This window comes from Phyllostomus discolor, chromosome X (assembly GCF_004126475.2).
Source record: "Phyllostomus discolor isolate MPI-MPIP mPhyDis1 chromosome X, mPhyDis1.pri.v3, whole genome shotgun sequence".
Lineage (NCBI taxonomy): Eukaryota > Metazoa > Chordata > Mammalia > Chiroptera > Phyllostomidae > Phyllostomus > Phyllostomus discolor.
The window spans coordinates 71,958,130-72,102,308 of record NC_050198.1 but is presented as its reverse complement, the minus strand read 5'-3'; the positions used below and the strand labels follow the sequence as shown (position 1 = coordinate 72,102,308).

Here is a 144,179-nt window from a genome sequence, read left to right as displayed (position 1 = left end):
TTATTCAGCATTATATATTGATGGAAATGGAAAAAGTCAAGTGGGACTTAAACATAGTGATGGAGATAAAGAGCAGATGGAGATAAAAAGTGGGAAAAAAAAGGTAGGAGCAATGTTGGGCCTTTAAGGACATATTAATTATGTATTTTATATCAAGTATACTTGGAAGCCTTGAGAGTTTTGAGTAATACAAAAAGATCATACTGTACTTTCAAAAGATCACTTTTTCACCAAATTTTATAATGAAATCTTTCAAACTTACAGAAAATTTGAAAGAATTTTCTTTTTAAAATTTTATTTTAATTGTTGTTCAAGTACAGTTTTCTGTCCTTTATTCCCATCCCAACCCACCCCCCAGCCCTACCCACCTCCCTCCCATTTCCACTCCCCCCTAGTTTGTGTCCATGTGTCTTTTATACTTGTTCCTGTAAACCCTTCCCTTTTTCCCCTGAAATTTCCTCCCCTCCCCCTTCTGGTCACTGTCAGCCTGTCCTCTATTTCTGTGTCTTTGGTTATATTTTGCTTGTTTCTTTGTTTTGTTGTTTAGGTTCCTGTTAAAGGTGAGTTTTCCAGTGAATACCCCACTACCCACCACTAAGAATTTATAATTTATATGTAGTAGACTTGCTCTGTCACATATTTATCCATCTAGTCACCCTTCTATGCAGCCAGTCTATCATATTTTCACATGCATTTCAAAATTGCAGTTATAAATACAATTTGTCCTAAATACTTCACCATGCACATCATCAACTGGAGTTTGATGTTTGTTTATACTATTTTTTCTTTCCTTCAAATGATCACTTTTTAAAATCTGATTGCAAAATAGCAGTTACCTCTGAGAGGGGGCTCCTAGAGGCTTCCTGGAGTGCTGTAAATATACTATATCCTGATTTGTGGAATAGTTACATGAGTATATATACACAGAAAAATTAACAAAGCTAAACACTTGAGAGTATTGTACTTTGTATATCATATCTCAATTAAAAAGGTAAAAAGAAAAAAAATCTGGCCAAGGTATAAACACAGATTGAAAGAGCACAAGTACGTAAGAGGTGAGATCAGTTAATAAGTTATTATGATCCACATAGAAAGTGATGGTAGCTTCCAATATGGTGTTGTTTTTTGAAGAAGAAAATATATAGATTTAATATATATTTTGGGAGAAAAACTATTAGAATTTTTTGAGGTTTTGAATGTGGGGTACAATTGATAATCACCTGTGTCATGCAGAGTGACATGATGCACAGAAGGAAAAGTAGAAATAGGACTGAGGTGGGGGAAGCTTTGGGTGACAGAGCCCACCTTTGAAAACTTTTGGTTTCAGTTGACTCTGGAATATCTAGATTCCAATGTCAAGCTTTTGGTTAGACATACATGTCTAGAGCTCAGAAGAGGTCTGTAGTAAATATAAGAATTTTAGAATCATTAGCACATAGATGCTATTTGCAGCCAAGATAATGGATGAGATTACTTAGGGAGAGAACATAACATGAGAGGAAATGAGACTAAGGATAATTTATGTAAAGCATTTAGGACATACACTGCACATAGTAAGAAATTAACAAATGTTAGCTGCTCTTATTATTTGTCATCATCATCAGCATGATGACTAGGCCTAACACAAGAAAAATGGACAGGTTGATGGGTAGGAAAGATATTGAGCCTGGTTTTAACTTTAAGAACTCTAAGACAGGGCTATCTGTATGCTTGCTGTTTCTTTTTTTTTTCTTTTTTTTTCTTTTAATCCTCACCCAAGGGAACCCTTTCAATGCTTTTAGAGAGAGAAGAAGGGAGGGGGGAAAGAGAGAGAGATAAACATTGATCGGTTGCCTTCTTATATGTGCCAACCAGGGGTCAAATCCACAACTTGGTTATGTACCCTGACCAGGAATTGATAGCATGACATTTGGTCTATAGGACAATGTTCCAACCAACTGAGTCACACTGGCCAGGCTTGTGCTTGCTGTTTCTAAATAACACAAAAAACAAGATGCATGAAAAGGCAGAATATATCACTTTCAGAACATTTAGCAAGCATGTAATGGGTGCCTAATCTAGGTGTACACACTATAGATACTGAAATGTATAATAAGATAATTTCCATTTAGGAGGCATCTACTATATCTGGTACTCTGTAAGCATTATATCATTTAATCCTCACAAAGACTGTCTGCACTAAGTATAACTATTCCCATTATAAAATGATGAACCAAGACTCACAAAGGTGAAGTGACTTGTCCAAAATGAGAAAGCTAGTAAGTAGCAGAGCTAGGACTCAAACTCTAACACTCTGTATCCATTTTTTTTTTTAATTTGAAGACTCTTTCAAATGGCGTTTGCCCATTTCATGATGGGTCACTTACAAGCACACTTGCCCATACTGCGTTGAGTGTACAGCAGGTTTGAGGAAAAATGTCATGACCCCCATGCGCCACCCTCCCTCTTCACCTGACCTTGCCTCAAGTGACTTTTTTGTTCTTTCCCCATATGAAAAACGTCCTCCAAGGAAAACATCTTGCTGGTGGGGAAGAGATGAGACAAAAAATGGCAGAAGCACTAAAAGGCATCCAAATCTGAGCTCAGAAACTGTTTTGAGCAGTGAAAAAATATGTCTTGATAAGTGTAATGCATCAAATGGAGAGTACTTTGAAAGTGACTGAAGCTTAAAGATGTAATAAATAACTACACACTTTTTATAAATAAATTCTATTTTGGGGGGTCCCCCTCATATGTTGAGTAAAAGAAGCCTATAGAGACTAAATGAGACTATACCATAAGATTAGATTTGTTTAAAACTCCAATAAGTAAACTAACTTATAATGATAAAAAGAAGATCAATGGTTACCTGGAGGGAGGGGTAGAGAAAGGATGAATTACAAAGAGACATGAGGAAACACTTTGGGGTTATAGAAACATTCAGTATCCTGATTTTGCAGTACATAATTATGTCAAAACTCATCATACTGTAATCTTTAAATTTGTGCAGCTCAGTATATGTAAATTATAGTTCAACATTTTTTGTTGTTGTTTAAGGAAAGGCACAAAAATCTCTTTGGGAAAAGAAAATCTAGTGGATAATCTACATTGTAAGAGATATTTACTGTTTATCAAATATATTTTTAATTAATTTTCATACAGAGTCTTCCCCAAATAGCTGAAAAATAATTGGGTAGGTTTTGCTCCATTTTTTCAATATGATAATATTAAACCTTGGGGAATAAGTATTTTTCCAGGGTATATGTAAAGCAAGTGGCTGAGATGTGGTTTGATTTCTGTTTACTGCTCTTTCCACTTCACAATGCTTCTTAATGAAGTATGCCTTTATTTATTTATTAAGCAATGGGTGAAAAGAATCTAGTTTCCATCATAATTCTAATTATTACTTATGTAAACTCCACTCTCATAACAATCTGAGCTAATTCTTATTAAGAATACTGAATCCTAATCCTTATCTGCTTGGCTGAAATATGCCCTTCTTGATTTCTACTGTTTTCAAGTGCCGAAATTGACACATGTGATACATACAATCTGCATGTCTTTAATTACTGTTAACATTTAAATAGTTATGACAAAGAAAGTTATTTTCTTATGTATTTTATATCAACAAGCAAAATGGAGAAAATGTACATTATAAAATATTATTATTGTAGCTCTGGCTGGTGTAGGTCAGTGGATTGAGTGCCGGCCTGGGAACCAAAGGGTAGCCAGTTCAATCCCCAGTTGGGGCACATGCCTGGGTTGCAGACCAGGTCCCTAGAGGAGGATGCTCAAGGGGCAACCACACACTGATGTTTCTCTCCCTCTCTTTCTTCCTCCCTTCCTCTCTCTCTAAAATTAAAATAAATAAAATTGTCAAAAACTATTTTTGTAAATAAAATATTTTTGTAAAAAAAATTTCAGAAGCAGCCCAAATGTCCATCGATGGATGAACCGACAAACAAAACATAGTACATATATATAATAGAATGTTATTCAGCCTTAAATAGGAGTGAAATCCTGTCACATGCTACCACATAGATGAACCTTGAAATATTATGCTAAATGAAATAAGCCAATCACAAAAACATAAATGCAATATGATTCCACTTATATGAGTTACCTGAAGTAGTATAATTTATAGAAACAGAAAGTAGAATGGGCTGGGGAGAGGGGGATAGGAGAAGTTTGTTTAATGGATATAAAGTTTCAGTTTTGCAAGGTGAAAAAATTCTGGAGACTGATTGCAGAACAATGTTAACAGTACTGAACTACACACTTAGAAATGGGTATGGTGGTAAATTTTATGTTGTGTTTTTTAGCATGATAAATAAAATTAATGTTTAAAAATTGATGTTTAAAATAAAAACAGTACTGCACTATACACTTAGAAATGGTTAAGCTTATAAATTTTGTAGGGGTATTTTCATAATAAAAATACCAAATGATCTCACCTAGTGAAACCTAATCAACAAAAGAAACAAACAAGCAGAATACAACCAGAAACATGGAAATAAAGAACTGACAGTAACCAGCCCTGGCTGGCGTAGCTCAGTGGATTGAGCATGGGCTGCGAACCAAAGTGTTGCAGGTTCGATTCCCAGCCAAGGTACATGCCTGGGTTGCAGGCCATGACCCCCAGCAACCCCACATTGATGTTTCTCTCTCTTTCTCCCTCCCTTCCCTCTCTAAAAAATAAAATAAAATAAAATCTTCAAAAAAAAAAAAAAAGAACTGACAGTAACCAGAGGGGAGGTAGGAGGGGGTAATGGGGGAAAATAGGGGAAGGGTTGTTAGGAACACATATAAAGGACACTTGGACAAAACCAAAGGGGGGAAGGTTTGAGGATGGAAGGTGGGGATGGATTGGGCGGGGGACCACGGTGGGGTGAAAATGGAGACAACTGTATTTTTACAACAATAAAAAAATAAATAAAATTAGCCCTGGCTGGCATAGCTCAGTGGATTGAGCGCAGGCTGCGAACCAAAGTGTTGCAGGTTCGATTCCCAGTCAGGGTACATGCCTGGGTTGTAGGCCACAGGCGCCAGCAACCGCACATTGATGTTCTCTCTCTCTCTCTCTCCCCCCTCCCTTCCCTTTCTAAAAATAAATAAATAAAATCTTTAAAATAAATAAATAAATAAATAAAAATCAATAAAATTAGTGTTTAAGAATTAGTATTTACTAGATTCCATATATGAATGAGATCATATGGTATTTGTCTTCTGACTGGTTATTTCACTTTGTGTAATAATCTGCAGGTCCATCAAAAAAGAATAAATGTTTAAAATAAAATTTTAAAATGAATTAGGACACACTTATCTGGAAAGTTATATTTATGAAAAGGTGCTACCTCTTCCTTATCTCATCTGGAAGGCTTTCTACTTCTTGAACAATTTTAACAAATTATGTTTTGAGAAAATTATTCATTGAGATCAAGTTAAAAGTGTGGAGTTGTACATGACTTCTTTGTAATTCTGAAAGTATCCTCAACATTTGAATTATATTCCCTTTCTTATTTTTAATTTTATGGATATTCCCTCTCATTTTTATTAGGCTAGGAATTTATTCCCCTTTTTAAGAAAAAGTATTTAGATTTTCATAGTTGATTACACTGGGTTTCTTTCTTTTTTGGTTAATTTCTGCTTCTAGTCCTATTTCTCCCTCATGTTTTCCTCATATTTATGTTGTTCTAACTTGGGAAGTTGAATGTGTATAAAAGAAACTTTATAAAGCTATGAATTTTCCTCTGATTAAAGCTCAGTAATACCTCTTAGATTTGTACATATAGCATATTATCATTATTATTTCTCTAACTATTCTGGAATTATGGCTTTTGTTTTCCTCCTCATCCAAGAATTATTTTAGAAGAGTGTTTTGTATCTTCTAAGTATGTAGAAGGTATCCATTTGTACATCTATTATTAAATGAAAATATTACTGAATGATATGTCTGCTTTTCATAATTGGGTTTATATCATATGTAATAATCTATTAGTATTACAAAAAGAAAACATATAGGATAAAGAATTTTATATTAATTGGTTACTTCAATCTCACTAATTAAAATATTCAGATCCTCTATATTGTTTTATATCTTTGAAAAAAAGACATGTGAAAGTCCCCCTTTACCACTGGCATTCTATCAGTTTCTCCTTGTGTTTGGTAGCATTCAATTATTATATTTGACTGGATTTTATTCTGTACATAAGTGTTCATTAATGTTACACTTTTACTATACATTATATTGTTTACTAGTAATGTCAAACTTAACTAAAATGATGGAAAATGTTTTATATTGGTGCTGTACAATGTGCAGGCTTCTGAGCATTTGAAATGTGGCTAGTATTACTGAGGAACATAACTTTTAAATTTAATTTTATTCTAATGAGATTAAATTTAAATTCAAATAGCCACATGTATCTAGTGACCCTTTTAGAAAGAACAATGCCAAATTAATAATAAATTAACACTTTCGTGTTATGAGTATGGTTGCTTTAGATTCTACTTTGTCTAATATATATAATACTTTCCTTCTGTTTGTATTTGCAGATTTTATACATCTGTCTTTCACTTTTAAAAGTCACTTTTAGATGACTTTTGTTAACCACAGAAATGACAGTTGAATTTTGTTGCCTAATTCAATCTGAGAATCTTCCTCCTACTATGAATGGGACTGGGGAACATTATGCTGAGTGAAATAAGCCAGTCAGAGAAATACAAATACCATATGATTTTACTCATATGTGGAATCTAATGAACAAACTGAACTAACAGACTCATAGATGGAGAGCAGGATGACAGCTGGGGGTAGGGGAGTGGAGGGATTGAATTAAAAGGTAAAAGGACTCATGAACACAGGACAACTGTGTGGGGATTCCTTTGGGAAGGGAATAAAAGGGGACTGTGTGGTAATGGAAAAATATAATAAAGATTAAATAAAAAAGAATCTTCTTCCTATAATAAGAATGTTTAACTCATACATTTCCATTACTGTGTGGTAATGGAAAAATATAATAAAGATTAAATAAAAAAGAATCTTCTTCCTATAATAAGAATGTTTAACTCACACATTTAACTAGCTGGCATTGTTTGGTCTTATGTCTGTTGCATTTGAATTATGCTTTCTTCCTATTTCCTTTTTTATGGACTTAGTTTTATTCTGCTTTAGCAATTTGTATACTTTTTTCTTTTAATTCTGCATGAAGTTAACCTTATATTTAAAATAATTGAATTTAACTATAGTTCTTCTTGAAATAGTATGTATTAATTCCTCCTGCACTTCCCCTACCCGATCCTCATATCTCCCAGGTAACAGTGACAAACTATGAAATTTTAGACTTAGTATTTTATTTTAATGTTTAAAATGATATTATCTACTCTTTCAAGGATTATTAATTATATATATTCTGTTTTATACATAAAACATATATGATGTATAACATTTATCTATAACATTTTTAGAATTATTCCATGTTTAAATAGATTCAGTGTATATAATCTTTTTATATCAGTGCACATTCTTAAGGTCTTTATTTTTTAATTGTTTTCCTGTAGCTTTGAGTATCTATTCTGTGTTGCCCCTCTTCATTTTCCAATGATTTTACAGAGGATATCTTTTCTAGGCTCCTGAATTTCTGAAGATATCTTCATGTTACACTGTCAAGGCAGAGAACTTCTTGGTCAAAATGATTTTCTATCAAAAGTGTAAATGGTCTTTCACTGCCTGGCTTATTTCTCTTAGCATAATGCTTTCCAGTTCCATCCATGCTGTCACAAAGGGTAAAAGCTCCTTCTTTCTTTCTGCTGCATAGAATTCCATTGCGTAAATGAACCGTAGTTTTTTGATCCATTCATTTACTGATGGGCACCTAGGTTACTTCCAACACTTGGCTATTGTAAATTGTGCTGCTCTCACTTTTAACAGGAACCTAAACAACAAAACAAAGAAACAAGCAAAATATAACCAAAGACACTGAAATAGAGAACAGGCTGACAGTGTCCAGAGGAGAGAGGGGAGGGAATTTCAGGGGAATTTCAGGGAAAAGGGGAAGGGTTTACAGGAACAAGTATAAAGGACACATGGACAAAAACTAGGGGTGGGTGGAAGTGAGAGGGAGGTGGGGAGGGCTGAGTGGGTGGGCTGGGGTGGGAGTAAAAGATAGAAGATTGTGCTTGAACAACAATTAAAATAAAATTTAAAAAAGTATAAATGGTACTCCATTGTCTTATGATATTTAATATTATGTCAATATCTAGGGTATTTTTGTTATTTACAGGTTACCTTTCTATTTTTTATTATTGCCTTTTCTTTAACTTGGTACTTGTAGAATTTTTTTCTTTATCCTTGAAATTCAGAACATTTACCAGGATTATTTAGATGTTGGCCGCATTTATTAGTTTGACACATGGTGATCATTTTTTATCTGAACATTCAGCTATTTATTTCAGTGATGTTTTCTTCTATTATTGCTTCTATTGCATTGGCTCTTGTCTCTACAGATACATAGATTAGCCACATGTTCTCCATTCACTGGTCCATTATATTTATTATTGATTTTCTCATTTTTTTCTTTTTCTTCTTTTTCTCTGCATTCCAGGAGAGCTTAAGATTGAACCAAAAAGTGCTGACTTTATGTTGCACATTCTCAAACCTGAAAAATGCTGTGGATTTATGTTTCACATGTATCAAAATGTTTTGATAGTTAACTATTTTTGATATATAAAAATAGCAATTTCATATTGTTTAAACTAATACAACAACAGTTACTGTAGCACAAATGGTAAGGGCAACAAAATAGAAATACAATGAATGCCCACCAATATGGGAATGAATGAATAAGCTGTGGTACATTCATACCTTAAGTTACTATGCTGACACTAAAGTAATTGTTGAAATTTCACCAAATCTATTAGGTTCTGATTCATAAATAAAAGATAAAGAAAAATGTATAATATGATAACCAATTCTATAAATAATGACCAAACAAAACATGTATACATATGTGTTTGTTTCAGTCAGACGGAGTGAAACTATAGACTTGTATAGAAAGATATACACCAGCCTATTAACTTTGGTTATCTTAGGGAAGTATAATGAGAAATAAGAGAAAAGGAGGAGAGGGGAAATCCCTCAAAAGAAAGGTGGCCTTTACAGTAAAGAAAGTGGTAGACTATGATGCCATTTATGAAAGTTAACATATGTATATGTGTATACACATAATGAGCCACATGAAAGGAGGGCCATCTCAGTGTTTTTCTCAGGGTGGCAGGATTTTAGATGCTTCTAACTTCCTTCCTTCTTTTACCATCCCAAAACTACACACCATTAAAAAAACAAAAATATCACACTTGTACCTCTGAACACACAACTTAAGCTAGTTTGTTTTCAGTAACCTAAGACAACTAAAGGTAATGAAGAGAAAGAGCCATAAGTAATGCCAGGAAAAGAGCTTTGTCTCCGTATCCTCTGTGGAACTTCTCCACCCAAGGCCAGACTCAGACCAGCTCCCTTCTCAATATGATGGTTTCTGCATCATCGAGTTCTTCTAACTACCCTTTTAGTTTTGTCTCTTCCAAGTTAGGGAGAGACTGTGAGGTCTGGGATTTCTTCTATTTCTTGAGGCTGGGATTCTTTCTCTGAGGTGTTATAAGACATCTTCCAATGTTTTGTTCTTTTTTGTGTGTGGTTTTCTTTTTCAAATTGGTCCCATCTGCATTCTATGTTAACTATTCCTTCCTTTTTACATTTCAGGCTCAGATGGGTTTTACATATTTATTTTAAATTCTACCTAGTCCTACTAGAATATCCCTATTTCTTAAACTCAGTCTCTTTTACTTTTTTTTTAATTTCTAAGCTCCAATTATTTAAAATTAACTTTACCTATCTATAATCCTAGCCTCCATTTTGCCTTTCTAAGCAGTAATTCTGATGATTCTTGCTACAAAAATGTGTGAATACTCCATTTCACAGGACCTAAGATAACTAACCAGTCTCAATGCCATGAGATTACCATGGCCTTTGAACCACATTTAAACTACTAACAACACTTTAAAAACCTCAACTCATCTTTAATACAGGCCCCCTGAGCCCTCAGCATCACACCCTTTCACCCCATCAATGTTTTATGGAATTTAAATTAAAGAGTTTGAAAACAGGACTCTTAATTGTAAAGCATTGATTTCAATTTTCATAATGACTGAGGCCAAATTTAGCTTCTGGGTGGGCATTGCTCAGGCTGTCCCCAGTTGGAGAGAGGCAAAGGCTGGTTAAACCTGTAATCTTAGTTTCATTCCACACTATTATTTTCTGGAATGATGGCTCTGACAAGAAAATGCCTGGAAAGACACCAACCTCTTGGTCTCACAACTCTGTAAAAGGTGCTAGTTGACATATTTTGACAAAAGAATCCCTTTGAGTACACATTGGGGCAAATTTCCATATAAATTACATACCTTCCTGTTTTGCTACAGCTTTTTCAAGTGAGAGCTTTTGTGTACTATCTAACCCTCACCTTTCACCTCATTGGCATTAGTCCCCCAATCACATAATATCGGCAGGCAAAAGAAAAAAAAAAACACTTGGTCCAAATTCAACTGCATCTGTGCAGTAGTAGAGGTTTATTGCCTATTGCATGGGAGAGCTATAGTGAAAAACTTTCTGGAAGTCAACCAAATAAACTCTAGCTGGGATCAGTTCAAATCATTTCAAGCCAAAGTGGACATCACAAGGTATCAGCTGTCTTGACCAATTCATGACTCAGTATAGGTAGCAACTACATAGGATAAACAAAGAGTTAAGGTGAGCCATGTTACAATGAAAGAAAGTGAAGAGCAAAGTCCTAAAAAACCTCTCCTTTTCCCACCACCAGCTGAAAATATGTCCCTCACAGAGATGCCAAGATTCTTAAAACTCCCACTATAGGAATTACTCTTTTAGGTTAAAGACATTGAATCTTTGTTAAAATTTACCTGGGCAACCCAGAAAGCTAACTCAAACCATTACAGAAAGCCTTACAGTCCTAAGGGAATTTGTTTGCTACACTGGGAAGATTTCTGAGAAAAAAACCTGTTAATACCAACTCATTTATAAAATGCATTATAACCTACATATTGCTACTTTATATGTTCATACCACACAAATGGCATAAGCAAGAAGGACATATTACAGTCCATGTTATTCAGGCTTAAAAAGGTAAAGTGACTCCATCCATGTAGCAACTGACATCTGCACTAAAAGTGAGTCAAATGAGAGAGAAAATTTGATAGGAGAGAAGGGATCTGAAAAGATCCTGAACACGGGGGGGGGGGGGGGGGGGGGGGGGGGGGACAAGCTGGTGTGGGGCCTCCTGGTGGGGACACTAAGCAACTTGAGAACACTGAACACCAGAGCTTCAGCTCAGGTTGAGGGAGAGGTGAACATGTAGACAAGGAAGACTAATTTTTCCTACTCCACAACTTTGCACAAGGTTGGCTTGGTCAGTGGCCTTAGAGTATGCGTATCAACATTAAAGGATCTTTCTAAAAATACAACATAGCATTGGGTCTGCCAGTGTCCAAAATTAAAATAACACAAACCTAAGAATTAAACAACTTGGGTTCTGGTGCTGGCTCTACTAATTACTAGCTACATGACCATTTGTGCATTTTTCCATTTATCTCTTTGAAAACTAGCAAAAAAAAAAAAACAGTAGCCACAGGGCACTAAAAAGATCAAAGGACTTAGGACAAGACAACTGGGTTTCTTTCAAGATTCAACAAAAGCACATCCTAGCTAGTGTGGCTCAGTGGACTGAGTGCTATCCTGTGAATCAAAGGGTCACCAGTTTGATTCTCAGTCAGGGCACAGGACTGGATTGCAGGCCAGGTCCCCAGTAGGGGGCGTGTGAGACACAACCACACATTGATGTTTCTCTCCCTTTCTTTCTCCCACCCTTCCCCTATGTCTAAAATTAAATAAAAATTTTTTTATAAACATTCACTCTATGCCATGAACTAATCTAGTTTCTGGGAATACAGAGGTGAATGTGACAGCTAAATACCCTGTTCATATTGCACTTGCATTCTATTAGCAGAGAAGACAGATAACAATCAAAGAAATAAGTAAACAATATGAAAGATATTTAGCAATCATACGTGCTATGCAGAAAACAGGTTTTTGAGTCCTGATTGGAAAAATCTGGAGACAGTGGCTTCTCTTCTTTGAGCTTCAATATCCTCATCTTTAAAAGAATGCTAATAGCTCATGCCAAGCCTATTGCACAAATTTGCTGAACTTGCTGTAAGGATCAAACAAAATAATGAATTGGAAAGCTCACTATATGATGCAAATTGTTTACATAATCTCACCAAAGAAGGAAAATCTCCTAAGCATTTCACTGCTTTGAGCAAGCAAAGATACTGAGCATGCTAGAGAATGTGTTGTTTCCAAAGACAAGGTATAAAGGGGCCTGTTCAATAACAGCAAATAAAAGAAGACCAATCAATACAAATCAAAATGTTCTTCTTAGTGGGTAACTAGAATTGAGAGTTAGACAACAACAAATTGAGACTCAAGCAAAATCAGAGAAAATTATCATTTCACATATTTGGGTTTTTAAATCATGTTTTTATTGTTATTCTATTAGAGTTGTCCCAGTTTTTCCCCCTTTGCCCTCCTCTGCCCATACCATCCCTAGCTCCCACAGTAAATTACCACACTGTTGTCCATGTCTGTGGGTCATTCATACATGGTCTTTGTCTAGTCCCTTCCCCTTCATTCCACCATTATCCCATTCCCACCTCTACTCTTGTCACTTTTAGTCTGTTGAATGTCTCCATGTCTCTGGTTCTATTTTATTTGTTAGTTAGATTTAATTCATTAGATTCCTCTTATAGGTGAGATTTGTCTTTCCCCAACTGACTTATTTCATTTAGCATAATAGTCTCCAGTTCATCCATACTGTCACAAAAGACAGGAGCTCCTTATTTATTCACGCTGTATAGTATTCCATTATGTAAATGTACCAGTTTTTTGATCCACTTACTTACTGATGGGCACTTAGGCTGTTTCCAACACTTGGCTATTGTAAACAGCGATGCTATGAACAGAGGGGTGCATACGTTCTTTTGAATTGATGATTCGGGACTCTTAGGGTATATTCCTAGCAGTAGAATTGCTGGGTAAAAAGGCAGTTCCATTTTTAGTTTTATTTTTTTAGGAAATCCCATACTGTTTTCTATAGTGGCTGTACCATTCTGCATTCCCACCAACAGTGCACTGAGGTTCCCTTTTATCCACATCCTCACTAACACTTGTTTGTTGATTATTGATGAAGGCCATTCTGACAGGTGTAAACTGATATCTCATTGTGGTTTTAATTTGCATCTTTCTGATGGCTAGTGATGTCCAGCATCTTTTCGTATGTATATGGGCCCTCAGTATGTACTCATTGGAGAAGTGTCTATTTGGGTCATTTGTCCATTTTTAATTGGATTGTTTGTCTTCCTGGTGTTGAGTTATATGAGTTCTTTATATATTTTGGAGATCAAACACTTTTGTGATGTATCATTGGCAAATATCTTCTCCCATACAGTCAGTTCCCATTTCGTTATAATTACAGTTTCTTTAGATGTGCAGGCACTTTTTAGTTTGATGGAGTCCGATTTGTTTATTTTTTCCTTTATTTCCCTTGCCCTAGGAGATAAACCAGCAAAAATATTGCTACATGGGATATCTGTAATTTTCCTGCCTCTGTTTTCTGCTAGGACATTTCTAGTCTTGCGACTTATGTTTAAGTCTTATATCCATTTTGAGTTTATTCTGGTATATGGTTTAAGTTGGTGGTCTAGTTTCATTTTTTTACATGTACTAGTCCAGTTCTCCCAATACCATTTATTGAAGAAGCTGTCTTTACTACAGTGTATGCTTGTGCCACCTTTGTCAAGTATTAATTGACCATAGAGAAATGGGTTTATTTCTCTGCCCTCTATTCTGTTCCATCGATCTATGTGTCTCTTCTTATGCCAGTACCAGACTGTTGTGATTAAAGTAACTGTGTAATACAGTTTGATATTGGGTATTGTGATCCCTCCTACTTTGTTCTTCTTTCTCAAAATTGCTGTGGCTATTTAGGGTCATTTATGGTTCCACATAAATTTTTGAAATATTTGTTCTACATCTGTGCAATATGCCATTGGTATTAATAGGAATTGCATTGAATCTATAGATTGCTTTGGGTATTACAGGCATTTTAATGATGTTAATTCTTCCAATTCATGAACATGGTATATGCTCCTATTTATTTGTATATCCCTTAATTTCTTTCTTCAGTGCTCTATAGTTCTCCAAGTACAGGTCTTTTATCTCCTGGGTTAAATTTATTCCAAGGTACTTTATTTTTCTTATTGCTATAGTAAATGGAATTTTTTCCTAGTTTCTCTTTTTTTATTGTATGAAAATGCCATCAATTTCTGAATATTGATTTTGTATCCTGCTGTTTGGCCAAATTCACTTATTAGGTCAAGTAGTTTTTTGCTAGAGACTATAGGGTTTTCTATGTACACTATGATGTCATCTGTAAATAATGACAGTTTTACTTTCTCCTTTCCAATTTGGGTGCCTTTTATTTCTTTTCCTTGTCTGATCATTGTGGCTAGAACTTCCAATACTATGTTGAATAGGAGTGGTGAAAGCGAACACACTTATCTTGTTCCTGATCTTAAGGGGAAAACATTTTGGTTTTTGCCCATTGAGTGTAATGTTGGCTGTAGGCTTCTCATATATGGCTTTTATTATGTTGAGGTATGCTCCCTCTATTCCCACTTTGCTGAATGTTTTTATCATAAATGGGTGCTGGATTTTATCAAATGCTTTTACAGCATCTATTTATATGATCATGTTTTTTTTGTCTTTCATTTCATTTAAGTGGTGTATTACATTTATTGATTTGAGAATATTGTACCATCCTTGCTTCTCTGGGATGAATCCCATTTGATCATGTATAATATATTTAATGTATTTCTGAATCTGGATTGCCAATATTTTGTTGAGGATTTTAGCATCTATATTCATCAGACATGTTGGCCTGTAGTTTTCTTTCTTTGTGTGTCATTGCCTGGTTTTGGAATTGGGATGATACTGGCCTTGTAAAAAGAGTTTGGGAGTGTTCTGTCTTCTTAAATTTTTTGGAATAGTTTGAGAAGGATAGGAGTTAGTTCTCCCTTATATGTTTGGTAAAACTCACCTGTGAAGCCATCTGGTCCAGGGCTTTTGTATGCCACAAGTTCTTTGATTACTATTTCAATTTCACTAGTTGTTATTGGTCTACTCAGGCCTTCTGCTGCTTCTTGATTCAGTTTTGGGAGATTGTATGTTTCTAGAAATTTGTCCATTTTGCCAAGGTTGTCCAATTTCTTGACATATAGTTGTTCATAGTAATTTCTTACAATCCTTTGTATTTCAGTAGTATCAGTTTCAACTTCTCCTGTTTGATTTCTGATTTTACTTATTTGGGTGCTCTTTTTTTTCTTATGAGCCTGATTAAATGTTTGTCAATTTTGTTTATCTTTTCAAAGAACCAGCTCCTGGATTTATTGATCCTTTGAATTGTTTTTTTAGTTTCTATGTCATTTAATTCTGCTCTGATTTGATTATTTCCTTCCTTCTACTCACTCTGGGCTTTGTTTGCTTTTGTTCCTCTAGTTCTTATAGATGTGGGGTTAGGTTGTTTATTTGAGATTTTTCTATCTCCTCTAGGTAGGCTACAGGAGATGGTATTGCTATGTTCTTCCCTCTCAGGGCTGCCTTCACTGTGTTCCATAGGTTTTTAGTTCTTGTGTGTACATTTTTATTTGTTTCCAGATACTTCTCCATTTCTCCCTTGATCTCATTGTTGACCCATTCATTTTAATAACATGTTATTCAGTCTCCATGCATTTGAATATTTTTGAGCTTTTTCCTGAGGGTTGGTTTCTAGTTTCAATCTATTGTGATTCAAGAAGATGCCATTTTGTTGAGGCTTATTTGTGCCCTAACATGTGGTCTATCTTTGAAAATGTTCCATGTGCATATTAAAAGAATGTATATTTTATTTATTTGGGGTGAAAGGTTGTGTATATGTCAATTAAGTCCACTCAACCCAGAGTGTTGTTCAATGCCACAATATCCTTGTTGATTCTTTGTTTGGAAAATCTATCCTTTGTTGACAGTGGGGTGTTAAAATCCACTATGATGACTGTGTTGTTGTCAGTATCTTTCTTGAAGTCCTCCAAGATTTTCTTTATATATTTAGGTGCTCCTATGTTGGGTGCATATATGTTTACAAGAGTTATATTCCCTTGTTGGGCTACTCCCTCAAGTATTATGTAGTGACCTTCTTTATCTCTTGTTATTGCTTTTGCTTTGAAGGTTATTTTTTTTTTGATATCTATATTGCTACCCCAGCTTTTTTTTCACATCCATTTGCATGGAATATTGTTTTCCATCCCTTTACTTTCAGCTTGTGTAGATCTTTTGTTCTGAAGTGGGTCTCTTGTAAACAGCATATATGTATGTTCTACTTTCTTACCCATTCAGCTACTCTGTGTCTTTGGATTGGAACACTTAATCCATGTACATTTAAGGTTATTATTGATAAGTACTTATTCACTGACATTTCTCTCTCTCTCTCTCTCTCTCTCTCTCTCTCTCTCTCTCGCTCTCTCACTCTTGCTCTCTCTCCATCCTCCTTTTTATAGTAGTCCCTTTAGCATCTCTTGCAGTGCTGGCTTGGTGGAGATACACTCTTTTAGCCTTCTTTTGTCTGAGAAGCTCTTTATTTCACCTTCCATTTTACATGAGAGCCTTACTTGGTAGCGTAGTCTTGGTTTTAGGTTCTTGCTTTTCATTACCTGGAATATTTGATGCCACCACTTCTGGCTTATAGTGCATCTGATAGCCTTATCAGAGCTCCCTTGTATGTTTCTAGCTGTTTCTCCCTCACTGCCTTTAACATTCTCTTATTGTCTTTATAATTTGCCATTTTAATTGTGATGTGTATTGGAGTAGGCCTTTCTGGGTTCATCTTGATTGGGACCTTCTGTGTTTCCTGGACTTGCATAACTTTTTGTCTCATCAAATTAGGGAAGTTTTCTGTCATTATTTTTTCAAGCAGGTTTTCTATTCCTGGATCCTTCTCCTTCTGATATTCTTATGATACAAATGTTATTGTTTTATGTTTTCCTGAAGCTCCCTTAAACTATCCTCATTCTTTTTTAGTCTTTTTTTTTTCATTTTGTTGTTCTGACTGGGTATTTCTTTCTACCTTGTCCTCAAGCTTGCTGATTCAGTCCTCTGCTTCATCTAGCTTGCTCTTAACTTCTTCTAGTGTATTTTTCATTTCTAGTATTGTATTCTCTATTTCTTCTTCATTCTTATTCATAGTTTTTATGGGTTTTTTTCCATGCTACTTTAGTCCCATGAAGTTCCTTGACCATCTTTATAACCATTATTTTGAATTCTGTGTCTAATAGATTGCTTGCTTCAATTTCACTTAGCTCTTTTTCTGGGAATTCCTTCTTTCCTTTCTATTAGGGGTTATTTCTTTGTCTTGCCATTTTAAGTGACACTTTTTGTTTGTTTCTGTGTCTCAGGTTGCTCCGCTTGGCCTGCCTTGTCTTTGTGGGTTGGACTTCTATGGAACTCAATGGTAGAGTCTTTTTGATCCACTGATCTGGATGATCTAGGGTTGCCCCTTATTCCATTTATTGGGCTCTCTCTGCACTTGGGCTTTGATTATTGAAGGCTCATTCATTGGTGGGTTCTCCCTCCAGCTGGCTTACTGGGAGTCACAAACCCCACCACATTTTGCATACCTTTATACATGTGATGGTTACCAAAGTGATACTACCCAGGGACAAAATCCATGCCACAAAAATACCCCCTACCATATCAGCAATATCAACAGCAATTGAGCAAAGATTAATAAAGATGGAGAGAGATTAAGAATATTGTAAGATAGGAAAATGGGAATATGCAATGACTAAAGGAGAAGAACACTATTTTGAGTGGGAAGAGGGAGTAGAAATATTAAAAGTAGGGAACAGAAACAAAGCAAAGAATGGGAGAAAATGAAATTTAAAATGTAAGTAATATGGAGAAGGGCAATGGCAAATGGAATAAGGAAAAAGAATAGTATAACATAAGGTTTGAAATAAAATTTAAAAAGTAAATGGAGATAACTGCACTTGAACAACAATTTTAAAAAGCAAAAAAAAAAAGTTTAATAAGAAAAAAAAGTAGTGAACCAAAGGGAACAAAATTGCAGAAAAACTACAAAAGGGCCATGGCTAATGTGGCTCAGTGTTTGAGTGCCAGCCTGTGAACCTAAAGACTGCCAGTTCTATTCTCAGTCAGTGCATATGCCTGAGTTGTGGGCCAGGTCCCCAGTTGGGGGTGAGTAAGAGGCAACCAGTCAATGTATCTCTTGCACATTGATGTTTCTCTCCCTTTATTTCTCTCATCCTTCCCCTCTCTCTAAAAATAAATAAATAGCCCTGGCTGGTGTGGTTCAGTAGTTGAGTACTGGCCTGTGAATCAAAGGGTAGCAGGTTTGATTCCCAGTCTAGGGCACATGCCTGGGTTGCAGGCCAGGTCCCCATTGGGGAGCATGTGAGAGGCAACCACACATTGATGTTTCTCTCCCTCTATAAAAAAATAAATAAATAAAATCTTGAAAAAATATAAATAAGTAAATAACACCTAAAAAAGAACAAAAGTAAAAAAAGAAAAGAAAAACCACAAAAGGTTCAATAACAATGACAGCTGAGCAAAGATTAATATAGGTGGAAAGAGAATAAGAATATTATATAAAAGAGAAAAGAATATATGCGATGTCTACAGTAAATAAAGATGATTTTTGAGAGGATAGAAGGAGAAGAAATAATGAGTAAGGAATAGAATCCAAGCTAAGAAAGGGAAACAAATAAAACTTCCCAACTTAAATAAGCAAGGGTAGGAGGAAGACAAAATGAAGTAAGATAGGGGGAGAGTAATCTATGAGATTTGAAATTTAAAAAAATAGTGAACAAATAGGAATACAGTTAAAGAAGAACAGCAATAACCCTAATATACACACCAAACAAGCCACAGTTTACAAAGGGAGAAAGAAAATAAGAATACTATAAGAAGGGGAAAATAATGTAAGCTGACTAAAGGAAGGAAGAATGATTTTGAGAGGACAGAGGGAGGAAAATTAGTAAGAGTAAGGACTAGAAACAAGGTGTGGCATGTGGAAAAATAAAATTTATAATGAAAATAAGAAAGGACAGGAAGAAAGCAAAATGGAGTGAGACTTGGGAAGAATACAATGTGAGATTTGAAATAAAAATAAAAATAAAATAATAATATAAAATCTAAATAAAAAGAATAAAATAAGACAAAGAATAGTGAATTAGTTGGAATACAATTGAAGCAAAAGAAGAAATATTAGGATATGGGAAAGAAATAAAAAATAATGTGAATTCTAAAGAATGAGATGGAATTTGTCTCAGCAAGTTTGGTGTTTACCTTTTGTCTTCTCTTTCTTGTCCCACCTCTGGCTTTTTATCAGCTCAAGATCCTGGGGTGGGTATTCCAACTTCTGGCAGCACAACGTGTATCACTTTCACCATCCTCTAGAGGGGAGTTCTGTCACTATTAGGATAGTGGAACCCCTGGGCCTCCCCAGGGAGGCACTGTTTAGTTTTCTAGGAAAATTGTAGGTATGTTATCCCCTGCCCCTGCACCACCTATCTTGGTCTGTCCCATCTTATTTCCAATAATGTATAGTTTCTGCTGAATTAGCCTTCTGTTTCAAGGGAGTGGCCAATCTGTGTAAGAGGGCCAGCTCTTTCCTGCTTGGTGCTGATGGCAGCTCTGTGTGTGAATCAAGGTTGGGCAAAACCCCAATTTCCCCCTTGCTGCAATGATTTCTGATCTGCCTGCTTTGCTGGCCTTAGTGGAATAGGGCCCTAGGAACCAGTGTATTTTGCCTCCTTGAGAGAAGTTCAAAAGAGGCCCTTTAGGCATTTCTCTTTCTGTATTTCTCTTATGGATCTACATCCTGCAGGGAGTTCTTGAACCTGTCCAGCCTGTTTTGCAGTTCTTGGTGGTCCTTGCAATCCTGCAGGAGGTGGGGGCTGCAGGATTCCCTTCCCTTCCTGGAGGTTTGATCGCTGCCCAGGAATGGGTCTCTGTCTTGCTGTAAATACTTTCTGATACTAAACTCCCACCTGCCCAGTTCCCAGCCCACTGACCTCCCAGAATACAGAGTCCAAACTCTCCACTCTGCACAGCCTCTGGCCTGCCAGCTTTCTGGGCTGAGGCCAAGAAATCTTCTCACTGTTCACCTTTCTGATCTCTCTACCCCGCTACACTCAGTGGGAGCAGACTGTGCCCACAATCCTTTCCCCTTGCTTTCAGGGCAGCTGCTCACGGGGTCCCTGTGCAGCATGCCTCAACTCCCCTTTTAAAAAGTCTCTCTGGGCACACTCAGTGCAGCACTGAGTCACTGTCTGGCTCTCCATACACACCACCTCTCCAAAAAAGCCAAAAGTTTCTCACAGTCATGGCTCTCCCCCACTCAACTCAGGTGTAAATAGAATACCCCTCTCTCTCTCTGGCACTCTCCTTGTTGGCATTTGCTGCTACTGCCATGGGTGTGCTGCTTACTGTGTGTGTGTAGTCTGGATATCCCTGACTTTTTGTATCCAAGTCACTCCTGGCCTGGGTCTGGGGGTTCTCTGACCTGAGAGGGCAGGGGGCCACAAAGCTGTGGTTTCTGACTAGGCTCTCCATGGTGGCCGGTGCCATGCATGAGATATTTCTACTTCAACCACTAAAAGTTTCTTAACACCCATTGTGAAGTGTTTTCTGTACTCCTTGGCTTCCAAACTTCATATCAGGTAAGATTCTGTTGAATGTTCAATTTATTTTTCAAAAGATCAACCAAGTATCTGAGTTGGGGGCAAAAGCTAAATGACTCAGCTTTCACCTACTTGGCCATCATCTTCTACTTCCTCTCATTTCACATATTTGGTTTTTATTGCTGTAATTGGTAGGACATACAAAAACTAAAGTTGAGATACTATCAGTGAATGGCCTCAAAACCTCCAAGTACAATAAAGGTCAAAGCACTCTTGATGTCTTTAAGGCAAATCCATGTGATACAAACACTCAAACTGAACATTCCCTACCACTTCTGGAAGGAGAGGACTGAGCATGGGTAAAAGGAATTGGAGACACAGACAAGAGTCTAGATGTGTAAATGGGGGTTAGTGTCATAGGTACATGCTTTGTAAGAGAAGTTGCAACCCACAGGTTAAGTGCCAACTAGAGAAAGGGAACATAAAAAACAAACTTTCAGGCCTCCCCCACTGGAACAGTACTAGCCAGCAACTTAGCAACTTGCTAGAAGACAAGTCATTTGTCTCATTTCTCTCACTTCTACATGTAATCTCCTATGGTAGTAGTTTTCAGCCTTGGCTACATATTATAATCATCTAGTATGTTTTAAAATATGTCAATGCCCACACTTAGAGATTTAGATTTAGTTACTCTATGGAATGATCAAGGCATTGTTATTCTTTTAGGCTGTGCAAGGGATTGCAATGTGCAGCCAGGCTGAGAACTGTCTCTACAATTTGTTGAACAGCATTTCTCACTACTTGTGTTCTTTTAGCTCTTCCAAAATCTAGTAATATCCAATAGGTCACAGTGAGAAGACAGAAAAACAGGGGGAATTTCATATTTATTCATCATAAGTCCCTTAAACTCTCTCTTCTGTGCCACTATGACCTCATTCCTGCAGTTTGTAACTCTATCAGAATATGCATCCCACCACTAGGAGCTGAGTACAGTATTTCTCCACCCAATATCAGGGAATATGGCTTAGCTATCCCTTTGTCTCTTGTCCTTTGCCAACAGGGATCCCATGTACTAAGTACTTTTAGTGTCAGTGTTCACTGAATCACTCCTATCTTCACTGGACCCAACAGTTACCCTATACTTGAGGCAGTGGGGCAAGGGAAGAAGGGAGGAAGAGAAGGAAAGTATATGAATAAAGAAAACAGAAGAGAGAACAAAAATGAAGGTACAAAAATGGTTTGTTCTCATTCCAAAACAAAAGTAATACCACCAGAAAGAAAGAATTTTTAGAGCTGGAAAAGACCTTGGAAACCACCTAATCCAGTTTCTCAAAGAGTGATCCTTAAACCATATGACCCTTTGCAGTGCTTCTTAGTATGAAGATTCCTGGGCTTCATTTTACTTATTGAATTAAAAGATAAAGAAATGGAGAAATGACCAAAAGTCTGAATTTTTAACACACTCCTTTGAATAGTTCTTATGCACCTTAAAGTTTGAGAACTCCTAAATTCCCTCATTTTTCAATAAACAAGTCAAGGCCCAGAGAAAAAAAGGATTTGCTTAGAAGAATAATGCTAATTACTGGCAGAGATGGGACTTGAACCTAGGTTTCCAACTCACAGTTCAGTGATATTTTTACTACTCTATGCAAGTGTTGCCAGTACTACCAGTGCCAAGGAACATAAACACCAAGATGCATTCTGCTTGTTTCAGAACAAGTTCCTATTCAGTGTCACATTTCCTCAGATGCTCTGTACCTATTTATCAAAATATATCTCTAATTAAAAACAACAACAAAAACAACAAAACCTCCATGTAAAAGAGGCAATAAATGACAACATTGCAAAGTGTTGCCTTTCCCCGGACTATTTACAAATTCAACTCAATTCTCAAAAGCAAAGGACCACTCAAGTCATGAATCTAAAATGACAGAAAGAAATGCAGGAATCAAAAATGAACCATAAAGGAGATGTTTATGGAGCAGGAAGTTATCTTTCTTGGTTTCCCTTAACTCTTGTTATGCATGAAGCCAGTCCTGATTAGCAATAATTTTAAAGAGAGCTAGTTTAAAGACAGCAATTTTTTGTCATTATTATTATTATGGGTCACATATCCAACATCTTCAGAAGTACTGTGAACTTCTCTGTGGTCATCTCAGAAAGGGTTTCTTTATTACTTTCCCTAAAGTGGCCTTCTGGTACTGAGAAAGTATTTTTAAGTAGATTTATGGCTCTTGAACTCAGTCAATCCATCCAGCTGATTAGAATTTTATATTATGCAAGATTTGATGCCTTAGGTGCCTATTGGCCCAGGAATTTGTAATTGGCATCTGCTGAGATTAACATTCTATTACCTGCAGCAGCACATGTATCTGAATAACTATCCTGCATTGACATAAATTGGGAATCAAGGACTGGCTCTAACATTTGTATACACTAAAAACATGTTTTTGGGATTTTTTTCAGAGACCATACCAAAGAATCAAGAGGTTCAGAAGCACATATTCTCCACCCTCACACAACACCAGAACATTGCAGTGAAACATTCTAACAACCTAGAGAAACACACAATTTTCTAACTATCCAAAAGATTAAAATACATGAAGTAAAACATTATCTAGCTCAGTTATGTAATTTTGAAATATAAATTCTACCTCTGTTTGTTCTCTAATTATATACACATCAAAAAATTGCTATTATTGAAAAACAAACTATGAGTATTACATCATGGAAAAGTCTATTACCATGAAAGAATGTACATCTCAAATGTATTTAGGGGGAGTACAATCTCTGCTCAAGGGTGAGTTGTCCTATGGCTGGCAAAGAGTTGTTTACTGATCACTTACTACATGAAGAAGAAAAAGTTTGGGCTCTTAGCCTAGAGCTATTTATAATATAGATAGATAGATAGATAGATATAGATATAGATATATAGATATATATAGATATATAGATATATAGATATAGATATAGATATAAATGTCCAGAAAAACTCCAGTCATTGCTAATATAATGAGAACAGTTTGTGCAACATTGATGTAAACTGGCAGCCAAGGAGAGTGGACTGGAATGTGCTTTTCCATTGTTCACTAGAGAGTGAACAATGACTACTTCACTGTACTAATCAGTGGGGACACTAGATGCCATTGAGTGAACATGTGTACTGTGTAGCCATTACATTCAAAATGACTGAGAATAGAGTAATGAGTCTGCATCAAATTTTGCATTAAGCTTGAACATTCCCCATGGAAACTATTTGCATGATTCAGAAGGCTACAGTTATTGGCAACTGGTGATTGGCAGTTTCATCACAACAACACGCCCACTCATGCATCAAGTCTCATGCAGTTTTTTGGTGAAACATCAAATCACCCAAGTGACTCAGTCCCTCAACAGCCCAGATTTGGTGTCATGTGACTTCTGGCTTTTCCCAAAACTAAAATCATTTTTGAAAGGGATGAGGTTCCAGACCATCCATGAGATTCAGAAAAATATGAGAGGGCAGCTGATGACAATTGGGAGAACTATGTGACATACCAAGGTGTCTACTTGGAAGGGGACTGAAGCATTATTGTCCTGTGTATAATATTTCTTGTATTTTGTATATTCTTAAATAAATGTCTCTATTTTTCATATTACAGGGCTGGATACCTTCTGGATAGACCTCATACATAATCAAACTACATAGAAAACAGTCAGCATAACAGATAGTGTGACCTATAGGCAACATTCAACTGTCCCCAACAAGATTCCAAGATTATGCATTTTCCTTGCCTAAGCACAAACAACTAAGCCATTCTCCCTCTCTCTCTCTCCCTCCCTCCCTCTCTCTCTCTCTCTCTCTCTCTCTCTCTCTCTCTCTCTCTCTCTCTCTCTCTCTCTCTCTCATTCACACATACACACACAGAGAGATAAGGGAACAATCCTAAAAAGCCAAGGTTGAGACAGGAATATTTGGATAAATTATGTTTTAAAACCACACTTAAATTTCAAATTTCTAAACATTTTCACATTGTTTTCCAGAGGATATGTTGTATATTTTTTGAAATCCTGGGAACACATTCGTTCTGCCTTTTAATTAATTGTGCCTGAAATATCTACCATTAGTAAAACTTTGAGACAATGGCACACAATAAGCACTCAATAGTTGCAGCTATTCTTATACTGTTACTCATTACAAGGATATGAAATGGATATAAGGCTCCTGGTGTCTAATGACTGGAGGTGATATGGAATGGGGGAGCACAGTGAAATCAAGTGTCATTGGAGACTTTTAAGAAATGTATGAGTCTTGCATAAAGAAAGTATATGATATAATACAATCTACCTTAACATGGCCATGAGTCTGTCTTTGGGCCTACTTTCCCTTTTGGGTTCCAGCAGCATAAAGTTGCTAATTAAGTACCCTGGCTGTTCCCTTGGCCAAGCTATGATTCCTGATGATGCTGATACCCAGAAACCAAGCAAAGGGCTTGCTCTAGCTCTCTATAAATCACCAAAGAATTGCCACATGCTAATTTCTGAATAGAGATGGGATAAATTTCTATAAGGAAAAACAGAAATAATTTTCAAATAGTAAAAATTTATTAGAGGGTAAGAGTAGGAAAATTTTAAGAATTTATAAGCATATGAATGATAGGTTTCTTTAGGTATTCTGCCTTCCTTCAGGTCAGAATTGAAATAAAGCCTTAAATTAAGCTTTGTAAATTTTAACAGTGCTAGTTGAGAACTGGGATATTTTCTTCCTGCATTATTATGCTGGGAAAGGGGCCATGGGTAGTTTCCTTTCAGCATCTGAAAACATTTCTATAAAAAAAATAATCAACTCTTAATTTGTGTCAATGCCACATTTAGCTTTTCAATCCCAAGGCTTTACCTGCTACCATGCTGTGAAGAAAACACTTTGAAGTGATTTTTTTTCTACCTGCTAAAGGGCAAGCATGATTTGAGCTAACAAATGAAACACTTGCAATTTTAAAAGGAGTAATCTTCAGAAAGAATACACAGTGGTGAACACATTGAGATACCACTAAGATTCCTTCCTAAGGGAAGAGGGTCAAGCCACCAAGTAAGCAACCAAGACCAGTTACAGGTATTAGCTGAGGCTGAGGAAAATCCAGTCAAGGAAGGAGATGATGAGTATAAGTAGCAGCTCTGAGATCATCTGCAGTTGTAGGGGCTGTAATTCTTCCCACTAACTTTCCTTTCTAAGGAAAAGGAAGAGAGGTCTACAGAACCCTGGAGAATCTGCAACCAAAACATATTTGAAAAATTGGATCTAAGTGATACAAGGGGTATATTATGATAAACACTGAAACATACTGCTCAGATTGCCCTCTAATAAAGTATCTACTGTTACAGTTGCTAAAGCAACTTTGGCAGACATTTTTTCATCTATCAGCCCCTTCAAAGATTATCTCACTTGCAAAGAGCACCTTGCCCAAAGCCATGATGCTTGTTGGAGGCAGCCAACACCCAATGAATGATTGGTGAGGGGGTATAAAGGCCTGGATATTTTGGCCCAACTCAGAAAAACTATGATGGTCCTTTTTTAGCTCCAGATTTCCCTGTGGGGTAAACTAAGGTTATTGTTTATGACCACAACTCAAATTCTCCCTCTGTCCACTCCTGCTTCTTTCCTTACCCTTCCAAGGGTGTTGATCCCAATGGTACTCCTAAATAAACATCCTATAGTCTAAATACTATCATAGAATCTACTTCCTAAGGAACCCAACCTGTGACAACACAGGCAATGATATAAGAAATGTCCAATGCATTCTAGCTCATTAAACATTCATTCAACTAACAATCAATGAAGACCTACTGTAGTCTAATCACTTTTTCTAGGTATTGGGAATGCATTACTGAACAAGACAGATAAAGTTCCAGCATTTTAGTGAAGGAACACAGGAAATGGACAAATAAATAAATAAACAACAGGGTTTAAAATAGCAATAAATATTATGAGAAGATAAGATAAAGTGACATGATATAAACTGAATTGGAGGTATGAGTGATTTATATTGTATGGCCACAAATGGCCTGAATGAGGAAGAGACATTTGAGCCATCCTGCCATACAAACATATAAACTAAGAGCATTCCAGGCAGAGGAAACTATAAGTGCAAAGTTCTCAACATACAAATAAAATAGGCATGTTCTTGAAAATGAAAGAAGTTCAATATGACTGGAAGAGAAGGGAAAGTATTAAGAGATGAAGATAGGTGGTCAGGGATAAGATATTTGGGTTTTATTCTGTGTATATGAGAAGTTATTAGAGTATCTCAAGCAAGGCAGTGGCATTATCTGATTCATGCATTTAAAGATAACTCTAGCTACTATAAATAAAAAAGATTATAAGGAAGAATGAAAATAGGAAAATCATTTTCTGCAAACCTGTAGAAAATGTTGTAGAAATACAGGGCCAGGGATAATGGTGGTTTGGGTTGGGTGACAAGAATAGAGGTGAAGTATATAAATTCTGGATATATTTAGGACTCCAGCAACCAGGCTTGCTGATGAACAGGATATAAGGAGTAAGGGAGGTCTTAGACAGTATGTGTGAGTTTTGACTTAAGGCACTGAATTACAGTTCATTAGTTGTTGTTGGTTTTTTTTTTCACTCAAATACATATAGAGCACATTCTATGTATCAAACACTATGCTGACTGCTGAAGAGTCAGATTGATGAATCATATGCAACCCAACATTCGAAGAGTTCAGAGACAAGATATAGAACACATAGATATTTAGCTATAAAGTTATATGTGGAATGGTAAATGCTAAAGAAATGTATTTTTTATTGTTTTCTCCTTGTTTCATTCATATTAATCATGTTCTTCTAACACATATGTGCACTTGCTATAGAGGCAGGCAATTACTTGGTGCTAAGGAAATACATGTTAGCTGCTGGGTAATCCAGCAACTCTCTCTGGATATTTATGAATGCCCATTCTTTAAAGAATTGGGATAATTTTTTATATTTGCCAAGAAATGGTTTTAAAATCTCAGTGCCAAGTTTGTATTCTGTCTAAAAGTGGAGGAAATGGACTGTTTTGTCTTAATTGACTGATGAGAGCCTATTCAGAAAAGGCCTCAGTTTATTACTGACCATGTCAGAGACTAATTCTTCCCCAATATCCTTTCTCTACTTCCTTTCTAGAAATATAAGCTCTAGTTTTTAGCTGGAGACATGACCATATTGAAGACAGACTATATTTTCTAGACACACTTATAGTTAGATGTAGTCTCATGGCTAAGTTCTGTCCAACAGGATGAGAATAAAAATGTCCTCTCACCACTTCCTCTTTCCAGCTGACTACAAAGTATCTATGATATCTAGAGCTGAAACAAACCTTTTAGACAAAGAGGTAAGAAGTCAAGTGTTGATTATGTCAGAGGCACAACACAGACCGAGGCTATTTCCTGGATGATCATAAAGCAATAGAATATTTATCATCTCATTTAATGTATACAAGAAAGAAATAAAAATTTTGTCATGTTTAAGCCTCTATTATTTGGGGCTTTCTGTGTCTTGCAGAAAATCTCAATCCCAATACAGTGAATGTACCACCACTTCAGTTAAAACAAATTAAGTGGCTTGTGTGTTACAATTTTATAGCTTAGGAGTAAGAATAGATAAATGCCTATAAGTAAAAGTATTTTTGAAATGGGATAGTCCTTTTAACATTTCTGTTACAATCAAAACTCTCATGGTTTTGCCAAGAAATCCTGAACATACCAAAATTTCCTACTGTCTCCCTTAGAAGGTAGCATAGTGTAGAGTTAAGAGAACAAGTGGCAGGAATGGGACCATGAGGAGCTATATGAAATTTCTCCTCAGAGAAACAATCATAACTGGTAACAATTAATAAAAGGACAACAATTTAATGTATTTGGAAAGTGTTCTAAGGTCATTCAGTGAAAGGAGAAACATTTGTTCAAAAAAATCTACTAAAACTCACTAAGAACAGCAAGACTCTATGGCACTTGAGTCATGACCCACTATCCACTCCCTTCCCCATACTCATCACAATGGAAGCTCTACTCCTGGTGAGTGCAACAAAGAACACAGAGCTGCTTCCCCCACCCCCACCTTGTTTCCAGTTTAAGACTACAGTTTCTCCACAGATGTTGCACTATTTCAGCATTTTCCACACATCCCCCATCTCTAGCTCCATGTTGCAGCAGCATTATTCTAGGAAAGTACAACTGAGAGGTCTGAGATATACTTCCTCCAATCATCTCACACTCATAGGATGGAGGCTCTATCACAGGCTTGAGAGGCAGAGAATACTGGGCCCCAATTACCCTCACCCAAGCTTGTTCATAGAGGCAAGCAAAGGCTACCACTCTCATCCAGTGCTTCATTCACAAAGCAGGAGTGTCACGCCAAGTGGGCTACTGTCATAACTCTCAGTTCTAGAACATTGGCACAGGACTTTTGGCTGGGGGAAAGGGAGGTCTTAAGAGAGGCCTACATGGCTCTGCCAAAGGGGAGAGCTCTATTTGGAATAGAGCATGGAAAAATTCAAGCCTAAGTGTGCTGTCAAAAACAAGGGATATTTTGCCATAAGCAGTTAAGAGAAGGCTGGTAGTTTCACAAGAGCAACAAGGTAAACCATAGATTAGATAGAAATTGAACAGAGTGAACCAGAGAAAGAAAGAGCTAAGCAGAGTCCTAATGGGATCCAAACAAGCCTCAAAAATGCTTCCAATATTATCTTTGCAAATGAGCCCAAACTTAATTGGATCAGATGGTGGAGCAATATATGTTGCAATTTATTCACCTGACAACTTATCGAAAATTCTTCAGTCAGGTGGGTAATGGCTGTGTGATACCTGCAGAGAGGCAGGCAGCTCAAGAAGCAAACATACCAAAACTTATGGAATGCAGAGAAAAGATTGGCTAGAGGAAAATGTATAGCTTGTAAATGCCTACATCACATTAGAAGAAAATACCAAATCAATAACATAATTTCACACTTTAAGAAGCTAGAAAAATAAAAATACACTAAACCCAAAGCTAGAAGAAAAAATAAAGATTTGAGAAAAGATAAATAAAACAAAGAAAAACAATAAAAAATATGGAATAAAAAGCTGATTCTTGGAAAAAAATTAACAAACTTTTAGCTAGACTTATAGACAAAAACAAAGGGGAGGCACAAATAACTAAAAAGACCAGAAATGAAAGTACAGACATTACTCCTGTTATTACAGACAATACTATGAACAAATGAACATCAGCAAGTTATACAACCTAGAAAAAACAGACAAATTTCTTCAAACACACAAATTACCTACACTAACTAAAAGGGAAATGCAAAATCTCAACAGACCTATAATAAGAGAAAGAACCAGTAATCAAATATCTCCCAAAGAAAAGTCCTGGACCACATGGATTCGTAGGTAAATCCTACCAAACATTTAAAGAAGAATTAACACTAGTTTTCTCAAATTCTTTGAAAAAAATAACTACAAAGTAAGCATTTATTCTATGTAATATATTCTATGAGGCCAACATTACAAGGATTAAAACATCACAAGTAAAAATAAACTAATTTTTGTGTGTTGATACTGTGCTCTGCAATCAGTTTATTAGCTCTAATAGCGTTCTTTTTAAAAAAAAAAAGATTTTATTTATTTATTTTTAGAGAGAGGAGAAGGGAGGGAGAAAGAAAGGGAGAGAAACATCCATGTGTGGTTGCTTCTCGCACACCCCCAACTGGGGACCTGGTCCACAACCCAGGCATGTGCCTGACTGGGAATCAAACCAGCAACCCTTTGGTTCAAAGGCTTGCACTCAATCCACTGAACCACACCAGCCAGGGCTCTCATAGCTTTCTTGTGGATTATTTGGGATTTTCTATATGTAAAATAATGTCATCTGCAAATAGAGATAGTTCTACCTGTTCTTTTTAATTTGGATGCCTTTAATATGTTTTCTTATATAACAACTCTGGCTAGAAGCTCCAGTACAATGTTGAATAAAAATTAATGAGATTTTAATATAGGCTACATTATATATGAATCTTGAAAATATTATGCTTAGTGAAATAAAACACAAAAGGACATTCTTGTGTGACTGTACTTATATAAGGTATCTAGAATAGGCAACTTCATAGGGACAGAAAATAAAATAGAGGTTACCAGAAACTAGGGGGAGAAAAGAAAGGGAAATTATTGTTTAATGAGCAGAGAGTTTTTGTTGTGGACTATAAAAAGTTCTGGGTATAATAGTAGTAATGATTATACAACATTGTGAATACATTTAATGTCACTGAGTTGTACACTTATGAGCAGTGAAATGATAAATATTGTTATATGTATTTTAGCAATAAAATACATATAAAATATTTTAACCACAATAAAAAAAAATGAAGCCTAGGTTTGAATTCTCTATCTACCACAAACTGAATGAATTTGAACAGATGATTGAATTTTTAGCACGTCTTATAAAATATTAAGGTAGTTAAGTTCTCTAAACATCAATTTATTCATCTATAAAGTGGATATATTGACAGTACCCAGTACCATTCCTTAGTGCATAATTATGAGGTTTAAATGGCCTGGTAAAGAACTTCACAGAACATAGAGAATGGAGCAAGTCTTCAATAAAAGTTAGGTATCATTGTAAAGAAATGTAATTTCTTACTCTAAGAAATAATGAATTTATAATTACAAGTGTCAGAAAATGCATACTGTCTTAGTTAGCATGGACCCTGCTATGAAATGCTATATAGCAAGGGTCAGTAAAGTTTTTCTATGAAGAGCCAGATAGGAACTATATATTTTAAGTTTTACAGGCCACACAGTCTCTGTTTTAACTACTTGACCCTGATGTTATAGCATGAAATTAGCCATAGAAAATACATAAACAAATTAGCATGACTGTGTTCCAATAAAACTATTCACAAAAACAAACAGTGGCCAGATTTGGCTCACAAACTGCAGTTTGCTGATTTGGTGCTAGACACATTGGCTTTCATAAACTACTCACAAATTTAGGTAAATTCAGACATACTTTCATTTTCTTGTCAATGGATCGCTTTGAAGACTACTGAATCTCTACTTCCCTTGAAACAAATGGTTAACTTTGACTAGACACCAATATGTATGGCTCCTGTAAATAAAGTGGGTAACTGTCTACAGTTTTACTAAAGGATTCCCACAGGGATTCTCCCTCTAAACCAGGTCTTAAACACTCTGCTTTATCACTATTCTATACAGGCACTCTACACTATACTTTTAAACGTGAAATGCTTTGTAGGCCTACCTCATTGAATTACAATCAGAATTCTATGGTATTTCTCAGAAATCCAGCACACAAAAAGTTATTTCATCTGCCATTTTTCACTAAGAAGAAAACAGACAAGCTGTGCTGTTCACATTGCCAAGGAAAGATAATTTCTCTAAGAACCTAGCTCTTCTTTCCTCCACATACCCTTAGTATTTGTGACTATAGTTTGAAATAAAGTTCAAATCCCATTATAATAAATTGAGGGCTGTCCAGAGTTTGTGTGTGTGTGTGTTGGTCTGCTCCACTTTAACACTTTCAGCTGTTCAATAGGCAACAATTCAAACTTATGGAAACAACTCAGTTGGGGGGGTCACTTGCTTTATTTTTAAAAGGATTAATCACAAGATTTTAATAACAGCTTCACAAATATAAGTTCATAATTCAACTGACAAAAATTGGTATTCACTGTTTAACTCTCCAGGGACAGTTCTATTTTTCAATGCAAATGTGATCTTATCTTTAACTGGAACATAATCAACAAAAGAAAAAAGCAAACAAAATATAACCAGAGTCATTGAAATTAAGAACAATCTAACAACAGTCAGAGGGGATGGGGGAGAGGACAGTGGGGAGAAGGGCTTTCAGGAACTACTATAAAGGACACATGGACAAAACCAAGGGGGAGGGTGGAAGCCAGGGAGGGAGGTGGGTTTGGAGGGAGTGGGGGAGGGGTGGGGAGAAAATACAGACAACTATAATTGAACAATAACATAATTTAAATTAAAAATATTATAAAAATATACCTGTAATTGAGATACATCATATATTGTACCAGCGTAGTGGATCGGGACTGAGAAGACTGCTGGGTATTCTCATGGTATTTCCTGCAGCAGGCCTTTACATCTCGGTAACATCCTTTTAATTTTTAATTAAAGCATTCCTGAAATGGTGTTTAGCTTTAAGTGGTCATGGAATGTTTGAAAAGTAGAACTTACAAGTCTACAGAGAAATACTATTATTCCTATGTGAGGATTTACTCTTCTTTATTGACAACACAATCAATGATTTTTTAAAATATTACTGTAAATGTGTATCCTGTTTCTCCTATTAGACTATAATGTCCCCATAAATGACAATCTTAGCTCCTGTATCTTTTAGGCAATAACCACTCTCTATGAACAGACTATAAGTACTTGATTGTGAAGGATACTCAGTCAAATGGGGAACAGTGACCCCAGCACTTAGGTAGTTCTTGATACTAAAATAGAGCCCTAAGGTTTAATATGATCCTTGTGTGGTAAAGAGGACCGGACAATAGCAAAAGCTTTTGGTTTCCAACCATTGTTGTTATATTTTCTTGTGTGTGACCTTGGAAAATGTACTTAAGCTCTCTGAATTCCAGATTCCTCATCTGTATAATCAGAATAATATATACCATCTACCTCTCATGGCATTTATAAAGGGAAGCACTGATCCATCTGGGCCCCAATAAATAGTAATTATTTATAGTCAAGTATTTTGGAAATAATTTCAATCAAAAGAGAGAAAGAAAACAGAACTTGCAAGTAATCCTGAAAAAGCCCACTAATCAAATTTTTCCATGCTTTCCTTCTTCCCATACCCCAGTATTCAGGTTAATAGAGATTTCCTTATCACAGGCACAGGAAAGAGTGAAAGTAGCTTAGAAACAGCTGACTTCTATCAGCTGACTCATGGGAAAAATGGAATACCACCTCCAGAAGCTATTCTAACTCCACCTCTGCTATTTTCCAAACCTCAATTTGCAACCAATGATAAAATTTACTCATCTCTCTGTGGATTCTTCAGTTATTTCTCTTTTATTCAGGGGAGTCTGAGCCAGCCATACATTAGTTGGGCTCCAGACTTCCCTGATCTGCTCTTGGTTCACTTAGCTTCTAGACAGGGAAACAAAAGGTGTAAACTCCAAATAGGAAAACACGGACTATTGTTTAAAGTTCTAAGTAAAGGTTTATAGTTACAGTCAATCCTCAATAAAATGGAATCTGTTTTTAGGGATTAATTTCTCCTTATTATCCAGGACTCATTCGTGCGGTTAGTAAAAAAATGATGACATATCTCCTCCTCCTTTCTAATGTGAGTCTGGAAGTACATAATATTAAGCCATGCATATGACATAAGAAGAAAATATATAACAGAAAACTGAGGATGAGTGGGGGAGGAGCTGGTTTGACTCCTAATAAAATAGAATTATTAAAGGTTTTTCAACCAAGAAACTATTGTATACTTCTAAAAGTGACTAAATTGCTTAAAATCTCACTAGCTTCCAGTCTGACACAAAGGTACCATCTCTTCCTAAGCATTTCATCAAACTATTCTTCTATCTGTCACAGATACTGAAATTTGACAAATAATAAATTGAGGGAATATTTGATACTTCCAGGAGAGATATCAGGTAAATAGCACCTCAAAACTCAACTCTGTCTCAGTATTATCTTGAAGAATATATTTCAAGAGAGCTCATACTGAAGTTTGATCTCCTCATAGAAACAAGAGTTCTTTATTTAACAGAATTATGCTTTCCAAGACTGATGAAACCTTTTGCCTGAATTTGAAAGGGTAAAAAAGAAAAATACCTAGAAGTGATTATGGGACACACCAAGGTCTACCCTGTGATTTTAAAAAGTTCAATATCTGATCCATTTTCTGTTTTACAAGATTATGTCACTTTATAATCCTATCTCCTTCTGAGTAAGTGCTCAGAGAAAATGCTGAGATACCAGGAAGCTTGGTCAACCAACCAAGAGAGTAAGATAGGTGCTCTCTCTTCTCCTTCAGGGGAAGACATGAGATTTTAGTGCTCTCTAGTCAGAAGGCAAAGGGAAGAATACACAGGGAAGGCCACCTGAAAGAAGAGCATTAGCCTTCAGCCACAGACAAGAGTTTTTTCTGAGTAGGGATCCAAATAAAAAACATCTGAGACATAGTAATAAGAACTCAATAAATGGTGTATTCATGTGTAAAAGGGAGCACTTTCTTCTAAAACCAAAGTTCAGAATTGAAGGAGTACAGTTAATAATAGCTGAGAAATTATATCTATCAAGGTTTCACTGATAAATATCTCTCAGAAAGTCTTATTTTCCCAAGCACATTTTAGTCATAATAAACCACTCCTAAAGAAGTGTCCTTGATTAAATAAGAACAACTTATTCAAACAGTTCCTTACAATGAGCCAAAATCTACTTTCCCTATAACTTTTATATAGCAGTTCTACCTCAGCCCTTCAGTCCAAAAAAAAAAAAAAAGAGCAAGTCTAGTCCTGCTTCCTCATGACAATCATTTGATGTTCAAACAGAAAAGACACTTATCTCCATAAGTCTTCTCTCTGAAGGTGAAACAACCTTAATGCTTACAACCATGTTGTGTATGACATGGTTTGCAGAGACTATATATCATTTTGATTTTGCCCCATAAGGATTTTCTTAAAAATTAAAGTTCATATTATTTAAGGGATTCTTATGTTAACAAAGAATATTTAAATTTCAGGACTTCTGGCCAAGATGGAGGCATAGGCAGATATGCTTTGCCTTCTCTGGCAACCAAAGGAGGGACAACAACAAATTTAGAAACAAACACAACCAGAACTTCCAGAAAGTCAAACTGTATGGTAGTCAGACAACCAAGGAGTTAAAGAAGAAACATTCATCCAGACTGGTAGGAGGGGCAAAGAAGGGCAGCCAGGGTGGAGAGGACTCACAGCAAGATGGCAGCTGGAAGACTGGGTGAGGTGGTGACTGGAGGACTGGGCAGTCTCACATTTGCATGCAAATAAATCAGAGGAACAACTGGGGAGCGAGGCAGACCATGCAACCCAGGGTTCCATCACCAAAAATAAAGCCTCAAAACATCTGACTGAAAAAAAACCCATGGGGGTTGAGGCATTGCAATAAACTCCCAGCCTCACAGGAGAGTTTGTTGTAGGGACTCACAGGGTCCTAGAATGTACATAAAACCACCCACTTGGGAATGAGCAACAGAAGGGCCCAATTTACTTGTAGGTAGTAGAAGAAGTGACTGGAAGCCTGCAAAGAGCTGAGCAAGTGGCATTGTTTCCTCTTCCACATAGAGCGCCAGGAGGCAGGAAAGTGGGTTGCCCCACCCTGGTGAATACCTAAGGCTCTGCCCCTTACTACACATAACAGGCATGCCAAGACAAAAAAAAATATGGCCCAAGTGAAAGAACAGATCAAACTTCCAGACAAAATACAACTAAGCAATGAAGAGATAGCCAACCTATCAGATGCACAGTTCAAAACACTGGGAATCAGGAAGCTGAAAGACATGATGGAGTATGGTTGGAAATTAGAAGAAAAAGTGAAAGCTATGAAAAGTGAAATAAAGGAAAATGTGCAGGGAATCAACAGTGACAGGAAGGAAACTGGGATTCAAATTAATGGTTTGGAGCAGAAGGAAGAAATACTTAACCAGAACAGAATGAAGAAACAAGAATTCAAAAAAATGAAAAGAAGCTTAGGAACCTCCAGGACAACTTTAAATGTTCCAACATCCGAATCATAGGGGTGCTGGAAGGAGAAGAGGAAGAGCAACAAGTGGAAAAGTTATTTGAACAAATAATAAAGGAGAACTTCCCCAATCTGACAAAGGAAATAGACTTCCAGGCAGTCCAGGAAGCTGAGAGAGTCCCAAAGAAGTTGGACCCAGGGAGGAACACACCAAGGCACATCATAATTACATTAGCCAAGATGAAAGATAAGGAGGGAATCTTAAGAGCAGCAAAAGAAAAGCAGACAGTTACCTACAAAGGAGTTCCCATAAGACTGTCAGCTGATTTCTCAAAAGAGAACTTGCAGGCAAGAAGGGGCTGGTAAGAAGTATTCCAAGTCATGAAAGGCAAGGACCTACATTCCAGGATTACTCTATCCAGCAAAGCTATTATTAGAATGGAAGGGCAGATAAAGTGCTTCCCAGATAAGGTCAAGTTAAAGGAGTTCATCATTGCCAAGCCCTTATTATATAAAATGTTAAAGGGACTTATCTAAGAAAAAGAAGATCAAAACTATGAACAGTAAAATGACAACAAACTCAAAACTATCAACACCCAAACCTAAAAAAAAAAAAAATGAACTAAGCAAACAACTAGAACATGAACAGATTTCACAGAAAGAGATCACATGGAGGGTTATCACTAGGGAGGGGGGAGAGAAGAATGGAGGAAAGATAAAGGGAATAAGGAGCATAAATGGTAGGTACAAAATTGGCAGAGAGAGGTTAAGAATAGAATGGGAAATGGAGAAGCCAAAGAACTTATATATATTACTCATGGACATGAACTAAGGGAGGGAATGATGGTGGGGGGGTATAGGGCAGAGAGGAATAAAGGAGAGAAAAAAATTGGACAACTGTAATAGCATAATCAATAAAATATATTTTTAAAAAGAGTATTTAAATTTAAAAAAGAACACTAAGACATTTTGATTTCTGCTCCAAGCCTTATTAATCCTATTACTTGTAACTCTCTTCTACTACCTAGTGGCTGATTATTGTTTGAAAATTACAGGGCTGATTATTAAATAGTAAGTAAAATATTGAAACAATAAAAACTACTGAAATGTTGAAACAAAAACTTCAATCTTAGGGTGATAGCTTTCTAATATCACCTAACCTTCTCTCACAGGTCAGTGCTCCAAATTTCCATTATTAAAGATCAGTTGGTTTTGAAACTTCTAAATGGTAATGGTGAAAAAAGGAACTATTTAAAAAAGCCAAGACAACCTTTTCATCAAAAAGAAGCAATATAGTGCAGTTGTCAAGAACACAGCCTGAGCTCAAATTCCAGTTCTACCACATACTTTTTTTTTAGGCTTGAGTAGGTTACTTAACTTGTCTGTACTTTACTTCTTGGATAAGAGGATAATATCTATTTCACAGGTTGTTTTGAAGATTAAATGAAATAATATTCAGTGCTGACAATAATAAATGTTACAAAGCAATTACTATGTGTTTGCTATTATCATAATCCCAACACAATTTTACCAAAAAGCTAAATGTATGAATAAAAGACATAAAATTGGCCTTGCTCTATTTAAATAAAATATGCTATTGTTTTAACTATACTTCAACCCACCCCATGCTTTATTCCATTCAGGGTTAGAGCAGTACAACTTGAAATCCACATTTATGATCTCACCTTAAAAAACAGCGTCCTCAGAAACTCCAAGTGAGCCCTGGCTGGTGTGGCTCAGTGGATTAAGTGCCAGCCTGCAAACCGAAGGATCACTGGTTGGATTCCCAGTTGGGGCACATGCCTGAGTTGCAGGCTGGATCCCCAGTGGGGGCCACATGAGAGGTAACCACACATTGATGTACCTTTCCCTCTCTTTCTCATTCCTTTCCTTTCTGTCTAAAAATAAATAAATAAAATCTTTGAAAAAAGAAACTACAAGTGAAATGGAAATTATCTACCACTAATATCCCAACATGAGTTAGTTAATCTTGGAAGGATCAGTCACCTTGGAAGTTACAGAGCAGGGCCCTCTCTAAGAAGACACAGAACAAGGAGTTTGATTGTTTATTTGTTTCTTTTTGTGTTTGTTTGTTTTAAATAAAGGAGAAAGAATACACAGAGCATGCCAACCAGCCAGACAGAACACGTCTGGAAAGAAACACTGTGGGGAAATAATGCTGCAGTGCACAATGATGATAACTAATTGTAATATTATGCTTAGTGAAATAAGCCAGTTGGTCAAAGACAAATACCATATATCTCACCTGTAAGGGGAAGTTAATCAACAAAACAAACAAAGGAGGAAAAGTAGAACCAGAGGCAAATAGAACAGACTGACAGTGATCAGAGGGGAGAGGGGAGGGGGATAATGGTGGAAAGAAGGGGAAGGGACTAGTCAAAGAACAGGTATGAATGACCCACTGACAGGGACAATGGTGTGAGAACTGACTGTGGGAGCAGGGGATGGGCTGGGAAGAGGAGGGCAAAGGGAGGAAAATTGGGACAACTGTAATAGAATAACAATAAAAAAAATAATTAATGGCCATTGAGGGTTTACAATGTGTTAAGCAAAAGTACTTTATATATATTAACTTTTCAATCCTCACAACAAACTTACAAGGTTGCCAACAACAAAAAAACCATTTACACTCTAATAGCAAATAAAAAGCAAGGATATCAAAAATGGCAGTGGAGTAGGTGGGTATTATACTCTCCTTTTCCCAGGACCAAACGAGAATTACAACTAAAATATAGAAAAATCACCCTGAATAACCAACTGAAGACTAGCTAAACAGAAGTCTGATAACCAAGGATTTACAAAAGAAGCCACATATAAGGGAGGAGATGGAAAAAGGATTGGCCCTGCTCCCATAGACAGCTGCTGAGATTCTGGAGGGATATCTCAGCTGCAAAGATTTCCCCTGAGAAGTGTGGGGTCTCAACCCCAAGCCAGGCTCCCCAACCCAGAGCATCAGAGCCTGGAAGAGATGCTCACACTACACCTGGATGTGAAAATCAACAGAGATTCTACCAGGGAGAGACAGGGTCCACTAGAGACAAAAGTGCCCTCTTAGAGGACCAACACACAAGATCTTGTCAGCAGCCACTCATCCTGTGCTCCAGTAGAGGAGGGGTAGAGCAGATTGGAGTTCCGAGAGGACAGAATGGGGTATGTGGCTCTAGAGAGAGAGCTGAAGAGACAGCTATCAGAATCCTTGTTTTGAATCGCTCTCCCACATCACAGATACCATCATTCCAGTGTGGAGTACTCCCCCCTACCATGTGGCATCAGCCTGGAGGAATGCAATAGTCCAGCCCTGCAGAGCTCGCACCCTGCTGAGGAATCAGCTGCCTGGGCAAGAGTGTAGAAATCTGGAAATCTGGGCAGGCTCAAGGAGTGTCAGTGACTGAATTTTGTGGCTTTGGGGCAGATACCATTCCCCCCAACATTCTTGAGAACTTGACAGTTGTCTCATCCTCACAGAAAATCCATTACTACCACTCTCTGGGCTCTCAGCAGCCACACATTCCTGACACCTGGTGGCTCCACCCTGCCAAAGTCTGGGCAGAATCAGGGACAGACATAGCTGTGTGGCTCTGAGGCAGGGACTACTCCACCAACCTTCTCCCAAGCCTGACTGGCACCTCCCCCTCATAGGAGATCTATTAACCCCACCCTCCCAACTACCAGAAGCCCTGCCCTGCCCTGCTGAAGTCAGTCTCTGGGCAGAATCTGGGACAGACTGAGTTGAATGGCTCTAGAGCAAGTGATGTTTTACCCTCACACACCCAAGCAGTGCAGAGCCCTCCATTCACACCATCAAACCTTACTCTATTTGGACTTGATAAACTGCTGGCCTCACCCTGAAAATTCCCTGAGACTCTTCCCCACACACACAAAGGTGTGGAAGCACCCAGCAAGTGGCAGCTAGACTTGGTACACCCTGGGACATTTGCTGAAGAACCTCAGACCCAGAACGGGCACCAAGTTTGAACCTGTACCTATCTAGTGGACACCACTGTCCCCAACCTTGTGACTCACTGACAATCTACCTCATGCAACTTGAGTACTGCCAGATGCTAATTCAGGGACTGAGCTGAACAGGCAGCTGGCAGGTGGAAGCAGGCAGAGGTGAATCTTGAGGTACCCTAGGACTTTTGCTGACTTGCCCCTGAGACTGGTGCTGTTAAAAACCAGCCTTGGTGCACAGCTTGGTCCTTCCTCACACAGTCAGGCCCAGAAGAGGCAGACATAAACTGTGAATTACTCTCTAGCTCCAAACAGGTTGCCATGGGCCATTCACAGGCAGTGTCTGACATTGGCCTGCAACAGAGTCCCTCCAAAGAGGTCCCAAACCAACACACCCAGTGACAAGCTTCAGACAACATCAGAACAGGACTCAATTAGCTTTACAAGTGTTATATCCAAAGGATGATCTTGACAGTCACCAGATACTGCTGTGGCCAATTCCTTTCCATATGGCCAGCACCTGCACAGCAGCTTGTACACTGTAGTTGGGGTTGATTATCACAGTCAGTCAGCCTGATGGTCGACCCCACACACAAACAGGTGAAAAGCAATCAAGACTCAGTAACAACAGGAGATGCCACATAACACATGCAAGGGGCATTCCTAAAGCACCCAGCTCTAATGATCAAAGAGACTACACCACTGGATCCCACAGGATACATATGATATAAGACCACCCTACCAAGACTGGGAGTCATAGCATTTCTATTTAATAATAGAAATAGACAAAAAGAAGCAGCCAAATGGGGAGATAAAGAATCATTTCCCAAATGAAAGAAGAGAAATATCTAGAAAAAAAGGTAAATGAAAGGGAGACAATTTATCAGATACAAAATCCAAAAAAAATGGTTATAAAGCAGCTCAATAAAGTGAGAACCACAAAAGTGTGAAAAGGAACATAGAAACAATAATTAAGAACTAATCAGAAATGAAGAATATAATATCTGAAATGAAGAATACACTGTAAGAACCCTGGATGGTGTGACTCAGAAGATTGAATGCCAGCCTGCAAACCAAAGGGTCATCAGTTCAATTCCCAGTCAAGACACATGCCTGGGTTGTAGACCAGGTCCTTGGGGGGCATGTGATAGACAACCATAAATCAATGTTTCTCTACCTCCCTTTCTCCCTCCTTCCTCTCTCTAAAAATAAATAAAATATATTTTTTTAAAAAGAATACACTGCGAAAAATAAACAGTAGTGCTTCCAGCCATGATGGAGGCATAGGTAGATATGTTTTGCTTCCTTGCACAACCAAAAGAATGATAACAACCAATTTAAAAAAAAACACCCAGAACTGCCAGAAAATTGAACTGTATGGAAGTCCAGCAACCAAGGAGTTAAAAAAAAATTCATCTATACTTGTACGAGGGAGGGAAGGAAGCTAGGACAGTGGGGATGCATGGCAAAGCAGCAGTGGCAGAAGGGCAGGTGAGGTGGCAGCTGGCAGACTGGACAGTGGCACATTCATGTGTGGATAAGCTGGGAGGAACGACATGGGAGTGAGTAGTATGTGAAACCCAGGGTTCTGGCACAGGAAACTAAAGCCTCAAAACTACTGGCTGTAAAAACCTGTGGGGCTTGCAGTGGTGAGAGAAACTCCCAGTCTCACAGGAGAGTCTATTGGAGGATCCTGGAACATACACAAGCCCACCCACATGGGAATCAACACCTGAAAGGGCACAGTCCATTTGTGAGAAGCAACAGAAGTGACTGAGAGCAGGGCAAGAGCCAATAAAGTAGCATCATTCCCACTCTGACCCCTTCCCACATACAGTGCCATAACACAGGAAAGTTGGTTGCCCAGCCCAGGCAAATACCTAAAGCTCAGGAGATCTAAGATGGCATCAGAGTAGGAAGGAGCAGATTCGGCTTTCCTCTGCTCAGGAGAGAAAATCCTGACCGATCTATGGAGTAGAAAGGCAAGCAACCAACATATTTCAGCATTTTTGAAAACAGAGGACCAAGGATTGTGGCAGAACTGAAAGAACAAAGAACGGATCCTAAGGGGAGTGCTGCAACAAGGTAGGGTCCCAGGACAAGCGTGTAGTCCCAGGGCTGCAGCCCCAGGCCCGGGGCCACTGCTGGGTTTACCATAGGGTTCTTGGGAGAGAGCCAGGACAACTGCTCCCTCCCCAGCCAGACAACGTCTGAGCGGCTCCGGGAGGAATCCAGGTGCTGGCAAACACACGGGGGTGGTGAGCAGCTTTGGAGGCGGTGGACACTGGAGGAGCCGAGTCGAGCAGCGGACCCAGACTCCCACAGTCACCGGTCTGGCTGGAGCTTTGGTGGTGAGAGAAGCCAGGCCACTGTGGGGAGCGGCAGGCTCCAACGGGAGGAATTTCTCAAGAGGAAGGAGTGAATAGACACAGACACTGTTTGGGGAATTCTCCTAAAGTGATCAGTGGCTCTAGCCTGTCTGCTCCCCAGCTGTGAGCGTGCAGGCACGGGCGCGCAGGCACGGTCGCACCGGCCCACCCACACACCAGCCCACCAGGGGCGGGCCGCACCCGCGCATGGGAGCACTGGCGCAGGGGCGCACCTGCAAGGAAAGCATCCCTGCACACCAGCCCACAGCAGTAACCCTGGGGAAAGACCTGATTCCCACACCCAGGGCCCAAACCTGAGGAGCCAGTGCGAACTCCAAAGGCCAAGGAAGAAAAGCCAAACAAATCATCCTTCAGCCTGCCTCAACCAGCAAGAGCAGAAAAACCGGTTTGGCCACTTTGAAATCAAGAGACTTTTTAATTTGATTCTATTTTTTTAACAATTTTTAATTTTTTAAGTTTTATTGTTTTTATTCTCTTTTGATTTCTTTTTCCTCTCTTACCTGATTTCTTGTTTTATTCCTTCCTCCTTCCTGTCCTCCAATTTTATCTCTTCTTCCTTCCTTCGTCTGCCTTTTCTATGTTTTACTTTTTTAAATTTTTTCCTAAATACCTACAAGTGAGATAAAATCCTGGATCGGTGAAAAGACCAAAGTTGAACCCAAAGAAGGGGCATCACAACAGCTGGGACAGTGAGATAAATGTCACTCTGCTATTACAGAGAACCTGCAAGTTATTGCATATTTGTATTATTATTATTTTTCCAGTGTTCCTACATCTTTTTTTTAACAGTATTTTTATATCCCTCTTCTTTTTGTATAGACTGCTTTGCTAGGCTGGATATGTTGTATGACCTGACAGCTTTCCCCTGATATCTCTTTCTATACTGTATTACTAATCTACTGTCCTTTAACTCACCTGTGTCCCATCAGCACACTACTCGATGTTCTGTACTCCCTATTCTTGTTACCTAGATCTCATAGACTCTGCCATATGAATGTGGCCATAATATTATTGTAAATAACTTCTGTTCCATGCAATTGTAATTACTTCACAACACCCCCCCCCATATCTTAGCCCATTTCAAAGTTTCCTGAACTCTATTACTGTAGTGGTTAACTCTATTCTCTCACACACTACACCTATTTACTATCCTTTACTCTCACCTTACCCCAGAATCTGACCGCCCACAACCTCCCTGCTTTATAGATCCAACTCACAATCCTTCCTCCCCCAACAAGAGTCTTATCTTCTTTCCATCCTTTCTAAAAATCACCTAGCTGGGTGGAAGAACTCGGTTAACACTACACATAGTGAAAGGATCTCCTATATCTTCCCTACTTGCTACTACTGTAAATAGCATAGAATTCTCGGTTGCTGTCTTAAACCATTTTGCCTTCCCCCTCCAACTAAAGACAAAAAAGAATAGGTGGAGGAGGTGAACACCAGGATGCCCACTGGAAGAGGAAACCCAACAACAAAGGAACCACTAAAACATAACAGCAGAAGAAGGTGAAGGAGGGAGTAGTAACCACACAAACCTCAATCCAGGACTTATCTGGAAATACAACTAAACAGTAGAGACAGTACCCAATACAAACAACTGAACAAGATTTCTTTAAACCTTGTACACACAGAAGAACCAGCTTCAACACAACCTGCCCTCACCAGAACAACAAAATACAGAAGATGGTGGACAGAGTGACCCACATTTAACCAGCTGGTGGGAAGGAACCACCAAAGAAAGACTCAACAACAATCAAAACCCAAAGGCAAACACAAAGCCAACTTAAACGACACCCCAAGACCAGCGAGCTTGGGCGATCAAGGAAACAGCACCACTGAAACTCACCGCTACTCTACTAAAGAAGTTAACAACATAAACCCAGGGAGCCAGAACAGATCAATATAAGAAGCTGAGGCGAACAAGAAGAGTCTCACAAACGATGGGAAGACAAAGAAATACTCCCCAAACGAAAGGAAAGGAGGAAGCCTCAAAAAGAATGCTACATGAAATAGAGGCAATTCAACTATCAGATATTGAATTCAAAGCAGTGATTGTCAGGAAGCTCAATGAGCTCACAATGAGCTACGAGAAACTACAGGGAAGCTACAATGAACTCAATGAAACCTACATCAGCATAAAAAAGGAAATAAAAACTCTCAACAAGGGCCAAGAGGAAATGAAGAATACAATTTCTGAACTGAAGAACACAGTAGAAGGAATGAAAAGCAGGATCAATAAAGCAGAAGATCGGATCAGCGAGTTAGAGGACAAAGTAGAAGAAAACACCCAGAAAGAGCAAGAAAAGGAAAAGAGGCTCAGAAAAAATGAAGAGGGATTAAGAGAAATGCAAGGCAATATGAAACGTAATAATATCCGTATAATAGGGATACCAGAAGGAGAAGAAGAAGAACAAGGGATAGAAAACCTAGTTGAACAAGTGATGATGGAAAACTTCCCTAATTTGATGAGACAAAAAGTCACACAAATCCAGGAAACACAGAGAGTCCCAATCAAGAGGAACCCAAAGAGGCCCACCTCAAGACACATCATAATTAAAATGGCAAAATTTCAAGACAAAGAGAGAATATTAACGGCAGCAAGAGAGAAACAGGAAGTAACATACAAAGGGGCACCAATAAGGTTAACAGCTGACTTCTCAATGGAAACACTCCAAGCCAGAAGAAAATGGCAAGAAATAATCCAAGTAACGAGAACCAGAGACCTGCAACCACGACTACTTTACCCAGCAAGGCTCTCAATTAAGATAGCAGGCCAAATAAGAAGCTTCTCAGACAAAAGAAGTCTAAAAGAATACACCTCCACTAAACCAGCTCTGCAAGAGATGCTAAAGGGACTGCTTTAAGGAAAGAAAGGAAAAGAGAGAGTGAGAGAGGATCACACGTACATAAAAGGCAACGAATAACTACCTATCAATAATAACCTTAAATGTAAATGGATTAAATGCTCCAATCAAAAGACATAGAATAGCTGATTGGATAAGAAAACATGACCCACACATATGCTGTCTCCAAGAGACCCACCTCAGGATAAAAGATCTGCACAGGTTGAAAGTGAAGGGCTGGAAACAAATTTTCCAAGCAAATGGACAGGAAATAAAAAGCCAGGGTAGCAATACTCATATCTGACAAAATAGGCTTCCAAAGAACGGCAATAAAGAGAGACCCAGAAGGTAATTTCATAATACTCAAGGGAAGAATCCATCAAGAAGACATAAATATTGTAAATATATATGCACCCAACATAGGAGCACCCAAATACATAAAGAAAATCTTAGAGGACTTCAAGAAAGATATGGACAGCAACACAATTATTCTGGGGGATTTTAACACCCCTCTATCAAAAATGGACAGATCTTCCAAACAAAATAGCAACAAAGATATTGTGGCATTGAACAATACCCTAGATGAACTGGGCTTTACTGATATTTACAGAACCCTCCATCCCAAAGAAGCTAAATACTCATTTTTTTCAAATGTACATGGAACATTCTCAAAGATTGACCACATGATAGGACACAAAACAAGCCTCAGCAATTTCAAAAAAATTGAAATCATACCAAGCAATTTCTTGGATCACAAGGGACTGAAACTAGAAACCAACCCCAAGGAAAAAAACCCAAAACACTCAAATTCATGGAGATTAAACAGCATGCTATTAAACAATGAATGGGTCAAGAATGATATTAGGGAAGAAATCTAACGGTTTTTGGAAACAAATGAAAACGAACTCCCAACAACCCAAAACCTATGGGGCACAGCCAAGGCAGTCCTGAGAGGGAAGTTCATAACGATACAGGCCTACCTAAAAAAGTTAGAAACATTTCAAACAAACAACCTAACCCTACGTCTACAAGAACTCAAGGAACAACAACAAAGACAGCCCAGAGCAAACAGAAGGAAGGAAATAACCAAGATCAGAGCAGAATTAAATGACATCGAGACTAAAAGCACAATTCTAAAGATCAATGAATCCAAAAGTTGGTTCTTTGAAAAGATAAACAAAATCGACAAGCCTTTAAGCAGACTCATTAAGAAAAAAAGAGAGAAAACCCAAATAAACACAATCAGAAATGAAAGAGGAGAGATTACAACAGATACCACAGAAATACAAAGGATTGTAACAAATTACTACAAAGAGCTGTATGCCAAGAAATTTGAAAACCTAGATGAAATAGACAAATTTCTAGAAAAATATAATCTTCCAAAACTCAAAAAAAAATGGAAGCAGAAAGCCTGAACAAACCAGTAACAGCAAAAGAAATAGAAGCAGTAATCAAAAAACTCCCAACACACAAAAGTCCTGGACCAGATGGTTTCACAGGAGAATTCTACAAAACATTTAAGGAAGAACTAACACCTATCCTTCACAGACTATTTCAAAAAATCCAAAAAGGTGGAAGACTCCCAAACTCTTTTTATGAGGCCAATATCATCCTAATTCCAAAACCAGATAAAGACACAACAAAGAAAGAAAACTACAGGCCAATATCGCTAATGAACATTCACGCTAAAATCCTCAACAAGATACTGGCAAACCGCATCCAACAGTACATTAAGATCATACACCATGACCAAGTGGGATTCATTCTAGAAATGCAAGGATGGTACAATATTCACAAATCAGTAAATGTAATACATCACATAAACAAAAGCAAAGACAAAAACCACATGATCATATCGATAGATGCAGAAAAAGCATTTGATAAGGTACAGCACCCATTTATGATAAAAACACTCAGTAAAGTGGGAATAGAGGGAGCATTCCTCAACATAATAAAGGCCATATATGAGAAACCTACAGCCAACATTATACTCAATGGGCAAAAATTAAAATCTTTTCCACTAAGAACAGGAACAACACAAGGATGTCCACTTTCACCACTTCTATTCAATATAGTACTGGAAGTTTTAGCCACAGCAATCAGACAAGAAAAAGAAATAAAAGGAATCCAAAACGGAAAGGAGGAAACAGAACTGTCACTGTTTGCAGATGACATGATAGTGTACATAGAAAATCCTATAGACTCCACCAAAAAACTGCTTGACCTAATAAATGAATTTGGTAAAACAGCGGGATACAAAGTCAATATCCAGAAATCAAAGGCATTTCTGTACACCAACAATGAAACAGCAGAAGCAGAAATCAAGAAAAAAATCCCATTTGAATTAGCAAAAAGAAAAATAAAATACCTAGGAATAAACCTAACCAAAGAGGTAAAAGACCCGTATTCAGAAAACTACATAACACTGAGGAGAGAAATCAAGGAAGACACAAACAAATGGAAACATATACCGTGTTCATGGATTGGAAGAATTAATATCATCAAAATGTCCATACTACTCAAAGCAATTTACACATTCAATGCAATACCTATTAAAGTACCAATGACATATTTCACAGACATAGAACAAACACTTCAACAATTTATATGGAACCATAAACGACCCCGAATAGCTGCTGCAATTTTGAGAAAGAAGAGTAAAGTAGGAGGGATCACAATACCTGACACTAAACTATACTACAAGGCCACTGTAATCAAAACAGCCTGGTACTGGCATAAAAACAGGCACATAGACCAATGGAACAGAACAGAGAGCCCAGAAATAAACCCAAGCCTCTATGGTCAATTAATATTTGACAAAGGAGGCAGCAACATAAAATGGAGTAAAAATAGCCTCTTCAACAAATGGTGTTGGGAGAACTGGACAGCCACATGCAAAAAAAAATGAAACTCAAGCACCAACTTACACTATATACAAAAATAAATTCAAGGTGGATAAAAGACTTGAATATAAAATGTGGCACCATTAAAGTCCTAGAAGAGAATATAGGTAGGAAAATCCCAGATATTTCACGCAGAACCTTTTTTACTGACATGTCCTCTAGAGCAAGGGACATAAAGGAAAGAATAAACAAATGGGACCTCATCAAAATTAAAAGCTTCTGCAAAGCTAAAGAAAACAGTATCAAAATTAAAAGAGAACCAACTGTATGGGAAAACATATTTGCCAATGATTCCTCAGACAAGGGTTTAATCTCCAAAATATATAAAGAACTTACAAGACTCCACTCTAAGAAGACAAGGAATCCAATTAAAAAAATGGGCAAAGGACTTGAACAGACACTTCTCCAAGGAGGACATACAGAAAATCCAAAGACACATGAAGCGATGCTCAATATCGCTAGCCATCAGAGAGATGCAGATTAAAACCACAATGAGATACCACTTCACACCAGTCAGAATGGCCATCATAAACAAAGCAACAAACAACAAGTATTGAAGAGGATGTGGAGAAAGGGGGTCTCTAGTGCACTGTTGGTGGGACTGCAGACTGGTACAACCACTATGGAAAGCAGTTTGGAACTTCCTCAGAAAACTAAAAATGGATCTGCTTTGACCCGGCAATTCCATTGCTGGGACTCTATCCTAAGAACACTAAAACACCAATACAAAAGAACCTTTGCACCCCGATATTCATAGCAGCACAATTTACAATAGCTAGGTGCTGGAAGCAACCTAGATGCCCATCAGTAAATGAATGGATCAAAAAACTATGGTACATTTACACAATGGAATTCTATGCAGCAGAAAGAAAGAAGGAGCTCATACTCTTTGCAACAGCATGGATGGAGCTGGAAAGCATTATGTTAAGCGAAACAAGCCAGGCAGTGAAAGACAAATACCACATGATATCATCTTTAACAGGAATCTATACAACAAAACAAAAAAAAACTAGCAAAATATAACCAAAGACACTGAAATAGGGGATAGTCTGACAGTGGCCAGAGGGGAGAGAAGAGGGAATTTCAGGGGGGAATGGGTAGGGTTTACAGGAACAAATTTGGAGGACACATGGACAAAAACTAGGGGTGGGGGGGTAATGGGGGGAAGGGGGGAGGGTTGGGTGGGTGGGCTGGAATGGGAGTAGGGGGGAGAAAACTGTACTTGAACAATGATTAAAATAAAAAAAATACCTAAAGCTCCACCCCTTACTACATAACAGGTGTGCCAAGACAAAGAAATATGGCCCAAATAAAAGAACAGATCAAAGCTCCAGAAAAAGAACTAGGTGGTGAGGAGATAGCGAACCTATCAGATGCAGAGTTCAAAACACTGGTAATCAGTATGCTCAGAGAAATGATTGCATTCAGTTGAAAAAAAATGCAGGAAGAAGTGAAGGCTATGCAAAGTGAAATAAAGCAAAATATATAGGGAACCAACAGTGAAGGGAAGGAAACTGGGACTCAAATCAAATATTTGGAATGGAAGGAAGATATAAACATTCAACCAGAACAGAATGAACAAACAAAAATTCAAATAAATGAGGAGAGGCTTAGAAACTCTTAGGACAACTTTACATGTCCCAACATCCAAATCATAGTGGACAAGAAGGAAAGAATAAAGAAGAGGAGGAGGATGGAGGAAAAAGAAGAAGAGGAAGAAGAGGAGGAGGAAAAGCAGGAGATTGAAAACTTATTTGAAAAAAATAATGAAGGAGAACTTCCCCAATCTGGTGAAGGAACTAGACATGCAAGTACAGGAAGCTCAGAGAGTCCCAAAGAAGTTGGACCCAAGGAGAAACACACCAAGATACATCATAATTAAATTACCAAAGATTAAAGATAAGGAGAGAGTCTTAAAAGCAGCAAGAGAAAAGGACAGTGTTACCTACAAAGGAATTCCCATAGACTATCAGATGATTTCTCAAAATAAACCTTACAGGCAAGAAGGGGCTGGAAGGAACTATTCCAAGTCATGAAAGGCAAGGACCTACATCCAAGATTACTCTATCCAGCAAAGCTACCATTTAGAATGGAGGGGCAGATAAAGTGCTTCTCAGACAAGGTAAAGCTAAAGGAGTTCATCATCACCAAGCCCTTATTATGTGAAATGTTAAAGGGACTTATCTAAGAAAAAGAAGATTACACTGGCTGGGGTGCCTGAAAGGACTGAGTGCCAACCTGCAAACCAAAGCATGCTGGTTCGATTCCCAGTCAGGGCACATGCCTGAGTTATGGGCCAGGTTCCCAGTAGAGGGTGTGCAAGAGGCAACCACACATTGATGTTTATCTCCCTCTCTCCCTCCTTTCCTCTCTCTCTAAAAAATAAATAAATAAAATATTGTTTAAAAAGAAAAAGAAGATCAAAACTATGAACAGTAAAATGACAACAAACTCACATCTATCAACATTGAACCTAAAAAAAAAAAACTAAGCAAACAACTAAAACAGGAACAGAATCACAGAAATGGAGATCACATGGAAGGTTATCAGCAGGAGGGGGGAGGGGGAGAATTGTTGAAAAAGTTAAAGGGAGTAAGAAGCATAATTGGTAGGTACAAAACAGACTGGGGAGGTTAAGAATAGTATAGAAAATGGAGGAGCCAAATAACTTATATGTAGGAGCCATGGACATGAACTAAGGAGGGGGGGAATGCTGAAGGGAGGGGGATGTAGGGTGGAGGGTGATATAGGGGGAAAATGGGATAACTGTAATAGCATAATCATTAAACTGTACTAAAAAAGAGGTATGTACCCCAATGTTCATTGCAGAAGTGTTCCCCTTAAGACCACGAATAAGTCAGGAATGTCTACTTTCACCACTCTTATTCAACATAGTACTGGAAGTCCTAGCTACAGCAATCAGAGAAGGAGAAATAAAAGGCATCCAATTTAGAAAGGAACAAGTAAAACTGTCATTATTTGAAGATGACATAATATGTAATACATAATGACATAATATAAAGAACCCTAATGATTCCACCAAAAAGTACTAAAATTGATCAATTCAGTAATGTAGCAGGATACAAATAAAATCCAGAAATCAGTTGCATTTTTATACAGCAAAATTGAACTATCAAAAAGAGAAACTAAGAAAACAATCCCATTCACAATTGTTTCCAAAAGAATAAAATACCTAGCAATAAATTTAAACAAGGAAGTAAAAGAACTGTACTCAGAAAACTATAGGACACTGAAGAAAGAAATGGAAGAGAATATAATTAACCAGAAGCATATATCATGTTCATGGATAAGAAGAATTAACATGAGTAAAATGTCCATACTACCCAAAGCAATCTATAAATTCAATGCAATTCCTATCAAGATACAATTCTTGTCTAGAAGAAATAGTCCAAAAATTTATATGGAACCACAAAAGACCCTGAATAGCCACAGCAATCTTTAGAAAGAAGAACAATGTTGGAGGAGTCATGCTACCTGATATCAAACTATACTACAAGACCTTGGTAATCAAAACAGCATGTTACTGCCATAAAAACAGACATATAAATCAATAGAACAGAAAACCCCAAAAAAAAAAACCCACACTTATATGACCAATTAATATTGACAAAGGAGACAAGAACATACAATGGGGTAAAGCTAGCCAATTCAAGAAATGGTATCAGAAAAATATGACAGACACATGCAAAAAAAATGAAGCTAGACCACCTTCCTACACCATAAACAAGAATAAACTTGAAATGGATTAAAGACTTAAATTTTAGACTCAAAAGCATAAAAATCCTAGAAGACAACATGGGCCATTAAATCTCTGAAATTTCTCATAACAATATTTTTTTCTGATAGATCTCCTTGGTCGAGGGAAATAAAAGAAAAAATAAACAAATGGGACTGCATCAAACTAAAAAGTTTGTACACAGCAAAGGAAAATATCAACAAAATGAAAAGACAACCCACTGAATGGGAGAATATATCTACCAATGATACATATGATAACAGGTTAATATCCACCTCAACACTGAAAAAACAAACAACCCATTAAAAATGAGTAAAAGTCCTGAATAGACACTTCTCCAAAGAGGACATACAGATGGCCAATAGACATGAAAAGATACTCAACATCACTAATCATCAGAGAAGTGCAAATTAAAATCTCACACCTGTTAGAATGACTATCACCAATAAATCAAATGTTGGGGAGGATGTGGAGAAAAGGGAACCCTCATGCACTATTGGGAATGCAGATTGGTGCAACTACTGTGGAAAACAGTATGGAGCTTCCTGAAAAAATGAAAAATGGAACTGCCTTATGACCCAGCAATTCCACCTCTGGGAATCTGAAAAAAAAACCACAAAACATTAATTTGAAAGAATATATGCACCCTGTGTTCATAGCAGTGTTATTTACAATAACCAAGATTTGGAAGCAGCCCAAGTATCTATCAGTAGATGAGTGGATAAAAAAGCAATGGTACATTTACACAATGGAGTACTTTTCAGTCATAAAAAAGGAAAGAAATCTTACCCTTTGCAACAGCAGTGGGTAGACCTGGAAAGTATTATGCTAAATGAAGTAAGCAAGTCAGAGAAAGACAAATACCATGTGATTTCTTTTATATGTGGGATCTAATGAATGAAACAAGCTAATAAAATATAAACAGATTCATAGAAACAGAGGACAGACTGACAGCTGTCAGAGGGGAGGGGATTTGGGGTCTGGGTGAAAAAGTGAAGGGACTAAGAAAAAAAAACCCTCACAGACACAGACAATAGTATGGTGATTACCAGAGGGAAATTGGGGGTGGGGACAGATAGAAGAAAATAAAGGGGGAATAAATGGTGATAGAAGGAGCTTGACTTTGTGTGGTGAACACACAATACAATATACAAATGATGTATTATAGAGGTATACACATGAAACATAATTTTGTAACCAATGTTACTCCAATGTGTATTTAAAACTGAATGGTACCACCACCATATTAATTATATGGTATAACAGTTATTTTGGTAGATCAACTTGTGTACATAAGTCATATGATAATACTGATGATCCAATGTATTGAAAGATTTAGATAAAACCTCCTCATAGGTAATGCCAATGGAAAATAAATTGCTTAAAGAATGTTATTTAGCTGACTACCAACTAGTTTCAATTTTAAATAGCTCCACATAAATTTATCACAGGGTACAAATAATAGTACATCAAGGGAGAGATAAGTATCAAATCAGTACAAAAACTTGAAAACATGTAATTTCTTTAGGAGATGGATTATTTGTTTCCTTAAGTCTATCTCCACATTTACTCTTCCAAATATTAGGCATAGTTATGGAGATACTATTGCTATATTAGATATATAAATGGTATGTTAAATGCTTATTCCTAGAATAATACAATCATTTTGCTTTAAGAGATCTATGCCAAAAGACAAGGGGGTGGACTACTGTATAGGAACAGGTTAACTTAGCTGGCATGGATTGCTCCAACCCTGTATATCCCCAAAATAGGCGTGTCTTCAGGACTGGCTAACAAATGTGATTTATAGTGAGCACTTGCTTTTGTATGCCTGAGGCCTTGGGCCATGTGGTACAAGTTTGATGAGATAATTTATGCTACTAAGTGTTATTTGTGATAAATGTATATTCTTCTCTGAGGGGCTAGAACCTGAGTAGCTATAGTCAGTCATTTGGATACTACATGCCTTTATGAGTGACCCCTCCAATAAAAATCTTAGACACCAAGGCTTGGTTGAGCTTTCCTGGTTGGCAACACTTTGCATGTATTGCCAAACATCAATGCTGAGAGAATTAAACATGCCCATGCTATACTACTGGGACAGGACAACTGGAAGCTTGCCCCTGTTTTTTTTTTTTTTTTTTCTGGATATTGACCATACACTTGCCTCCCTTGGATGATTTTAAATCTGTGTGATGAATTTGATGAACAAACCAGAACTCTGATTTTTTAAAAGCATTTATTTGAGCAAAAGGTACTGTGACCCAGAAGACAGAGATTCCGGGTAGCAACCCAAACTGTGCTTCAAGAGAGCAAAGAAAGCTGAAGCTTATAAAGGCAAACACCACAAGGTGAAACACATAAAACTTTTCGTATTGCATGAAGTGATGGCTGATTCAAAAAAGGATTGTTCAAGGCTGGGTAATATAATTCTGAGGTAAGCATCTACATGAAAACAAGGTGGGGGAGAGGTTTGGAGAGTGAGCAAGTTCCAGAATGTACCCATATTTTGCCATGTATAATGTGCACCCACGTTTTTGGACCAAACTTTCAGGGAAAAAAAAAAAACCTTTTGTTTTAGCCCTGTCTGGCGTAGCTCAGTGGATTGAGCACGGGCTGCTAACCAAGTGTTGCAGGTTCGATTCCCAGTCAGGATACATGCATGGGTTGCAGGCCATGACCCCCAGCAACTGCACATGATGTTTCTCTTCTCTCTCTATCTCCCTCCCTTCCCTCTCTAAAAATAAATGAATAAAATATTTTTTAATAGCATTTAAAAAAAACCTTTTGTTTTAATTTTTAATTAAATTTTTATTTATATACAAAACCAGTGATCATAGTCCAGGGTATTATTTTACATACATATTATTATTGCTTTCTAGAGTTACACTTTTAATACATAAGCATAAATAAATGAATTAAAAACATTTGTATAGATACAGAATTAGTACTACCCATGTATAATGTACATCCTTATTTTTCCTTCAAAACTTTGGGCAAAAATGTGCTACAGTAAGCATGAAAGTTCCAAAGTCCAAACTTCATCTGAGTGCAGATGTGGGTATATCTGACTCTCCTAATGACCTCCTGACTCCATTTTGGTGGTACCTGATATTAGTGACTCTTAGATATTTCAGTTTATAGGATAGAGGCTGTCAACACCCCTATTTTACAGATGAATAACAGGGACAATGAGATAAAATAACTGGCTCAAAGTTACAAAATTATATTAGTAAATGGCTGAGCTGCAATTCAAACCCAGACACCCACAGTCATGCATCCATCAGCTCAGTATCAGTGGATGTCCTAAAGGAAAGCAAGGTAAGAGGATATACAAATCATTGAGAACACCTAACTGTGGCCAGTAGTACCACCTGATCTTATACAACAAAATAATCATAACAGTGTGAACTCTGGAACCAGACAGATCTATGTTCAAATCTTTATTTCGTCCCTTACAAGCTGTGTGTTCTTGAGCAAGGCATTGAATATCTCTAAGCCTCAAATTATTCAATGTTGTTTTAAGGGGTAGAAATCATGTGTACAAATCACCTACCATCCTTGTACATGCCAAGATGATAGCAAATATCATTATCATATATGCCCTCTATATTTTCAAAATATGGTATCTGCTACTCCCACCCCCGATCCCAATTTAGAAGTTAACATCATACCTATAGCACAGAAGGGGATACATATAGAGAAAGTAATTTACATAGAACTGACATCAGGTTAACCCAGGGCATGAACTAAAATCCAAAATTTCCCAGTGTCCAGCCCAATCATTTGTAACTTTCAGCCTCCTCTTTCAAATTCTTAAATTGTTACTCTTCTCCCTAAGTCTGCCTTTCTCACCCAAAGAAAAAAGTGAGCATTTGTGACCAATGTCATATTAAACTAGACAGATTTCTGAGTGACAATATAATCCTCTTTAATTTTCTGGGGGAGATTAGTTCTTGCCAACCAACTGGCAGAGGAAAAAGGCTACAGCAAGCCACATAAGTGCAAGTATCAGTGGGTGGAAAAGTGCAGAAACAAAGACAACTCTTTAAAATATTAAATGCAAACTCATTTACTGATGGTTGCAGATAAGATGAAAGAGTTTACCATCCACAGGGACTATGACAGTGATGAATGAAACCATTCTGGAACTGTGAAGGAAAGTGGCCTCTGAGAAGGGGTAAGGCATTTGAGGGAGCAGGAGGTTGCTGTGGGTGGGGGAACAGGAAGAGAACAAGAACTAGTTATGTGTGGGCTAAGGCATTTTCAGTGGCGGAACAAAAAATATAGAAATAATGTTGCTGCTGGTACTTAAAAAGCCCAGGCAGGCATCAATTGCCACCCACACCTAGTCCCCCACATTGTAAAATCAGGGAAGCTGTGGTTTCAAAGGAGGAATGAGGGGAATGGGTAAGATGCATTTTGACAAGTGAAATTAAGCAGGGTCAGTATAATAGATGATGTAATCAGTGAGTGCACAACCTGCTATCTCTCAGCACTTAAGAGAATCTATTACTAAAAGACTGGAGAAATTTGAAAGACCCTGTTCCATGTTCTTTCACTTCCTAGTTAAAAGACTAAGTACTGCCAGAAATAAAGCAATCCTGAGTCATAGTTAGAATTGAAAAAAAAAAAGTGTTGAAGTGGAAGGTGAGTTATGCAAATGGGTTTTGTTTCTCATAAATGGAACTAAAGAATCCTGGCTCTCTATAATTCTCTAAAAGCTACTGGGGAAGACAAAGAACTCTGCACACCTCATTTTTAAGTATTTGACTATTTCAGTGAATATGAGCTAGCATTTTAGGTTCACTTTCCCCTTCATCCCTAAACTTAGGTTTGGTATTTATGTTCCTCAAGCAAAGCTATATCATGTCTCTTGAAATCCTTTCATTTGCTCTGCAAGTATTTATCACGCTCTTACTGAGTTACAAGAATTATGTCAGATACTATAGGATTGGAGAGTCTGGAAGCAAGAATAAAAAGAGATTCCTTGCCCTCAAGGAATTTTAGAGACTATTTAGGGAGGCAACATCAACAGGCATTAAGCAGATAAGTCCAAAATCAAGATGAACTCACCAACAATTCTAGAGTAAGTTGATAGTACACAAGAGACCCCAAAGCTAGATGGCAAATGAAAGGGACAATCAGAAAGTGAAGGCAACTCTGGGGAAAAAAAAAAAAAAAAAAAACAAGAAAAGCTCATAGGCTAAAGTGGTCCTAGGACACATATGAGAGGGCATGAGCCTTACATCATGGGTAAGATTTATACAGGAGTAGTAAAGGAGAAAAGCCTTCCCAAATGGGAAGATCTTTCTACTTGTATTACGAATTTCTCTTCTTTGACCCCTTTATTCCTAGATTGATGAACTAAAAGAAAAAAATCCAAAAGGCCAAGTTTTCTACACCTTTCAAAACTCCTTTAAATAGTCTTATGATCTACCTTTTTGCCTTTTAAATTCAAATATCCATTTCTTAGTTTTTAATATTTTCCTACTAGAGTGGTCTTCAAACCTGAGCATGCATCTGTATAACATGGGGGCTTAATTAAACAAACAGATACCTGTGTCTGATTCATCCACCTAGGTCAGAGCCTTAAGCCAGATTTCTCCTCAGGTGAATTCCACAAGTAGTCAAAAACAGTCAGCTTTGAGAAATGCTAGTGCTACCCCAACCAAAAATGTACCCCATAACAGAAGACCCTTGATAACACTAAGCCAGAATGAATCTGGAGAATAAAATACAGGCATTCAGATGTGATTACCACATCCTTACCATTACCCTCAACCTCCAGCACAAAAATAGTTACAAAGACTTTTTAAAGATCAAAAAGAACACACAGACATGCATACATCCTTACAAGATAAAGAAGAACGTCAAACTGATATGAAAAATTGGCCAAGGTTTACTTGAAAACCCACAAAGTTCACATAGGTTCAAAGTCCAACAGAAAAATATAGCCTCCCATGGCATCTGAGCTAGCTGTTTTGGCCTGAGCAGTGACCTCAGGGCTATCAATCTAGTAGCAACTAATAAAAGAAAAGTATACTTTTAAGTCTCCAAAACCTAGTGCATCATATCTAGAATAGCAGAAAGCCACAAACCCATTTCTACCTCCCCTGAGGTTAGAGAAAACAGCTCAGTATTTAACCTATACTTCCTAGGCTAACCAAATAATCCTTCTAAACCACAGCTCTGAGCAAGTTGCTGACCATTCCAAACCATGCTACTGGTGACCCACTGTCTCCTCTATAGAATAGAATGTCAACCTCTTAATGTGACAGTCAAATTCCTCCTTCAGCTGACCCCCAAACAACCTATACAACACTCTCTACTGTTATTTCCATATCCTCTATACCTATAACACTAGAATATTCCCATTGTACAGACCTATGCTGGACTTTTGCACCTCTGTTGGCATAGAACATGCTAGTTCTTCCACCCAGAATGCCCACAATTCCTACTCTTTCTCCCTGCCTCCAGATGCTTCTGTGGAGACGTCCTCAGCCACTACTCAGAACTAATTTCCCTCTCATTGGTGCTTTCACCATATTTGGTATCTCTCTCATGGCACTCAGTACATTTGCCCTGCTTAATATATGATTATGTATGCCCTGCCCTTGTCTCTCCTATTACATTTTAAGGCCCATGAAAATAGACACCATGTCTTATCCCTCACAGCACCCAATGCTGCAACTCACTAGATTAGTGAATTATTTTGTGCTGGTATAGAACAGGTTAAACACAGACTGCCATAATAACTGACAGATGGTCTGAGAAAAGTTTTTCATCAGTAGAATTGGCAATTCTCCAATAAGTACAGACTGAATCTTGCTAATAAAGCACATTTTCCTATGGATATTATGTTACTTTTTTTCATTTTTTGATGATAAAAATCATTTGAAATTTCTGAGAAATGGCAGTGTGATGATAGCAGCCAAGTTTGATGGTCCAAGCTGTTTTCAATCCATTCTTCACTTCATGTGCACTAATTTTTATTTAAGCCTTTGATTTAGTTAAGATAGCAATCTAGTATTTGAGGCAAGGACAAGCAATTTTGGTTGAACTGTATTAGTGTTGCCCTCCACTCTGGTTTAGGCATAATGTAAAAAGAGAAATCCCCCATAAATAGGCAGGATTATCAAGAATACTCTCAGAGCCTTAACCATGTTACAGAGCCCTCTGGAAAACCCTAGACAAGTTGGAGACTCTTACCCTCCTCAAGGAGCTCACACTCTAGCTAGGGTCCCACAATCAACATGCTCATATTTTTTTAAGAAAAAAGTCAACAGTTAACAAATCGCTATGATGGTAAGTGGGCACTGGGTTCAGGGTAGACCTTCAACACAGGCTTAATGGACAGTTGCCTATACCATGTGGTGCAAAAGCTAAGGAAAATGTCTCTACATCAGCTTGCCTTAGTACCTGGAATTCCATTATTTCCTAAAAGTAAAGCACTAAGAACACCCATTTAAAATGCAAACATTTCTAGAGCCAGAAGTTTGATGAATAATTGTATGGACAACTTTTCACAAATATGTAAGCCAGTGAGAAAGCAGACATCTGCTGAACAGAAAGGAAGTGCAAACCATGGCTACCTCTGATGGGCATTTAAGACCACTGCCTTGGTCCTCTCTTTGCCATTCACCACCATATGAAATATTTTGAATGCCTTTAGCCCCATCTTCAAGGATGTCTCAGTCTAGTGGGGAAGACAGATATGTAAATAACTAATTTTAATATAATGGGGTAAGTGACAGGACAGAAGTATACACAGGTGTCATGGAACCCAGATAAGAAACACAGCCCCCTCTGAAGTGGTTGGAAAATGCTTCTTAGTGGAGATGATATCTGAGGTGTGTCTTGAAATATTATATGAACAGGAATGGTGGAAACAATGCCCCAGGCAGAATGATTTACATGAATAAGTACATGGGGCAGCCTTTTGTATGCATAAGTGGGCACTAGGGGAACAGAAACAGAATGATCTGTAAGCCATTCAATATTACTGCAGCATCAAGTGTAAGGCATAAAGTAGGAAGAGTTGAGATGGATCATGGCAAGAGACAGATCATGAAAGGCTTTGTACGTCATGTCAAGGAGGTTGAAATTAATGTTTGACTTAATAGGAAAGATTGGAGGGTTTTAGGCAGGGGAATGAGACAATCAGATTTATGTTTAGGAAAATCAATGGAGCACAATTAACAGGCTGGTTCAATAAGCCCAGATACTACCCCTTTTGCCTGTCCCTTCTTCCCCTCCCTCCTGCACATTTCCCTTTTTCCTCTGCTGCCTTCAAACCAGTCACTGACTCAGGCCTGCCCTTGGTCCCTGATGAATTGCAGGTGGCTCTCTAGAATGGAGGGATTAGTTTCCAACACTGGGTTTTTCTCTTCATGGAAAATATTTAAACAACTTGGCACCTAGATGCCATCCACAGTGATGGCTATAGGGAGGGTTACAGAGAGAACAGCAAAACTTATCCCCTCACTAGGATGAGGCTATATTACCTAAAAATCTCACAAAGACTTTCCTTAGAGGTTTCCTCTATTCAGTGTGACAAAAAATAGTTTGAGTTCAAATAACCTCTGCTATTTGACTAGAGCAATAGAGGAGTTCAGAATGGAAGTAAATCCATGTTCTTTGCTCATTTATCACAGAAGCCCTGTTTTCATTTCCCCCTGTATTTTACAAAGCTCTGGTAAACATTTGATTTTTTCCTTAATAATTCCTTACTTATCTCCCTTTTTGCTCCAGCAAGCTGCCTGCAAGCAGCTCACCATTTAACTTGGGCACTTTCTCATAATCGATTTTTCACCTTAGATATCATATTTAACTGCAAAATATCTGAGAAAAATAGCCCAGACTGAAGGTTAATACCTTCAGTCTGAGTAATACTGCCACCCAATGGTGATACATAGGAGAATCTTTAGTGAAGTTGACCTTGCTCCCATCTCAGCTCAGCTTGGATGGAGGCATTGCCAATTGACACCCAATAAGAGGCTCCAGTAGCTGTCCTTGAGATGGACCAAACTTAACATAGTGTTTTTCCCAAGTAGAATGAACCACAGGCACAATGGCATTTGATGCAGAGAAGATTGCACGATACATTCTTTTCTCTTCATAGGTCCTTACAAATGGCATCTGTTATATTGGGTACATTGGACATGTCTTAGCAGATTGTGATAGTGAGGCAGCAAAAGCTAGGAGAGACAGTGGTTACCTGAATTCCTGTGGAAACAAGAAGCCAACTCCAAACAGTCTCTGGATAAGATTGTGTCTTATCTTCCATGAGTATTTAATTATCATTTCCTGCAAGCTCAGGCAAAAGCCCACTAGTGCACTCAGGTGATTATAATCTAGGTGATCTGAGAGACAACACCCATATGTAAAAAAAGAACTAGAACTCAATCAACAACCAACTCAAAAGTGCCCAGCAATATGACATCAAAGCAAGCAACATGAGGTGGGGATCAAGAAGAAGCCTTCAAAGGAGAGACTGGTAAAGTTTCAGGTGGAGGACAAGTAACTAAAAAACCTACCATTAACTGAATGTTTAGTATGTTTCAGGAACTATGCCTTCATGTTATTCCTATTAAACCAGTATCAGTATTATCCCCCATTTAACAGGTGAGGATCTGAAAATCAGAGTGCTTATATTACTTTCCCAAACTCACATAAGACAACATTTAGCAGGGCCAGAAGTTAAATCCACATCAACCTGACTGTAGTGCCTATGCTCTTAAATATACTGTTGCTCCAAAATGATCCTATGCCCTGAGGCAAGATGGCTGAATTGAATGGAAAGATTGAGTTAGAAAAGACTATTATAGGAAGGGGATTCACACATCCATGTATACACAGGGTCCAGCACAAATAATGTCCCTTTTTATTACAAAATCTTTTATTATAAAATCTAAGCATGTAATTCTGTAACATAATATCACACTCAAACACACCATATGACATTTTAGGTGAAATGTTTAAATCATTATACCCATATTATTACCCTACTAACCACACTCAAGCAGGCCTTACTTCTCCTGGGCCCTGTATATCTCTCTTCACTGGTGTCAAGGGTTAATAAAAATCTGCCCTGAGTGGCCTCTTTCTCCTCTGAGGATACAGACTCCACTAATTGCCAATAAAATGGAAAGCAAGCCACAAATCTGCCCTTTGATTTTGATAAAGTTAGCACAAGTTTTAAACAATGTAAAAAGGAAAACAAATCTAAGAATTTTTAGTTCAAACAACAATTCTGTTTCTATGGAAACATATAAAGGCAAACTGTAGGAACTACAGCATAGACAGGCTTTACCTCCACCCTATGAGCTCAAAGCTATTCTTCCCTTTAAAATAAAGAAACCCTACATATACAAGTCATTATAGCTGGATGGCTGGTGGGTTGTTGGAAAGGAAAGAATTTAACAATAATGGAATTATAAGAACAGCTTGAATTTAACAGAGTTCCAGGCCTTTTGAATTATTTCAGTGAACTCAGTCCTCTCCTTTGATATATCAAGTTTCTTTGGTGTATAAATATAACTTTCTCAATCTCCACCAATAAAGTACCATGAGATATGATTATTTAGTGGACAGTAAGGGGCTGATTATGCCTGAGCTGAATCATTTGCAACCTCCCTATGAAAAAGCCAACCCTCAATTAACCAGAATCCAATTAAATGGAGCCCTGAACTAACTGTACACACTTTTGCAGAGAGAGTGCCCAATAATAGCAAAAAAAAAAAAATCACAGAAATTTAGTATCATGTAAGTAAAGGGTGTGGGGAATCTGTATAGCTCTGTGACTTTGGACAACTTCTTTATTCTCTGTACCTTCATTTCTTCATTTATGTGGTCATTGTTAGCAGGATTAAATGAGATAACTGATGTTGGGTGCTTCACACAGCACCTGAAACTTAGTAAGACCTCAATAAATCTTAGTGTGTATTTATACTCTTTTAGTTCATACAGTCACCTCAAACCATCTTCCAGGAGGTGTCTTAGTATGTGTCCCCACCCACCCCTCTCCTTTTCTGTCCTCATTTCCAAGAGTATACAGCAATCTCTGTCAGCCTAAACAATGTTCCTGGTGCTTAGTAAGGACTTTATAACCAAAAAAAAATCTGACATTACTTTCTGAGGCATTAATGAGAGCCCAAACGTTTCTAAATATGTGGAAAGGAATAGAACCAAAACAATATTCAGGTGCCATTTCCCTTCATATTTTTTATCTCACTGGCCCTTATTACCCAAATGAACTTATATGACTTAATACTTCCATCAAACAACCCAGTGTCTACAACAGTGTGTTTGTCTTAGGCTCAGTGCAGAAACAGATAGGTCTATGATGTTCTCTAAGTACAGCATCATGCTCAATTAGGCACTTAATTTGACACCATTTCCTGATGATGATAATTATCATTATTATCCTTACTACAAGCCTAAGGCAAAATTATTCAAAAAGCAAGTTGTTTTCCAGTCTCAAACACCTATTGGACACTCTTCTTTCCCAGTGTTTTCCCACACTGTTCCCTCGGGTGGCCAGTGCCCAAAATCTCTCACACCCATTCACACTGAGGAATAGAGCATCATTGGCAGTTAAAAGTGGATTTAAAAAGATAGGTGGGGTGGAGGGTCTTCAGATGAGTTTGCAGCCTCACTAAAAGTATTCCAAGAGATGGAAAGAGACCCCTGGGAACACCTGATATCATACCCCCTAGGCATGTCTTCCTCCAAAATAAGAGGAAACAGCCTTACAACCCCATTCATACAGGTGTAAAACTAAAGCATAAAACTACACAGGATACTCAATTTCTCAAGGAGTCACTGCTACTGAGAAGTTCTGGTAGCAAAACTAAACCATTATGTAGATGATGGCATCTGCTTATCTGATGTCATGTAAAGAAAACAAAAATATCTATCCCAATGGTCATCAAGGGCAATTATAAATAAGTTATATAAGTGATATGTAAAATCATTCAGAACCATGCAAACCATACTTCTGATTTTCCTATAAGCTACTCAGCAAAGAAAAATGACCTGGTAATATGATGCACCAGGTAGCTACATTTTTATTTCAAAGGCTGGAAGAGAAGGGAACTCTGGAAGAGTCTGAAGATAAGACCACACCTTGTGAGGTAAGTACTAGGCTTGCCTGCTTTCCTTTTTCTTTTCTTCATTCATTCCTACTAGCAGCAGGGAAAACAGGGCAAGGTGACAACCAAAGACAGGACTACCTCACAGCTGGTTTCAGACCAGCCTAGCCCTAGATTCAGGTCTGCTTTCTCAAATTAAGAGTCTGCCCACATGCCTTCATTCTTTACAACTTCCCCAAATTCACTTAATGCAGTTAAAAATTTACAACTAAGTTTCCATCAGTACTCTCTGTGGAAAGTAAAACTGTGTATACATGGCCCCATGAAGGGAGAAATATTTGGATAACATATTGGACATTTCAAATACCTTCCATTTGCTGCTGAGGCAGCTGACTTGCTGGGAACAAGTTCTCTGAGAAGTATAAAGTTAAGCACTCTATTCCAAATCCAATGAGGAATGGGGCAGTGAGCTTGACAGAACATCAACTAGAGGAAGCCAATTAGCATAGTTTTTACCATGACAACCAGTGCATCTTTCTAAGATTTCAGTGGGGGTTCATACATTGAAGGGGGAGAAGGGAAAAAATGTCAAAGAATCTGCTGACTTTGAAACACCCCTTTTTGAAATGAACCACTATTACCAATTCCGTCAAAATTTCTAGAGGTAGAGTATTATCCCTGTCAATAACATGACATTCATTTAGCTCACATGTGCATAGTTTCTGGGTGATGGAAAACATCAGCAAGAGCAAAAGTTTGAGAAAATACCCCGATTATATGCATTGTTTATAAATCACCTGAAGCTGGGTGGCAGGGCATTAGGACAGGACAGACCCAAACACATCTCTGCAAGTATCACTCAGTTAAGGAGATACAGACATCACTGAAATTTTAATCCATGAATTAAAAGACATTATCTTTATTCATTCATGAGTTATCAGTATGACTAAATAAATTCCCCTATCTCTAATGTTCTCCTCTTCCCTCACCTCCCTACATCAATCCTAAATTCAACTCAAGTTCCTAACCTTCTATGAACTATTCTTTCCCAAATCATCCCAGGTTCCACAGATCAATCTTTTTTTTTTTTCAGAAATACTATTAGATAAAGAGTCCACATCACATAGCTGAGTATTGGATTCTACATAATTTTATAATACTATTTGGTGTATTTATGTCATTATATCCCAATGTGACCATAATTTTACCAAGGACATACTTCTGTACCATTAAAGTATCACATGATATAGATTAGAGCAGATACCTAATAAAAAATGTACATGTTTTATTACTTGGAGGGTTCAGGGACCTGTGTCTAATTTAAGGCTGACTACATGACCTTGAACTTAGTGCCTCTAGTATTAAGGCAAAATAAGATTTCCATTCTATGTTCTCCTTGGAAAATGAATGGGGAGTGGTCCTCCAGTGGGCAGGAATTTGCTACCATTGTGGATTTCCTCTTAGCTTATTGCTAGAATGATGAAGAAAAGGATGAGGCACCTTCATTCTATCCTTCTTTCAAGACTCAATTTAGTTGCTACTTACTCCATGATTCCTTCCTTGTGCTTCTTCATCCAGAATGACTCCCATACTATTCTGAAATGAAAGAGGATTTTGTCTTTCCTCCTTTCATGACATTATACAATAAGCCCTCACTTAACATTGTTGATAACTTCTATAACTTAAAGCTAAATTATGTATAACAAACCAATTTTACCATAGACTATATAAATGAGTGAAATTCCTATGGCATCTCATCAACATTATAATGAAACAACATGGAACAAAATAACATTATTCTAGGACCTGCTGTAGTACCTTCTGCCTTGTATTATAGTTATGTCATTATTTTCTCTCCCCTAGTAGACACACACAGTGACATAATAAGTACACAATATTAGTAATAGCTAATACCCATTGAGCATGTACTAAAAACTTTATGCACATTATTTGATTTAATCCTCAAAGCAATTATGTTCTCATGAACAGTATTTACATATCAATTTTACAAATCGGAAACTGAGGCTTTGAAATTAAGTAATTTACCCAGGATCATATAGGCAAAAGTATCACAGGCAGAATTTGATTTGAGAGTCAGTAGTTTTCATTACTATGCTAGAATGATTCTTAATAGATGATAAATAAAAGAAAGAAGGAATGTAATGAATTAAAATATAGAACTGTCACTACCAATACAAGCTTTCCAGTCATATGTACTCCTGTAGCCTATGAATCAAGGGTCTGTTACTGCCTATTTCTAAAAGCATAGTAAGACTCAATGTCAAAACCAAGAAACCAAATTATAGACGTTCAATGTCAACTCTCATTCATCTAAGAAGAGTCCTGATTTATGTTTTTAGTGTCTCCTTGATCTTCAAACTACCCAAAGTTCATATATGACAATTTTACATAACTAACTACTAAGAATACACTGGAATTTTGGAGCTATCCACACACTTCAGGCTGATGATCAAGTTCTGGGCAGTGTGAGTCTACCAAGCTCAGCTAAAATTGCATTATTTTTCATGAAACTACTGAAATAGTATACACCATCAGTGTTTAACTCCAATGTCAGGATAGATGGACCCTGCCTGCACATATGCCACATTCAATCTGTCAAATAGCAGCATTTTCATTGACTCAATCAAAACTGATCTATAAATGTAGGCCTATAAATGTTTGGTATGAAAAAGTTGATTAAAAATTTAACTGTAATTCTTTATCCTTTATCAGAAGTCCTCCACTGTGGTATGCCCATAGTGGCTATGCATGACATCCCTTTGGATGATCAATGTGGATAAATAAGAAAAAATACAAATATTGTTTCTCCTAAAAAATCTGCTTTCTGGCCATTCCATTTACAGATAATATAGCAGTGTTTCACAGGATAAATTCTAATGTCAGCCAGCCTTAATTCAAACCCTGGCATTACATCTACATTGAAAAAATTACTTAACTACTCAGTGCCTCCATTTCCCTATCACTAAATTGGGATAATGAACCTATTTTACAGAATTGTAAGGAATAAATGAGTTATATGAGCAAAATTCTTATTTCTGTATACAAATAAATATTATATGTTAGTATTGGTATTATTATTATTATGTGTGTGTATGTATACACACACACACATATTTAATACTCACAATTTGTATAGTGCAGTAGTTTTCAACCAGGGGCAATTTTGCCTCTCTGGGGACATTAACAATATCTGGGAATATTTTGGTTGTCACCAAAACAAGCAGGAGATGCTACTAGCCTTCAGGGGATAGAGTCCACAGAAAATGCTGAATATCCTACAACAAACAAAATAGACCTCTACGACAAGGAAATATCTAGCTCAGAATATTAAAGTGCCAAGTTTGAGAGAACCTGGTACACAGGCAATCATCACTTTATGAAAACTCAATGGAACAATACTCCAAGGGACCAATGCCAATAAATAATAGGTAATAATTCCATTTCAAAAAGCTTTCACCAAAGTGTTCTTCCAATACCAGAACTCAATACATTTATGGATGACATATATTACTCATAGCTTCCTTCACTTAATAGATTTGTTTATAAATATGTTTTACATATTGTATACATGTATCAGTGGAAATTTTTTAAGTCCAATCCCAGTTCATATACTTCAGGCAAACTGTGGGTAGAAATCATGTCAATTTTAGAATGCAAATAGTTACCCTCTCCTGACAATATTTTGTGGATTTAAGTTCTCCTTACAGAAGTCACTGTAATTGACAGGGAAGTGGGCAAGATAAGAGCTTAAAGCTAAGATCTTATATGTCATTGTCAGCTGAAGGTAAAACATATCTAAAATGACAACCCAAGTTAAAGAAGAAAGAGGAAGTTTACGTCAACATTTACTTCTCAGGAATTGATCAATTTATAGAATGTGGCCCATCTATAAATCTAACTTTATTTATCTAGATGTTATTTTATCTACCCTATGATTGCTTATTAACTGCATGATTCAGTCAAAATAGTCAATGCACTTGTGTGTAGAAGACCTGTTACTACATCAACTGGATAATCAATCAATGAGGAAAAAAATCAACCAAATTATCTTCTTTACACTGTCTAATTCCTTCACCTCACCTCAACTATTCCCAAACAAACCCATACACAACAGTTATTTGGGTTGCTTTTAGGTTTTATCCAGTTGTTTTAGCTTTACATAAACAAAGACCCTTTATTCTTGGAATTTATACTTTCAGAACCGCAGCTTGGCCTCCTTCTTCTTCAAGATGAACTTTACATCCTAACTACCTACTAATTTAGGGGTGTCAGATTCATTTTCAACAGGGGCCACATCAGCCTTGCAGTTGCCTTCAAAAGGCCAAATGTCATTTTAGGATTGTATAAATGCAACTACCCTTAACAGTTAAGTGAGAGCTTGGTGCTGCCACCAGGAAGAAACAAGGTGCCAGGCTGGATAAAACGAGATGGAGGGCTGGATTCAGCCTGCAGGCCTTGTGTTTGCCACCTGTGTACTATATGCTCAGCATTATATATAAAAGAAAACTTAAGTCTAAATGTAAAAATTCAAGCTAACCTGTAATGTTCACCACGTCAAATTAGCCAAAGCTGGCACAAGCCAGGTATGTGAGTTAATCTCCTCATAATTCAGCATTTCCTTTGAGCTTCGTCATTTTTTTAAGAATACTAGCACAACTACCTTTACATTTTGGCCCACTTTCCATTCCACCAAATAGAATAAATTACCCCAAAAGGTTGCCAGCATATTTATTGCTGAGGGGGGGAAGCAGAAGAGGGAAGAGAAGAGAGAGAAAAAAAGAAAGAACAAAATTTATATATGAATTCTTCTGAGGCATTCTCTTGGGAAACCAAACTGATAATACAAAATTAATTACACTATTTCCCTCAGCTTAAAATCCTGTGTAAGCACTAATTCCCAGGACCCTCACCAACCTGCACAGAGCAGTAGTGAACAACACAGAGCCACTTCCCAGAACAGACAATTGATGCCTGCCCACCTTAGTGTCTTCTCTGCTGTCAGTGCTTATTGAGACACAGACTTCTCAGAGATGAACAGCCTGATTCTTCTGGTTATAGCACAACTTCAGATTTAAAGGGCAACAGAGCTGATACTTGGCAAATATGTCAGACAATGGAGTCTATCTTTAGTACACATACCACCTCTTTAACCCACCTGTACCCCCAAATTGCCACCCCATTTCCATCTGTGCAAGTACAGTTTCATATGATAACATGGAAAATATGGAGGCTCTGGAATCAACAATATGGGTTTGTTCCACCATTTACTATATGACCTTAGTCATGTTGCTTACCTCTTTGAGCCTCAGTATAATATGTAAAATGAAGATACTTCCACCTGCTTTACAACATCATTACACCACTTAGAAAAAAGTTATTTAAATGTTTAGCACAAGGTTTAGTACAGATTGTTCAAACACTAAATGGTAGCTATTACTGTCCAAGATTGCTTCCCTCCAAATAGCAAAGAGCACTTCCCTGGAAAGGGCTCTGTCATTCATTCATTCAGTGGAATGTATTAAACACATACTCTGTGCCAAGTCAAATCCTGGACATCAGAAGTAGAGCAATGAACAAAACAAGGTATCTGAAAGTGAGAAGTCCACAATGTAAACTGAGAATTATAATACAATCTCGTGATAGAGAGCCACAGCCAGAATCTAAGCATGCAAGAAGCATAATCCAATCCCATGAAGTTGGAGGAGGGGAATTGACAAGAACCAATCAGGGTCATCTAAAGTTCAGAACAGAAAGGGTTGGCAGGAAGACTATGGCTTCTTAAGTACCCAGAGGACCTGAGGCATAGCCTACACACACACACACACACACACACACACACACACACACAAAACCAGGCTTGTGGAAGTAAAATAGTTTAGGGCTCCATTTGTTAATACACATCCTTCAGTAGTCAGTTTTGAGTCTGGGCTGGGTAGGGTGAACCTACAGGTTTAATAAACCTCAGTTCTGGTGCATAAAAGCAGGGTCTGACAACATGCAAATAAACAAATGAGGTTCAATGATATAAGGCTTATACATATATACAAAGTGGTATATAAGCACAGAATAAGGTAGTCAACAAATATCATTGAACACTATTATAAGTCAGGCACTATACTTGGTATTGAGTAACCCAAAGGAGATATATCTTGGTGTTCATGAAGCACACAGTATGGTAAGGGAGATAAACATTAATCACATGGATAAATAACTACAGACAAGGAAAATTCCATCTACCAGGTCTCCCTCACTGCCATCCAAACTCATCCATTTCACATATTATATCCTAGTCCTAGAAAAATCTAATCATTTAGAGGGCTTCTCCTATTAGATAATACATATACATTTTAGGAATGTCCATCTGGAGACAGTATTTACTCTGAAGGGATGGCTGTGATGGCATGATGGCAGCATTCCAGGCAGTGTGGTATACCAGGGGAAGTTGTATCATTTACCCCTCCTTTAGTATACCTCATAGCACAGTGAGACCATCTGTTCCTGCCCTAGTGTTTCCTAAAGTGTTGACAGTGGAGAGATCTCAGTCATGCATGTCAAGTGGAAAGCTAGAAAATATTTTCATGCCCTATTCCCTTCACAAAAGATAGCAGTTCTATGGTATAGGGAGAACGACCTTATTTTGCTGTTCACTCATTTATTTATACATTCACATATTCTACAAATAATGAGTGCTTACAATGTGTCAAGCACTGCCAAGCATCAGGGAAAAATAAAGACATGGTCCCTGTCCTCAGGCAGCTCATTGTCTATCAGGAAGATGGGCCACTAAATATATAAGGGGGGACCCAAAAGACCCACCATTTATTTATTTAAAAAATTGTGTATTTATTCTTACATGTTTGAACTTCCATCACCTTTAAAGTACTCTCCATTTCATGCAATACACCTACTGAGACATTTTTTCCACTGCTCAAAACAGTTTCTTAATTCATTGATTTTGATGCCTTTTAGTGCTTCTGCTGTTTTTTGTTTCACCTCTTCCACATCGGCAAAACATTTCCCTTTGATGACTTTTTTCAACCAGGAAAAAAAAAAAAAGAAAGTCACTCAGGGTGAGATCAGGTGAATAGGGTGGAGCACAGGGGCCATGCCATTTTTTTGTCAAAAATTGCTGAACACTCAGAGTGGTGTGGGCAGGTGAGCTCATAAATCACCCACCATGAAATGGGCAAACACATTGAGTCTTCAAAATAAATTCACTAAAGCCAAGCATAGCCTCTCACAACAACACCAGCTGGTACATTGATACAGACAGATTGCTGGAATACTAGCAGGGGAAGCCTGTACTACAAGGGACTCACCCTCCAGAAGACAATTCCAGGTTTTTGGGGGTCCTCCTTCATACATACTTACAGGAGAGTATGATAAATCCTTGAATGGAATAATCACAAAGTGCTGAGAACACACAAAGGTAAAATACTCAATTTGAGTTAGGGGTGGAGGAGAGTGAGGAAGAGCCTAACAAGGCTTCCCAGAGCTAGGAAGCATTTGAAATATTCATAAGAGTGAGCTAGACAAAGAAGGAAAAATACATCCTGGTACCCAAGATAGTCTCAATTTATTTCTGTTATCCAGGCATAATTAGTAATAGCAGCCCCTTTCATTCTCAAAGTTATTCCAGTTTGGACAATATATTATGCAATCATGCTGCATATATGAGGAACTGCAAGTAGTTTGAGAGGTGGCATGATAAAGCAGAAGTTGCACACACTCTGTAATCTGAATGGAGCCCATAAGTCTGAGCCAAGACATGGGAAGATAGTGTCCATTTTTGAAATTCTCACCACAAACTGTCAACTTTTCAATTCATGCCCAATACCTTTCTACCCAAGTCTGAGCCATTAGATTTTACTTATGCATTCATAGGACCAACACTACTATTTGCTAACTGTATAAACCAGGCCAAGTTGCTTAAACACTCTGAGCCTCAGCTTCCCAACTATAACATGAGGATTCATTCAAACATTCATCAAATATTTATATATTGATTATAATGTGCCATATATTGTGCTAGGATTATCCCTAGACATGGTTCCTACTCTTGTGAAGCTTATAATCTACTGGGAGAGACATATATACAACAAGCAATTATAAAAATATTGATTAACTTTACCAACCTTTTTATGATAGCATCACAACTCAGAAAATGACAGCACATAAATATACACATGCAAGCACACACATATACAAAAGGTACTAACCTATCTCAGTTATAAATACAGAACTAAAAATATTAAATAAAATACTAATCAATCTAGTATAGCAGTATATTAAAAGATTAAAATATCATGACACCATGTAGGATTAATTCCTCAAATTCCTTTAATATTAACAATCTACAATGATAATACATCCCATATCAATAGAGCAATGAAAAAATATCTATATGACCATCTTAATGGATATCAAAGCATATTTATTGAATTCCATGTTGTATTCCTCATAAATCTCTTAGTAAACTTGATACAGAAGAATAATTACTTCATATGATAAAGAGATTTTTTTATTTCAAACTAATATCCAGCATCCCAATTAAAGCAAACTTAGAGCAGTGGTTCTATAATACTTAAATAAAAAGATTGCTTTTAGAATTAGAGCTATTCTTAGAGTTGGTGCCTTGAAAATGGTTAATAACTGTTAACTGCTAGTAATATTTGGAATTGTTATAATTACTGTTAAAACTGTAATACAAGGCAAATGAATATTGAGGTATTGATGAAAATTATAGGCATAAAGCCAGATCATGGAGGGCCTCATGTGCTATACTAAATGGATGGCATATTGTGTTGCATGTGAAAGAGGAGTTGAAAGCAGAGCAATTCCATGAGCATATCCATGTTTAACAGATTATTCTGACCACGGTGTGGAGGTGAATTGAAGGGAGACAAGGGTAATTTAGGAGAATCAATCAGTCCCCCCAAAAGAACAAAAGATAAAGAAAAAATGGTGGTTTGAAATGGGGTGTTGGCACTGAACAGATATGTTCAGAATATATCTAGGAGACAAAATATCCCTATCAGTGGACAGGACAAGGGGAAAGAAGAAAATGGGAAGGGCATGTAGAGGTAAGCAGGTTATTCAGGGTTTGTGAGACATGTTGAGAGGATTTATATTTATTCTAATAGCAACGGAAGATCATTAAAGAGATTTAAGCAGGAATTTGATGTGATAAGATTGGTATTTTACAAAGGTTTTTTTGACTGCTGGGTTAAAATAGTTTGGAGAGAAACAGAAATGAAAGAAAGAAGGTCAGTTAGAAAGCTGTAACAATAGCCAAGGAAATGACTGAGACTCATTAATGCATTTCTGGAGGCAGGTGTTTATTTACCAAGAGAAGAAATTCTGAAAAAAAGAGTAGTTTCAGAGGGGGGATTATAAGTTTCATTTAGGTTTTGTATTTGAGATATCCTAAAGAAGATGTCACATAGGTAGTTGTATATATGAGTCAGAAACTCAGCCCAAAAGCCTAAGCTGGAGATAAAAACAAGGGAGTCAAATCACACTGGCTCCAGTAAAGAAGGTGACTTTGAGGATGCAAAGGCTTAAGCAAAAGAGATCTGTTTGCTTTTTTTAATAGAAAGATAAAAGTATTACACTCTAGATATACATAAAAATATATTGAGTTTTTAATTTCATTCATTTCCCTTAAAAAGATAAGAAATATATAAGAAAGTGCAACAAATTATCAGCCATGAAAGTAAACAACACAGGACATTTTAAAAGGAACACACATACCAAAGTGGCCCTTTATACACAAAACCGTTCCCTAAGGCTCCAGGGTCAAATTACAGTAGTCTTTGTACTCTCCGCATTAGGAACAAAGGATAAAATTGAGTTGCTGATGCTGTTAGAAACTCCTGAAGGTGAGAGACAGAGATGCAGCATGCTGGATTGCAGAGCTAGGAAAGTGATAATTACCAATTTCTATACCTTCCAGAGTAGCAGCAACAGAGCATTTCTAATTGATTAGGCTGAAAGAACTGAGGCTTTGGCAGAAACCATTCTTCTCTCCTTCCCCCAAGATTCCCATTAGAATTGATACCCAGTGTCCATCCAAGTACTATAATCACAATAAGCAGGGGGAAAATGTGACTCCTCTGTGGCACTCATGGAAATCATATAGGATGAGAGGTTTCTACTGACAATGAGGAACTGAATGAATACAGGAGAAATATGTGAAATGTTCAAGAATGGAATCATTGTCTATTAAAACATATTATGTAGCTTCGATAATTAAAACTATTTCATTAGAAAAGAAATAAGTGTAGAGACCACTGAAAGAGAATAGACAGACTAAAAATAGCCCTAACAAAATATAGAAAGAGTTTGAGATAAAAGTGGCATTTCAAGTGGGTGAAGAAAAGAGGGATTACTCAATAAAGGAGTTTGTGTCAACTGGTTAATCATTTGAAATATAAGAAAAGACACATCCCTACTCCATTCCTTAAATCAAAATAAAATCAAGTGGGTTGAAATATTTAAATCACCAAAAATAAGGAAGATCAGGTATTGTGGAAAGAATTTCACCTTGAGGTACCTGCTGGGGAGGAATTTAAGGTGGGGGTGGCACTCAGGAAAGACATAAGAACTGAAGATAGAGATTTCAAAGTCATTTTACTAATTTAAGCCATCAAAATGGGTGAGTCTGAGAAATTATGTGGAGTAAGAAAGGGGCCTAGAACCTAATCAACAAAACAAACAAGCAAGCAAAATATAATCAGAGATATGGAAATAAAGAACAAACTGACAGTAACCAGAGGGGAGGGGGAGGGGATTAATAGGGGAAAGATGGGAAAGGTCATCAAGGAACATATATAAAGGACCCATGGACAAGGCCAACGGGGGCGGGGTGGGAGGCTGAATGTGGGAGGTGGGGTGGGTAGGCAGGGGGAGAATAATGAGGGGGAATGAGGACAACTGTAACTGAACAACAAATAAATAAATAAATACATAAATAAATTAATACAATTGGGATAAGGAGAATGATACAGGGCAATCGTTAGAAGGCAATATGTGTACATGGGTTGACTTGTGTCCCCTAAAATGATACCATATTTGTAGTCCTAATTCTCAGTACTTCAGAATGTGACCTTATTTGGAAATTGTCATTGTCATTGCAGATATAATTAGTTAAGATAAGGTCATACTGCAAGGATTAGCCCCTAATCCAACATGATAGGTATCCTCAAAAAAAGAAAATATCATGTGAAAACAGGCAGATAGATACAGGGAGAATGTCATGAGAAAAGAGAGGGAGAGAACAGAGTGATGCCCCAAATGCAAGTTTGTGGACGTAGTAAGAGAGGATGAGGAAATTCCCATCTGACGCCTTCTATTTTTTTTCCTGAAATGTAGGAGTTGGCATGCTTTACTGAGAACACTAAATATGAAAAGATTGGAGGTTCAAAAAGAGTGAAGGAGTAGAGAAGAACAAATAACTTGTGTGGTGAATAGGAGTAGAACTGACCAGGGAAACAGACTGGCAAGAATCATTGAAGGCAAATAGTCTTTATGTTCACTGAATCAATATTTACTGACCTCCTCTATGTAAAGCACCTGTTCTAGAAGCTAGCATTACCACAGGAAACAAGAAAAAGATCCCTGCTCTTACGAAGCTTGCATTTTCATGGGGACAAGCAAGAGAAAAACAAAAAGGAAAATATACAATGAAGTTATTTATTGAATAAGGGAATTCCATTTAAGCCAAATATTAATGGACATGTATCTTATTTGAATCTAGAAGCAGCCTGGCCAATGCTAGTAAATGAAAAATCTGTTCTAGACAGGTCTCTTCTATACAGTCACCTGTACGGGACATGACTCTTACATGTCTATCACAAATCCCAGATGAACAAATTAACCAGTGTTCTTATAGGTCACATGTGTCCCAAAGATCACAGTGATTTGCACCCATGTTACTCTGACACTAGCTGACTGGGCGATGAATGTGCATCTAACTTTAAAGTAGCTATTGCTAACTGGCCTATGAAGAAGCTTGGAATGACTGCAACCTCAGCTTTATTGAAACTATCTACCTAGTTTCAAGTTCTCTGCCTGAGCCCTAAGCTAGGGTGCTCTAGTTATCCTTGGTTATCAGTCTCAAATATTAAAGAAACTTTTAATATCCTTGCTTTCTCTTAATAATTTTATATTACTTTATATAACAAGACTTGACAGGTCATCCTGAACCTACTACATCTACAGAGATGAGCACAGGATTGAGAGTATCACAGATTTGCATTTAATTCTAGTTTTGCACAGAAACACACTTATAAATACAGAGAACAGACTGAGGGTTGCCAGAAGAGAGGGATCTGGGAACTGGGTGAAAAAGATAAAGAGATTAAAAAGTACAGATTGGTAGTTACAAAATAGTTATGGGGATGTAAAGTACAAGATAGAGAATATAGCCAATAAAATTGTAATAACTTCCCTGACTGGTGTAGCTCAGTGGGTTGGGTGTTGTCCTGCAAACCAAAAGGTCACTGGTGCAATTCTAGTCAGGGCATATGCCTGGACTGAGGGCCACATCCCAGACTGAGGGCATACAAGAGGCAACCAATTGATGTTTATCTTGCACATTGATGTTTATCTCCTCTTTCTTCCTCCCATCTCCTCCCTCTAAAAATAAATAAAATCTTTAAAATCTTTAAATTATTTCAGTATGATTGTCTAACCATTATGCTGTACACCTGAAACTTATATAAAATAATATTTAATGAAAACTGTAATTGAAAAAAAATAGAAAGCCAAAAGCCAAAAAATAAATAAATTCTAGTATTGCTATTTATTAGCCATGTGGCCTTAGGCCCATTAATAAACTTCTATCTGAGCCTTATTATATCCTCTATAAAATGTGGATTCACCATATTAGTTTGGGACCATATATATTAAAAAATCACTAGGATCCATCCTTCCTCTCCTTGTATTTTCATGTCTCTGAAGGTAATGGAAGTCTTCAGTATACTTATTCAAGGGAATCTCACTGCCTTTTGATTGGTCCTGAAAATACCACCTACAGTGCTCATCTAATCTAACCCTAGTCTTCAAGGACTTGGAGAACAGAATACTTCATAATTTTATAATCTTAAGTCCCAGGTTTTTTTAAAGTCTTCATCTTTGTGGATATAATTCCTAATTTTATTTTAATATATTTTATTGATTATGCTATTACAGTTGTCCCATTTTTTCTCCCCTTTATCCCCCTCTCTCCTGCACCCCTCCTCTCACCAGCATTACCTCCCCTCCCTTGGTTCATGTCCATGGGTCATACATATGAGTTCTTTGGCTTCTACATTTCCCATACTATTCTTAACCTCCCTCTGTCTATTTTGTACCTACCATTTATGCTTCTTATTCCCTGTACCTTCCCCCCATTCTCTTCCCTCCCCCTCCCTGCTGAAAACTCTCCATGTGATCTCCATTTCTGTGATTCTGTTCCTGTTCTAGTTCAAGTTTTTTGCTTAGTTTATTTTTGGTTTTGTTTTTTTTAGGTTCAGTTGTTGGTAATTTTGAGTTTGTTGTCATTTTATTGTTCATATTTTTACCTTGTTATTCTTAGATAAGTCCCTTTAACATTTCATATAATAATGGCTTGTTGGTGATGAACTCCTTTAACTTGACTTTATCTGTGGAGCACTTTATCTGCCCTTCCATTCTAAATGATAGCTTTGCTGGATAGAGCAAACTTGGTTGTAGGTCCTTGCCTTTCATGACCTGGAATTGTCTTTCCATGTTTTTCCAGCCCCTTCTTGCCTACAAGGTCTCTTTTGAGAAATCAGCTGATGGTCTTATGGGCACTCCTTTGAAGGCAACTGTCTGCTTTTCTCTTGCTGCTTTTAAGATTCTCTCATTATCTTTCATCTTCGGTAATGTAATTATGATGTGCCTTGGTGTGTGCTTCCTTGGGTCCAACTTCTTTGGGACTCCCTGAGCTTCCTGGACTTCCTGAAAGTCTATGTCCTTTATCAGATTGGGGAAGTTCTCCTTCATTATGTTTTCAAATAAGTTTTCAATTTCTTGGTCCTCCTCTTGTCCTTCTGGCGCCCCTAGGATTCAGATGTTAGAACATTTAAAGTTCTTCCAGAGCTTCCTAAGCCTCTTCTGATTTTTTTTTTAATTCTTGTTTCTTCATCCTGTTCTGGTTCAATGTTTACTTTTCCTTCTGCTCCAAATTATTGGTTTGAGTCCCAGTTTCCTTCCCTTCACTGTTGGTTCCCTGTGCATTTTCTTTTATTTCACTTTAGATAGCCTTCACTTTTTCCTCTATTTTGCAACCATACTCAACCATTTCTGTGAGCATCCTGATCACCAATGTTTTAAATTCTAGATGTGATAGGTTGGCTATCTCTTCATCATTTAGTTGTATTTTTTTTCTGGAACTTTGATCTGTTCTTTCATTTGGGCCATATTTTTTTTTTGGTCTCAGCACACCTGTTATGTAGTAAAGGATGGAGCCTTAGGTATTTTCCAATGCAAGGCAACCCAGGTCACTGCATTATGGCTCTGTAAGTGGGGGAGGGGTCCAAGAGGGAAGAACGCCACTTGCTCCACTCTTGGCCATCTTTCAGTCACTTCCCACAATCAAATTGGGCCTTCCTGGTGCTGATTCCTGGGTGTGTGGGCTTGTGTGCATTCTAGGACCTTGTGGGTCTCTCCAGTGAACTCTCCTATGAGGCTGGATGTTTCTCCCAACATTGCAATTCCCACAGGTTTTTACATCCAGCGGTTCTGAGGCTTTATTTCCCCACACTGAAACTCTGGTTTTCATGGTCTGTCTTGCTCTCTAATTGTTCCTACTGGTTTATCTGCACGGGAATGTGAGACCTCCCAATCGGCCAGCCGTTGCCTCACCATGCATCCTCTCCTCCCCAGCTGCCCATCTCCTCCCCTCCTACCAGTCCTAATGAGTGTTTCTTCTTTAACTCCTTGGTTGTCAGACTTCCACACAGTTCTATTTTGGGCAGTTTTTGTTGTTCTTTTTTTTGTTTTTAAATTTGTTGTCCTTTTGGTTGTGCAAGTTGGCAAATTGTATGTATCTATGTCTCCATCTTGGCCAGAAGTCAGAATTCCTAATTTTTAAAAAACATATAGTTTCTTCAGGTAAAACAAAATCTGAAAAATGGCTTCTCAGGACATAATCCAACCTCAGTTACTTAAACAAAGGTATGTATACAATTGCTAATCTGTAAAGAAACCTCAGGCCTTCGGTGGGAACCCTTCTTTTCTTTCTGGGAGTGTTTGCATTTGGAATATTTGCTGTTTAACCAGAGGTAAAAGTTAGTTAAAAATAAAAGGTGCATTTATAAACTATATTTTAGTGATCTGAAAATTTGAATTAACAAAATAAATTGCAGTGGAGATATTGAGAAACTGGGAAAAACCCAACACTCTAAAAAAAAGTACTTGTCCTTTCTCAAACAATCTGCTAAATAAACATTCCTACTGTATAACATCAGGAGACACATTATAGTTAAAGAAGTCCAATACCTGCATTGAACTGATAACACACATCTCTATAACTGAGGGAAAAAAGTAATAAGTATGGTTGTGAAGCCTTATTTCCACTGTCTCTTCTGGGAAAGATAACTTTTTACACAAACTCATTTTTCATTTCCACCACATTGTCTTCCTTTTCCAAACAGGATATAAAATGATTTCACAGGCACCTCTTGAAGTGAGCACTGAGAAAAGCTTCCCTTCACACAAAAGCCTACCCACCTCTTGAAAAACTCTAAAATTAGAAAGGCATTCTCTTTCACAAAAAATGGAAGCAACTCTGCTAACCTACTTTGCACAATTTTTCAAGGCAAGCATAACTACCTTTCCTCAGCTTCCTTGAGCTATGGCATTCTGTAAAATACTTTAGGCTACCAAGCCTCTAATTGGTCCCTTGGAAAGACCACTTTCTCACCATTAATGTTAAACCCCAGAATAATTCCATTCTTTCAGGAGTTCCTTATCAGAAGTAGATTCTGTTCCCTCAATGTGTTTGCATGCATGATGCCAGCTATCTTGGGAAATTGAGATTTATGTTTTCCTCTTTCAAGTCTGTCATTTTTAATTTCTCTAGGCTGCATTTAACTTACACCCAAGAATTTGACTGGAGAGGCAGCAATATGGAATGGGAATAGGACTGACCAAGGCATTACAGACTAGAATTCTTAAGTCCTCTGTTTACTAACAACATAGCCACGAAGAGTAGTTTAATACTCTTAAGTTTCCCCCACTGTGAATAAAGACATTGAAAATAACAATCACAATATTGGGTGTACCTCACAGGGTAATTATTAGGATCAAGTGACATCATGAAATGACAACAATAATAATAGCTACATTCACAAAATATTTATAGTTTACAGAAAGCTCTGTCATATGCTATAGTTCACTTTGAAAATTATAAATGGCTATGTTAGGCATTGTGACAATCACATGCATGAAATTGCTCTCAAATCAGCCAGGCTCAAAAAGGCATAGCAAACCACTTTAAATGTTTACAGCATTCATTCCAATTTATATATAACTCCATTTTTTCTTATAATATATTTCAGAAAGGTAAAGAACACATCCTCCTATGAGAAGAAAGCTACATTAAAATATATCAATATATCAATATAAACAGTTCAAATTCTAACTTAGTCATTTAATTATTTACTATATTGCTTACTTACTGTTATAATTAACAGTACTTACAGTACTGTTAATTATAGCATATAATAACTAATTAACAGTGCTTACTTACTGTTATAATTAATTTTTTAATTATAGCATATAAGCAAACCTTATGGTATGAATTACAAGAGATTGTTCCAAAAATGTAAATGTAAACCCACCTCATTGCTTCTTACGTCAGAACAATGTTTACAGTCATAATAATAGTTTTACATTAATAAACACATTTGAAAAGTATGATAGGTATTACTGCTGCTTACCAAATATTTACATTTCTCCTCCCTCCCAGCAAGCACATAGTGGAATCATGTTCCCTTAACACACACACAAACATTAGTTATGGCCATGTGACTAGTTTTGGTCAATGATGCATGAGTGGAAGTGATATATATATATATATATCACTTCTGGGAGGAAGTTTTAAGAGCCAGTGTATAATACACCACATACACTTTCTCTCTGTCAAAGCAACCAGCAATGCTAGAAATGACACTTAGTATGTCAACCTGGGTTCTGGAATGATAATGATATGTATCAGATCCTCAAGCAATCAAAAATACAGAGCAAGAACAAGAAACAAACTTTTGTTATTTTAAGCAATAAGATTCAGGGTCATTTGTTCCTGCAACATAATGGCCCATACTAAATAATATAATATAGACATAATGGTTACAAATTTATACTCTGAAGTCAAAGAAATCAAGTTTAAGTTTTATTTTAGATGTATGGTCTTAAATAACTTATGGAAACTCACTGAGCTGAATGTCCTTATTTGTAAAGTAAGCAAAAACAATACCTACCTCATAGGGTTATTTTGAGATAAATGAATAATACAAGATGGGGCAAAAGTAGGTTTACAATTGTTCATATGGAAAATAACACAATAATGAATACATAATTGTACCAGAATAAACCAAGTTTTGTGTACTCGTAACAGTAAATTTACTTTTGCCATACCCTGTACATGTCTATGAAAAGTGTCTAGCACATAGTAGGTACTCACTAAATGTTTATCATGAGATTATCATAATAATCTTACAAGGTGAAAAGGATTTACTATTCCAATATTGAAGATGAGAAAATATAGGCTTACAAAAAATGCATTTGTTTTGAACAAGGTCATAGAATTCTTTACTAGCACATCTATATCTATAATGGAAATATCCTAATACCCGACCCACTGTTGGATTTTAAAATGTAAATTATCCCTGAATTTAGAATAATTGTTTTAAGGTAGTATTCATAGCCTAAAAGCTCCTAACACTCAGGGGTCCATAACAGTGATCATAAAAGCCTATGATTTCCTTTACTACATCTAACACTCTAATACATATCATATACTTCCCCACAAAACAAGAAAAACTAAAAAACTTATAAAAACATCCAGTTTCTTGTCTTTAAAGCAATCATATTAGCTCATTTTGGAACCACTGCTTATCTAATTGTAAACAAATAGTTATTGATAAAAATGTACCTTTGAGAAACATGAGAACACTAATGAGTTAATAAAAACCATTTTTGACAAGAAAAAAGGTTGAAACCATGGTAAGCATGACAGGAAAAGGGATGTGAGTAACAATGCGTAACAATAAAAGGCATGCTTGAAAACCTTCTAAAAACAATTCACCATCTTATGATTCATGGGAAGAGGTAAAAATATCATTAACAGCAGTTTGAAATAAGCTGATTTCAACCCTCATGGATGATTTTGAGAGCTTTAAGACTCCAGTAGAGAAATAACTGCAGATGTGGTGGAAATAGCAAGAGAATTAGAATTAAAAGTAGAGCCTAAAGAAGGAAGTGAATTGCTGCAATCTCCTGATAAAACTTTAATAAATAAGGAATTGCTTCTATGGATGAGCAGAGCAAGTGGTTTTTTGAGATAGAATGTATTCATGGTGAAGATGCTGTGAAGTCTGTTGAAATGACAACAAAGAATTTAGAATATTACATAAATTTGATAAAGCAGTGGCATGATTTAAAAAGATTGACTCCAATTTTGATAGAATTTCTACTATGGATAAAATACTATCAAATAGTATCACATGCTACAGAGAAATCATTCATGAAAGGAAGAGTTAATCAATATTTATTTACCTTTTAAAATTGCCACAGTCACCTCAACTTCAGCAATCACCACCCTGATCAGTCAGCAGCCATCAACATGGAGGCAAGACTCTCCACCAGCAAAATTATTACAACATGCTGAAAGATAGGATGACTGCATTTTTTAACAATAAATTATTTTAATTAATATATATTATTTTTAGATATAATGCTATTGCATATTTAATACACTATGGTATAGTGTAAACATAACTTTTATATACCCTGGGAAACCAAAAAATTATGACTCACTTTATTGCAATGCCTGTTTTATTGCAGTTGTCTGGTCTCGAATTGAACCTGTAATATCTGAGATATGTCTGTATTTTATTCCTTTTTATTGCTGAATAGTGTTCTGGTATATGAATATGCATTTTGTTTATCCATTCACCATTTAATGAACATTTTGGTCATTCCCATTTACTGACTATTATGAAGAGTGCTGTTATGAATATGCATGAACAATTCTTTCATGTGGTCATATGTTTTCATTTCTTGAGTATGTGTCTAGTAGTAGAAGTGCTTGGTCATATGGTAACTCTATGTTTAACTTTTAGAGGAATGTCAGACTGTTTTCCAAAGCAGCTGTACCATTTCACATTTACAAGAACAATGTATGAGGTTTCTAATTTCTTCACATCTTCACCAACACTTGTCATTATCTGTCTTTTTTATTATAGCCAACCTAGTAGGTATGCAGTCATATTTCATTATTTTTTTCCTTTTTATTGAGTTTATTGGGGTGAAAGTGGTTTACCAAATTATACAGGTTTCAGGTGCACAGTTCCATAACACATCATCTGTACACTGTATTGTGTGTTCAACACCACAAGTCAAGTCTCCATGATTTGCATGTATGGGACACTATTTCAAAAAGAATCTGTTTTAGTATAAACTGAATGACAGAACATAAAATAAGCTTTCAGAACTAAACACAGTATAAGAAAAAAATTGTTACTTTACACAAAGTCCACTACCCTTCTTCCAAGGGAAAAAAAAAATAACAGTTGAGTAGGCTTACATAGGTCCAGTTAAATATTATTTAAATGTTTACTTGCTTGTTTATATTTTATTTATAGCCTATTATAAGTTGAATGTTTAAATTCAAAAGAAGTTGAAACCACTAAAAAATAGAAAATTGGAGTAAAAAGTGAAAAGATTAAAGTGAAAGAAAAGAATCCAAAGTACAATGAAGGCAGAGGCAACAAGTTTTACAAATGTAAAAGTGTAAAGGAGAAAGTTCTAGGCAATTTTCAAAAGTAGGTCACAAATGTAGTTTCTGTAAGGTAATAAAGGACACATGTTAAGCTCTATACTTATACTATCCATATGATAACTGCATATCAATTACCCAGAAGAAATAAAGCTTTCCCTGGTACTAAAGCTAGAAGAAAAATAACCCCTGCTTATTTTAATGAAGAGACACTAGCCAGTGTAGTAAAAACTTTGCAAACTACTTTCTGTGAACCTAGTTCATCAAAATCATCCTCAATATTTATTAATAATACATGTTCCCAGGCAGTACCTCAGAGCAGTAGTTCACAAACACCTCAGATGATTTTTGTGTGTGTGCAATCGGAAATTGGAGACCTGAGTAGTGCTTTAAAATTCTCAATAGTATCTAGCAATAAATACAATGAATTTCAACAACTGCTTTTCATAGTGCTCTTCAATGCAAGTAAAGGAGACACAAAACGAAAGCATGTTCAATGAAATGGTTAGCCAAGGCTTGGGGATTCAGTACACAGCTTTCCAAAGGTCTGGTCTGATCCCGGAGTAAAACACATAGTATGACCCAGAAAAAAATTCATTCACACAAATTTTGCATAAAATTTTAGTGAGTGCTCTCACTTCCTAAAGTCCAGCCCCTATTGAGCTTCAGGCAAAGACTTCTGTTCTCAACCACTGCTTCTCAACATAAAGGTGCTAGGGAATCCTGTTAAAATTCAGATTCTGATACAGTAGTTCTGGAATAGATCCTGAGAGACTATATTTCTTCCAAGCCCTCAAATTGATGCTGATGCTGCTGTACCTCCAAAAATTTTTAGAAGCACTGATCCTGAGGAAATCCTCCATGAATACACACATATGGCCCTACTGTTAAAATTTCATGAAAAGGTTAAAGTTAGATTCTCAGGCAAAAACCATAGTAGCTGTACTATGTTTCCATGCCAAATCAAATGTTTGGGTTAATTTTTGGTGCCTATCTACAGGGTATAAAAAGAGTTTTCACTACTATATACATATATACCATACACACATACATATATACCACACACAAATAACACACACTGTCTCTCCCCCATCTCCTCTCTCTCCCCTTCCCCCCCCCCTCTCTCTCTCAATGTTGGAATTCCCGGTTTCTCCCTCCCTGAGCCACAGCAGTATGAAACACTTAAGTACTTAATACAACCATTGCATTTACACAGCCAGCCATTCTATTACAAAGAGAGGCTTACAAGTGGTTCTCAGAGCACTTACATTGTTATCCTATTTTAGCCACTTCCAATCAGACAGCATTGCACACTTGAATTTCATTTTACGGTAGTTACAGGTTTTTTAGTTATTACTATTTTTCAGTAGTTATCAATGGATATTTCAAAGTTGAAGTAAAATATATAAAGAATAATTAATTCCACATTTTTTACCAGCAAACAATCTAGTGGAAATCTTCTACAAAAACATATGTATTGTTTAATCCCACTAGACTAAGGTTCATTGGTTTGGGGTACATTAGATGCACAAAAACGGTCCTCAGTTTTGACTGAAACACACTATCCTGATTGGTCTATGCGTGGTACTTTTATTTTATTTTCTTATTTATTTATGAATTCATTGTTTTAACAATATTATAAACCCATGATTCCACTAGCCCAATCTAAGAACTGGAACATTACCAATAATTTATTTGCTTCTCTCCATCTTATTCACCTGTCTCACCCACAGACATAACCAGCATCCTGAATTTTATGATTATGTTTACCATTTTCTTGTTTTTTATTTTATTTCATGGGTTTATGTGTGTATATATACATAAGCAATATATTTGATTTTGCTTAGATTTGCACTTTAATTAAAGGGTATGATCTTTTGGGACTCATTCCACTTTATGTTATTAAAATTTAGCCAGGCTACTGCATGTTGTAGTTCATTCATTTTCAACACTTCTTAATATTCCATTATGTCAATATATCATAATTTATTTACCCATTTCCCATTAATGAGGATTTGAGTTACTCCCATTTTCTAAATATTATAATAAATACTGTTATGAACATTTGTGGACATGACTCCTGGTTTATAGTTGCTAAAGTTTCCCTTTGGAATACACCTAGGAGTGGAATCACTAGGTCATGTGAATATTCAACTTTACAAGATAATGCCAAGTTGTTTAGTATTTGAACCAATTTATAATTCTAGCAGCAACACACAGATATTATTTATCCACCTCTTTGTCAAAATTTGGCATTGTCAACCTTCTTAATAGTTTTCAAATGAGTGGCAAAAATATCTCATTTCTCATAATGAAATTTCCTAGTCAACACTGAGGTTTAGTATCCTTATTTATTTCTTCATCTATAAAATTCATGTATTTCGTGTATTTTTCTATGAGGTTATCCTTTTTAATTGATTTTTTAGTTTTTTACATATTCTTGATACCAATACTGTGTTGATTTCATGTGCTGCAAATAACTTCTAAACCTGTATCCTGTCTTTTCATTTTTGGTAAAGTTATCCTTTCATTAACAAAAATTTGTAATTGAATGTGACTTATTTTATCGGACTTATTAGTTTTTTTTTCTGATTTTGCATTATGTGTCTTGTTTAAGAAATAGTTTGCTACCCCAAAATCAAAAAGATGTTCACCAATGTTTTTACTAAAATTATTAGTTTTATTTTGACATTTATTAATTCTCATAAAGATAGCATTCATATATAATCATGGGAGATAGAAGTCCATGTTGTTTCCATCTTGAATAACCAATGTTTCCTGCTTCATTTATTTAATGGTTTATCATCTACTGAATGGTCTCCATTCCAACTTTGTCATATATCAAAATTCTATATATGTGTCTTTGTTCTAGATTTTGTTTTCTGTTCTATAGGTCTATTTCTCCATTCTTGTCCAATATCACATTATGTTTTACTGGATCCCATAAGAATTAATATACTCTGATATTTGGTAGTATAAATTCTCTGTTCTTTAAGAATTTTAAACTACTTTTAGAGTATTTCTGTTTCCACATAAATTTTAGAAACAGCTTAGGTAGTGATTAGATTTTCATGCAATCTATATAGTTCAATTTTTGGAAAACTGGTATCTTTAAAATATTAAGAGTTCTAAACCATGAATATATTATGCCTCCATTTATTTATTTTCTCTCCAAAATTTGTAGTTTCTATTTAGATGACTGGATCATCTCTTACTGGGTTATAACCAACTATACCATAAATAACTCTTTGTACCTAAATTTGGTATATTACATAAAATGAACCAATTCCCCCAAAATCTCAAACTATCAAAATGCAAGATGAAGAAATAATCTCAACAGTCTTATAATTATTAAAGGTATTAAATATTTAGCTTTAGAGCTTGTCTAAAAAATGGCATCTCCAGACTCAGAATGTTTCACTGGAAAATTCTATGAAACATTTAAAGAAGAAATATTAGTCTACATAAGCTTCTCTGGAGAAACAGGAGGAAGGAACACTCCCCAACTCATTTTATGAGGCTAGCATTACAGTGATATCAAAACTAGACAACAGTACAAAAAAAGAAAATTACAGACCAATATCTCTCATGAATGTAAATGTAAAAATTCTCCACAAAATATTAGCAAATTAAATCAGGCAATATATAAAAATAATAATACCAGACAACCAAATAAAGTTTATATTACGAAAAAAATGTTGGCTCAATATTCTAAAATTAATCAATGAAATCCAACATTAAAAAACTTAAAGTAAAAAAAATCACATCATATCAACAGATACAGAAAAAGCTTTTGACAAAATCCAATATTAATGATTAATGATTCAAAAAAACCTTCAACTAGGAATAGAAGGAAATTTATTCAACCTGATAAAGGGAATCTACAAAATCTACAGCTAACATTGTACCTAATGGAGAGAGATTAAATGCTTTCCCTCTAAGATCAGGAACAAGACAAGTATGTTCTTGCTCACTATACCTAGCTAGTGCAATAAGGGAAGGAAAATAAATAACATGTATACCAACTGAAAAGGAAGAAATTAAATAATCCTTACTTGCTTTCCATATGCTTATTTAAGTATCAAATTCTATATTTAAGCAAACAAATAACACCAAAAACCATCCTAGTATTAATAAGTTTAATGGGATTACAAAATAGATTAACACAAAAATCAATCACATTTCTATATATTAGCAATGTACAACTGGAAATTGAAATTTTAAAAATATGTACCATTTAAAAGAGCTCTAAAATATAGGACATTTAAATATAAACCCCACAAAAATGTGTAGGATATGTATGCCGAAAGCTACAAAAGTTCAATGGAAGAAATCAATAAACACTTAAATAGAGACTGCATTTTCTTTTCTTTTATTTTGTATTATATTTTTTACATTACCATTTATCCCCCTATACTTTCTTCTAACTCTACCCACCCCCATCCCATGCCCCACAATCAACACACTGTTCTCCTTGTCCTTGAGTTCTTTCTCTGTTTTTCTTTTTTGCTTGATCCCTCCACCCCTCCAATGCACACCCCCTCACCCAAGCTGTCAGCCTGCTCTCCATCTACAAGTCTGTCCCCATTTTCCTTGTTAGTTTAGTTTGTTCATTAGAATACACATATGACTGAAATCATACAGTATTTGTTTTTTTCTGACTGGTTTATTTCACTTAGCATAACATTCTGCAGATCCATTCATGAGGTTGCAAAGGGTAAAATTTCCTTCCTTTTTATGGCTAAGTAATATTCCAATGTGCAAATGTTCCATAGCTGTTTTACCCACTCATGCACTGATGGACACTTGGGTGTCTTCCAAACCTTGGCTATTATAAATAACACTGCAATGAACATAGGGGTGTGCTTATGTCTTAAGTGTATCCATTAAATACCAAAAAACAGGTATTTTAATGACTGTACAATATTCCACAATATTGGATGCAATGCAATTTATTGCTGTACATAAAAATTACTGATGTAACCCTGGCTGGTATAGTTCAGTGGATTGAGCATGGGCCTGTGAACCAAAGAATTGCCGGTTAGATTCCCAGACAGGGGACATGCCTGGGTTGTGGGCCAGGTCCCCAGTTTGGGGCACACCAGAGGTAACCACACACTGATGTTTCTCTCCCACTCTTTCTCTTTCCCTTCCCCTCTCTCTAAAAATAAATAAATAAATAAAACCTTAAAATAAAAGACACCTTTATTTTTAAAAAAACTCATGTAATTCTGTACCTTTAATTACATCACTAGAAAAAATTCTTGTATTTTTATGTTGTTCATTCATATTCCCAAGCTTCCCTCCAGATAGTGATTATTTATCCTTCCACCAGCCAAATGAGTATGTAACTTCTAATATAGCTCATCATTCCTTACTATAAAAAATATTTATTGAGTGCTTGCAATGTACCAACTACATTAGGAAACTGAAATTTGAAAAAAAAAAAAAAGATACCATTTAAAACAGCTCCAAAACATGAAACCCTTAAGTATAAATCCCACAAAAATGTATAGGATATCTATGCTGAAAAGTACAAAATTTTGATGAAAGAAATCAACAAAGAATCTAAATGAATAGAGGAACAACATTTTCAAAGACTCAATGCTGTTTAGATGTTAATTTTACTCTAAGTGATCACTGTAATTCAATCCCATCAGGACTTTTGTAGATAGATATAGACAAGCTGATTCTAAAACTTATGTGGAAAGGTAAACAAACCAACCAAAAAACACTAGAGTAGCTGAAAATATTTTGAAAAAAATAAAAATTGGAAAGACTCGCACACCTAATTTTAAAATTTACTATGAAATTACAGTAATCAATATTGCCCGTTATTAAAGATGGCAACTTTACTCTAGGCAACGTGATTCTCGGCTTCTGTGAAGAGGAGGGAAACTCTCAGATTGGTGGAGGAACAGAGCAAGTGGCCTAGGTTACCGAAACATTTTTGAAAACAGGACATCAAAAATTATTGCGATCATTGAAAAACCAGACAGTAAGGAGACTGCTTCAGGACAAAAGGGACGCAGGGATCAGCGCGGGGACCAAGGGGGTTGCAGTCCCCAGGCCCGGTGCTCCCGGGTCTGCCTCAGAGCTCCCAGGAGAGGGGAGTCGCTGCTCCCTCCCTGGAATATGGGGGTTGAGCAACACCAGGGGAGATCTTGTTGTTTGAAGGCACAAGGATGCCAGTTGGACTGGAGAAAAAATCACCCAGGGACGGTGAACAGCCACCCAGAGCCTTGGGAGAAGTGAGTGCCTCTAGCCAGCACGACTAGGGGTGGCCTGGAAGAGCACCCACACCCCCAGCCGGGTGGGAGTGTGGATCAGTGGAAAACCCAGACATCGCAACCCCGATCACGGGCGTTCTCAGGTTTCTGGAGCCTGCGGTGCTGAACTGTGGAAGCGCGCAGCCCATCGGGAATCCTGACTCTCGCTCTGTGAACCCAGAAGGGACGTGGGCGCTTAGTGTATTCTTAGAGCTCAAAACTCAAAAATTTGGTGGATGGGCGTGCTCTTTCATGATCCCCAGAGATGGCACAGTGAATCCCAAAACATTGCGGGTGCTTCCTGAGATCATAGAGCTGGAACCCTGCGGGGACCCCGGAGCCCGAGAGAATGTGGCAGTGATCTCCGGAGAGCGACCGTGCTCGGAGCACCCAGGGTACTGTAGGGGAAAGTCAGATTGGCCCTGGGGATAGTACCTGAGAGACTTACTGAGATTTGGCTGGGAAGAGTGATAAGCATTTCAAACATCCCTCTGCCAGCAGAAGTCAGCAAGATCAGAAAAACTGGTCTGGCCAGTTAGAAACCAACAAGAGGTTGTTTGTTTTGTTTTGTTTTGTTTTGTTTTGTTTTGTTTTTGTGGCTGCTGTTGGTTGATTGAATTTATCTTATGTTTTAAGTGGCATTTTATTTTTCAATTCTTATTATTTTCATATCTCTCAATCCCTTATGTCTCTCTTCCATTCATCCTAGTATTATTCCTTCCACTCCAAATTTATCTCCCCTGCACTCCATCTTCTGCTTTTTTTTTCCTTTTTTTTTTTGATCATGCAAGTTACTGTAAATGGTATTCTTTTTCTTTCTGTATAATCTTCTTTGATTGGCTGGTTATAACTGTCATTTGATAGGTTCCCCCTGGTATCTCAGTCACAGTGTGTTGATAATTTACTATCATTCATCTGTGTTCCATTAATACACCTCTAAAGGTTCTATACTCCTTATGCTTGTTATCTAGATCTCATCGATTCTGCCACAAGACTGTTGCTTTACTATTACTGTTAATAAGACCTAGTTCATACAATTGTAAATACTACTCAACACCCCTACCTGATCTCAGCCCACTTTGAAATTTACTGAACTATACTATTGTGGGGGTTGTCTTTATTCTTTTACACACTACTCCTATTTACTAAGCTTTATTCCAACCCTACCTTAGAATCTGACCTCCCACAGCCTCACAGCTTGCTAGATCCAACTAAAAATCCTTTCGTCCCCAATAAGAGTCTTACCTTCTTTCCATCTTTCTAAAACATGGACAGTGGGGTGGAGGGTCACGGTTAACACTATCAGGAGCCAAAGTATAACCCACCTCTTCTCTACTGGCTGCTAATGTAAATATCATAGTGTGCTGTCTTGCTGTCTTAAACCATTTTGCCTTACTCTTCCAACTGATCAAAAAAAAATAGTAGGGGGAAGTTGTGAACACAAGGATACATGAAGGAGACTGCACCACTGAATCTCACAAGTATTCTACCACAGAAGTTCACACCATAATTACAGGGAACCAGAAGAGTTCAATTTAAGAAACAGAGGCTAACAAGAAGAAACCCACGGACAATGAGAAAACAAAGAAATAATCCCCAATTGAAGGGAAAGGAGGAAGCCTCAGGAAAAATGGTAAATGAAATAGAGGCAACTCAACTATCAGATAGTGAGTTCAAAACAATGATTATTAGGAAGTTCAGTGAACTCACAATGAGCTATCAGAAACTAGAGGGAAGCTACAACAATCTCACTGCAAACTATATAAACCTGAAAAAGGAAATAGAAACACTCAACAAGGGCCAAGAGGAAATGAAGAATGCCATTTCTGAACTGAGGAACACAGTAGAAGGAATGAAAAGCAGGATTGATGAAGCAGAAGATCGGACTAGCGAGCTAGAGGACAAAGTAGAAAACAACACCCAGAAAGGGCAAGAAAAGGAAAAGAGGCTCAGAAAGAATGAAGAGGGATTAAGAGAAATGCAAGACAATATGAAACATAATAATATGTATATAATAGGGATACCAGAAGGAGAAGAAGAAGAGCAAGATCAAAAACCTAATTGAAAAACTAATGAAGGAAAACTTCCCTAATTTGATGAGAGAAAAAGTCACACAAATCCAAGAAACACAGAGAGTGCCAATCAAGAGGAACGAAAAGAGGCCCACCTCAAGACACATGATAATTAAAGTGGAAAAATTTCAAGACAAAGAGAAAATCTTAAAGACAGCAAGGGAGAAACAGGAAGTAACATACAAGGGAGACCCAATAAGGCTAACAGCTGACTTCTCAATGGAAACACTCCAAGCCAGAAGAGAATGGCAAGAAATACTCCAAGTAATGTGAACCAGAGGTCTGCAACCAAGGCTACTTTATCCAGCAAGGATCTCAATCAAGACAGAAGGCCAAATAAAAAGCTTCCCAGACAAAAGAAGTCTAAAAGAATACAACTCCACCAAACCAGCTCTGCAAGAGATTCTAAAGGGACTGCTTTAAGGAAGGGAAGGAAAAGAGAGAGAGAGAGAGAGAGAGAGAGAAACACTTGTACATAAAAGAAAATGAATAAGCACCTATCAATAATAACCTTAAAAATAAATGGATTAAATGTTCCAATCAAAAGACATAGAATAGCAGAATGGATAAGAAAAAATGACCCACATATGTGCTGCTTACAAGAGACCCACCTCAGGATAAAAGACCTGCACAGGCTGAAAGTGAAGGGCTAGAAACAAATCTTCCAAGCAAATGGACAGGGAAAAAAAAAGCCAGAGTAGCAATACTCATATCAGACAAAATAGACTTCCAAAAAAGGTCCATAAAGAGAGACCCAGAAGGTCACTTCATAATACTCAAGGGAAGAATCCATCAAGAAGACATAAATATTGTAAATATATATGCACCCAACATAGGAGCACCCAAATACATAAAGAAAATCTTAGAGGACTTCAAGAAAGATATGGACAGCAACACAATTATAGTGAGGGATTTTAACATCCCACTATCAAAAATGGACAGATCTTCCAAACAAAATATCAACAAAGATATTGTGGCATTGAACAATACTCTTGATGAAATTAACTTTACTGATATATACAGAACGCTCCATCCAAAAGAACCTAAACACACATTCTTTTCAAATGTACACGGAACATTTTCAAAGACTGGCCACATGATAGGACACAAAACAAGCCTCAAGAATTTCAAGAAAACTGAAATCATACCAAGCATTTTCTCGGACCACGAGGGACTGAAGCTAGAAACCAACCTGAAGGAAAAAATACCAAAACACTCAAAATCATGGAGATTAAATAACATGCTATTAAACAATGAATGGGTCAAGGATATTAGGGAAGAAATCAAAAGGTTTCTGGAAACAAATGAAAACGAACTCACAACAACCCAAAACGTATGGGACACAGCCAAGGCAGTCCTGAGAGGGAAGTTCATAGCAATACAAGCCCACCTAAAAAAGTTAGAAACGTTCCAAACAAACAACCTAACCCTACATCTACAAGAACTCGAGGAATAACAACAAAGGCAGCCCAGAGGAAGCAGAAGGAAAGAAATAACCAAGATCAGAGCAGAATTAAATGACACAGAGACTAAAAGCACATTTCTAAGGATCAATGAATCCAAGAGCTGGTTCTTTGAAAAGATAAACAAAATTGACAAGCCTTTAAGCAGACTCATCAAGAAAAAAAGAGAGAAGACCCAAATAAACACAATCAGAAATGAAAGAGGAGAGATTACAACAGATACCACAGAAATACAAAGGATTGTAAGAAATTACTACAAAGAACTGTATGCCAAGAAATTTAAAAACCTAGGTGAAATGGACAAATTTCTAGAAAAATATAATCTTCCAAGACTCAATGAAAAAGAAGCAGAAAGCCTGAACAAACCAATAACAGCAAAAGAAATTGAAGCAGTAATCAAAAAACTCCCAACACACAAAAGCCCTGGGCCAGATGGTTTCACAGGAGAACTCTACAAACCATTTAAGGAAGAGCTAACCCCTACTCTACACAGACTATTCCAAAAAATCCAAAAAGATGGGAGTGTCCCAAACTCTTTTTATGAGGCCAACATCATCCTAATTCCAAAACCAGATAAAGACACAACAAAGAAAGAAAACTTCAGGCCAATATCACTGATGAACATTCACGCTAAAATCCTCAACAAAATACTGGCAAATCGCATCCAACAATACATTAAAAAGATCATACACCATGACCAAGTGGGATTCATTCCAGGGATGCAAGGATGGTACAATATTTGCAAATCAGTAAATGCAATACATCACATAAAGAAAAAGCAAAGACGAAAACCACATGATCATATCAATAGATGCAGAAAAAGCATTTGATAAGGTACAGCACCCATTCATGATGAAAACACTCAGCAAAGTGGGAATAGAGGGACCATACCTCAACATTATAAAGGCCATATATGACAGACCTACAGCCAACATCATTCTCAATGGGCAAAAATTAAAATCTTTTCCACTAAGATCAGGAACAAGACAAGGCTGTCCACTTTCACCACTTCTATTCAATATAGTACTGGAAGTTTTAGCCACAGCAATCAGACAGGAAAAAGAAATAAAAGGCATTCAAATCGGAAAGGAAGAAACAAAACTGTCACTGTTTGCAGATGATATGATAGTGTACATAGAAAATCCCATACACTCCACAAAAAAACTGCTTGACCTAATAAATGAATTTGGTAAAACAGCGGGATACAAAGTCAATATCCAGAAAACAAAGGCATTTCTGTATACCAACAATGAAACAGCAGAAGCAGAGATCAAGGAAAAAATCCCATTTGAAGTAGCAAAAAGAAAAATAGAATATCTAGGAATAACCTAACCAAAGAGGTGAAAGATCTGTATTTAGAAAACTACATAATACTCAGGAAAGAAATCAAGGAAGACACAAACAAATGGAAAAATATACCGTGTTCATGGATTGGAAGAATTAATATCATCAAAATGTCCATACTACTCAAAGCAATTTACACATTCAATGCAATTCCTATTAAAGTACCAATGGCATATTTCACAGACATAGAACGAACACTTCAAAAATTTATATGGAACCATAAACAACCCTGAATAGCTGCTGCAATTTTGAGAAAGAAGAGTAAAGTAGGAGGGATCACAATAGCTGACACTAAACTATACTACGAGGCCACTGTAACCAAAACAGCCTGGTACTGGCATAAAAACAGGCACATAGACCAATGGAACAGAACAGAGAGCCCAGAAACAACCCCAAGTCTCTATGGTCAATTAATATTTGACAAAGGAGGCAGCAACATAAAATGGAGTAAAAATAGCCTCTTCAACAAATGGTGTTGGGAGAACTGGACAGCCACATGCTAAAAAAATGAAACTCAAGCACCAACTTACACTATATACAAAAATAAATTCAAGGTGGATAAAAGACTTGAATATAAAATGTGGCACCATTAAAGTCATAGAAGAGAGTGTAGGTAGGAAAATCTCAGATATTTCACACAGAAACTTTTTTACTGACTTGTCCCCTAAAGCAAGGGACATAAAGGAAAGAATAAACAAATGGGACCTCATCAAAATTAAAAGTTTCTGCAAAGCTAAAGAAAACAGTATCAAAATTAAAAGAGAACCAACTGTATGGGAAAACATATTTGCCAATGATTTCTCAGACAAGGGTTTAATCTCCAAAATATATAAAGAACTTACAAGACTGCACTCTAAGAAGACAAGGAATCCAATTAAATAAATGGGCAAAGGACTTGAACAGACACTTCTCCGAGGAGGACATACAGAAAATCCAAAGACACATGAAGCGATGCTCAATATCGCTAGCCATCAGAGAGATGCAGATTAAAACCACAATGAGATACCACTTCACACCAGTCAGAATGGCCATCATAAACTAAGCAACAAACAAGTGTTGGAGAGGTTGTGGAGAAAATGGGACCCTTGTGCACTGTTGGTGGGACTGCAGACTGGTACAACCACTATGGAAAGCAGTATGGAACTTCCTCAGAAATCTAAAAATGGATCTGCCTTTTGGCCCAGCAATTCTACTGCTGGGACTCCATCCTAAGAATACTAAAACACCAACCCAAAAGAACCTATGCATCCCAATGTTCATAGCAGCGCAATTTACAATAGCTAGAAGCTAGAAGCAACCAAGATGCCCATCAGTAAATAAATGGATCAAAAAGCTATGGTACAGTTACACAATGGAATTCTATGCAGCAGAAAGAAAGAAGGAGCTCCTACCCTTTACAACAGCTTGGATAGAGCTGGAAAACATTATGCTAAGCGAAACAAGCCAGGCAGTGAAAGACAAATACCATAAGATCTCACCTTTAATAGGAACCTAAACAACAAAACAAAGAAACAAGCAAAATATAGAAGATGGAGGAATAGGTGGACGCACCGTACCTCCTCGCACAACCAAGAACAGAACCACAATAATTTACAACAGTGATTTGCAGTCATAATATCAGAACTGTCAGAGGATTTATCTGAATGGAAGTCGGACAGCCAAGAAGTTGAAGTAGACCGGTACATCAAGACTGGTAGGGGACGACAAGCCAAGCGAGCGGGCACAGGGCTGGCGCGGGTTGCAGGCGCGTGTTGGTCGGGGGAAATTTGGCGCAAAATCGGCGCGACAGCAATCCGGGACGCAAGAGCACAGCGGTGTAGCGGTGATCCCTGAGTATGCAAGCAGCGGCTGGGGGAATCAGTGGGGCAGCGATTGTGGACCAGGGCAGAGCTCGCGGCCCAGAAGCCCAAGGAGGTGTCTGACTCCAAGAGAACGGAAGGGTCGCCATTGATCCCTCCTGTCCCCGCTCCCGCCCCTGCCCCCACATATAACGTCACAAGCTAGCGACTGGGGCACCCAGCCCTGGTGAACATCTAAGGCTCCGCCCCCCCACCATAACAAGAGCGACCAGACCGGAGAAAAAATAAATAAATAAGTAAAATAATAGGAGAGACAGGGAAAGACATAAGACATGTTTCCAGCAGAACAGATCAGTCCCCCAGGACTCATCCTTTTGAGTGACCAAGAAATAGCCAATCTATCAGATGCACAGTTCAAAACACTGGTGATCAGGAAGCTCACAGAACTGGTTGATTTTGGATCCAAATTACATGAAAAATGCAGATTACCATAAAAGGGATGCAGGAAGACACACGGAGGAGAGCCAATTGTGAAAGGAAGGAATCTGAGTCTCAAAACAACACAGTGGACCAGAAGGAAGATAGAATCAACCAAGCAGGAAAGCATGATGAAATAAGAATTCAAAAAATCGAAGAAAAGCTTAAGACCATCGAGGACACCTTTAAACGTTCCAACATCCGAATTATAGGGGTACCAGAAGGGGAGGACCAACAAGTGGAAAAGTTATTTGAACAAATAATAAAGGAGAACTTCCCCAATCTGGCAAAGGGAACAGTCTTCCAAGAAATCCAAGGAGCGCAGAGAGCCCCAAAGAAGTTGGACCCAAGAAGAAACACACCAAGGCACATCATAATTACATTAGCCAAGGTAAAAACGAAGGAGAGAATCCTAGAAGCAGCAAGAGATAAGGGGACAGTAACCTACAAAGGAGTTCCCATCAGACTGTCAGCTGATTTCTCAAAAGAGACCTTACAGGCAAGAAGGGGCTGGAAAGAAATATTCCAAGTCATGAAAGACAAGGACCTACATCCCAGATTGCTCTATCCAGCAAAGCTCTCATTTAGAATGGAAGAGAAGATAAAGTGCTTTTCAGATAAGGTCAAATTAAAGGAGTTCATCATCACCAAGCCCTTACTTTATGAAATGCTAAAGGGACTTATCTAAGAAAAGAAGATAAAGAAAAGACATGTATAGTAAAAGGACAGCAAACTCACAAATATTAACAACCACACCTAAAGCAAACCCAAAAGAAACTAAACAACTAGAATAGGAACAGAACCACAGAAATAGAGGGCACAAGGGGGGCTAGCAGTAGGTGTGGGAGGAGGAGAGAGGGGGAAAAGGTATAAAGAATAAGTAGCATAGAATGTAGGTTGAAAATAGATAGGGGGAGGGCAAGAATAGTACGGGAAATGTAGAAGCTAAAGAACTCATAAGTATGACACATGGACATGAACTAAAGGGGGGGAATGTGGGTGGGAGAGGGGGCACAGGGTGGAGGGGAGTGAAGGGGGAAATGGGACAACTGTAATAGCATAATCAATAAAATATATTAAAAAAAAGAAAAAGAAAAAAAATGAAACAAGCAAAATATAAACAAAGACACTGAAATAGAGGACAGGCTGACAGTGACCACAAGGGAGAGAAGAGGGAATTTAAGGGGACAATGGGAAGGGTTCACGAGAACAAATTTAAAGGACACCTGAACAAAACTAGGGGGAGGGTGGTAATGGGAGGGAAATGGGGAAGGTTGGGAGGCTGGGCTGGATTGGGAGTAAAAGGGAGAAAACTGTACTTGAACAATGATTAAAATAAAATTTAAAAAAAAAGAAAGAAAGAAAGAAAGAAAGAAAGAAAGAAAGAAAGAAAGAAAGAAAGAGAAAATTAAAAAAAAAAAAGATTGCCTGTTATCGCCAAAGAATAAACATATAGATCAATGGAAGCAAATAGTCTAGAATCAGATCCATATACATATCGTAAACTTGTTTTTAATAAAGACAGACAATGATATTTAATGGAAAAAATAGTTTTTTTTCCCAAAAAGTAGTGCTGCAGGTTTTAAAGAGATGTTTGTACATTTATGTTTAGACCAGCGTTATTCACAGTAGTCAAAAGGTAGGTGCAATCAAAATACCTATCAACAGATAAATAGATAAAACAAAATGCAGTATCTACATAGAGTATTATTCAGCCTTAAAAAGGAAGGAAATTCTGACACATGCTACAACACAGGACACTGAACCTTGAGGACATTATGCTAAGTAAAGTAAATCAGTCACAAAAAGACACATACTGTATTATTCCACTTATATGAGATATCTACAGTACTCAAACTCATAGAAACAGAAAATTGAATAGTGGTTGGCAGGGGATGAGGGAGGGGAATGAAGAGCTGTTTAATTGATATAGACTTTCAGATTTGCAGGGTGAAAAAGTTCTGGAGATTGGTCATACAACACTGTGAATACATTTAATACTACTAAATTGTAAACTTAAAAAATGGTAAGATGGTAAGCTTTATGTTGTGTTTTTCACCACAACTTAGATAAAAATGGTGCTGGAAAAACTATATAGAAAATAGACTAGATGTTTTCTGGAGCAAAATTAGAAATCAATGGAGATTAACAGTAAATGTTTATGGAGTGATGAACATATCCTAAAACAAATGCATAGTGATAGTTGGAGAACTTGGTAAATTTACTGTTTTGATCATGGAATTGTACACTTCAAAAGAATGAATTAAAGCTCTGGCTGGTGTAGCTCAGTGGATTGAGCATGGGCTGTGAACCAAAGTGTCACAGTTTTGATTCCCAGTCAAGGTACATGCCTGGGTTGCAGGCTATGACCCCCAGCAACCACACATCGATGTTTCTCTCTCTCTCTCTCTCTTTCTCCCTCCCTTCCCTCTCTAAAAATAAATAAATAAAATCTTAAAAAAAAAACAATGAATTATCCCTGGCTGGTGTGGCTCAGTGCATTGAATGCTGGCCTGTAAACCAAAGGGTTGCTGGTTTGATTTCCCATCGGGACACATGCCTGGGTTGCAGTCCAGGCCCCTAGTTGGGGGCACATGAGAAGCAACCACACATTGATGTTTCTCTCCCTTTCTTTCTCTCTCTCTCTTCTCCTGTGTCTAAAGAAATGAATAAAATATTTTAAAAAGAGAATGAATTATATGATATGAAAAATATACTTCATTAAATTATTATTTTTACAAAATGATGTAGGTACATTATCCCTAAGCAATCTCTTATCTGATTTCTGTTATTATAAAATATTCTTAGATGTGATACCAAAAGCATGATCCATAAAACAAAAATTGAAAAGGTACACTTTATAAAATTTAAAGTAAAAGAAAAATTTATAAAAGACACTATAAAGAGAATAAAGCCACGGCTGGTGTAGCTCAGTGGATTGAGCATGGGCTGTGAACCAAAGGGTTGCTGGTTCGATTCCCAGTCAGGGCACATGCCAACGCTGCAGGCCAGGTCCCCAGTGGGGGCCACCTGAGAGGCAACCACACACTGATGTTTCTCTCCTTCTTTCTCTCTCGCATGCCCCTCTGTCTAAAAATAAATTAATTAAATCTTTTTAAAAAGAGAATAAAGAAGACAAGGTAAAATTACATATTAGACAAAAGACATGTTCAGAAGGTATAAAGAACTCTCAAGTTCAACAGTAAAGACACAAATGATCAGATTTTAAAATGTGCAAAAGACTCAATGACCAGACACTTCACCAAAGAGAATAGGAAAATGGCAAAAAAAAAAAACCACACACACAAGAAAGATATACAACTTCATTAGTCATTAGGAAAATACAAATTGAAACCATAATGAGATACCACTACATACCTAACAGCATAGCTAAAGTAAAAAAATGATACTGACAATACCAAGAGTTTGTGAGAATGTAAAACTACAACTCTCATATATCTACCACTTTGTAGAAATGCAAAATCATACAGCTTAAACATATGCTTAAACATATGACCCAGCACCAAAACCTATATATGAGTATTTATAAAGGTTCTGTTCATAACTGCCAAAACTTGGAAGCAACCCAAATGTTTATTAACAGATGAATGGATAACCAAACTGTAGTACAACCATACAATAGAATACTACTTGACAATAAAAATATATAAACATGCAACAACTTGGATGAATCTCCAGAGAACTTTGCTAAGTAAAAGAAGCTAGTCTCGAAAGGTTACATAGAATATGATTCCATGTATATGAATCCTGGAAAAGAGAAACCTATAGTTATAGAAAATTTATCAGCTTTTTCCAAGGGTTAGATGTGTGCAAAGAGTATATTATAAAGGAAGAACACAAGCGAGATTTCAGGGGAGGTGGAACTGTTCTGTATCCTCACTGTGGTGGTAGCTTCATGAATCTATATATGTGCTAAAACTCAAAGTTATATACCATAAAAGACAGCTTCAGTGAATGATAATTTTAAAAGTTACATGAAAAATAAATCCTTTTTCAAATTTGTTAAGATGGTAAATTTTACGTTACACATTTTACCACAATAAAAATATCATTTGCCCTGGCTGGTGTGACTCAGTGGATTGAGTGATCACCTGCAAACCAAAGGGTCGCTGGTCCATTCCCAGCCAGGGCACATGCCTGGGTTGCAGGCCAGGTCCCCAGTAGAGGGTGTGTGAGAGGGAAGCACACATTGATATTTCTCTCCTTCTCTTTCTCCCTCCCTTCCCATCTCTCAAAACAAATAAATAAAACATTTTTTTAAAATATCACTGAATCAATCCTACTTCAATCACTTCCTAGCTCTATGACCTTGGGTAACTTTACCTCATTTTACCTGTATGCAAAATGTGAATTGTAAAACTCATAGGCTTATCATGAGAATTAGATAAGAACTTTATATAAAATGCTTGGCATATCATAAGGGCTCAATTAATGTTAGCTATTAGTATTTTTTACCATGTAGATACTAATTTCTACCTTATTGAATCCATCTTAAACACGTCCTTGAGAATATTTTTCTTAATCTCAAGTTATATTATTTTCCTATCCCTTCTTAATGTATTTGTATCCTTTCTACTCAGTAGAACAGGTGGGTTGCCAGGAGGAGCCTAAGTACCTGCTAATGAGTCTCTCAGTCATTTCCTATCCTTGGGCATAGATAACGGTCCAACATGAACAAGAATCTGCTACATCCTTAGCACATCATGCCTGGACTGCTGCCTACTCTTTTTGAGACAGAGCCCTTTAGATGACGCAGTCCTGACACCACCCCTGCATTCCAGGCATACTCTCCTCTCTCTGAAAGTTACTGCTGAGGTCTCAGTATTGATTTAACAGAGAAGAATTCTACATTCTGCAGGGGAGAGTGCCAAGAGGCAAGAGAGAAAACCAACAGGAAACTGGAAAATTAGACATATTTTGCTAAGTTCACAACTGGCCAAGAGCCGACTATATCAGCCCACTTTTGCTTAATAATCCTCTCCCCCAAATTTAAAGATAGAATATCTTACCTCAATCCACCCTAACATGTAGAAAAATCTTTTAAAAAGTGGAACACTAGGTAAGGCAATTGGGTTTGATATTGGATGTAATATTTCTTCAGGCCACAGTTCCAACAAACCTGTTCTATCCAACAAATTATTATTTAACCTGTTCATCATACCCTGCCCTGTGCCCCACTTGCAAAAACATATTTCAGATGGCATTTGCTCCATAATGTTCAACTGGGAAATAAGGCATACACCATACTCCCAACAATAGCTCCCAGAGTATACAGTTGCCTGCAACAGAGAAGAGAAAAAAATTCCATCTCCTGCCCCCTCAGGATCAAACTGGGGCTTCAGCCCACACAGATCTGTCACTCTGAGAAGATTCCCCAGCCATGGCATCAGCTTTGCCAAAGAAGAACAGAGAAATTGCATCTCACAACTGTGCAAATTAAGCTTTCCTATTCTAGCCTGTATTTTAGCAGCACCGCCTTCTTATGACAATTATCTCAAAAACACAAACCCAGTTTTTACCAGAGTAGAAACTTGACTTGAAAAAGGAATCTCCTGCACTAAGTCCACACTAGACCCTAAAATCATGTTCCAAAATAACCAAACTCTACATTTGAGGAACTTAGAGTGCAGGATTTGGCACTGTTTAAAAAGCCTGCTTTAACAGGTACCCGCCCAAACTTGTCACCTGAGAAATATTCTTTAAAAAGGAATTAAATATGGGGTTTCTATCATGTCATTCTGCCCTCCCTGAATATCAGCACTAACACTGCCTCTCAAACCTTCTGCAATCCAAATCTTACCCATTCTCTAAGGCCCAGTTCAAATGTCATCTTTTAGGAAGCTTCTTTAAGTAGCAACATTCCTAGCAAGGATTTATAATTGTTTCGTGTGCTGCTCCATCGTGGTGAACAAAACGAAAGGCTTCTCTTTCCAAGTAGATGGCAGGCTCAAGAGCAAGGAGTCTGCTTATATCCCTGTTCTGCAGTTGGGGTTTCATAAGTACTTGCCACTTAACTATAAAACGCTGAAGTGCCAAGTACATTAAAGCAATCCTGGATCCCAATGGATCCACAGAGACTTATACACACAGGACCACCCATTAAACCATTTCAGTGCTGAGAAGATACCAAAAATTTATATGATCCTTAAAGCTGTTTGTTACTACCACGTAAATGAAAAACTGGTTCAAAATGCTCAGCCCAAACATTTGAGTTAGGAGATTCATGAGCTTACAGGGAGAGTGAGACTCAGGCAACGTAGCCCATTGAGAACCTTAAATGAGACCTGTGATGGAAAGGAGCCAGGCTGTAGGTTATAAAATTTTGCCTTGCTCATTATGTCTTCTTTCACTGTTTATATTCACAAATTAAGTATTTTGCAAGTAATATAGTCTGAAGACCAGCATTTCCTCAGGTCAGGTTGTCTCCTAACAGACTTAAAGTGGGTGTTCCTCTATGTTCTTCAGAAGAAAAGTTCTAGTGGCACAAATCATCTGCAAGTCCTGCCAGGACTGTGGGTACAAGGATTACACAGACAAGGTAAAATGCCCAGACTAAGAAACCCAAACTAGGGGTGGATATACAGGGTAAGGTATAGGTAAGGGAGGTAACTGAAACCAGAAGGTCACAATGGGTGTGGGGCACAGCACTGGAGGTCAGAAGATGGAAGAGGGGAGAAACCAGACAAGCCATGAGGAGTCTAGAAGCATATGGGTATCAGACAGCAAGGCAAGGATCAGGATTGCATAATTAAAGAGCAGTGGATGGGGAGGCAATTATGCCACTTACTACATCTGTGATCTTTGACAGGTCACATCACCACAGCCCATATTACTTTATCTATGAAGCAGGGACAATTAAAGCTACCTTACTACCTACTTCACACTATAGTAACAAGGATCAGAAGAGATAAAATATATATGAACATGCCTTCTGAACTCCAACTCACAATTCAAATGTGAGAGATTACTATTATTAAATCATATGTATGAACCAGGGACAGAAGGATATAGCACTAACTAGAAAAGCTAACTAAGTTGTGAGTCCAAAACCTGCACCAGAGCCACAGAAATACACAAATAAATCTTAGCAATAGAAGGAAGGGCCATAAAGTATCAGTGATAGAGGCCATGAAGCTAAGATACCTTCCAGTACAGGAAGTATCTTAATAAGCTAAGACAAATCACAAAGACACACAATACCCTCTCCTCTCTCTTAACAGAGTAAAGTTAAATAAATATCATCCAATTTTGAGCACTGACTGTGGACCCACATGAGATTGCAGTGAAGAGGTGGGGAGAGCTATGAGGCAGTGAGCTTTCTTCTTGCTCTGTCTTTTCTGTCTCTGTGAGTGGCACTACCACTCACCCAGTGGTCCAAACCAGAAACCTGAGAATCATTCTAGACTTCTCCCTGTCTCTGGCCCTTCTTATCCAATCGATCACTAAGTCCTATCACTTTTACTCCCTAACACAACTAAAATTGGTACTTTCTCTCAATTCCTATTGCCCAGGTACTAGCTCCATCAGTCCCTCCTTATCTCAACACCATAATCAGCCTCCAAGCCATCTACCAAAGTAATCTTTTTTCATCACTAATCAGATTATGTAACTCCAGTGAACAAATTTCTACAATGGCTCACCACTAACTGCAGCCTGAAGTTAAATGGCCTTAACTTGACAAGGCCTTCCACAATCTGGTCCCTAATGCATCTCCAGTCCTAGCTCTTACTAGATACTCTACCCACCTCCAACTAACTGCCTTTTAATCATGCCAAACCATTTTATTTTGTCTAATGTTTCATACTTTTTCAAGCCTCTATGACTTTTCTGTGATTTTTTGCTGTTTGCAATATACTTCTTTTCTGCCAATATAAACTAAGCTTTTAAAATTAAACTCAATAAATCATCACCTCTTTTATGCTTTCCTGCTTCCTGCAAGTAGAACTGGCCTCTACTCTTTCTTTTGTGCTTTTTCCTGTAATCTATTTTGACCTTTATCATAGCACCTAAATATATTATTGTGTTTTTAAATTTGTTTATTTATCTCCCCTACTAGACTGGGTACTTCTTGAAGGCAAGGAACATGTCTTAACCATTATCGTTGAAACTGCAGTGCCTAGCACAGGTCCTAATATAGAAAGTACTCAATAAGTGCTTGTTGAATACATGAATAAATAAAGTAATCACAAAGAGAATAATTATAAGACATGGACTAAGCCCTCAGAAAGTATACTAAGCAAATGTTAAATTGTGTGTTGCAGACAATAGGTGCTATAGGAGAACATGATGCAGGTTCCCTAACTGAGGAATAGTCCCTGGAGAGGGTGAGGCTTAAATTGAGCCTCAAGGAACTGATAGAACTTAAAAAGTTGGAAGTACATATGTGTGTCCATGTCTAAGGATGTGTGTGGGGTGGGGCTAGAAGAGCTGCAGAGAGATTTTAAGGAGAATTAAATCTCAGGAACAAGATGAGCTTCCTAAACATTCAGAGAGATAATGTCAGCTCCCACACAGCACTAAATAAGCACATTTCCAATTAATAAAGTGGCTTGCTCTTTGTTTTCAGAAAATGGAGAAATTCAATTATCTGGTTTGGAAAAGCTGCCTCAGAATCACTTGGCACACAGGTTGAATATGGAGCCACCATCCCAGCAGAACATAAATCAAATGTAGAATGGCTCTAACAAAGCTCAGAACATGCACCAAAAACTGAGAGAGACAGGACCTGGATTCCAGCCATAACCAGTGAGTCAAGGTCTCCGAGGGGCAGCTGCAAGCAGGATGCTGAATCAAAGAGGAAGAAGCAATACTTTTTAAAGAAACTGTCACCTCCAGAAACAACCCTCCTCCCCACTCCCCCCAAAAAACAGTGGCATTGGGATTCAGTAAAAACAAAAACATTTGAATATGCAAGTGACACAAACAGCAGGCAGATGTGCAGAGACTGACAGACGTACATAGTTGTTTCTAGGCTTTAAAAACTGGGAAGCATTTGAAGAACTGAGTCCTTCCAATTCCCAATATTGTGACAGCCACATGATACTAATATAGATGGCTAAGTGATGAGAAGTTCATGCAATTAACCTGATCTTTTTGCCTATTGCTATGATACCAATAGGTAATGTTCATTGGTGGTTTTTACTGACATGGACAGCTGTAGTGATACTATGTAACCTATCAGTCAAGTCAAATTCATCTTTTAGAGACTTTTTCTCTCTTTGCAAAGTAAATATAAAATAGTCATAGCTCATGATGTTGACACTGGAGATGTCACAAGCTGACCTTCCCACATCTTGCCCCATGGTGCCCTAGTCAGAGAAAGAACTGGCCCTGAGAGGAACACACAGAAAGAGGGATTTTGGGTATATACAGCATTGGAGATACTGCCTAAGACTTCTGGAGGATACAGCTAGATGTTAGATGACAATGATAGATTATAGAGATAGATGACATATAAATGATGAGATAGAGATAGATGATGACAGAGAGGGAAAAAGGGAGAGAAGGAGGGAGGGGGAGAGAGAGGGAAACAGAAAGGGGGGGGTTGCAGGAGGGAGGGGTTGCAGGAGGTAGGGAGGGAGGGAAAGAGTTATCAAAATTCATTATTATTCATTTGAAGATAGAGCAAATTGCCACACAGGTTGCATCTTTGCAGCTTGTGGACTTGAACTAAATTTCTTGCCTATAGATGCATAGGTATCTAGATAACCTTCACCTTTCAAGTATAGATATGCTAAAGAGGCTCATGCAGGGTGGAGCTCCCACCCAAGCACAAATACACTCTCCCTTGTTCATCCTGTTTTTCTCTGTCTTTGCTCAGGATGCCCTGAATCCTATCATTGTTCTATCAAAATTAATATTGATGCCTAGGCTTGGATTTCCCCAAAATGTTTCAAAGAAAGATATATAGCTGCTTTATCAAGCATGAAAAATGAATGCAGGTCCTCAATTGCAATAATTTATGGCACCAGGTTTTACTGACCTGACTTGAACAGACACAAATATGATACTGCTCTGTATCCTCTACTCTGTTCTCTCTTACTTAGCCAAGGTTGGGTTTATTGAGAGCAGACGTTATCTAAAACCTAGTCAATCTCCACTATAGAAATCAATCAATCAATCAATCAATCAAATACATAAACCATCAACTTCAGGAGCAGGACAATAAAAACCCAGGATCCAGATCTTAATGAGGTTCTGCCTTAATTAAGCAAGGCATACTACAACTTCCAATTTTACTTGCCAAGTGGAGAGGTCACAGAATGTCATATTATCTGAGGTCAAAAGGCCTTTACAAACTATTTAATTCAGCCTTCCTGTTTTATAGATGAGGAACTGAACCTCAGAGAGTAAACATGACTTTTCCAAGGGCACACAAACTATTAGTAGAACTTTGGCTCCAAGACTCCAGATTCAGAAGCATGTGGTAGGTGGTATAATGAAAATTATATAAAGACTCAGACCTAAATTTAAGTACTGGATTTTCTTTTTACTAGGCAAAGTCACTTGACCCAGAACTGGGTTCACCTGACAGGCTAGTGAAACTCCACAGGGCAGTGGTAGTTAATGGATAGTTAAGAACCACCTATAATGCCTATTGTAGATGTTAAAGTCATTTGCATTACAGCAATGTAAGTTATTCTCCACACCTTCATAAAATTTCAGTAAAATCTACACTGCTTAGAAGTACCTTGGATGGGTGATTGTTTTTATGGATCTAGGGGAAGGCTTTGGACTTCTAGCAACCATGGAATTGGCAGGAGTTCATATTAATTTCAACTAGATCTGACATCAAGGTTGCAGCTAACTTCTGAGGTATAAACGTCTCAAGCCTTCCAGAATTGGATATTTATCAATTGAATCCATGTCTCTTAGCTGTCCCAATTGAGCCTCTATTGAGATGGGATTCAATCTCCAGGGACTAAGTGCATCTGTACCAGAAGTAAATGGTCAAGAGACAAAGACTTCAAAATCAAAGCTTCTGGTTTTTTTTAAATAATTTTTCTTTTGTTTTTTAAAAGATGTTATTTATTTATTTTGAGAGAGGGGAAGGGAGGGAGAAAGAGAGGGAAAGAAACATCAATGTGCAGTTGCCTCTCATATGCCCCCCACCAGGGACCTGGCCCATAACCTAGGTATGTGCCCTTTGGTTCACAGGCCAGCACTCAATCCACTAAGTCACACCGGCCAGGGCTTAAAGCTTCTTAAGTAATCTCAAGGAAGGGGGAAAAACATTATTATTAAGTATTGTTTACTGGCTGCAGAGGAGGAAAAAAGGGAGAGGTAGGCAATGGTCAAATTTGGCTTAAATGGCTTTCCTAATGGCAATTTTAAAGGACCAATTCTAGGTTAGTTTTGATACTAACTTCACCCTAAAATGTTATACCCCTCTTTTCCTTGATTCATCTTACACATATAGTCCCCATAGCCTCATGGCTTTCCGGAATTTTCATTGTCAACTTAATGTATCCCAAAGAAAACTATGATATTCAATACCTGTCTTCTACTAACACTCAGGTGGAAAATCTCAGAAGAGAGAATAAAGACTTGATGTGATATAGACATGTGAAAAAGCCCCCTTTTAGTACCCTGAGGTCTCTGTTTCAGTGGCTCTCAACTTTAGCGTGTATAAGAATTACCTGAGGAAAACATAGAGCTTCCTTGAACCCTACCAGAGAGTTTCTGATTAAGTCTAGGAGCGCACCCAGGAAACTGCATTTTTAACAATATTTCTAACTGCTTTTTTATGGAGCAGATCTAGATTGATTGCTTGATTGATTTTTATGGATTGGTATATTAGTCTGCTAGTGCTGCCATAACAAATTACCACAGACTGGGTGGCTTAAACAACATAAATTTATTTCTCACAGTTTCAGATACTACAAGTCCAACATCAAGGTGCTGGCAGATTTGGTTTCTCCTGGGGTCTCTCACCTTGGCTAGTAGATGGATGTCTTATTTGTGTCCTCACAAGGTCTTTTTTCTGTGCAAGAACATCCCTGATGCCTCTTCCTCTTCATATAATGACACTAATCCTATTGGATTAAGGCCCAACCCTCCTGACTTCATTTAATGTTAATTACCTCTCTAAAGGCCCTATCTCCAAATACAATCAGGTTGAGGATTAAGTTTTCAACATATGAATTGGGGAGAGGGGGGATTACACACAATTCATTTCATCACACAAGTCTATAAGGATTACTTGGAGAAATAGTGATGGCTGAGATGTGAAATATGGAATATAATCTATCAGAAATAGCTACCCAGAAGCCATGGTATGCAGATTCTAGGCTACCTACTGGAGAAAGTGTAATTTTTTAAATGCCCCTTGGTTTTGAAAGTCCAAGGTAGGAGGGAAATTTTATCAATACATTCAAGACATTGACAAGGGCCAAATAAATATAATTACCATATATAATTTATCATCCAAATCAGAATACTTAATTGTAAAATAAGGCAATAGCCATAAAATGGAAATATCCTGAGTAAACCAGACCCTCTGGTTATCCTATAGATACATTCTTGTTATATGTTCAGGGACAAAGCCAGCTTTAAAATGTAGGCAGTAGCCTAATCCATTTACTTATACTGAACACCTAATAAAATTATTTCTGCCCAGGTAAGTACACCTTACAAAATACAAGTGCTACTAGAGAGAGTATATATGTATGGGGGTTGGAGGGAAGGGAGTAGTAATGTATAAAACCATTATCACTTATTAATGCCTTAGCTTGAATTAGTTCTCCAGATTAACTTGAGTTCCTAGTTAAGGCCTGCTAGAAAGGTTATAGAATAGGTATGCTTTGACAGAAGAAGGAGGAAAAGAGCATGGATGAGGAGGCTGAGGCTCTTAGAGATGAAATGATTTGTCCAAGGTTACACAGCTCACACGTAAGTGCAGAGGCTATTCTCCAACCCAGGCCTTCTGTCTCCTATTCTGGTGTTCCTATTGTAACAGGGTGCAGAGTTGGGGTCTCCAAAAATAGCAGAGCATATTCCCCACAAACCTTAATTGGGGGAAAGGGAGAGTGGATGATATGGCTTTTGCATGACAATGGCAAATTAAAAACTGTGCTCCCACCTGGGGGGCAAAAGGAATATGTGACTTTGAGAGCATTTGAGGACTTGTAACAGTCTGGGGAGCTTATACAGCACTTTCATGAGAGGCTGGAGCCACATGCCCCTACATCACTGAGCATTCTTGCACTGAATAAAGATAGCAGCCAAAAGAATGTAAAAGATGTGGGGAAACTACCAAATGTAACACATCATAGGAGGGACTGGATATGAAGTCACAGGAAGTTCTGGGCTGAGCATTTAAAATAAGGGAAGGCTGAAAGAGAAGGAGGAAGCAGTCATGCAATTTGAAGGGGTGTAGAGAAGGGGCCCCAGACTGTCATGAGGTCTGGTGTATAAGGAGATGTCATGTGGATTGGAGTAGGAGCTGGAGTAAGAAAGAGGAGACCCTCTGGGAAATCTGCCTGGAGAAGATGGTGGCAGAGCTGATGGAGCTGTACGGGAACCTGCCTAACCAACCACAGATTAGTGGGAGATGCATGGAGCTGAGCTGAACTGTGACCGGAAATGCAGAGCCACAGACTTCTGCTTTTCTGAAAGATGGTAAGTCTGGTGTATTCTGAAATTGGCCTGGTTTGGCAAAGGAAGGCAGAACTACGTGTTTTGTGGTGTTTTAAAGCAAGTAGGACTTAACAGCAGAAATCTGTCATTATTCTAAATCTGTATAACCTTTAAATAAATAACCCCTTTCCTTTTTCACCAAGCTCTTGCACAGGGAGTCATACTTCTTGGTGGCAGGCAATTGAACTCCACAGTTGTTCCAGAACAGCATTGGTGGAGTTCTATAACGCTATCTGTCCATTACACTCCAAGGTATTTAGGAAATAACAGTGGTACATGAGTGTTGAACTGTGGTCAGCCAATGAATATAATAAAAGCCTAGAGCACTTAACATGTATGGTAGCAGAATCATGCACCTCACCCCCAGCAAAGATATCTACATCCTAAACTCCAGAATCTGAGAACATATTAGGCTATATGGCCAAAGGGAACTAAAGCTACAGATGGAATTAATGTCGCTAATCCAGTTACTTTAAAATAGACAGATTATCTTGGATCAGCTGGATGGGTCCGATATAGTCAAAAGGGAAGATGGAGGCAGTAGAGTATGTCAGGGAGTTGCCACATGAGAAAGATTTGACTGGCTTTGAAGCTGGAAGATGGAGCGATAGCCAAAGAATGTAGCCTCTAGAAGCTGGAAAAGGAAATGAAACAGATTCTCCCCTAGATCATCCAGGAAAGAATTCAGCCCTGCTAACCCCTTGACTTTTAGCCCACTGAAACACATTTTAGATTTGTGGACTTCTGACCTCCATAATTGTAAGATAATAAATTTGTATTATGGTAATTTGTTATAGCAGCAATAGAAAACTAATACAACGTAGTGGGAAGAGTGATAGGGTGAGACAGTAAGGGCTGAGGAGGACATGTGTGGGGGGGTAAACACACACACAGCAGAATTGAGATGATTTATTTGTTAGGCAATCTTTGCCTACTTTGCTATTCTGCTCAACAGATAAAATCAGTAGACACTTTAGATCAGGGGTGTTGAACTCATTTCACCAGGGGCCACATCAGCCTCATGGTTGCCTTCAAAGGGCTGAATGTAATTTTAGGACTGTATAAATGTAAATACTCCTTAACTAGGGGCAAGGAACTCTACATTTGGCCCTTTGAAGGCAACCTCGAGGCTGATGTGGCCCCTGGTGAAAATGAGTTTGACACTCCTGCTTTAGATAATAATTGGGTTTTAATACGCTCTTCTCATTTTATATAAATAACCTAGGAGGAGTAAATCAGTCATTTGTTAATTCTGAAATAGCTCATCTGATCTTTAGGACAGGTGCAAATCCCCTAATTCCCAGTACATCTTTCTGCAAAGAATCAGCATTTTAAAACCAGAATTTCAAATAGGATAAATAAGAGAAGGGAGATTAAAATAAAATGTTTCCCTTCCAGACAATTTTCCTCTGAACAAAACATCTCTTCCCCATGACCCAAAGATAATTTTGCCAGTGACATGCACAAGCATGAAATTCTATTTACTCTGCATTTATTTTTCTATTACTTGATTCCATGGAGAAAGAAGAGTGTTAACCAATTACAGAAGAAGCTGACTCTAAAAGTGATTTTCTCAAGTGACAATCAGATTTTCAGGGCTAGGCCTTCAACTGTGAATATATTGCACTATCTCAGAGAAGAACCCTGAGCTGGACTTACACATAGGACTCTGACAATATCAGAATTTTAATAGCTCCACAATGTTCACTATCTTGCTCATTACAACAAGACCAATGTCTTATCAGTCTGTAAACCAACAGTCTAAAAAGGGATTTCTTTTCAACTGAATGTTAAACAATTGAATGACTGACACATGATGAAAATCTTAAAGATTTTCATACAACACATTCTCTCACCAAAAAGAATTCAGTTAATCCCAAGATCTCAGCAGTTATTGTCCATAGTAGGGAAAAACAATTAGCCAATTCATGAAGTAGGGTTCAGTTGACACTTTCATTGGAAAGAAAATTTTTTTAACTTATGTAAGAATCTATAGCTTGATTTCAAGCAAGACTAGCCTTATTCAGTGTTCATCCTTAGAGAGACTGTAGGGTAAATGGAGGCATTCTGGCTTCCTCACCCAGGTGTCTGGGCAACTAAGGGAAGCAGTTTTCCACAACCTTGAGAATTGGCCTGGTAAGTAGTGTTCTCATAGCTTGAGACTAGGTCTGATAAGCTGTTCCCAGAGGATTGAGTGGGCTTGAATGCATAGTATGAAGCTCTGTTGCATAAGATCTGTTGGCACCCTGCCGGCTTTGTTTCTTTTTAGTATTTAAGGGGGTAGGAGCTCCCCGCTGGGTGCCATGACAGGTGCAAGGAGACAGGTGACATGCAGTGTGTCACACAGAGACATGCAGGGGGACACACAGCTTCCAGCATGCATGGATTACCTACCCTTCAATAAAAGCATGTCAGATATCCCAATGGCTCCATGAATATTCTTCCATCTGCCCAAATACCGTGAACCTGTCAGGTCTTGAATGGTCACAACACACAGACACTTCAGTAGTGGACTGTGATATCATCTGCTGAGCATAATATTCCTTTTGATGCAGACACCAGCCCACAGTGTCCGCGTCATTATGGATGAAATGAGACATTCACATGGACTACCGAGTCTGGTGGAGGAAAAGGGACAGCATGGCTTTTCTCTCAGGGGGAGCAAAAGCTGCAACCTCTGCCATGACAGGCCTTTATTGGTTTTCTCTGCCCATTACATGATGGTCCTCATTTACTATGCACAGGTTCACTGTAGGTGGTTACCTTTTACAGAAAACAAAGGAGCCAATGCTGCTAATCACATCACAGAAGAGGGATATTTGCAAATGAAAAGGCAAAAGTGGTTGAACTGGTTACACTCATCCTTGAAAGGTTTAGCATGGATTTTAGGAAGTTACTTTGCAGTAAATGTCTGCTACAAATCAGGGTGAGGGAGTTTTTAGCAAAAAGCAAGACTCAAAGCAGCCTAGGTACATTGCAGGCCTGATTTCCCATGGGAGAACCTATCCATAGGCGTGGGTCCTGTGCACCTCCAAGTGAGAGCTGTGCCCGCACCACACAGAATGGTCTCCTACACACTTTCCCTTCCTTCTTATAACCAAACCTCTCTTCCTATGAGAAACTCATTCCATGAGCTTTAAATGAGACAATCATAATTCCCACCCTCCAGACTATCTATCTGGCCACTGTGATTAGTGCAGACAGATGCCTGAAGCAAACTAGAACAATCATAGTCTCCCCTAAGGGTAATATATAAACTACAAATGTAAACATTTTTTCTTTTTCAAGGACTGCAAGCTGTAAGGATCATATAAACCTAGAGCTGTTGTGACAATGTTTCCAGCCATATGGAGAAAGTTTACCCAAGAATGTAACCATATAGAAGAAAGGAAAGTCAAGAGACATAAAGAGAGAGCAACATCCTTGATCCCATTGTTTAAGCCCCTAAATCCAGGTATGTCTGAAATAAGACAATCCCATTACATTTTAGGTAAACCAATAAATTTCTTTTTGCTTAAACTAGCTTAGGTTCGTGCAACTAGTAACTAAACTAATTCTAATACAGCTTCTCAGGACCTGTTTTATTCTCTCCACCTCAGTAATGGTTCCAGCCTTGACTGAACATTAGGTTCACCTGGGGAGCTGTAATCCCAATGCTCATGCCATACCCCAGACAAAATTTAAATCTCCAGGGATTGGGCCCAAACATCCATATTTTTAAAGTTTCTAAGGTAGTTCCATTGTACAGCCAAGGTTGAGAATCATGGTCCTAGAGAATCCACTAGGTGACCTCTACTGTTGAGTTAACATTTCCCCAGCTTGACTGCATATCATAATTCCCTGAGGTGGCTTTTTCAAGGTATAGGTTCACAAATTCCAACCATGGAGATTCTAATTCAATAGACCTGGGTTAGGGCACAAGAATCCAACTGCCTTTTGAATATTCCAAGGTCATTCTAATGGTCAACCCAACTTTGAGAATAAACAGTAAAGAGTAGTGGTATCAAAAGTAGTTTGCAGGTATCCCAAGAATACCAATAACAATGAATCCATTGTGGTTTGGGAAGAGAATATTAAAATGTTTACATATATAACCTATTCTCATTTCCATTTCTATGTTTTATAATATTCACAATACTCACAATAGCAAACAGGTTCACTGTGAGGACAATACATACTCACAATAAATCAGTTTTCTATGTGATATTTTGTAAAGACATATATATTGGGATGCATACATTTTTTGACAGGGGTTTGTAATCAACTATATTTAGAGAGAACTCCAATTGAGTCCTATAAATCTCATAATTATACTCTGGTCTTAAATATGGTTACCTGAGACTCCAAGCATCTAGTACCTATGTCCAGACATGAACATGCTTTTACCTACAAAACACAACTTCATATAAATATAGTGATATCTATTAAATTACATGTTCTTTTAAAAAGAAGCCAAAAATATAATAATAGATTAAGGTTCTAAAGAAATATTAATTTTGTGGCACCATGCAGTACCCTTTGATTTTTAACTGGAAATAAACTGCTTCTCTATGGGTTTCCTTTGTATCCTCTTGAGAAACTTTTAATTGTCTTCTCTCCCTACTAGAAAATTTCATAAAATTTTTTCCTAGAGGGTTCCAAGATGGCTGCAGAGTAGTTGGGAGCTCCGTCCACTTGCTTCCAGTTCCAGACTAATTTTGCAGCTAAACCACAGAGCAATCAACTTGAAAATCCAGCTGACTGTGAATGTGCCACAGATGAGTATGCAGGTATGTGTGTGAGTGTTTGAATGCCTATCTGCCTGCAGGGAACTTGGGTGTGGGCAGCCGGGGCTCTCCTGGAAGAGCTGTTGCCATCACCACAGCCCAGCCCAGCATGTCTGACTGCATAGATTTGAAGCAGGAGCCATTTTGTGGAATGTACAACTTCCTCCTCAGGAAGAAGCTGCTGGAGTGGCCGCAACTCAGTGGCCAGCTCTGTCTCTGTGCCCTCCATGCCAAGCAAAGCTGTCTACTCTGCTGCCACCAGGAGCCAGGGTCCAGGGACTGTGATACTTGCTGGGAAGTGGGCTGTCACCTCCCCAGCCCTGGGCACTGCTGGAACTTCAAATGGGGCAGAGTCTGACTGAGGAGGCTGAAGATCATCAGCACTGGGGTCAGAAAGAGGAGACCAGGGCTATACTGGCTGCCGAGGCCAAAGTGGGAGCACAGTGGTGCGGGTCTGAGGCTGAGACTCACTGGAGGGAGGTCAAGAGTGTCCCGCCACTGGATATCCCGTGTGCTAGTATTGCTGCTGGACTCTTCCCTTCCTTCCTCTACCCTATCAGGATATGAGATTTGAAAGAAAAGGATGTACACAGAATATAATCAATTGATTTGGGAGAAAAGGAGAGAGGCATGTGTGTGAGAGAGAAGCATCCATAGGTGGCCTCCTGTACATTCCTTGACTGGGGATCCAACCTACACTAGAAGCCCTCTCAAGGCAGAGGTGGATACGGCAGGTGGATAAAGGGTTGAGCCCTTTAGCCAGATGGGGGAAGTTCCCACCAATGAATGAGCCAATAACAATCAGTACCCAAATATAACAGGAGAGTCCACATAAGCCACAAAGAGGACATCCTAGAGCATCCAGATCAGCAGATAAGAAGTCTATACCATGGAGGCTCTCTGCTCTGTGGAAATATGAGAACCACTGGAGATGAACTCAACACTTTTTTTTCCCTTAAAGGGACAAAGCACAGGTTTTGTGTTTGTGGCTACTCACCTTGCAGCTACCCAGCGAAGGGAGGGTGGCTGTCTCTGGAGTCACATGAGGAGAGTCTCAAGTAGGAGGCACTAAGAGAGTTTTGGGAGAGCAAATATGGTATTTCAGGGGCCTGGATATACCTGGGCTTCACAGAAGCCATCCCTCTTAAAAAGACCAAACCCCTCCCAGAGGAAAATCAATTATCCCACCCAGTGGGATACCACTACCCCCACCTGGAATTCCCCTTGCTACAGCCTCTGAAATCCTGTTTTCTCCATTCAGCAACTCTTTTTGTTCTTTTTTTCAGTTTTACTCTGTCTAGGTGTTCTGTTTGTTTTTTTTCTTTCTTTTCTCCTATCCTGCATCTTAACACTTGCTGAGGAGACAACAACATAAATAGATGCAGGGGTCTTCAGAGATTGGCTATAGGGTACAGCCAATCCACACACTATCCTGGGAAACAGATCAGTACTCCCCCCTTCTGGGACAGCCACAGAAACACCCTCCAGCATCCAGCAGACAAAAATCTGGGCTCTAGAAGCCTAGTACAGGCACCACCCTGCCAAAAACAGAGAAATAATCCCAGACGGACTAAGACTAGTGGCTCTGGAGAGATAGAAACACACCCACCACCTTCCTTGAATTTTAAAAGACATCTGCCATGAGAGATCCATGAATCACAGCCCCCTGTTTCTATCAGAAGCTCTCTCAGAAATAGATCTATGACTAGTCTAAGATTGACAGCAGGCCAGCAGGCAGAGACAGGCACAGATAGATTCTGTGGTGATTTGGGACATTTGCTGACACGTCCCCAGAATGTGTGTTGATAAAACCCAGCATTACAGAGCATCTTGGCTCAAACTTGGAACAGCCAAGCCCAGAGGAACCAGCCACAAATTGTGGATTACCTGTAGCTTTGAAAAGGTGGCCAAAAACCAGACTTGGACAGTGTCTGACATTGGCTTACACCAGACTCAGACATCAGAATGGTATCCAAAGGGAGAACTCAGAAGGCAAGAGGTAAGCTGTTCTGAGACGAATCTACTTGCTTCTTTTTTTTCATTATCTTATCTATTTTTGTCTTTTTCATAGCCTTTTTCTTTATCTATTTTTTCATTTCTTTTATTTTCAGTGCTCTAATTTTTCTTCCATATATCCTATTCTACTCCTATCTTTGATTACTCCACTGTTCCCTTCTTCTCTACCTTTATTCTATGTTGCCTTTTCTGGGTTCCTTTTCCTCATTTTCTCCTTTCAATTCATTATGAGTAGTAGTTCTCCTCCCCTTCCTCCTCTCTTAATCATATTTCTTTCCTTTGGTCTTCTCATATTCTTTTTCCTTTCCCCTTTCTCTACTATTCCATTTCTCTTTCTGTTTTTATTATTCTTTTTTTCTTGTTGTTGATATAGTTGAGGTGATCAGGGAGATTTGCTTATTTTGGTGTTGCTTTTGTGCACTTTTGCCTTTGTTTTTCCACCACCTATACAAGAGCTTACAACATGTGGTTGGGGTTGAGACTCTTAGCCAGATGAAGGAGAGTTCCCACTAACAAATGGGCCAATAACAATCAGGACCCAAATGCAACAGGAGAGTCCACATAACCCACAAAGAGGTCATCCCTAGAACATCCAGATCAGGAGATTAAGGAGTCTGTACCACTGGGTCCCACAGGACTCCTAACACACAAGCCTACTCCACAAGAGAGAAAGTCAAAGCAAATCAATCTAATACATAGAAACAAACACAAAGACAACTAAAATAGGGAGAAAAACAAATGATGCCACTATTAAAGAAAACAACAAATCTTCAGAAAAAATGGCTAAGTGAAATAGAGGAAAGCAATTGATCATACATAGAACTCAAAGTAATGGTTATAAGGAGCTCAAGGGCCTCAGTGAGAACTACGGGGAACTCTGTGGGACCTACATCAGCATGAAAGAGACAGAAACCTTGAATAAGAACCAGTTGGAAATGAAGAATATAATATCTGAAATGAAGAACTCACTAGAAGGAATTAATAGCAGGCTAGAAAAATCAGAGGATTGAAACAGTGAGTTGGAAGACAAAGTAGACAAGAACACCCAGTCAGAGCAAAATAATATGAAAAAATATTTAAAAATAAAGAGGATAGTTTAAGGTAGCTTTGGGAAAACATGAAATGTAATAATAGTTGCATGACAGGGATACCAGGAGAAGGAAAGGAGTAAGGGATAGAAAATCTGTTTGAAAAAAATAATGACAGAAAACTTCCTGAACCAGGTGAGGGGAAAAGTCATGCAAGTCCAGGAAGCATAGAGGGTCTCAATCAAGGGGAACCCAAAAGAGGCCCACACCAAGACACATTACAATGAAAATGGCAAAATTTAAAGACAAAGAGAGAATCTTAAAGGCAGCAAGGGAGAAACAGCTAGTAACATACAAGGAAGCTGCAAAAAGGATATCAGCTGATTTCTCAACAGAAATGCTAAAAGCCAGAGGGATTGGCATGAAATATTCCAAGTAATGAAAAGCAAGGACCTGCAACCAAGACTACTCCATACATCAAGGCTCTCATTTAAAATGGAAGGTGAAATAAAGAGCTTCCCAGACAAAAGAAGACTAAAAGAATACATCTTCACCAAACCAGCATTGCAAGAATGCTGAAGGGACTGCTTTCAGAAAAAGAAGAGAGTGAGAAAGAGGGGGGTGGGGACACGGGTACAAAGGGAAAAGTGGCAATGAATAAGTACCTATCAATAATAACCTTAAATGCAAATGCATTAAAGGCTCCAATCAAAAGACACAAGTCAGCTAAATGGATAAGAAAATATGACCCATATATATGCTGTCTACAAGAGACCCACCTCAGAATAAAAGATATACACAGGCTGAAAGTGAAGGGATGGGAAAAATATTCTATGCAAATGGACATAAAAACAAGCTGGGATAGCAATATTTATACCAAACAGAATAAACTTCAAAGCAAAGGCCATAACAAGAGGCAAAGAAGGTCACTACATAATACTTAAAGGAACAGCCCAACAGCAGGATATAACCCTTGCAAACATATATGCACCCAACATAAGTGTGTGTGTGTGTGTGTGTGTGTGTGTGTGAAGTGTTGGAAGACTTTAAGAAACAGACAGCAATACGGTATTGTAGAGGATTTTAACACCCCACTGTTAACAATGGATACATCTTCCAAGCAAAAAATGAACAAGAACATTACAGAATTAAATGACATTTAGATTAAATGGACTTAATTGATATTTATAAAATATTTCACCACAAAAAATTCAAAATACACATTCTTCTCAAATGCATATGTCTCATTCTCAGTGATAAACCACACGGTAAGACACAAAACAAGCCTTGACAAATTCAAGAAAATTGAAATCATATCAAGGATCTTCTTGGGTTACAATAGCTTAAAACTAGAAACCAAACTCAAGAAAAAAACTCAAAAACATTCAAATACATGGAAGTTGAATATCATGTTATTAAATAATGAATGGGTTAACAATGAAATCAAGGAGAAAATAAAAACCACCTGAAAACAAATGAAAATGCATACACAACAACCTAAAACCTATGGGACACAGTGAAGGCAGTCCTGAGAGGGATGCTCATAGCAATACAGGCCTACCTAAAAAAGATAGAAAAAAACTCACATAAACAACCTAATTCTATAGCTAAAAGAACTAGAGGAACAACAAAAAAAGCCCAGAACAAGCAGAAGGAAATAATCAAGATCAGAGCAGAATTAATGACACAGAAACTAAAAAAAAAAAAAAAAAAAAAAAACCAATTCAAAGAATTAATGCATCCAACAGCTGGTTCTTTGAAAATATAACAAAATTGACAAACCGTTAACCAGACTCATCAAGAAAAATAGAGAAAGGATCCAAATAAATGATATCAAAAATGAAAGAGGAGCAGTTACAACTGATACCACAGAAATACAAAGGATTGTAAGAAATTACTATGATTATATGCCAAGAAATTGGACAACCTGGGTGAAATGGACAAATTTCTAGAAACGCAATCTTCCAAAACTGAATCAGGAAGAACCTGAAAACCTGAATAGACCAACAACAACAGCAAAATTGAAGCAGTAATCAAAAAAATATTGACACACAAAAGCCCTGGACCAGATGGCTTCACAGCTGAATTTTACCAAATATCCAAAGAACTAACATCTATCCTTCTCAAACTATCCCAAAAAATTCAAGAAGAGGGAAACTCCCAAACTTTTTATGAGGCCAGAAATATCCTAAATCACAAACCAGGGAAAGACACAACAAAGAAAGAAAATTTCAATATATCTGATGCACATAGATGCCACAATTCTCAAGTAAATACTAAATGGGATATAACAATACATTAAAAAGTTCATACACCATGATTAAGTAGGATTTATTCTAGGGATGTAGGGATGTTACATTTGCAAATCATTAAATGTGATACATCACATAAACAAAATGAAAGACAAAAATCACATGATCATATAAATAGTTGCAGAAAGAACATTTGATAAAATCCAGCACCAATTTATGATAAAAACACTCAGAAAAGTGGGAATAGAGTATACCTCAATATAATAAAGACCATATATGCAAAACCTACTGCCAATGTCATACTCAATGGGCAAAAACTAAAGCACTTCCCTTAAGATTGGGAACAAGACACGTCTGTCTGCTTTTACCACTTTTATTCGACATAGCACTGGAGGTTTTTGCCACAGTGATTTGACAGGAAAAAGAAATTAAAGGCATCCAAATGGAAAGGGGAAAGCAAAACTGTCATTATTTGCAGACTACATGATAGTGTACATAGAAAACCCAATAGGCTCCAACGACAACAACAAAAAAATACTCTAATAAGTGAATTTGGCAAAATAGTAGGATTCAAAGTCAATATTCAGAAATTGATGACATTTTTGTACACCAACAATGAACTATCAGAAAGAGAAACTAAGCAAATATCCCCATTTGCTCTAGCAACAACCAACAAAAGTACCCAGAAAAAATTTAACCAAGGATATAAAAGACCTGTCCTGGGAAAACTGTAGAATACTGACAAAAGAAACTGAGGAACAAACAAACAAATGGAAGCATATACCCTGTTCATGGATTGGAAGAATCAACATCATTAAAATGTCCATACTACCCAAAGCAATCTGTAGATTCAAAGCAATCCCTATTCAAATACCAATGGCATATTTCACAGATCAAGGAACTAGGACAATGCTGAGCTCCTTGCCCCTAGTTAAGGAGTAGTACGGCACTCACCTATGGGCTAGAGTTTTCAGAACAGATGGTCAGAGAGGAAATACCAGCACAGCCAACCCTGGAGCTTGACAGACTTTCCCCCTAGAGTATTCAACAGAGTACTGATCAGAACATGCATGTGAGGAAATCAGCCAAGAGTAGGGAAAGAACCACAGGATGGGATTAGATGTAACAGCAGCCTACACTCTCACAGGGCTAGGAATAAATCCTGTTGCCATAAACTAGACTGTAAAAGCTTAGGTGGAGTGGTTGTCAATAACTGTAAAGGATCTGGTATTTTACCCTACTTGGAACTTAAAAATATAAGACATACTGCATCATGAATATTGACAGATGATGGCCCCTGTGACAGAAGCAGGGGGCTTCATTGCTCACAGCACAGCAAGCAGCATATACATCTGCAATATTTAATTGTACTAGCTCTGTGTTATGAACTAATGTTTATGTCTTCCCAGAATTCACATGTTGAAGCCCTAACCCCCAATGTGATGGTATTAGGAGGTGGGGCTTTTAGGAGGTGACTCAATGAGGGTGGGCCCCATGATGAGATTAGTGGTGCCCTTCTAAGAGGACACACCAGAGACCTTGCTTAGTCTTCTTCCTTATTCCATTCAAAGATATCATAAGAAGACAGCCATCTACAAGCTAGAAAAAGAGATCTCACCATAATCTGACCATGTCAGTACCTTGATTGGACTTCTGAGCCTTCAGAATTATGAGAAATAAATGTTTGTTGTTTAAGACACCCAGTCTATGACAATTTGTTATAGCAGCCTGAGCAGATTAAGACCCTTTCCTCCATCCACAAGTCCCATGGAGGTGATTTGATCTGGGCCTAGGTAAATGTTACACATGCAGTGAATTTCTGTCACAGCTGAGGAATATCAAGCCTTGGGGAAGTCATTTTTATAGTAAGAAGTAAGCCCATGGGTTCTTCAGGGAGTGCTAACAAGTCAGAACAGTAGCACAGGAAATCACAAGCACCCATGAAGCATGTAGAAACAAGATGATTCAGCCACCTGAAACCTGGGTCTCAGAAGTTATGATGATGGGGAAGGAAGAGCCAAAGCATACCTTGAAAGTACCTAGCCCAAAGACAAGAAGCAACTCTCAAATAGAGCAAGGAGAGGTGGCAGCGAATAATGGAAAATCATCTCATCTATAAAATAAGAATACTAGTATTTGCCTTACAAGGTTACTGTGAATGTTAATGATACTATATAGCAAGCACAGTGCCTGACACAGCAGATAATCAAATGATATCTATATGAAGACAAGGAAGAGAAAAGGAAGCAAATATGGTACCAATAACAAACTAGAAAGAGAGAGTGCTTTGCATTCAGGGAGACCTGGGCTTGCACAGTTTACTGTGTAAGCTGTGGAAAGTTATCTGCCCTCTCTGTTCCTTAGTTCCCTCATTTATAAAAACAAGATAAACATTCAATATTGCGGGACTTCCAGCAAGATGGAGGAATAGGTGGACGCACCGTACCTCCTCGCACAACCAAGATTAGAACAACAATAATTTACAAACAGAATAACACCCAGAACTGACAGAGGATTTATCTGAATGGAAGTCGGACAGCCAAGGAGTTGAAGTAGACTCGTACATCCAGACTGGTAGGAGAAGACGAGCCGGGCGGGCGCGGGTCGGCAGCGCGCGGAGGTCAGGGAAAATTCAGCGCGAAATCAGCGCGACAGCCATCCGGGGCCCAAGAACGCAGTGGTGATCCCTGAGTACGCAAGCTACGGCTGGCGGACCCAATGAGGCAGCGACTGTGGAACAGGGCAGAGCTCGCAGCCCAGGATCCCAGAGAAGGGTCTGAGCCCAGGAGAATGGAACTACCACCATTGTTCGCCCCCGCCCCCACATATAACGTCACAATCTAGCAACTGGGGTGCCCAGCCGTGGTGAACACCTAAGGCTCCGCCCCCCACCGTAACAAGAGCGACCAGACCGAGAAAAAAAAAGGAGAGACAGGGAAAGATATATTTCCAACAGAACAGATCAGTCCCCCAGGACTCGTCCTTTTGAGCGACCAAGAAATAGCCAATCTATCAGATGCACAGTTCAAAACACTGGTGATCAGAAAGCTCACGGAATTGGTTGATTTTGGGCGCAAATTAGATGAAAGGATGCAGGTTACCATAAAAGAGATGCAGGAAGATATACGGAGGAGAGCCAATAGTGAAAGGAAGGAATCTGAGTCACAAAACAATACAGTGGACCAGAAGGAAGATAGAATCAACCAAGCAGGAAAGCATGATGAAATAAGAATTCAAAAAAAAAAATGAGGAAAAACTTAAGAGCATCCAGGACACCTTTAAACGTTCCAACATCCGAATTATAGGGGTACCAGGAGGGGAAGGGGAAAAGCAACAAATTGAGCATGTATTTGAACAAATAATAAAGGAGAACTTCCCCAATCTGGCAAAGGGAACAGTCTTCCAAGAAATCCAAGAAGCTCAGAGAGCCCCAAAGAAGTTGGACCCAAGAAGAAACACACCAAGGCACATCATAATTACATTAGCCAAGGTAAAAATGAAGGAGAGAATCCTAGAAACAGCAAGAGATAAGGGGACAGTAACCTACAAAGGAGTTCCCATCAGACTGTCAGCTGATTTCTCAAAAGAGACCTTACAGGCAAGAAGGGGCTGGAAAGAAATATTCCAAGTCATGAAAGATAAGGACCTACATCCCAGATTGCTCTATCCAGCAAAGTTCTCATTTAGAATGGAAGGGCAGATAAAGTGCTTCTCAGATAAGGTCAAGTTAAAGGAGTTCATCATCACCAAGCCCTTAGTTTATGAAATGCTAAAGGAACTTATCTAAGAAAAGATAAAGAAAACACATGTATAGTAAAAGGACAGCAAACTCACAATTATTAACAACCACACCTAAAGCAAAACCAAAAGAAACTAAGTAAACGACTAGAACAGGAACAGAACCACAGAAATGGAAGTCACATGGAGGGTTAGCAACAGGGGGGTGGGAGGAGGAGAGAAGGGGAAAAGGTATAGAGAATAAGTAGCGTAGAATGTAGGTTGAAAATAGATAGGGGGAGGGCAAGAATAGTACGGGAAATGTAGAAGCTAAAGAACTCATAAGTATGACACATGGACATGAACTAAAGGGGGGGGATGTGGGTGGGAGAGGGAGAGGGGGTACAGGGTGGAGGGGAGAGAAGGGGGGAAATGGGACAACTGTAATAGCATAATCAATAAAATATATTTAAAAAAACATTCAATATTGAAAGATTTAGAAATAATGTATAAAATGTAACTGTCACCTGGTATGTCTTATAACTAACAGTTATTATTTTTATTGTTAATATAACTATTAAATTTGCCTTTAACTAGCCTCAGGCAAAGTGCCACAGTGTAGAAGATCACTCTATCAACTGTTCAGCCCTTTGGCTGAAAGCACAGAAAACAGTGCTACTGCTGATACCCATTTGTCTTCTTCCATGGATAGCAGGGGTAACAAGAGGCCAGGGAGCTACATCCAGAGTTACAAGGAATTCAAATGAATTACAAGAAAGGAATGTCACCAGCCACATTAATAACAAAATGGAACATTCTGTGAGTTTCTTCATCAACCTTCACAGCAAATATTAGCATAATTTCTATACTTAAACTCTAAGTTCCTATTAATGACTACCTGAGACTTCATTTCTCTTTTATTTTTTTGCTATTACTTTTTCATAAAAATAATCAAACCAGTTCCTCATTAATGACACCAAGAAAATGAAATTTTTCAATCTCTCTCTCCCTCCCTCCTTCCCTTTCTTTCATACACACACCCATCAGAGGCTATATCCAATTTATCTTCTTCCATTAAGGCTAATTCAAATGCTCTTAACCAAATTTCCCAATAAATCAAAAAATCAGTGACAAGGAAGAGCACAATAAACATTAGCTCTCATCAAAGCCCAATGAGAGAAATAAACTGACACTGAAAGTCCCACCTGATTCATTCACCAAAGTAATCCATAGGTACCAAAATTTTTTAAACTAAATGTCAGGACATGTAGTCTAGGTCACACAGGTGGCAAACACAAGGCTCGTGGGAGTTTTTTGTAAAAAAAAAAAAACCTAACCTTCACTACTATTCAATACAAAAAATATTTATTTAAGTTAGAACACATTTTTAAGGTCACCTTGTCCAAATTCCCACCATATTAAAAAGAACCAATTTTTTTTTCTATATCACAGTTGGCAAACACTAGGCCCACAAGTCAAATGTGGCCCTCCACCTTGTTTTATCCAGCCTGGCACCTTGTTTGTACCCAGTGGCAGCACCGAGCTCCTTGCCCCCTACTTAAGGAGTAGTTACATTTATACATTCCTAAAATTACACTCAGCCCTTTGAAGACAACTTCAAGGCTGATGTGGCCCGCGGTGAAAATGAGTTTGACACCCTGGTCTAGGAAGTACAAGCATACTTACAGGGGAAAATGGCAGAATGTCTAAAGTTACTGCTATCCATGCAACTTTTCTAACTAGACCTTGGACAAATCAACAGCCTTACACCAACATAAAACATTTTCATTGATCATCTCTGGATACTGATTTTGCACACTATTTAATTACTTGGGCTAAGGGGAAGTAAACAAAATGGAATTTCCACCAACATAAAAATAATAAGGCAATAGTGATTCTGGAAGAGAGAACTCTAGTTGGAATAATGCATGAGGAAACAATGTCCAAACCCAAAACAAATGTCTAGGCATTCTTATTAGTATCACTGCAAAAAAGGATACTATACCTTATTAAAGCAATAATCCAGAGCAAAAAGTAGGAGCCAAAGAGAATATTGCTACAGATAAAACCAAATAGACCAACTTCATGACAAGTATGGAAGGTGGCCTTACAGCATGGTAACATCTGTTGTTAGAATGAGGATAAGTGGTCGGGTATCTTTTAGCTACTCAGAGATAGCTCTCCAGAAATCAAGGCATTGTCAAATAAATGTATTTACTAATAAGCTGAAATTAAAATACGAATGATTTCTCCAACATTGACCTGTACTCAGAACTTTTTCTGCTGGCCATGAAGATAATTTAGTACAATGGAAAAAATCTTTCACTAGCAGGTTACTTGATTTTTGATGTTTCCTCTATCTTGACTACCACTCTGTGACAATGTGTAATGTGGTGCACACCCAGATAGAAGTCAGTCACTCTGAGATTGCTTATGATCTGTTTTGCTCATTCTAATGAATAAGATATTGATTGTAATAACATATAGTGGGGGTAACATCAGTAAAAATGGTGGAGTAGGGGATTCCTAATGGCCCATATCTTTGCAAAATCACCAAGAAACTCCTACAAAATTACCAACTTCAGAAAACAGTCAAAGTTTATAGGAACCAAGCAAACACTTCAACAAGAAGGTGACTAAAACCCAGTAAGAGAGCTCTGTGGCATTTAAACTTTCTCCTGTTCCACCAATACCCTCCAACTTGGGGTGTCAATTACACACAAAAGATGCCAGTAATTGAATAATAAAGGAATAAAATAGCTGCATAAGATATTATAGAAAATAAATAGCAAAATAAAAGAAGTCCTTGCATATCAGTAATACTTTAAAAGTAAGTAGATTAAACTCTCCCTTTAAAAAACAGAGTAGCATAATTGATATCAAAATATTATCTAATTATGTTCTGTCTATATGAGACTCACTTTAGATCCAAAGAAACAAATAAGTTGAAAGGGAAAGGATGGAATAATAGAGTAAATACTCACTAAAGAGAATAGGGGTGTCTCTACTAAGATCAGAGAAAATGGACTTTTAAGTAAAAATTGTTAAAAGACAAAGAATATAACATAACAATAAAAGAATCACTCTATCCAGAAGATATAGTAATTATAAACATAGATGTACATAAAAATAGAGCCCTAAAAATACAAAGCAAACACACAAATGGAAAAATAGGCAGTTCTAAAATGATAAATGGCAACTCAATGTCCTACTTTGAATTATGGATGGAACAATTAGAAGATTAATAAAAGCACAGGGCATAGGTGGCAAACACAAGGCCCAAGGGCTGAATCTGGCCCTCCACCCTGTTTTATCTAGCCTGGCACCTTGTTTCTGCCCAGTGGCAGCGCCAAGCTCTCACTTAACTGTTAAGGAATAGTTACATTTACACAGTCCTAAAATTACATTCAGCCCTTTGAAGGCAACTGCGAGGCTTATGTGGACCCCAGTGAAAATGGGTTTGACACCCCTCGCATAGGGGTTTGAACAACAAGAGATAATAGTCATATAAAAATACTTCATCAGCAAGAGCAGAATGCACAGTCTTTACAAGTGTACATGAAATATTTTCCAGTACAGACAACATGTTAGGCCATAAAACAATTCTCAATAAATTTTAAAATATTTAAGTTGTACAAAGTAACTTCTCTGACCACAATAAAATGAAGCTAGAAAGCAATAACAAAAGAAAAACTTAAAAATTCAAAAAATTAATAAAACTCTTAACCAATGGGTTAAACAAGAATTCACAAAGGAAATTTACCAAAAAAAATTTTTTTAAATGAATGAAAAAAGTACACCATACCAAAATTATAAGATGTACTAAAAATAATACTCAGGGAAATTTATAGTGGTAAATGCCTATATTAAAAAAGAGAAAAGAGCTCAAGTCAATAATCTAATTTTATGTCTTAAGGAACATCAAAAATAGCAAACTAACTCTAAGAGTAGGAGTGGAAAGGAAATAATAAAGTTTAGAGCAGAGGGAAAAGATATAGAAAACAGAAAAACAATAGTATCAATAAAACCAAAAGCTGATTCTTAGAAAAAGTCAACAATTGACACAGCTTTAGAAAGGCTGACATAGAATAAAGGATAAAGGGATTGAAATATATGGTGACAGAAGATTTGACTTTGGGTGGTGGGCACACAATGCAATATAGAGATGATGTATAATAGAATTGTGCACTTAAAAGCTATGTAATTTTATTAACCAACGTCACCCCAACAAATTTAATTTTTAAAAAGGCAGAATGTGAACAACTAAGATCAGAAACGCAAGTAGGGATTTCCACCAACATTATGAAAATTAAAATATTATAAAATAGCTTCCAACACAGGAGCCATTGAGGAACAGCAGCCATAGCTCTCTGCTACTCCATGGCTGTGACCTCAACAAAGGCCACAAAGTGACAAAGAATGCCAGCAAGCTGAGGCACAGCTGCCACCATCAAGCACACCGCACCTCATCAAGCACACCAAGTTTATGCGGGACATGATCCAAGAGGTGTGTGGTTTTGTCCCCTATGAGTGGTGCACCATGGAGCTGCTCAAGGACTCTATGGACAAGAGGACCCTGAGATTTATCAAGAAAAGGGTGGGGGGACACATCTGTGCCAAGAGAAAGAGAGAGGAGCTGAGCAATGTCCTTGCAGCCATGAGGAAGGCAGCAGGCAAGAAGGACTGAGCCCCATCCCCTCTGTGTAATAAAATCTGTTCAGAAATAAAACCCCACAATACTATCAGTAATTGTATGTCAATTAATGCAATAACCCAGATAGACAAATTTCTAGACACACAAACTATCAAAACTGACTCAAGAAGAAATAAAAAATCTGAATAGACCGAGGAGATTAAATCATAATAAAAATCTTCCCCCAAAAGAAAAGCCCAGAACAATCTGAATTTACTGGTAAATTCTACCAAACAATTAAAGAAAAATCACACCAATCCTTCTCAAACTCTTCCAAATCTTTGAATAGGCAGGAACACTTCTTAACTCATTTTATGAAGCCAGCCAGCATTTTTATTAACATTGAAGCCAGATAAAGACACTAGTAAAAACTACTAAATAATATATTTTTATAAATATAGAAATAAAATCCTCAATAAAATACTAGTAAACTGAATGAAGCAGCATGTTAAAAGTATTATACACCATGGCCAAGTGGAATTATCCCAGGAATGCAAGGATTGTTCAACATAAAAAAGTAATCAATATAATACATCATATTAATAAAATTAAGAGGAAAAACACACATTATCACTTCGATTGATGCAGAAGAATTTGATGAAATACAGCCCATTTCACAATATAAACATTCAGCAAACAGAATACAAGGGAACTTCCTTAACATGATAAAAAGCCATAAATGAAAAGCCCACAGTTTACATCATACTCAGTGGTGAAAGACTAAAAGGTTTCCCTCTAAGATCACAAACAATACAATGATGCCAATTTTTTGAGAATTCTACTCAGTATATTCAAGTATTAGAGGTTCTAACCAGAGCATTAGAAAAGAAAGAGATATAAAAGGCATCCAAATTGTAGGGGGAAAAGTAAAATTATTCCTGTTAACAGATGGCATGATCTTATGTGTAGAAAACCCTAAATATTTCACAAAAACACTGTAAAACCTAACAAATTTAATGAATTTATTGAATACGAAATCAACATGCAAAAATCAGTTATATTTCTATACACTACCAATGAAATATTTGAAAAGAAAATTAAGAAAACAATTCAATTCACAATAGGATAAAAAAGAATGAAATACTCGGGAATAAATGTAACAAAGTAAGCAAAAGACTTCATACACTGGAAACTACAAAATATTGTTGAAGAAATTATGGAGGCATAAATAAGTGGAAAGTCATCCTGTGTTCATGAATTGGAAGATTTAAAATTGTTAAGATGACAATTCTAAGCCTTGGGTGGGTAGCTCAGTTGGTTAGTGTTGTCCATATATGCCAAGGTTGTGGATTTGATCCCTGGTCAGGGCACATACAAGAATCAACAAATGAAGACATAAATAAGTGCAACAACAAATCCATCCACCTCTCTCTCTCTCTCTCTCTCTCTCTCTCTCTCTCTCTCTCTCTCTCTCTCTCTCTCTCTCTCTCTCTGTCTCTCTCTCTCTCAAATCAATAAGTAAAAAATGATAATTCTTCCCAAAATGATCTACATATTCAATGCAATTTCTATGAACATCTTAATGACTTTTTTGCAGAAATGGAAAAACCCATCTTAAAATTCATATGGAATTCAAAAGGACCCAGGATATCCAAAACAATTTAAAATAAAAACATAGAGGATTCACGCTTTCTGATTTCAAAACTTTCTACAGATCTGTAGTAATCAAAACAGTGTGGTACTGACATAAGGATAAGCATATGTACAGATGGAATTAAACCAAGAGCCTAGAAGTAAACCCTTACATTTAAGGTCAACTGATTTTCAATAAGAAGGCTAGGGCTATTCAGTGGAAAACAATAGTCTCTTCAACAAATACTGCTGGAAAAAGTAAACATCTGTGTGCAAAGAATGAAGTAGGACCTTTACCTTACACTATATACAAAAATTAATGAAAATGAATCAAAGATCTAAATTTAAGAGCTAAAGTCATAAAGCTCTTAGAAGAAAACATACTAGCATGTCTGTACAACTTTGGATTTGATAATGATATCTTATATATGATACCAAAAGCATGGACAACAACAACAAAAAATAGATAGACTCAGATACTTGGACACCAATGTTCCTAGCAGCATTATTCACAGTAGTCAAAAGGTGGAAACAATCCATATGTCCATCAAAAGATGAATGGGTAAATTAAATGTGATATAATTTATTCTGTTTATTCATAGCTATGGTTTATGTGAACACTGAAGTAACAAATACTGAACCATTATTTGTAGAGGAAATTCAGTGTTATGTTGCTTTGAGCTTCTGGTCACAATATTTTCAGTATTTGACCAATATGTAACTTCATTTATGTGTGTGTTTTTATTTGATATATATTGTTGATCGATTAACACTGAACTCACAGCCAACAGCACTATAACTCATAAATGAACAAAGCTAATCTAATACATATATTTTTCCATAGCCTGGTTTTGCTTAGAAACACTACACAGCACTTCAGTACTGTTTGGGGGAACTTTAAACAGAACAATCATTTAAAAATGCTAAAAACAATCACACTAAATAGACTGCAGAGAAGATACTGATTCACAGAATGAAAGCTAAAACAAGAATGGAGAATATCATCTGGTTCAACATTAGGTTGGGACAAATATACTAGGAGATTCAAACTTTTGCCACTCTGAGAAAAATTTGCTCTGCAAATGACTACAAAATTGCTGTGAGTATTGATTTAGGAAATACAAATAAATCTTGGTGAGTAGACAAAATTGCAAATACAGAATCCATAAATAGTTATGATCAACTGTATATAGATACAATGGAATATTATTCAAACATAAAAAGAAATGAATTTCTGATACATGCTACAATGTGGATGAAACTTGAAAATGTTAAGTGAAATAAGCCAGAAACAAAATGATAAATATTGTATGGTTCCACTTATATTAAATATCTAAAATAGGTAAATTTGTACAGACAGAAAGAGGATTACAGGTTACCAGGGTTTGGGTCAAGGGGTAGTATGGCAAGCTATTGATTAATGGGTGTAGGTTTTCCATTTGGATTGCTAAAATTTTTTGGAAATAAGATAGTGGTAATAGTTGCACATCTTCATCAATGTAATTAAGTCCATAAAATTGTACACTTAAAATGGTAAATTTTAAGTGTACATATTTTATCACAATAAATATTTTTAAATACACATGATATTCACCCAAATGAAACTTTGTTTTCATGTTACAGGACAAAAAAAAATACAAATAATTGAGTATTCACAGTCATACCTTACCTCATCCCTACCTCAAAGGAAGCAGCTATGTTCAACAACTTGCTTTTTGAACTTTTGATTTGCAAAATAGGATAATAGGTAAAGACATTAAACTGGAGCAGTGAAAGGATGGATTTATTGATTTGGGGAAGGGTAAAGAGTCATTCATGAGATATAAAAGTAGATCTGAAAAGGCATAGAAAAATAGTGAACAAGGTATAAAAGAGCCAACACAGACAACCAGATCTTGGGGATTTGCAGAGAGAGTAGACAAGAGATGAAAGGCAACCATATGGTATAAAATATTAGAAGAGAGATAGAAAATAAGGATTTTTAAAAGGTATCAGTTGGTTATGATTTTCATCCCTTTTGGTAACACTTAAAAAACATTATTAAAAGAACACTTGCAGTTTATGTTTTCTTTTGTATGTAACACTTTATTAAGACTGGCCCAAAAAAAAAAAAAAGACTGGCCAGCTTTATTCAGATTATATTAAACAAAATCTAAAAGTATTGTTTAATTCTGAAATTCATGAAATGAACAAAAGAATGTGTTAAGAATGATTGTACCATATATCTATAATGAGACTACACATTTAATTCTCATGCCTAGATATACTGAACTACCAATAATACAAATGATTGTGATTTCAGTTGCTAGCTCTGTTTCAGTCAGTAACAACCATGTTCCAGTTTTCAATTTGCTTCATAATAAACAACTTCAAAACTTAGTGGCTAAAACAACCATTTCATTATACCTCATAATTTTATGAGTTAGGAATTCCAGCAGATCTTGACTAGGTTGTGGTTCTGTTCCACATAACAACTGGGATCACTTAGTAGTATTCAGCTGGTGGCTTCACTCACATTACTTGTGCCTTGTCAAGGATGGTTGGAAGATGTCTCAACGGGACACCTTTCACTCTATGGAGTCTCAAATCTTCTCCACATTGTCTCTCAGAAAGGTATTAAGACCTCTTATATGGTGTGTCAGTGTTTCATGGAACCAAGGTAGAAGCTGACAGCTCTCTTACCAGCTAGACCTAGAACTGGCATATCATCACTTCTACCATACTCCATTAGCCAGAACAGGGACTAGCCAACTGAGCTTCAAGTTAAATGGAAATAGACACTACATGTTATGGGAGAAATGTCAAGGAATTTGAAGTCATCTTTAATCTTCCACAAACACTTAATGAAAATGGCTAAGGGACAATCTATTCTAATTCAGATAATCTCCTGTCCCACACTGCTTATTCTACATGATCAATTGTGTTCCATGTCACTAACTGGAAATAGGGCCTGGAACAAGTTTGCCTCAGGCTGACCGGTAGTGTGTAGGTTCTTGACTTCGTACATGAAAGATTTTACAAGTCCAGGTGGTTTTGAGGGTACATTTATTAAAGCTGGAACAGTGAAACAAAGGAAGGACTTAGAGTAGAAGATGCAACAGGAGAGAGCCTAGATGGTGCTCTGCTTTGGCTCCCTAGAATTGTTATAAGAAAAAGTGACCCAGTCAGGGTACATGCCTGGGTTGCAGGCCATGACCCCCAGCAACTGCACATTGATGTTTCTCTCTATCTCCCTCCCTTCCCTCTCTAAAAATAAGTAAATAAAATATTTTTTTAAAAAGTTAGCCAAGGTAGGGTTGCTGCTAGCTCAGAGAAGTAAAAGTCACAGTGACAGAAGTGAGCTAAGGCGGGGCTGCTTTTAACTCACTGGAAAGTCAGAGAAAAAGGGGGCCTTGGAGACAGGATTAGGGGAGTATGCCGAGGATGAGCTGCTGCTGTCCACTGCTCCCCTGGTTGCAAGTCTTGTGGGAACCCTTAGATTTAGGAGCAAAAGTTCATGCCCCAAAACAGGCTTTGGTGTGCTCTAGAGAGAGCACGTGCTGGGCTTTGTTTTGAGGGATTTTATCTTTCTTCTGTGAATGAGAATCTTAGGAGAGGGTTTTAGTAGAGTATATATCAGCTTTCCAGGTGTGTTTTTAGTATGCAGATGCATCAAAATGAGTGTATAGAAGAGTTTGGGATTATTCTTTGATCAGCTTTACTATGTAACTTTTACCTTGGGTCTGTCTGGCTCTAATCAGGTTTTTGTTATTTGTTCTTCTGATTTCATCCGTCCTTAGGTTTGGCTGGCACAAATGGTATTAATTGGGCCTCTGTTCTCCATTTCCCCAAACAGGGTGATTTAAGCTATGTTCTCTGGTTAGGTAGGACAGGTATAAACCATTTGTTCTTAAGTGTCCTTTGTTAGGGAAAATAATGTCTTGTGGTTCACTAGCTAGCTATAAATTGGTCAAATTGTTTGGCCTCATTTAATTATCGTGTCTCAGTTTCCCTATTCCACCTGCCCAGGAATTTTCCTACCTTCTTACTATTCTGCCTCACTTGGGTAGTTATTTTATATTAGTACCCTTATTACTAATGGAAATGAGGTGTATGTCCTGAAACTCAGGCCTTAAGATCCTTTTTTGAAATCTTTGATGAATAAAAGGGGTGGATAGAAGTTTTAGTCATTTCAAGGATCACAAGCAGCTCTCTCTCCAGGGATGAAGATTTCAGTTCAGCTTCCAGGCAAACTATCACTTCATTTTTTTCTTGAGGAAAATTGTGTGCTTATTATTAAGTTATATGCAGAGACTACAGATTGAAATTTCAACTGTGCAGCTTAATAAATTGGGTATATCTTTAGCTGGTCAATAAAAAGTTAAAATATTTTTATTATGAATTTATATTGGATTGTCTCTGAAAATTACCCTTTCTTCATATGTATATCATATACTTGATATATGATATATATTATATATATTACATTATATTATATATTATATTGTGCACATTCTATACTATATATTATATACATTATATATACATATATAAAATTTTTGTTCAAGTAGTTGTCTCAAAAGATCCTATACACCCCAATGTTCATAGCAGCACAATTTACGATAGCCAAGTGCTGGAAGCAACTTAGGTGCCCATCAGTAAATGAATGGATCAAAAAACTATGGTATATTTACACAATGGAATTCTATGCAGCAGAAAGAAAGAAACAGCTCCTACCCTTTATGACAGCATGCATGGAACTGGGGAGCATTATGCTAAGTGAAATAAGCCAGGCAGTGAAAGACAAATACAATATGATCTCACCTATAAGTGGAACTTAATCAACAAAAAAATCTTATATTCTAAGTAGGGCTTTTTGTCCAAATATTTGAAATTCCAGGAAATTGAGAGAATAAAACCATGTCAAGAAGAGTATGTAGATCAGATCCTTTCTTCACCCATAGTGAAATAAAAGGGTGTGGGAAAAAACAAATGAGCTGAATGTACATGTTAAGTATTCTGGTTTTGAAGTATAAATTGTTGTTCATTGTTGAGCAAGGACTCTATTTCTGAAGCTTTATGCAACCTAAGGGTGAGTATAAAAATGTTGCTGGATTTTGGATGAGCTGAAATAGTTTCATATACCTGAATAGTTCATTGTGACTATAGAAATGAGCATGGGCTTTATTTAGTTTTTTTTTTTTGAAACATTATGAGACTTTGCATGCATACAGCAATGTAGCTTTGATGCCTAGGGGACAAGATGTGATATCTACCTAGGAAGACAGACACTATCCCTACTTCCACAAAGATCCCAGCATCCTTCCGACACTTGATGAAGAGGTACCTTTGGAAGGTAGTGCCCTAGGCAAAGATGCTGACAATTTTCTGTGAAGTAGATAAGCTCAAACTATTATAAGTAAGCCTTAACTCACTTCTGTCACTGTGACTTTTACCTTAACCCCAATACAAGCTATACTTTAGTGCTACTGAACTGCTCAAAGGGCAATGGCTATTGGTTTGAGGGGAGGGTGAAACAGTAGAGCAATATCATAGCAGTTGCAATGTGGTAACTGTAGAGGGCAGATAGGTTTGTGAACACATTCATTCACTGCATACTTTCTGGAACTTGCACATAGGTAGAAGGCACTGGTTGCTAAGGTGAAGATACCAGAGAGTTCATGCAATGCTAATTTGAACATTAAGTGTTAATGTATCAGGAAAATATTTCTTAAAGAAACCATAAAATGCTTAAATCATAAAGGAATATTGATAAATATGAGCACATTAAATTAATAAATTCTGATCATCAAAGTCACTATAAAGAAAGTAAAATAAGAAGCCACAAACCAGTGAAGACATCAGTAAAATATATAGCCAACAAAGTATTGGTACCAAGATCATGTTAATAACTCCTAAAAATAAAATTGAAAGCAATATCTGATATAAAGATGGACAAAAAACACAAATGAGCATTTCAAAGAAGATGAAACTGGAATGGCCAATAAACATATGGGAAAGTGCTTGGACTCAGTAATAACCAAAGGAATGTAAAGTAAAACAAAAATGAGTTAATATGATATACTCACCAAATTAAAGAAAAAATGAATTTTATAACATCAAGTTTTAGCAAAAATGTGGTACAACCAAAATTCTCATACATTGCTGGAAATATAAATATGTTTAATCACTTGGAATGAAAAAAAAAAGTTTTTTCAATATTTGGAAAAGTGTAAGACATGCATACTATACTATATAGCAATACTATCCCTAGGTATTTGCCTTAGAGAACATCTCACAATTCTAACACTATTCATAGCAACATTCTAAATTTTCACTGGCAGAAGAATGAGCAAATTGTAATACAGTCATATTGTGGAATATTATACAGCAGTGAAAATAAATCAACTATAGGTATATGCAAAACAATGTACAACCTTAGAATATAATTTAATGTAAAAAAGGCGTATGTCCCCCCAAAATACATAAAGCATGACACAATTTTTATGAAGTTCAAAATTCACCAAAAAAGCAACAAATTGCTTAAGACTATCTACACATATAGTAAAGCTCCTAAAGAAAATGAATGGAATAATAAATGTAGAATTCAGGACAATAGTTACCTCTGAGACACAGCAGTGACATGGTATTAAGGTATAGCACACAAGAATTTCAACAGTATTTATAATTTATTAGTTCTTTGGTGGTGGTTTAGAGTTGTTTGTTTTATTATGATGATTATTAACTTTTACATGTGTTACATTCATTATTTTGCATGGATCAAATATTTCATTAAAAATGGAAAAAGTTAATGTGATCACATTTTATCATAGGCTTGTGATGAAGCCTAAATATATCCTAGGTAGACAAAGCTTAGCTAAGAGATGGTTAGAAGCCCTATCAATTTACAAAATCAAAGCCTGTTCATTTACAACTACATAGCATGCCATTATGAAAAAAAGCCTATAGGCTGACTCCTGAAAGGCCTTATACAAAAGTGCTCATTACTTTGGTGAATTAACCATGGTCCTGAATTTGATCTTCTGCCTTGCAACCTCTGAAGTCAGACATTGTCAGCTCGCTGAGAGCAAATCCATCTCTTAGCAATGCATGTACATGTAACTAAGCTTCCCAGACTAAGACAGATACCAAAATGCCAATTCATTTAATGACAAAGCAAAAACAGAATCCTCAGCTGGAATAGAATAATCAAGTCAGCATGATGAGGGAATTCTCTACCAGTAGCCCCACCACAAAGAACACCAAACCATAATAAGATTTTTTTAAATTTACACTGAAAATTATTGTCACAAGCACCAAATTATTCACAGTTTACATGAATAGAGTATTTTTCTCCTTGTAGTTATGTTACATGGAAAATCACATCACACTCAGAACGTTATCTGATGAAATTATCACAAGGAGAACCAAGTTAATCAAATGCTTAAAATTATCAGGGTAGCTTACTGTATCTGAAAATGAGCACAATATACCACCCCAAATTTTGAGTGGAAAGAAATCAAGACCCAACAGACTCAAGAAAAACTTTTACCTCTACCTTAACTACCTAAAAATATTTATACCATACACAAGAATAAACTCAAATATAAGTTGGGATACCATAAAAATCCTAGTGGAAAATGTGGGCAGTAAAATTTCAGATATTCCATGTGGCAATATTTTTGCTGATATCTCCTAGGGCAAGGGAAATACAGGAAAGAATAAACAAATGGAACTACATAAAATTAAAAATCTTCTGCACAGCTAAAGAAACCATCATCAAAATGGAAAGGGAACTGACTGTATGGGAGAACATATTTGCCAATGATATTTCTGATAAGGGTTTACTCTCCAAAATATATAAAGAACAAATACAACTCAACACCAGGAAGACAAACAACCCAATTTTTGGACTTATCTAAGGAATAGAAGATCAAAAACTATGAACAGTAAAATGACAACAAACTCATAACTATCAACAATTGAACCTAAAAAAATTAAAACAAAAACTAAGAAAACAAGTAGAATAGGAACAGAATCAGAGAAATGGATATCACATGGAAGGTTTTCAGGAGAAGAATGGGAAGAAAAGTACAGGGAATGAGAAGCATAATTGGTAGGCACAAAATAGTTGGGGAGAGGTTAAGAATGGTATAAAAAACAGAAAGTCAAAGAACTTATATGTATGACTCATGGGTATGAATAAAGTGGGGAATGCTGGAAGTTGGCTGATGCAGGGTGGAGAGGGGACAAAGGGGGAATATTGGAAAAACTGTAATAGCATAATCAATAAAATATACTTAAAAATGGGCAAAGGACATAAATAGACAATTCTCCAAAGAGGACATACAGAAGGCCCAAAGACATATGAAAAAAAAAATGTTCAACATCGCTAATCATCAGAGAGATGCAAATTAAAACACAATGAGATATCACCTCACACTTGCCAGATTGGCTACCATTAATAAGTCAACAAACAGCAAGTATGGTGAGGATGTGGAAAAAAGTGAGCCGTAGTACACTGTTGGTGAGAGTGCAGACTGGTGCAGCCATTGTGAAAAACAGTATGGAATATCCTCAAACTAAAAATGGAACTGCCTTTTGATCCAGCAATCCCACTTCTGGGAATATATCCTAAGAATCCCCAAAAAACAAAACAAAAATATATATATATACCCATATGTTCATAGCAGCATTATTTACAATAGGCAAGAGTGGAAGCAGCCTAAGTGCCCATCAGTAGATGAGTAGATAAAAACAGTTGTGGTACCTACCTTTACATGATAGAATACTATGCAGCCCTAAAAATGTTGCCTTTTTTTGTTGTTGTTCCCTTTTGTAACAGCATGAATGGATCCTGGAGAATATTATACTAGGTGAAATAAGCAGTCAGTAAAAGACAAATGCCATATGATCTCACTTATATGTGGAATCTAATGCACAAAATAATGAACAAAATAAAAACAGAAACACGGATACATGGAACAGACTGACAGTTGTTATAGGGGAGGAGGAGGACTGGATGAAAGAAGGTGAAGAGATTAGCCAAAGAACATATATGCATGACCCATGGACACAGATGATGATGTGGGGATTGCCTGAGGGAGGGGAGTGGGGCTGGGTGGAGGTGGACAAAGGGAGAAAAAGCTGGGACAACTGTAAGGACACAAACAATAAAAGAATTTAGATCTGGGACCTGGCTCAGAGAGAGAGAGAGAGCTATTACCAAAGATAACTTTTTATCTCCATTGCCTATTTGTTCTTTTCAGCTGGGAAAAACATCCAATTACCAAACACTTGTTCCTCTTATTCTCCGTGAATTACACTCCTCCTCTTCAAAGGCCCAAGCCCCTAACCATTCCTTAGCTCAGGATGGTATACAAACCTCAACTGGCCAACTCGTCCTTGGGTCTCATATTTTTATGGGGCTCCCATACATATACAATTTTAAATGTTTTCCTTTTGTAAATCTCTCTTATATCAGTTGAATTAGTAAATCAGCCAAAGAGCCTAAAAGTACAGAGGAAAAATTTTCTTCCCCAGCATACTCATCTGATTGTGATGGTCTCAACAATAGCTCAAAGTACCAGAAGTTGGCTCAGGCTCTCTCTTGCCTTCAGTAAACTTGGGTAGACACAGCTAACACATGCCTTCCTGAGTCTCCTTTTTCTATGTTTTTAAAGTGAACACACCTTCTTCTTATTGATATGGTCTTTATTTAGATATATTAATACAATATAACAGTAATTCTGGTCTTGGATCCATCTTCTTTCAGATGATTGTATAGGTCTACCTGGACCCACATGTTGATTTTGTAACTGAGCAAACTTGGGCTTGGCCATGTGGCACCTTGACATATGAATCAACAATTAGTGTTGAAGGAGACTAGTTTTTATTAAGAGGGTTCCAACTTCAGAGGAGGGGGCTGAGAGGACTCCTGATCAGAGCCCTCCTCTCCCATGAGAACCATCACTTCCCTTGCTCCCCAAAAGGCTACAAGCCAAAACCATGCCCAGAAGTCCCCCATATCCTTATCTGTCCATCAGCCAGCCATGCAAACAGACCTGCATCCACTCTGGAAGGCACTCTTGCGGGTTTTGGAGTCACCATCCTCTCACAGCAGCTCTCTCCTTCAGAATCTAGGGTACATTGTTCTCAGCCTCCATGCAGTGGTTCAGGAAAACATGTTCCATATTATACTGGGTCATGGTGAAGACCAGGCAGGCACAGTCCCAAAAGAGTGACTTCTCCATACGTCCTTCAGAGGAGCAGAAGTCTGCAACTCAGCATTCTCAGTCACAGTTCAACTCTAAGCACCTCCCACAAATCCATGCTTGGTTAGGCAGGTACCCTCAGCTCCATCAGCTTTGCCATGGTCTTCTCTAGTCTGACCTTCTCCCCCTCTAGACCTTGTGGTGCACTCCTATGTCTCTCTCACGTACTCCAGACCTCTTCTCCTTGTGGTGGACTTTCTCCTAGACCCTTTTCAGCCTGCCCTCATTTAAATGCTCAGTCAAGAACTTCATATGTACACTCATTCTGGCCCCTCCTATGGTGTATTAGTATCCACCATTTTTGCTAATTCCCCCATATCTTTTACCTTCTTTTGGTTGCCATCTTGTCAGGGCAAGATTTCCCAGAGACACAGGGGCATCCAGGGTGAGCATCCACCTCCCCTGGCTATGTCACGAGTCACTATACACTCTAAAAGTCACTACACCTTTCACTCTGGGTGGCAGTCCTCTTCCCGCACAGCCATTAATTTCCCATTGTTATGTAAAGTATCTTAAATGCCATGTCATCCACTTCCCCTTACTCCTAAAACTCCAAGGGTTATAGAGGATACACAGCTATTATCAGGGGACCCCTGCTCTGCACCCTGTTACAATTTCAGAGGGCAATTTGTCTCCTTATTTTTCCATGTTCTTGGGGCACCTAATTAAAGCTTCCCCTAAGTACATACAATTCCTATGTACTAATTAATTTAAAGTACCACCAGTAAAATATAAATATCCACAAAATAGTCAAATAAATACCAAACAGAAAGTAGATATCATTAGTGAGAAATGGAGTTATAGTTGTACAAAGAAACTAACAATGTGATCATTACTGTGATTGAGTTTTAAACACAGCAACTCATATCCTGATAGACAAGCCATAAAGAAAGGTAACAATAAGTCACACCTCCTCAAAAAGGATATAGCTATTCTTTGGGAAGATTTCATGTAGAGTCAGTCCAGTATAGTATTTTAGTTGTTTCTTTGTTCCCTTTGTAGACAATACAGAAACACAACTGACCCAAGATCAGTGGACTGAAGTATTTTGCTGCTTGATCTGAACCAGCCATTTTGCCCTGACCGACCCTCAAAAATAATCATTTTTGACCAATATTGCAAATACCACCTGAAAATTTTGAAGACAAGTTACCTAAATGTCCTCCACAAGGATAAAACTTTGGCCATGTCTTCCTCAGCCCCAGGCTGAGAAAACCACTGACTTCACTGGCCACTAACTTACATAAAACTCATAGCAGTGAATTTTATGTAAATAGAGCACCCAAGCAGAGTCTACAATTCTTGGGAGCCCACAGACAATGAAAGGTGAGAAAAGCCCAGAGTTAAATCTAAGAGTCACAGGATAAATACTAATTCCACAGCCTTATTTACATAGCAAATGTGCCTGAGGAAATACTGTATTATATCCATACTTCTAGGAAATATTCTCCAAATACACAAACACATTCCAAAAATGGGGTGACTTTTTTCATACTGAATTAATCAGAGTCCCCCAACCCAACAAAAAGATGACACATTCAAAATAACTTAATAAAGGAAATATTTATACTGCTGTAGGGAAAGATTAAGGGAAATCAATAAGGAAAAGGGAAGCATTCCAAGGGCTAGCAACAGAGACCAGGAGACTTTACAATGACCATTACCTAAAGAAACATGGGAGAGAGACATAGTCAGAACCTATAAAGAACTTCAAGAAAGAGCTACCAGACGTGAACTGAGGTATTTAGTAGAGATACAAATTGAATTCCAAACCACACCCATAAGGAAGTCTGGAATACATGTCCCAATCTCTCCTTTTTTCCCACTCTCCAACTTCCTCTTGGTACTTCCCATTGATTAAACTTAATCAAAAGCCAGAGGGAAGGAGAGCTCATTAATGCAGTCAATAAAGGCCAACCTCCAAAGGAACAAAGCAGGTGTAAGGGAAAAAAATAAATTGCCCTTTACCCTCATAGGCTCTTGGTTGAGACACACCCCAATAAAAGACAGATTAATTGGGGGATTGATAACATATATATCACCTATATACATGGGAGATACCAGGAAAACTGAGTATCTCCCCCCAAATGGCTTAAACCACCAGCTTACATGCCATTTCCAGCTAAACACAAAAGATGATGTTGGAGGGGGTAAGGGGAGCCAGTTATGGCAGGTTATCAAGCAAAGCACAGTAAACAAGGATATGGTTGTCATGCAGACACAGG

General features: G+C 37.6%; 2 long non-coding RNA genes and 1 pseudogene across 2 annotated transcripts; 1 reads left to right on the top strand and 2 right to left on the bottom strand.

The window, feature by feature from the left end:
• Positions 1-52,566: 52,566 nt before the first annotated feature.
• On the bottom strand, positions 52,567-82,634 carry LOC118498508. Its single transcript, XR_004900990.1, has 3 exons — positions 82,619-82,634; positions 69,828-69,833; positions 52,567-52,725 (listed from the first exon to the last, which is right to left on the bottom strand). It is a non-coding gene; the product is annotated as an uncharacterized LOC118498508 (long non-coding RNA).
• A 12,702-nt stretch (positions 82,635-95,336) lies between these two features.
• Positions 95,337-112,750, bottom strand: LOC118498498. The gene is made up of 4 exons (XR_004900981.1): positions 112,630-112,750; positions 103,628-103,637; positions 98,296-98,298; positions 95,337-95,347 (listed from the first exon to the last, which is right to left on the bottom strand). It is a non-coding gene; the product is annotated as an uncharacterized LOC118498498 (long non-coding RNA).
• Positions 112,751-116,765: 4,015 nt separating this feature from the next.
• Positions 116,766-130,160, top strand: LOC114505516 (annotated as a pseudogene).
• Positions 130,161-144,179: the final 14,019 nt, after the last annotated feature.